General features: G+C 42.9%; 5 protein-coding genes across 12 annotated transcripts; 2 read left to right on the forward strand and 3 right to left on the reverse strand.

Annotated features, from left to right (window-relative positions):
* Positions 1–894: 894 nt before the first annotated feature.
* Positions 895–22,647, forward strand: LOC110495033 (myosin heavy chain, fast skeletal muscle). Its single transcript, XM_036973003.1, is given in 41 exon segments — positions 895–955; positions 958–1,103; positions 1,105–1,125; positions 1,463–1,609; positions 1,894–2,050; positions 3,023–3,050; positions 3,314–3,422; positions 3,590–3,682; positions 3,859–3,919; positions 4,273–4,371; positions 4,705–4,808; positions 5,212–5,350; positions 7,325–7,443; positions 7,591–7,740; positions 7,835–8,005; positions 8,225–8,528; positions 8,887–8,951; positions 9,045–9,132; positions 9,242–9,359; positions 9,499–9,622; positions 11,652–11,788; positions 12,260–12,515; positions 12,754–12,996; positions 13,265–13,441; positions 13,538–13,683; positions 13,856–13,946; positions 14,252–14,641; positions 14,762–14,888; positions 15,076–15,194; positions 15,446–15,642; positions 15,778–15,961; positions 16,072–16,237; positions 16,545–16,669; positions 16,830–17,138; positions 17,356–17,559; positions 17,690–17,815; positions 20,173–20,343; positions 21,342–21,446; positions 21,543–21,638; positions 22,101–22,232; positions 22,515–22,647. Coding segments are annotated over 41 exon segments (5,811 nt in total). The 5' UTR covers positions 895–909; the 3' UTR covers positions 22,536–22,647.
* A 3,085-nt stretch (positions 22,648–25,732) lies between these two features.
* Positions 25,733–40,887, reverse strand: LOC110513777 (partner and localizer of BRCA2). 6 transcript variants are annotated; one of them, XM_036972997.1, is made up of 15 exons: positions 40,150–40,848; positions 39,884–39,957; positions 39,706–39,765; positions 39,355–39,538; positions 38,542–39,187; positions 32,159–32,679; positions 30,065–32,043; positions 29,803–29,955; positions 28,828–28,910; positions 28,446–28,595; positions 28,238–28,354; positions 27,757–27,844; positions 26,805–26,956; positions 26,493–26,695; positions 25,733–26,412 (listed from the first exon to the last, which is right to left on the reverse strand). In XM_036972997.1, exons 2-15 carry the CDS (start codon positions 39,929–39,931, stop codon positions 26,405–26,407), a joined length of 4,392 nt encoding a protein of 1,463 aa, XP_036828892.1. In that variant the 5' UTR covers positions 39,932–39,957; positions 40,150–40,848; the 3' UTR covers positions 25,733–26,404. The 6 variants fall into 6 exon arrangements, 4 of the variants coding, with proteins under 4 accessions (XP_036828892.1, XP_036828895.1, XP_036828894.1 ...); XR_005042046.1 differs by lacking the exons at positions 25,733–26,412; positions 26,493–26,695; positions 28,828–28,910 and having other exon boundaries at positions 26,837–26,956; positions 40,150–40,878; XR_005042045.1 differs by lacking the exons at positions 25,733–26,412; positions 26,493–26,695; positions 28,828–28,910 and having other exon boundaries at positions 26,837–26,956; positions 29,803–32,043; positions 40,150–40,882.
* Positions 40,888–47,157: 6,270 nt separating this feature from the next.
* LOC110485369 (oocyte zinc finger protein XlCOF6) lies at positions 47,158–61,433 on the reverse strand. 3 transcript variants are annotated; one of them, XM_036973019.1, is made up of 4 exons: positions 61,227–61,433; positions 52,540–53,186; positions 52,345–52,491; positions 47,158–50,310 (listed from the first exon to the last, which is right to left on the reverse strand). In XM_036973019.1, the coding sequence occupies exons 2-4, from the start codon at positions 53,114–53,116 to the stop codon at positions 48,821–48,823; spliced, it is 2,214 nt and encodes a 737-aa protein (XP_036828914.1). In that variant the 5' UTR covers positions 53,117–53,186; positions 61,227–61,433; the 3' UTR covers positions 47,158–48,820. The 3 variants fall into 3 exon arrangements, with proteins under 3 accessions (XP_036828914.1, XP_036828912.1, XP_036828913.1); XM_036973017.1 differs by having other exon boundaries at positions 52,345–53,186; XM_036973018.1 differs by having other exon boundaries at positions 52,345–53,186; positions 61,151–61,433.
* An 11,176-nt stretch (positions 61,434–72,609) lies between these two features.
* On the reverse strand, positions 72,610–82,849 carry LOC110485386 (gastrula zinc finger protein XlCGF17.1-like). Its single transcript, XM_036973015.1, has 4 exons — positions 82,749–82,849; positions 81,205–81,391; positions 80,077–80,196; positions 72,610–74,142 (listed from the first exon to the last, which is right to left on the reverse strand). Exons 2-4 carry the CDS (start codon positions 81,335–81,337, stop codon positions 73,274–73,276), a joined length of 1,122 nt encoding a protein of 373 aa, XP_036828910.1. The 5' UTR covers positions 81,338–81,391; positions 82,749–82,849; the 3' UTR covers positions 72,610–73,273.
* LOC110485379 (zinc finger protein 883) lies at positions 82,819–86,328 on the forward strand. The gene is made up of 2 exons (XM_036973014.1): positions 82,819–82,963; positions 83,412–86,328. Exon 2 carries the CDS (start codon positions 83,523–83,525, stop codon positions 85,359–85,361), a length of 1,839 nt encoding a protein of 612 aa, XP_036828909.1. The 5' UTR covers positions 82,819–82,963; positions 83,412–83,522; the 3' UTR covers positions 85,362–86,328.
* Positions 86,329–101,643: the final 15,315 nt, after the last annotated feature.

Below are 101,643 nucleotides of genomic sequence, written 5' to 3' on the forward strand. Positions count from 1 at the left end.
GGATTCCACTACAGTATTTGAGGGTCAGTCATAGTAACATTGGAATCAATTAGATTAATCAAACTTTTGATATTGTCATAACTATTAGTAATGAAATCTCATTTATGTTAATTCATTGAATTCAATTCGGAGACAAACATTAAAAAGTCATGTAATGGGAGAGTGGTGCTCCTGGAAGTGGGAGGTGCTAGTGAGACACAGACACACAGAGGTCTCTCATCCAACTCATGTCCTTTCCCAGAGTGGTCCATAATTAACTTTTGCTTGGTTGGCACTTCCAACCAGATATAAGGAGGCTGAGGCCCCAGCATCCATGAGTCAGATACCTTCTTCTCTGTGGTAAGACCTCTCCACCTCCTTAGATTTTTAAATGTATCTCGTCCTTGCACTCAGCATCTGAGGCAGTAGCTAACTGCACTGTTTGAATTGAGTTCTGTAAGATTTTACAATATAAAAAAAAATCTGTGACTTTCATTTACAGTCAGAAGTGGGTGCTCCTGCACTTGAAAGGGTGTTCTAGAATGTAACTGGGTTTTCAGGGGAATTTATTTGAATTCCGGACTGAATGTCTGGATGTGTAGTAAATTAAAGTTACCAGTTGCACCTGTAGTTGAATTTTGACATGTAATGATTGAGTTAAATGTTTTCTAGCCCTTCAGGGGTTCAATGATAAGGCTTTAGACTTGTGTGTTTTCACAACACTCTCATGTTTCACAGGGTCCTCCAATAAGTACACATTAATCTGTAGGAAGGGGAAAAAAGAAGGTGAGACATGGTTTGACTCTTCACATAAAAAGTGATGAAAATATTCTGAGAGAGATACGCTCACCTAACTCTGTTGACTGGGGAGGAAGCACCACAGAGTCAATCATGTTTCTTGTTTCATCTCTTTCCTAGTTATCCGTCACCATGAGTACGGACGCAGAGATGCAAGTCTACGGCAAGGCTGCCATATACCTCGTAAGTCTGAGAAGGAGAGGATGGAGGCACAAGCCATGCCCTTTGATTCAAAGAACTCCTGCTATGTGACAGACAAGGTGGAGCTGTACCTTAAGGGTTTAGTCACTGCCAGGGCCGACGGGAAGTGTACTGTAACAGTTACCAAAACCTGACGGCAGTAAGGAGGTAAGTCTGATCTGAAAAGTATTCAAGTTCCAGTTTGTGCAATCACTCTAATTCTTGAAAAGTCAACTAAATGCAAAAACAAACCTCCAATGTTTTTTGTAAGCAGAATATAAACTTCAAAGACATCAATTTTAATGCTGCTATTTAAAAATGATATGTAATTTCTCATGTTGACTAGTCAAGAATCACCAGATATGTGTCAGTGGGTGATAACTAAGTAGTTGGATTAAATGTGGATATGCATTTTTTAAATGATTCAACTTGTATTTAATGAGTAAAAATCATTCAGTCATGTCCAGTTTGATCTGTGTGTAATCTAGATTTCTGACTGTTTCAGGAAGGAAAAGAGTTCAAAGATGCAGACATCTATGAGATGAACCCCCCTAAGTACGACAAGATTGAGGACATGGCCATGATGACCTACCTGAATGAAGCCTCTGTGTTGTATAACCTCAAAGAGCGTTATGCAGCATGGATGATCTATGTAAGAAACCTGCACATACAAGCACACACATACATGAAGATAATAAACACACACATACATGAAGAAAATAAACACACACATACATGAAGATAATAAACACACACACATGAAGATAATAAATACACACATACAGTCCTACACATAAATGAACGGTAGAAACCAAAAACATATCAATACAGTAGACCCACATCAGTTTACCAAAGTACACCCACATTCTCACATAAATCCAGGTAAAAGTCAATCTGACTTTGTTAATCTCCTAAATTAATTATGCTTTCATCCAGACCTACTCGGGGCTCTTCTGTGCCACGGTGAACCCCTACAAGTGGCTCCCAGTGTACGACGAAGAGGTTGTCAACGCCTACAGAGGGAAGAAGAGGGTGGAGGCTCCACCCCATATCTTCTCCGTCTCTGACAACGCCTTTCAGTTCATGATGATTGGTACGAAATCTCATGGATGGATGGTTGGATCAATCAATCACATTTATTTATAAAGCCCTTTTTACATAAGCAGATATCACAAAGTGCTTATACAGAAACCCAGCCTAAAACCCCAAGACAATCTAAGAAAAAACCTAGAGAGGAACCAGGCTCTGAGGGGTGGCCAGTCCTTTTCTGGCTGGAGATTATAGGCCATACAAGATGTTCAAATGCTCATAGATGACCAGCAGGGTCAAATAATTATCACAGTGGCTGTAGAGTGTGCAACAGGTCAGCACCTCAGGAGTAAATGTCAGTTGGCTTTTCATAGCCGAGCAGTCAGAGGTCGAGACAGCAGGTGCGGTAGAGAGAGAGAGAGATAGGGAGAGTCAAAAAACAGCAAGTAGCACATCAGATGAACAGATCAGGGTTCCATAGCCGCAGGCAGAACAGTTGAAACTGGAGCAGCAGCACGACCAGGTGGACTGGGGACAGCAAGGAGTCATCAAGCCAGATAGTCCCGAGGCACGGTCCTAGGGCTCAGGTCCTCCTCCGAGAGAGAGAGAGAGAGAGAGAGAGAGAGAGAGAGAGAGAGAGAGAGAGAGATAATGCTTAAGTTCATACAGGAACCAGGAACTAAGACTATAATTTCACTGGACTTAAAGGTCGAGACCAAGTCGTCGTCTCTCACATGGATAGACAATCCATAAAAATGGAGCTCTATGGATGTCCATAAGTGTATATAGATCTCAAAGTCCATAAGTGCTAATGGATGGATGGATGGATGGATGGATGGATGGATAGTTTGTGTGTAAAATCAAATCAAATCCAATTCAAATATGCTTCAGAGTGTTCTCATCTAGGTTCGAACAGTTTGCTGGGAATGTCAGATTTCAGTTTCCATGAATGGAAAATGTTCCAAAATTAAATTAATGCGCAATAATACCCATAATGTTGCTTGAGTATGATAAGCAATATGTTTTTTGGTTCCAGATAAGGAGAACCAGTCCGTCCTGATTACGTAAGTTGTTTACTAAAATGTCACTTGAGAAGTGTTTCTATTGTAATAAGTTGGGTCACTTGGTGTGATGAAATACATGACATTATGAATGGATTAGAGCATCAGGTTATGTGTAATAACGAGTCGATGAGAAGGATTATTTGTTAAAGACTTATGTCAGAACACAGGTTAACAGTGTATTTTTCTATGCTATTTCTTAGTGAAAGCCAATCTGACACTCAAACATGTAACTAAAACCCCTCTTTCTCTGTCATATAAACCAGCGGAGAATCCGGTGCAGGAAAGACTGTCAACACCAAGCGTGTCATCCAGTACTTTGCCACCATTGCAGTGTCTGGTGGCAAGAAGGAAGCAGACCCCAACAAAATGCAGGTAAGTTGTTCTTATGTTTGACTTTTAATCACATTTCAGTTTGGTTTTCTGAGCAAACTTTTTTTCCAGCTGTGAATCATGTTTCAAGAAATTTGTTCAAGTCATGGAGAAAAACAAACTTCTACCACTTTTCCCGTTTCTGAGCAACATATGTTTGTCTCAATCAGGGGTCTCTTGAGGATCAGATCATTGCAGCTAACCCTCTGCTGGAGTCTTACGGTAATGCCAAGACAGTGAGGAACGACAACTCGTCTCGCTTTGTAAGTATGAAGGGCATACTGTGGAAGTTACCTCATATTGGAAATATATATTTCAGTAGTTCCCTATTGTTATATCAATAGATGTCCAACAAACTGTAACATTTAAAGGCTCTTTCAAAATAAAATGTTGATTTATTTTTATTTGACCTATTTCAAACCCCCATGCTCTACTACAGGGTAAATTCATCAGGATTCACTTCCAGGCTGGTAAACTGGCTAAAGCTGACATTGAGACCTGTGAGTTGGTTTGATTGGTTCTAAATTCTTTCCTAAATTCACAGATTATTTTTTGGAGATCATATCATCAAATTTGATTTCATCTTGTGTTTTTCTCTCTCTCTCTCTCTCTCTCTCTCTCTCTCTCTCTCTCTCTCTCTCTCCCTCTCTCTCTCTCGCTCTCTCTCTCTCCCACTCTCCCTCTCTCTCTCTCTCTCCCTCTCTCTCTCTCGCTCTCTCTCTCTCTCCCCCTCTCCCTCTCTCGCTCTCTCTCTCTCTCGCTCTCTCTCTCTCTCTCCCTCTCTCTCTCTCTCTCTCTCTCTCTCTCTCTCTCTCTCTCTCTCTCTCACTCGCACTCTCTCTTTCACCCTCAGACCTGCTGGAGAAGTCCAGAGTGTCCTTCCAGCTGCCCGATGAGAGAGGCTACCACATCTTCTTCCAGATGATGACAGGCCACAAACCTGAGCTAGTTGGTACGACAAAGTAGAGTTTTAGCGGAAATTATTCCCAACCCCATCTATGGAATATATAAAACATATTAATAATCCACACTAATAATAATATTACAATGATTACATCCAAGGTAACAAGGCATCTAGACATGGGTCAGGTCTCTGGGAAATATCTATCAAGTAATGCACTGTGATGCACTAGTCCACAAGTCTCAGTCTCCTCTTGATGCTATTCATTATATACTACATGTATCCTTGAGTCCATCTATTGAGTAAAGGAGGGAGAGATACTGTAAAGTAGGACAGCAGAATTCTAAGAGATTTAACTGACAAGCTGTTCTCCTTTGTCCACAGAATTGGCGCTCCTCACCACCAACCCCTACGACTTCCCCATGTGTAGTCAGGGTCAGATCGCTGTGGCCAGCATCAATGACAATGACGAGCTGGATGCTACAGATGTGAGTCAAACAAAGGGTTAACCAAACTCTAGATATGGAATGGATAGGACCACCATACACACTGAATGTACTGTGCAATTCCAACTTGGTGGCAGCTGGGAATTTTTATGTGTTTTTGTTTGATTCTAAATGCCTTGTGTTAGTTAGACATGTGCCTCAAGGAACTCTTCATGCCTTCACACTTCGCCTTGAGGCACATACATGTAAGACATTCACAAGAGAGCGCCACTAAGTGCCCTGTGGAACTGTGTAAAACTCATTTTGTGCTGCCATCTACTAATGGGTTGGCCAAGAGTCAAATCTATCCATCCCATTTGTTCTGCAGTGAGCAGCACAGAACTGTAGTGTAACTGACCAAACTACCGTTCAGTTCATCTCTGTTATACTTCCTCTTTAATGCCAGGATGCCATTACAATCCTGGGCTTCACTAATGAAGAGAAGCTTGGAATCTACAAGCTGACAGGAGCTGTAGTGCACCATGGCAACATGAAATTCAAGCAGAAGCAGCGTGAGGAGCAGGCCGAGCCAGACGGCACAGAGGGTGAGTCCCACTCACAGACAGACAGTGCCACATGAAAGTGTAATGGAAATTGTCCACTAAGGACGCACACTGTATGTAAATGAATCCATCTTTATTAACAGTTAACTGGAGAGTTTCACAAACTCAATACAATCTTGATGAAAACTCTGACAAGGGCGTACCTTTCAGTCCTTATATACTGCTACACAAACAGGTCATATAAGCATGATTTACCTTTTTAATTATTAACGGTGGTTCCTGCATGTAACCAATACCTCACAAGGTTTCTTCTCTCAAAGCCTGAGACCTTGAAACTGAGATACTCCTCTTGGTTCCCGGAGCAATGTTTTAGGCGTACTGCCAAATTGCTTATACAGTGATAGTGAGTACAATCAGTCACTCACACGAACCCAACAGAATTGGTAATAAGAAAAAGCATTTTAAGAAAAAGCGGGCATTGATCTGAAAACACACAAACATAAAACGTTCCAGCACATTCCCTCCTTTTTATCACTTCCGTTATAATTACTGTAACATGTTAAGGTGAGCATTCGATTATGGTTGAAACTAGCAAAGGAGGTTGTATCAAAACACTTCTATAAAAGTAAGTGCAATCAACACATAAAATGACACATTATGACACTTTATGACACTTTACTTTCAAACCCTTCATTCTGGGTTGTACAATCTAACTTATCCTTATTCCAAAGGTCTAAAACTTTTAAAACCATTGTAGTTGAATGGTTTAACTTAAGACCTTCCTTTTCATACAGGTACACACATGCTTCATTACATAAGTTCATTTATGAAAACATAATACACGACAGGGCAGAACTGGAGCTTTATATAGTATATTCATATGATATTTCTAGCATTAACTTTGTCGTTGTCTTATACTGTCGCCAGTGGCATGTTAGTGACACATCAGTATCTCAATTTCTAGTCTAAATTACTAAATAACATTTCAAAGTGTGCAGACCCCCACAATCAACCTAATACCCCCAAATAAACAATTTTGGACAATCCTAAATCAGTTACAGGTAACGGTTGACCGCCCCTTCTCCCTCCCAGCACTCATTCTTCTGGTGTCTCTTTGTTTTCTTCTTAAGATAGCGTTGCAGTTTATTCTCACGATGGTACACATGGAACTCATGCCTGTCAATGTGGATGGCCCTTGATAATGTCCCGATTTCAATATCCCCAAGCAGACGAAACTCTCACCTGAGAATCACAACTGTTCAAACCATTTCAAATGTCAAAGAGAATTACAACTGTTTGCAAATTGGCTTATGCTCCCCCTATCATATCGGCAACCTCATGGCAGAGTTACAAGGTTAGGGAGTCAGAGAACAGCAGACCAAATCTGGTGAGATGTGTATTGAAGTCAAACAACAACAGCAATCCACTGCTTACTAGCATTTACCAGCATTTACATATTATACTGAAATCTCACCCAGTGTCTCTAGCCTTTGAATGATCAGGCCTCACCAGAAAGTCAGAGCAAAGGTCATTCAACACCATTAAGTGAGTGTTCTTTCCCCTTTCAGAAGAACAAGAGTTATCAGTTTCCTTCAACTAGGACATCTTTCCTAGTAGGAAAACCCTCTCAATCACTACTGCTAATGCACATGGATCACTCTCAAACAATGTTCTGCTTTTACCCCTATTGTAAGGTTGAGAAACAAAACAAACATGATAACTTTCTCCTTATTGGAAGGCATTGTTTTCATTTTAGTCTAACAATGTTACTCTTAATAAAGAAGGATTTGTTTACATTGAGTGTTCGTCTTTAGTGGAGAATTTCCATTACAAAAGTCATGCAGGAGAGTTTTTGGAAACCAAATTCCAAACTCCAGAAATTATTTGAAATTATGAATATGGGAGAAAATCAAAACCTAACTCACAAAAAAAGTTATCCAAACTATTTTGTCAGTGTGACATCAGAAACAAGTGATCTAGTGTCACTGAGTCTGTTGTTGTTGGTTCTCTCTCCAGTGGCTGATAAAATCGCCTACCTGCTGGGCCTGAACTCAGCTGAGATGTTGAAAGCTCTGTGCTACCCCAGAGTGAAGGTCGGCAACGAGTATGTGACCAAGGGACAGACTGTGGCTCAGGTAAGACCAAACACAGCATCTAAAATTTTCTGAGGATGAGTGCATTGCTTTTTTAAAATTGTGATGCTGTTTATCCCAAGGTCTTATCACCTTATCACCAGACATGGTCAATAGCTAATGTATTCATTTGAGGTATTTTCATTGCAGGTTAATAACTCAGTCAGTGCTCTGGCCAAGTCCATCTATGAGAGGATGTTCTTGTGGATGGTCATCCGTATCAATGAGATGTTGGACACCAAGAATCCAAGACAGTTCTATATTGGTGTGCTTGACATTGCCGGGTTTGAGATCTTTGATGTGAGTATGAGACCAGAACAAGACAATTAGTTGTGATTCAGATTTATTACAATCTTGTATGATGAAATTATCCCTTTTAAAATTCCATCAACAGTACAACAGCATGGAACAGCTGTGCATCAACTTCACCAATGAGAAACTGCAACAGTTTTTCAACCACACCATGTTCGTCCTGGAGCAAGAGGAGTACAAGAAGGAGGGAATCGTCTGGGCCTTCATTGACTTCGGCATGGACTTGGCTGCCTGCATTGAGCTTATTGAGAAGGTAAGCTGTCTGTGAAGATTGTAATGGACCGCAAAAGCAAAGATCATAGTGAGCCCTGTGTGAGACATTATCACAGTGGTACAACGTATCTGACTGTTGAGAAGTTCATATGTTTCCTATTATTTGATCTGTAATCTGCAAATAGAATGTTTACTAAATTAATTAATGTGATCCTAAATAGAAATATCACTAATTTGATATACATCTCTTTTCGTAAAGCCATTGGGCATCTTCTCCATCCTTGAAGAGGAGTGCATGTTCCCCAAGTCTTCAGACACTACCTTCAAGGACAAGCTGTACGCCCAGCATCTTGGCAAAACAAAGGCGTTTGAGAAGCCCAAGCCTGCTAAAGGCAAGGCAGAGGCCCACTTCTCCCTGGTGCACTACGCCGGAACTGTGGACTACAACATCACTGGGTGGCTGGAGAAGAACAAGGACCCCCTGAACGACTCAGTTTGTCAACTGTACGGGAAGTCTGGAGTCAAAATTCTGGCTGCCCTGTATCCCCCTCCCCCTCCTGAGGGTAAGACTAGCATCACGTCACAATATTTAATTAAGCGCTAGTTACAACTCAGACCCAAATGTTCTTTTAAGTCTTAGAATGTATCACAATTTCTCAACGTTTATTACTAGGTTGATTTACTCATATACTTGGTTAATTTAATCATGTAGTAGGTCTTATTTAACACAATCTCATTGGCAGCATTTGCCTCTAGATAAGTGTGAAGTTAATCAGAGATTATCTGGTTTATAATTAGTGTGCTTGCTGAAGACAAGACCACTCTAGATTTCTTACATACTCTTCTAATTATTCTATTCATTCCACCCGCTCTAGGAAATGTACTTTTCTAGTTATCTTTAACTTTCCCACATTTTAACAGATAAAGCCAAGAAAGGAGGCAAGAAGAAGGGTGGTTCCATGCAGACTGTGTCCTCCCAGTTCAGGGTGAGCTTTTGAAATCTGCATATTCAGTCCTTCAAAAGGTGCATTGATTATCATAAATGATGTCTGAGAAAATGGTTTGTAACCCTCTTACAGGAGAACTTACATAAGCTGATGACCAACTTGAGGAGCACTCATCCTCACTTTGTGCGCTGCCTGATCCCCAACGAGTCAAAGACTCCAGGTACAAGAAATATTGAGTTAAATATGTCATCTTATCAGTACAGTATCAGTAACCTTAACGATCCCAATCTATTTATGAGTATTAAAAGAGACCTGTTTTGTTTTACCAGGTCTGATGGAGAACTTCCTGGTTATCCACCAGCTCAGGTGTAATGGTGTACTGGAGGGTATCAGGATCTGCAGAAAGGGCTTCCCCAGCAGAATCATCTATGCTGATTTCAAGCAGAGGTACATTCACACAAACACACACACACACCACATAAAATATCTGCTCCAAGGGTTTTCCCAGCATCAGAATAGTCTTACCTTTTACGAAATATAACCAACATATTAAAACTTGACATGTTAAAAATGTCTCCTCATTCAGGTACAAAGTACTGAATGCCAGTGTTATCCCTGAGGGCCAGTTCATGGACAACAAGAAGGCTTCTGAGAAGCTGCTTGGGTCCATTGATGTGAATCACGAGGATTACAAGTTTGGACACACCAAGGTCAGTCAAATACCCCCATCAAAAGCTGACTGGAGAGATTTTATATGGTTTAATGGGTTTAAATTATCATTGAAGTTGTGTTTTGACAACTATGTTGTCAACTATGTTTAAAATGTTAAACCCAACTTTACCTTATAAAATCTCTCCAGGTGATCTATCCATCCTTTGTTCTATCTTTTTCATTTAACTAATGGAAAAGGTGGAAAAACATTGTTCTGTTTTTCTTCAAAGTCATACATCACAAGTATAGAAGAGAAACTAAACTCATTATCATGTACAGTGCCTTGCGAAAGTATTCGGCCCCCTTGAACTTTGCAACCTTTTGCCACATTTCAAGCTTCAAACACATATTTCAAACTTTTTTAACAAATCAAAAACTGAAAAATTGGGCGTGCAAAATTATTCAGCCCCCTTAAGTTAATACTTTGTAGCGCCACCTTTTGCTGCGATTACAGCTGTAAGTCGCTTGGGGTATGTCTCTATCAGTTTTGCACATCGAGAGACTGAATTTTTTTCCCATTCCTCCTTGCAAAACAGCTCGAGCTCAGTGTGGTTGGATGGAGAGCATTTGTGAACAGCAGTTTTCAGTTCTTTCCACAGATTCTCGATTGGATTCAGGTCTGGACTTTGACTTGGCCATTCTAACACCTGGATATGTTTATTTTTGAACCATTCCATTGTAGATTTTGCTTTATGTTTTGGATCATTGTCTTGTTGGAAGACAAATCTCCGTCCCAGTCGCAGGTCTTTTGCAGACTCCATCAGGTTTTTTTTGGCTCCATCCATCTTCCCATCAATTTTAACCATCTTCCCTGTCCCTGCTGAAGAAAAGCAGGCCCAAATCATGATGCTGCCACCACCATGTTTGACAGTGGGAATGGTGTGTTCAGGGTGATGAGCTGTGTTGCTTTTACGCCAAACATAACGTTTTGCATTGTTGCCAAAAAGTTCAATTTTGGTTTCATCTGACCAGAGCACCTTCTTCCACATGTTTGGTGTGTCTCCCAGGTGGCTTGTGGCAAACTTTAAACTACACTTTTTATGGATATCTTTAAGAAATGGCTTTCTTCTTGCCACTCTTCCATAAAGGCCAGATTTGTGCAATATACGACTGATTGTTGTCCTATGGACAGAGTCTCCCACCTCAGCTGTAGATCTCTGCAGTTCATCCAGAGTGATCATGGGCCTCTTGGCTGCATCTCTGATCAGTCTTCTCCTTGTATGAGCTGAAAGTTTAGAGGGACGGCCAGGTCTTGGTAGATTTGCAGTGGTCTGATACTCCTTCCATTTCAATATTATCGCTTGCACAGTGCTCCTTGGGATGTTTAAAGCTTGGGAAATCTTTTTGTATCCAAATCCGGCTTTAAACTTCTTCACAACAGTATCTCGGACCTGCCTGGTGTGTTCCTTGTTCTTCATGATGCTCTCTGCGCTTTTAACGGACCTCTGAGACTATCACAGTGCAGGTGCATTTATATGGAGACTTTATTACACACAGGTGGATTGTATTTATCATCATTAGTCATTTAGGTCAACATTGGATCATTCAGAGATCCTCACTGAACTTCTGGAGAGAGTTTGCTGCACTGAAAGTAAAGGGGCTGAATAATTTTGCACGCCCAATTTTTCAGTTTTTGATTTGTTAAAAAAGTTTGAAATATCCAATAAATGTCGTTCCACTTCATGATTATGTCCCAATTATTGTTGATTCTTCACAAAAAAATACAGTTTTATATCTTTATGTTTGAAGCCTGAAATGTGGCAAAAGGTCGCAAAGTTCAAGGGGGCCGAATACTTTCGCAAGGCACTGTACATTGTGTTAGAGTGGTATGGCTGCAGTTATCTGTATCTGTGTACATTATTAATCTACAACTGTACAATAACTAACAACTTAGACACAACCTCTCCCATGGTATGTTTGTAACAGTTGCAAAGCTTATGTTTAAATCAATCTAGTGGTGTTGTTCCCCTCTTTTGATTCAACCCTTTCTATCTGTGGTTCCATTGACCATGTTAACCTGTGTCTCAGGTGTTCTTCAAAGCCGGTCTGCTGGGTGTCCTGGAGGAGATGAGAGATGAGAAGCTGGCCTCTCTGGTCGGCATGGTCCAGGCTCTCAGCCGTGGATTCCTCATGAGGAGAGAGTTTAGCAAGATGATGGAGAGGAGGTGAGGAATAGTAGACATCTTGGCAAAGCTTTCTGTCAACTACCTGTATCTAATGCATTATGATTACATACTGTATATGCTGTGAGTTGTTCAGAATGAGAAAGTACATCTTATAATGGTCTACTAAAACTTTTGGGTTAATGCATTTAGTCCAGAAATGGATGTAGCAACTAAGGATTCTAGCTTTATGGCTGCAGTTTGGGATTTGGCTGTTCAATTGTCATTTAAATGTGTGAAATTTAAATATAAATTCTTGAAGAATATAAAATGCATCATGAGCTTAGCATAACCTGTCAGTCCTTGCATCGAGTCCGCTATCTGTGAATTTAGGAGGAGTTACATTTCCCCAAGCCCCCTTCCTCAGCTGTAAACAAACAATGACAGGTGGTTCTGTTTTGTTGTTCATCTAATCCCAGAATGTAGCTTTAAGTATGTCACTCACCATGTCACTCCATCCTTTCTGTCGACCAGAGAATCAATTTACGCCATCCAGTACAACATCCGCTCATTCATGAATGTCAAAACCTGGCCATGGATGAAGTTGTACTTCAAGATCAAGCCCCTGCTGCAGAGCGCTGAGACTGAGAAGGAGCTGGCCAACATGAAGGAGAACTATGAGAAGATGAAGACAGATCTGGCCAAGGCTCTGTCCACGAAGAAGCAAATGGAGGAGAAGTTGGTGTCCCTGACACAGGAGAAGAACGACCTGGCACTCCAAGTTGCATCTGTGAGTGAACAACTACCCTCGTATGGGCACATTTACATACACATGAATACACACACATACACACACATATGAACACACTGTAAAGTATGTTGCTGGCTCACACATTTTTAATGCCCATGTTATATATTGTATAGATTTCATGCATGTCTATTAATTTGCTCTGACCTTTTTGACTAAAGTGTATATTTTGATACAGGAAGTTTGGTCGCTGAATTTTTTTCTCCTGTTCTGAAATCAGGAAGGAGAGAGTCTGAACGATGCTGAGGAAAGGTGTGAGGGGCTCATCAAGAGCAAGATCCAGCAGGAGGCCAAACTCAAAGAGACGACCGAGAGGCTGGAGGATGAGGAGGAGATCAATGCTGAGTTGACTGCCAAGAAGAGGAAGCTGGAGGATGAGTGTTCTGAGCTGAAGAAGGACATTGATGACCTGGAGCTCACCCTGGCCAAAGTGGAGAAGGAAAAGCACGCCACTGAAAACAAGGTCTTGTGTCTTGCCATAGACAGTCTAACCAAACAATAATCAACTCAAAACATAGCTTAACAGAAATGGAATTCAAGTTGTATTGTGGGTGCAGGAAAAATGAAGACACAATAGTAGAATTTCAGTTGTGGGTTACTTCCCATCTAGTGTTGAATCTACAGTGCAGTAATTGTTGACACATTTCTAAACTAAATTAAATGAACGCAATATTTAACAAACTAAATCTCCCCTTTATGGTAAAGTATAATTATGTTGTCGCCATTTACAGGTTAAAAACCTGACAGAGGAGATGGCGTCTATGGATGAGAGTGTTGCCAAGCTGACCAAGGAGAAGAAAGCCCTCCAAGAGGCCCACCAGCAGACACTGGATGACCTGCAGGCAGAGGAGGACAAAGTCAACACTCTGACCAAGGCCAAGACCAAGCTGGAACAGCAAGTGGACGACGTGAGTGGAGTTTGACATTTTGGCCATGATAGTATGTAAGATGATATTATCTTCAGTTGTTTAGATTTTAACAATATATGTGTTTTTATCTTATAGCTTGAGGGTTCTCTGGAGCAAGAGAAGAAGCTCCGTATGGACCTTGAGAGATCCAAGAGAAAGCTGGAGGGAGATCTGAAACTGGCCCAGGAGTCCATAATGGACCTGGAGAATGACAAGCAGCAAGCTGATGAGAAAATCAAGAAGTAAACACAAACAAATGACAACAGTACCATGTGCTATAATGGTTGTTTTTGATTAATTATTGTAATTATGAATTAGCATTTGATTCAGTAAGGAAAGTGAATGGTATAATACTCTCCCTTTACACTATCGAACCAAAACCAACTCTGCAATCAATGTGTTTGTGTTTCTTAGGAAGGAGTTTGAGACCACCCAGCTCCTCAGCAAGGTTGAGGATGAGCAGTCTCTGGGAGCTCAGCTGCAGAAGAAGATCAAGGAACTCCAGGTACAGTACAGGATATAAGCTCCAGTACAGAAAAGCACAGACTTGAATCATTTCCTTAACAACATTATTCTGGAAGCACACATTTCCCGGTGGCTTCCGATGGCTGAGTAGGTTGGAAGATGGTGGTTCTGAACATTGTGGTTTTGGTTCCTGCATGGGACACTGTCTACTGAATATATTAGTGTAACTGGGTTTTTATTAAACACAATTATGCAAAATATACATACTATTATTATTTTGTGATGTTCAATTGTTTCAACTGTTTTGTAGTGTTCATCCCCCCCTGCTCCTGTCCCCTGTTCTAGGCCCGTATTGAGGAGCTGGAGGAGGAAATTGAGGCTGAGCGTGCTGCCAGGGCTAAGGTTGAGAAGCAGAGGGCCGATCTCTCCAGGGAACTTGAGGAGATCAGCGAGAGGCTGGAGGAGGCCGGAGGCGCCACTGCTGCTCAGATTGAGATGAACAAGAAGCGTGAGGCTGAGTTCCAGAAGCTGCGTCGTGATCTTGAAGAGTCCACCCTGCAGCATGAGGCCACAGCCGCCGCTCTGCGCAAGAAGCAGGCCGACAGTGTGGCTGAGCTCGGGGAGCAGATCGACAACCTGCAGCGTGTCAAGCAGAAGCTGGAGAAGGAGAAGAGCGAGTACAAGATGGAGATTGATGACCTCTCCAGCAACATGGAGGCCGTCGCCAAGGCTAAGGTGAGTAGTGATGTTTTGATCAAGAGTGTTGAGGAGGGTCAACTACATCACCATTCAAGTGAACTGAAGTTGACAGGAGTCCCACATATAAAGTAATGATGGAACATGTTTCACTAACAGGGCAATCTGGAGAAGATGTGCCGTACTCTTGAGGACCAGCTGAGCGAGCTCAAGACTAAGAATGATGAGAATGTTCGCCAGGTCAACGACATCAGCGGACAGAGGGCCAGACTCCTGACAGAAAATGGTACCATCAACAATGAACAACAAGCCAATGCTTTCCTTCAGCAAATACAATATTGTGTTGGGGGCTGTATCCACATAATTTATACTGTAATATTCCCCACCTAACATTGCCCTACGATACTTCAAAATAAATGTTCAATCTTAGAGAACAGAGACCCTATTAACAAGATGTCCCTCTGTCCCTGCAGGTGAGTTTGGCCGCCAGCTGGAGGAGAAGGAAGCCCTGGTGTCTCAGCTGACCAGAGGAAAACAGGCCTTCACCCAGCAGGTGGAGGAGCTGAAGAGGGCGGTTGAGGAGGAGGTCAAGGTAAGGGACCCAAAATGGACTCCAAGTCCACAGAGTTTATACCTATATCTTCATGTAGACTGTGACTATGCCACCCTCTGAGACTCCAACCGTCTCACCACCCTCAGAGACTTCTACTGTCTCTCCACCCTCAGAGAATTCTACTGTCTCTCCACCCTCAGAGACTTCTACTGTCTCTCCACCCTCAGAGACTTTTTTCCATAATTTGTTTGACTATCTCGCTAATTATTCTTTACCTTTCTCTCTCACAGGCTAAAAACGCACTGGCCCACGGTGTTCAGTCTGCCCGCCATGACTGTGACCTCCTGAGGGAGCAGTTTGAGGAGGAGCAGGAGGCCAAGGCAGAGCTGCAACGTGGCATGTCCAAGGCCAACAGTGAGGTGGCTCAGTGGAGGACTAAGTATGAAACTGATGCTATCCAGCGCACAGAGGAGCTGGAGGAGGCCAAGTGAGTCGCACGCAACAGAAAAACTCAGATATGGTGTGGATGGTGAGGGTGGTAGGGGGCTCTGAGAAAATGTTACATCAATATGTATTGAAACATATCTCTCACTCCATTAAAACACCCTCTGTTGTCCAACAGGAAGAAGCTGGCCCAGCGTCTGCAGGATGCTGAGGAGACCATTGAGGCGACCAACTCCAAGTGCGCCTCCCTGGAGAAGACCAAGCAGAGGCTGCAGGGAGAGGTGGAGGACCTCATGATTGATGTTGAGAGAGCCAACGCATTGGCCGCCAACCTCGACAAGAAGCAGAGGAACTTTGACAAGGTGAAAATGAACAAAGCTATATTTTTTATCAATTGTATAATTCTTTCTTATTTCTAATTTAATAACGCTTCATCTATGACTTCTCATGAAAATTCCATGGATTCTCCTAGGTTCTGGCAGAGTGGAAGCAGAAGTATGAGGAGGGCCAGGCTGAGCTGGAAGGAGCTCAGAAGGAGGCTCGCTCTATGAGCACTGAACTCTTCAAGATGAAGAACTCCTACGAGGAGGCTCTGGATCATCTGGAGACTCTGAAGAGAGAGAACAAGAACCTGCAACGTGAGCATTTGACAGCAGTTCTATTTGGCTCATATTTGACTAGTGTTTTGAAAATGGAGGGAACTGTAATCATCAACTTTAATTTTACAACATTTCAGAATTGTCATATACAGTATAATTTGTATGTATTTTACTTGTAGTTGGTATTCCTTTGAACATTCCAAATAAGTGGTCGGCGATTCGATTTGCAAGATCCTATGAAGTGCTGTTAATTAATTAACTGTTAATATGATTTAATGTCAAATTCAGCACATTGGAATATCCACTGAAACCCCCCCAAGTCTAATCTTCTCGTGTGTGTGTGCAGAGGAGATCTCTGACCTGACTGAGCAGATCGGAGAGACTGGCAAGAGCATCCATGAGCTGGAGAAGGCCAAGAAGACCGTGGAGACAGAGAAGTCTGAGATCCAGACCGCTCTGGAAGAGGCTGAGGTACAAACTACAGCTGTTTGATGGGGAAAGCAGTGTTAACTAACCAATGCCAGCTACAGTGAAATACTCTCTGTAATGGAGTTTATTGTAGTCATATATATTTAATTCCTGCATCCAAATGTATTGAACACAATTGGCCTGACTGCTTCTGTTTGTCCAGGGAACACTGGAGCATGAGGAATCCAAGATTCTGCGTGTGCAGCTGGAGCTGAACCAGATCAAGGGTGAGGTGGACAGGAAGATCGCTGAGAAGGATGAGGAGATGGAGCAGATCAAGAGGAACAGCCAGAGGGTGGTTGACTCCATGCAGAGCACCCTGGACTCTGAGGTCAGGAGCAGGAATGACGCCCTGAGGGTGAAGAAGAAGATGGAGGGAGACCTGAACGAGATGGAGATCCAGCTGAGCCACTCCAACAGGCAGGCCGCTGAGGCCCAGAAACAGCTGAGGAACGTCCAGGGACAGCTCAAGGTAAAGGGACTGGGACATCAGGTTCAAACACCTGAACATGGAGAGGGATTTGTTTGTGAATCTGTAGAAAATAATACAACAGAGGAATTGAATAGAGTGGACAATGCACTGTAGAAAGTTAGGGATACTGGGTAAATTCTTCTCAGTGAACATTTCTATCACCCATCCTATCACCCCTACTTCCACAAGTCCTAATGAACGTATGTCACAACCCCAGGATGCCCAATTGCACCTTGATGACGCCGTCCGTGTCGCAGAAGACATGAAGGAGCAGGCAGCCATGGTGGAGCGCAGAAACGGCCTGATGGTGGCTGAAATCGAGGAGCTGAGAGTTGCTCTGGAGCAGACAGAGAGAGGCCGCAAAGTGGCTGAGACTGAGCTGGTAGACGCCAGCGAGCGCGTTGGACTGCTGCACTCCCAGGTATGGGTCAAAGCCATTTCTAATGAAACTCAAACAAGAAGTTTCAACACATCTTGCTTTGAGAGTTTCTTTATTTCAGCATTGTAAGTTCTCTTGAGAGTCAAACAAATCATCTTGTTTAATCTTCCAGAACACCAGCCTTCTGAACACCAAGAAGAAGCTGGAGACTGACCTGGTGCAGGTGCAGGGAGAGGTGGACGACATCGTCCAGGAGGCCAGGAATGCAGAAGAGAAGGCCAAGAAAGCTATCACTGATGTGAGTCCTTGAATTACTTCATCTTGATTTGTTCCTAAGGTCCAATGGTAGCTGAACTGGTTAAGAACAACAAAGATCTCAGAGGGATGTCATGATTGGTGCCAATTGGTGCATAAATTAAACACCAATTTATGCACCACGGTGAAACGACCAGTTAGGAACCAATATACACAGGCAGGTAGGAAAGCAAAGGCTAGCTTTTTCAAACAGAAATGTTCATCCTGTAGCACAAACTCCAAAATGTTCTGGGACACTGTAAAGTCCATGGAGAATAAGGACATCTCCTCCCAAACACTGTCACCACCGATAAATATACGATCATTGAGAATTTCAATAAGCATTTTTCTAACCCTACCCTGGTCTATAGCCCTGCACCCCCAACAGCAACTTGCCCAAGCCTCCCCCATTTCTCCTTCACCCAAATCCAGATTTCTGATGTTCTGAAAGAGCTGCAAAATCTGGACCCCTACAAATCATCCGGGCTAGACAATCTGGACCCTATCTTTCTAAATTATATGCCACAATTGTTGCAACCCCTATTACTGGCCTGTTCAACCTCTCTTTTGTATCGTCTGAGATCCCTAAAGATTGGAAAGCTGCAGCGGTCATTCCCCTCTTCAAAGGGGGAGACACTCTAGACCCAAACTGCTACAGACCTATATCTATTCTACCCTGCCTTTCTAAGGACTTCGAAAGCCAAGTTAACAAACAGTTCACCAACCATTTCGAATCCCACAGCACCTTCTCCGCTATACAATCTGGTTTCCGAGCTGGCCATGGGTGCACCTCAGCCACGCTCAAGGTCCTAAACGATATCATAACCTCCATCGATAAGAGACAACACTGTGCAGCCGTATTCATCGACCTGGCCAAGGCTTTCGACTCTGTCAATCACCACATTCTTATCGGCAGACTCAACAGCCTTGGTTTCTCTAATGACTGCCTCGCCTGGGTCACCAACTACTTCTCAGATAGAGTTCAGTGTGTCAAATTGGAGGGCCTGTTGTCCGGACCTCTGGCAGTCTCTATGGGGGGTGCCACAATTCTCAGGCCGACTCTTTTCTCTGTATACATCAATGATGTCGCTCTTTCTGCTGGTGATTCTCTGATCCACCTCTACGCAGACAATACCATTCTGTATACTTCTGGCCCTTCTTTGGACACTGTGTTAACAAACCTCCAGACGAGCTTCAATGCCATACAACACTTCTTCCGTGGCCTCCAACTGCTCTTAAATGCAAGTAAAACTAAATGCATGCTCTTCAACCGATCGCTGCCCGCACCCACCCGTCTAGCATCACTACTCTGGATGGTTCTGACTTATAATATGTGGACAACTACAAATACCTAGGTGTCTGGTTAGACTGTAAACTCTCCTTCCAGACTCACATTAAGCATCTCCAAACCCAAATTAAATCAATAATCGGCTTTCTATTTCGCAACAAAGCATCCTTCACTCATGCTGCCAAACATACCCTCGTAAAACTGATTATCCTACTGAACCTTGACTTCGGCGATGTCATTTACAAAATAGCCTCCGACCCTCTACTCAGCAAATTGGATGTAGTCTATCACAGTGCAATCCGATATGTCACCAAAGCCCCATATACTACCCACCACTGCGACCTGTATGCTCTCGTTTGCTGGCCCTCGCTTCATTTTTGTCACCAAACCCACTGGCTCCAGGTCATCTGTAAGTCTTCGCTAGGTAAAGCCCCACCTTAACTCAGCTCACTGGTTACCATTGCAGCACCCACCCGTAGCACGCACTCCAGAAGGGTTATTTCACCGGTCATCCCCAAAGCCAACTCCTCCTTTGGCCGCCTTTCCTTCCAGTTCTCTGCTGCCAATGACTGGAATGAATTGTAAAAAATCACTGAAGCTGGAGTCTTATATCTCCCTCACTAACTTTAAGCATCAGCTGTCATAGCAGCTTACCAAACATTGCACCTGTACACAGCCCATCTGTATATAGCCCACCCAACTACCTCATTCCCATATTGTTATTTATTTTTTGCTCCTTTGCACCCCAGTACCTCGACTTGCATATTCATCTTCTGAACATCTATCACTCCAGTGTTTAATTGCTAAATTGTAAATATTTCGCCACTATGGCCGATTTATTGCCTTACCTTCCTAATCTTACTACATTTACACACACAGTATATAGACTTTCCTATTGTGTTATTGACTGTACGATTGTTTTTCCCATGTGCAACTCTGTGTTGTTTGTGTCGCACTGCTTTGCTTTATCTTGGCCAGGTCGCAGTTGTAAATGAGAACTTGTAAATGAGAACTCTCAAATCGCCTACCTGGTTCAATAAATGTGAAATAAAAAATAAAAAATAATTTTCCAGGCGGCCATGATGGCTGAGGAGCTGAAGAAGGAGCAGGACACCAGTTCTCACCTGGAGAGGATGAAGAAGAACCTAGAGGTCACAGTCAAGGACCTGCAGCACCGCCTGGATGAGGCTGAGAATCTGGCCATGAAGGGAGGCAAGAAGCAGCTCCAGAAACTGGAGTCCAGGGTGAGTTACCAGCAGGGTGGATTTGGGGTTGGATTAAAAGACCGTTTGCTGGAAAAGTATTTGATAATGTAAAATACACAGGAGAATTATGTCATGACTTTCTCTCATTTAACCCACCTAGATCAGGAGTTCCCAAATGTTTTAGCATCAGGGACCCCTTCATAATATCAGAACCCAACTCTTACTTTAGAGTGAGATATAAATATTATCCACACAGTTTTACTACGACTTCAGCAGTGCATGGTCGGACTAATCAGGTCTTGGCCCCTGGGAAAGAACATGTGACAGTCCCCTCACTTGGCATCAGAGGGAATATTTTCCAGTTTTAAAGCATAAATTACAGTGCAATTATGTTCAAAACAAAAACATTGGGAACATGTTACTGTTATGTTGTGGAGTTGAGAAGAATTGGAGCCAAGACCTTCAAATAAAGTCAAGATATACAAATGTATTTATCTAGTTGTTTCATTTAAGCTTGGCGAACTTCGCGAGCACCAATAACAGAAGCAAACTCGTAATATTAAAACAGGCGAGTGGCGGCCTCTATTGGCCATACTGGTACTGCAACATGCACTGCTAAATGCACGACAAAATCGGTCAAATAAAAAAAGAGTCCTATATATTATAACTTCAAGAAGAATTGAGTTTAATTTTTAAAAATAATTGTTGGAATAGTGAGCCGACCAGTATCCCTGTGAGCGTCCCATGCCCATGTTGTACATCTAAGGGTTAAGAACATAAATAGTGGATGAATAATATTACATTGTATTGTATTGGACCTTCTAATCTTGTTCCACAGATCCTTGGTAGTTTCATCTGTTGTTGCTAGCAATATTCATGAACAAATTTAAATGTAAATTCCACTTTGGGAACCACTTGGAAAAGTGCATGATGAAAGACAACAATTGTGCCTCCTTGACTGGGTAGAAGACTCTACCTCTGTTTTACAAAGATTTGTTTCACCACCTCAAATGCCTAAATGTGTTTGTTCCACAAAGGTGCGAGAGCTCGAGACTGAGGTGGAGGCCGAGCAGAGAAGAGGTGTAGACGCTGTCAAGGGAGTCCGGAAGTATGAGCGCAGAGTCAAGGAGCTCACATACCAGGTAAGAGAAAGTGCATTCTTCACACACTTGACACTTACACAGAGAGGTTTGTGTATAAAACTATACTGACATTGATTCTTTGATGTTTTCCCACAGACTGAGGAGGATAAGAAGAACGTTGGCAGACTTCAGGACCTGGTAGATAAGCTGCAGATGAAAGTGAAGGCCTACAAGAGGCATTCTGAGGAAGCGGTGAGAACATACTGAGTCAAATACTCTGAATGCAGAAATTCAAAAAATAAAATGTTTATCCCTAGTAAACATTACAATACTTAATGTCCATACAATTTAGTTTGAAGTAAGTGTTGCTCCAGCACATCAGTCAACAACGACAATTGATAGTGCAAGTAATTGCTGAGGAAATTATGCACATTTCTGAGTGCCTCCTATTCATAAACAAACTTAAAGGAGGTGGGGTTGAATATGAATTAGCTGCACCAGGGGCTGGTCTAGTGATGTGCTGGAGGCAGTGGTTTGATCCCCTGTTCTGCCACTCACTTCCTCTGCTGTATCATCTAGCTCCCTGTATACATTGTTATCCTAAATCTTGTATTTTATTTTTAAATGTCTTTAAAAACAGAATATTAATTTGCTGCCTGAAGCTTCAAACTTTAAATTCTGATGTTCTGCTCTCCCTCTCTTTTCCTCACCCAGGAGGAAGCAGCAAACCAGCACATGTCTAAGTTCAGGAAGGTTCAGCATGAGCTGGAGGAGGCTGAGGAGCGTGCTGACATCGCTGAGACTCAGGTCAACAAGCTCAGAGCCAAGACCCGTGACTCTGGAAAGGTACAGAACTGCTGCTAAACCTGTACCTGACTCATGTTCAGATATGATCACATCAACACCACCTATGATTCAGTCTTCTCAGAAGTAAATACAGACCTTTTACACACAAATGTATTTAAGATCTCTAAGAAGAACATTCCAGGTAAGGCTAAAAAAGGAAGGTTAGATCTATCCATATATTTATCATGTTCATTATTGTTACTGATCCATTATAGTCTATCCATATATTTATCATGTTCATTATTGTTACTGATCCATTATATTATTTATTTATTCTTACAGGGAAAAGAAGTTGCTGAATAAACAAGACCAAAGTATTGAAGATCAAAGTCTTACCATTTTCCTGTGATGCATAAAATATGATTTTCATGGTGAAATGTTGAGCGTTGATTAAAAACATGTGGATCTACATACACTTCCTTTGTGACTGTGGACTTATTACTCAGCAAACAGCTTTTTCAAACCATAAAAATATTGTACTTTAAATAATGGAGCAATCTGGGATTCCAACAACAACAAAGCCTTCACATCAGCTGAGGGATTGGAATGGAGAAAATTAACCACTCAAATTAATTGACTGAGCTATGGATGTAAGAACTGACCAGCTAAACATCAAAATGGTAGTTTTAACCATTTACACTGAGGGGAATTGACCTATATGGACAGGCCCAAATGTAAATGTTTCTAAAAGAAAAATATATGAGAAGAATATGCATAACCATGGTAGCAATTGAAAGGGAACACTTTGAAGATGGCATTTTTTCTTAAGTGAATTTTTGTATTAGAATTTTGTAACAGATTATGCACACATTCATTTGTTGTGGAAACACTATGTAAACATAAATTGAGATTTTAGTTCTGGGTTAACCAGTATTATGTAAACCAGAGGAGGCTAGTGGGAGGAGCTATAGGGCAACGGGCTCATTGTAATGGCTGGAATGGAATGAATGGAACAGCGTCAAACATGTTGTTTCCATAGGTTTGATACCGTTCCATTCATTCCATTCTAGCCATTACGATGAGCCGGTCCTCCTATAGCTCCTCATTCCTGGAAAATGTCACTTTCATAGGGTATAGAATAGTCTGATTATGCTGCGTTCAAAACAACTGGGAACTCGAAAATCTCAGACTTTGGTGCATTCAAGACAACTGGGAACTCTGAGAAAAAAATAGCTCAGACTGGGAAAAATCGGTTTGAACATCCAACTCAGAATTCCAAGTCGGAAACTCTGGCATCTTTCTAGAGCTCCGACTTTCCGACATGAAGATGTATTGATCACATCTTTACGAAAAATTATATCGTTGAGAGGGATGTGGCAAAAGGAATGGCAAATAAGTCTGGCTGCACAACCGATTGAAAAAAATACTGCATATTGAGAAATCGTGACTAAACTGAATTAAATGAAGAAACTATGACACAAAGATAAATGACAAAGAACGATAGTAAAAAGTTTTGGAGCACCTTCAATTACATTTTGGAAAAAAAAGGCAAACTCAGTTGAATTTTTCAATGAATCAGATGGCTCAGTCATCACAAAACCGACTGATAATGCCAACTACTTTAAAAAAAAATTTCATTGGCAAGATTGGAGGCAAATGGAGGCATAACATGACAACAACAAACGCTGACACTACACATACAAGTATATGTGACCAAATTGATGAAAGACAAGAACAGTAACTGAATTCCGTAAACTGAGTGTGAAGAGATGAAAAAAATATTGTTGTCTATCAACAATGACAAGCCACCGGGGTCTGACAACTTGGATGGAAAATGACAGAGGATAATAGCGGACGATATTGCCACTCCTATTTGCCATATCTTCAATTTAAGCCTACTAGAAAGTGTGTTCCCTCAGGCCTGGAGGGAAGCTAAAGTCAATCCGCCACCTAAACAATCCGCCACCAATTGTGCAAGTTCTCCCACTTAAAAAGATGAGAGGCCTGTAATTTTCATCATAGGTACACTTCAACTATGACAGACAAAATGAGAAAAAAAATCCAGAAAATCACATTGTAGGATTTTTTATGAATTTATTTGCAAATTATGGTGGAAAATAAGTATTTGGTCACCTACAAACAAGCAAGATTTCTGGCTCTCACAGACCTGTAACTTCTTCTTTAAGAGGCTCCTCTGTCCTCCACTCGTTACCTGTATTAATGGCACCTGCTTGAACTTGTTATCAGAATAAAAGACACCTGTCCACAACCTCAAACAGTCACACTCCAAACTCCACTATGGCCAAGACCAAAGAGCTGTCAAAGGACACCAGAAACAAAATTGTAGACCTGCACCAGGCTGGGAAGACTGAATCTGCAATAGGTAAGCAGCTTGGTTTGAAGAAATCAACTGTGGGAGCAATTATTAGGAAATGGAAGACATACAAGACCACTGATAATCTCCCTCGATCTGGGGCTCCACGCAAGATCTCACCCCGTGGGGTCAAAATGATCACAAGAATGGTGAGCAAAAATCCCAGAACCACACAGGGGGACCTAGTGAATGACCTGCAGAGAGCTGGGACCAAAGTAACAAAGCCTACCATCAGTAACACACTACGCCGCCAGGGACTCAAATCCTGCAGTGCCAGACGTGTCCCCCTGCTTAAAGCCAGTACATGTCCAGGCCCGTCTGAAGTTTGGTAGAGAGCATTTGGATGATCCAGAAGATTGGGAGAATGTCAAATGGTCAGATGAAACCAAAATATAACTTTTTGGTAAAAACTCAACTCGTTGTGTTTGGAGGACAAAGAATGTTGAGTTGCATCCAACGAACACCATATCTACTGTGAAGCATGGGGGTAGAAACATCATGCTTTGGGGCTGTTTTTCTGCAAAGGGACCAGGACGACTGATCCGTGTAAAGGAAAGAATGAATGGGGCCATGTATCGTGAGATTTTGAGTGAAAACCTCCTTCCATCAGCAAGGGCATTGAAGATGAAACGTGGCTCGGTCTTTCAGCATGACAATGATCCCAAACACACCGCCCGGGCAACGAAGAAGTGGCTTCGTAAGAAGCATTTCAAGGTCTTGGAGTGGCCTAGCCAGTCTCCAGATCTCAACCCCATAGAAAATCTTTGGAGGGAGTTGAAAGTCTGTGTTGCCCGGCAACAGCCCCAAAACATCACTGCTCTAGAGGAGATCTGCATGAAGGAATGGGCCAAAATACCAGCAAGTGTGTGAAAACCTTGTGAAGACTTACAGAAAACGTTTGACCTCTGTCATTGCCAACAAATGGTATATAACAAAGTATTGAGATAAACTTTTTTTATTGACCAAATACTTATTTTCCACCATAATTTGCAAATAAATTCATTAAAAATCCTACAATGTGATTTTCTGGATTTTTTTTTCTCTGTCATAGTTGAAGTGTACCTATGATGAAAATTACAAGCCTCATCTTTTTAAGTGGGAGAACTTGCACAATTGGTGGCTGACTAAATACTTTTTTGCCCCACTGTATATGTAGGAACATATGGAACAGACTCAGGCACCAGACAGTTGAACCATGTCATTTATATGTAGGAACATATGGAACAGACTCAGGAACCAAACAGTTGAACCATGTCATTTGGATGTGGTAGAAAGTGATTCAGAAGAATCAGAATCAAAATGTGATTCAGCACCAGAGGTCACGGTTGCAGGTGTTTACGACAAAGCAAGATCAATGTGTTACCCAGCTAACTTGCCTAAATATTCTGAAATAACTTGTTTTATAGAAATATATTAAGTGCATGGCATAATAAAACAACCAAAAACACATATCTAAGTTTAGCTTTCTTAATGAACCAGAAAATCAATAGTTATTTCTGGTTGCTTATCAAAGTTAGAGCGCTAACTCATTGTTCCTGCTATGTAGCAGACCCTTCTGGGCTGCATTCAGCAGGACACGTTGGACAACCTTCAGATAGAAATGTGTTTGGTAGAACAAACATACCTCTCTGGCATGTATAACAGTAGTTCAGAGTGGTCTGTAGTTGTTCAGAGTGCTCTACAGTGGTCTGTAGTTGTTCAGAGTGCTCTACAGTGGTCTGTAGTTGTTCAGAGTGGTCTATAGTGGTCTCTAGTAGTTCAGAGTGGTCTCTAGTTGTTCAGAGTGGTCTGTAGTTGTTCAGAGTGTTCTATAGTGGTCTGTAGTTGTTCAGAGTGTTCTATAGTGGTCTGTAGTTGTTCAGAGTGTTCTATAGTGGTCTGTACTTGTTCAGAGTGGTCTGTAGTTGTTCAGAGTGTTCTATAGTGGTCTGTAGTTGTTCAGAGTGGTCTGTAGCGGTGTAAGCAGACGTCTCCATTGAGGTGTGCTGTCAGGACAGTTCCCTGCGCCCCCCAACGGGCGAGCTGACACCCCAGCTCTGGGAACCAGACCCCCTGCTGGCCCTGACGCCCCCCAAGCTGCCACACACACACGGAGCCGGACCGGAAAACCCCAATCACACTGGATCCATGGACATCAACCTCCACCAGCCTAGGGAGAGAACACACACACAGAATAAACACACACCCACAAACGAGAGAGAGGTTAACACACAATTCCCTCTTCCTGCCAACTCTCCCTTTCCTCCTCCCCCTCTCACCTCCCGGTGCAGGCTTTGGGGAGGCCTAGTCTGGTTGCCAGGGCGACGGTGCCAGTCAGAGGGTTGGTGGCGACCAGCGAGAACAGAGCCCCTCCCTCTTCCTCCTCCACAGCACACAGGGACGGGTGTTGCAACAGGACAAACAGCACCCCCTGTAGGACGAACGGTGACATGACAAATCAAAATTCATTCAAAGTGCATTTCTCCAGGTCTCAACACACTTCACAAAAAAACACAAAAAAAACAACAAATAAAACAGGACAACATCATGACTGTACATACCATCACTATATCTACAAAGGTACCCCAGCACATTGACCCGGTACCAGTTCCCCGTGTATTTAGCCTCGTTATTGTTATGTAAATGTGCTGTTTTACTTTTTGATTTATTATTATTTATTTATTTTTTACTTTAGTTTATTTAGTAAATATTTTGATTAACTATTTCTTGAACAGCATTATTGGTTAAGGGCTTGTAAGTAAGCATTTCACGGTAAGATCTACACACCTGTTGTATTCGGCGTACGTCACAAATACAATTTGAGTTACACGTTGACTGTCTCAATTCTCTGTACTCTCACAATACACTTGTTCACTTCCCTTCATGGATTTAGAAGGAAAGTAGTGGACACTCCCTCTAACCCATGGATGGGTTATGGACAGTAAATGCTTTAAATGTGTGTGGGAGAGAGTGCACATAGAGAAAGGGCAGAGAATTGGGTGGTTTGGGACGCAGACACTGGGAGGTTTCGTAGGACAGAGTGGGACATGACAACCTGATCACTATTCAGTCAAGGTGGGTGGAGGCTGTTGGTTAGACATGGGGAATGACATGGTGAGAACACAAACACACGAAGATCAGAAACTCTCCCATGTCCTGTAGGTTCTCTCACACATTATAGTAGGAACGAACACACTCTTTCTGGTACAGATACTACACACACACACTCACGCAGAGGGAGTATCCTCGGAGGCAGGTCGTATCCGTGAAACCATCTCCCAGATTGATGCTCCGCAGCAGCTGCCCCGTCGTCACGTTCCTGTCACACACACACACACACACACGCACACACGAGCAGTTAACGGAGAAGATTCTCATTCAACTGTAAACAGGCTTGAGAAGGCATTTAGCAGATGGCTCTTATCCAGAGAGAGACTTACAGTCAGTGCATTCCACTAAGATAGGTGAGACAAGCACACATTAGTCATTGGAAGTAAAAGCGTTCCTTGATAAAGCAGCTGTCTACAAAACCAGTGTAAAGTGTCTTTGAAAACCTTTCAATTAGAGCATCCTGGTCCCGGGGACCTAAAGAGGTGTTTTTGCCCTAGAACGACACCACTTATTAAAATTATTATTAAAATAACCACAAGGGTGCCACCGTTTAGGTCCCCAGCACCAGGAAGCACTGAATTAGCTACGTTCTTTTGCTCACCACAGAACAACATGTCCTCCGTGGGTTGAGCCAATCAGAGCGTCAGTCTGTCCCTCCACCGCCGCCACGGTCTGCACGCGCTCAGTAGGACAGACCAAAGACAGGCAGGCCTGCAGCCTGAGAGAGGTCAGAAAGACAGAGATAGAGTACACACACACACAGCATTAACCATGCCAGACGACAGAAGACCCTGGTCACCCATGGTTACCTGCCATCCTGTGTCAGTGTGTAGACCTGCAGCGGGGTTGTGGCGACAGAGTAGGAGGAGCTAACCAGCCTTCGGTTGGACATGCCCACCACCATGTGGATCTCCCCCTCACACAGCACCGCCTGGGACAGACTGGAGCAGCACAGTACCCTACACACACAGAGATACATGTGCGCAGACACACACAAATATTAATATAAACATTTACAGACGCATGAACACAGAGACTGACAAGCAAAGAAGAAGAGAAAGAAGAACCGGGAAGAAAAAGAGGGATGGGGGAGTGGTAGCAGTATGTGTGTGGGGTGGGGGAGTGGTAGCAGTATGTGTGTGGGATGGGGGAGTGGTAGCAGTATGTGTGTGTGGCGGGGGGGTGTAGTACCTGGCCTCTCTGATTTCCAGCTGGCCCAGAGTCACACACAGAAGCCCAGGAGCGTCCGACACAGGAAACACTGACATCACTGACTTAAACACACACACACATACAATGTACACTCACTGGACAGTTTATTAGGTACACCTATCTAGTATCGGTCACCTCCAGAACAGCTTGAATTTTGGGGGGGTTTTCAACAAGGTGTGGGAAACGTTCCACAGGGACGTTGGTCCATGCTGATGTGATGTCATCACGCAGTTGCTGCTGATTGGACGGCAGTACATTCATGCTACCAACATCTCATCCCACAGATGCTCTACAGGGTTGAGGTCTGGGGACTGACCAGGCCACTCAAGTAAACTGAAGTCGCTGTTCCAGGTGATGCTTTTCCACTCCTCTCATCCAGTGTTGGTGACGGCGTGCCCACTGGAGCCTCTTCTTCTTGGTTTTAGCTGATAGGAGTGGACCCCGGTGTGGTCGTCTGCTGCAATAGCCAATCAATGACAAGGATCCATGAGTTGTGTGTTCTGAGATGCCGTTCTGCTCCGTTATTTGTCTGTTTGTGGCCAGCCTGTTAGCTTGCACGGTTCCTTTCACTCTCCTCCTCATTCAAGGGTTTTTCTTTATTTGTACTATTTTCTACATTGTAGAATAATAGTGAAGACATCAAAACTATGAAATGGCAAGAGTGTGCAAAGCTGTCATCAAGGCAAAGGGTTGATACTTTGAAGAATTTCAAAAATAAAATATTTTTGTTTATATTGATCTGTTTAACACTTTTTTTGGTTACTAGATGATTCCATATTTGTTATGTCCTAGTTTTGATGTCTTCACTAAAGAAAGGAAAACTCTTGAATGAGTCCAAACCTTTGACTAATACACAGCTGTTACACACACACTCATTAAACACAGAAACACCCATGAACAATATAAACTCACAGTTGTTACACACACACACAAAGACACACAACACAAAGTTACTTCTATGAAGGTCCAGGTGTGGAGTCGTCTCCAGTGTGGGGGGTTGTTCTGACCCCAAACACACACCTCCCACTCTTCTGCCACCGCTACACATACACCTACTGACAACCACGACACACAGCAGACATCCACCAGGCTGCCTCCTGCAGGGGCCTAGACACACACACACACACATTATTATTACACACACAGACATTCTCTGAAGTGAGTGGTGACATGGATGTTGAAATACACAACAATGGCTTGTCATCACAGTATTGACCTTCAGTGTGTGAGAGAGCTTTAAGACACCCTCCTCTGTCATCCCATCCCTCCTCTTCTCCTCTTTTTTCCTCAACGCTCTCTCCTCCTCTCCCTCTCCTCTCTCCTCGGTGGCCTGTCTGGTTGAGTGGAGAGAGGGAGCTGGCTGGCGAAGAAGCTGGATAGGGGGCGATGGAGGGGGTGTATTTGGGGTTGGAGGGAGAGATTGAGGCAGTAGTAGAGGAGTGGGAGGGAGCAAAAGTTGGGGCAGGGAATCAACCAGGCTGGGGTGGCAGAGAGCGAGGGAGGGAGGGGAGGAGGAGAGAGGGATGATTGGAGATGGGCAGGGAGAGAGGGAGGGAGGAGAGAGGGCTTGGGTGGAGGGACTAGAGGGGAAGGGGAGGGTCAGAGTAGGGGGACAGGGAGAGCAGGAGAGGGGGAGGGTCAGAGTGGGAGGGCAGGAGAGGGTCAGAGTGGGGCGGCAGGGAGGGCAGGAGAGAGGGAGGGTCAGAGTGGGGGGGCAGGAGAGGATGTGAGTCACCGCCTCTAAAGAAGGTAATGGGGGGCTGTCAGGGAGGGAGAGGGGTATGTTGGGGTTAGGGGTCAAGGGGCTAGGGGTCATCCCTAAGGAAGGTAAGGGGGGAATGGAGGAGAGGGAAAGGGTGTGTCCGTGAGGGGTGTGGCTGGTTAGGGAGGGGCTAAGGAGGAGCAGGGAAGGGCTGGGGGGGACAGCACACTCTGCATCTGTCTCCGTCCGGAGGGAAGGGCACTCAGTAGTGCACACGGAAGGACATTTGGTAAGGCACTCGACAGGGAACTCCGTAGGGCACGGAGAAAGGCATTTAGTCTTTGTGTGGAAGGATGGACACTCGGGAGGGCACTCGGTCTTGGTTTCAGTTTGAAGGGAAGGGCACTCAGTAGTGAGTCGGCCTGTCTGCTGGTCTACTGAAGGAAAGTCTATAGACTGGCCTACTAAAACGGTAAGCTGATGGCCTACAGGCTGGTCTACGGGGTGGTCTGTAGACTGATGGCCAGTAGGCTGGTCTACGGGTTGGTCTGTAGACTGATGGCCAGTAGGCTGGTCTACGGGTTGGTCTGTAGACTGATGGCCAATAGGCTGGTCTACAGGGTGGTCTGTAGACTGATGGCCAGTAGGCTGGTCTGTAGACTGATGGCCTATAGGCTGGCCTACAGAGTGGTCTATAGACTGATGGCCAGTAGGCTGGTCTACGGGTTGGTCTATAGACTGATGGCCAGTAGGCTGGTCTACGGGGTGGTCTGTAGACTGATGGCCAGTAGGCTGGTCTACGGGTTGGTCTGTAGACTGATGGCCAATAGGCTGGTCTACGGGTTGGTCTGTAGACTGATGGCCAATAGGCTGGTCTACAGGAAGGTCTGTAGACTGATGGCCAGTAGGCTGGTCTGTAGACTGATGGCCTATAGGCTGGTCTACAGGGTGGTCTGTAGACTGATGGCCAGTAGGCTGGTCTACAAGGTGGTCTGTAGACTGATGGCCAGTAGGCTGGTCTACAAGGTGGTCTGTAAACTGGCAAACTGAATGGTACTCCGAATGGAGGTCTGTAGAATGGTCTAGTGCGTCTGTAGACTGCTGGCCTATAGGGTGGTCTATAAGATGCTGGCCTAAAGATCTGTCTATAGACTGTTCTACCGGAGTGACGCAGTCTGTGACAGGAGGGGTGAGGCTGAGAGGGAGGGGCTCAGGCGTAGGCGCTTTAGACATCTGACCGCCTGTGTCGCCGTGGAGACCGTGGACCGAGCCTCTGTTGCGGCGACGACGCATGTTGTAAGGTGAGAAGGGTTCCGGTTCGGCAACGGCAGACGAGGCGCGAAGCTTCTGGAGCTTTAGCTGTCCGAACTGGTCGTCGGGGAGATGGAAATCCTGGAGGTCAAAGGTTGAGATGACGCGGCCCAGACTCCCAGGGTGCACTGCTGGTCCTCCAGGGGAGAGGGAGGAGGGCAGAAGGAGAGACCACACACTCTCTACACACACACACACACACACAGAACAAGAGTGAAAGGATGAAAAAGTTAGCTGATAATTGAAGTCACAGTGAAGTGTAACAGCCTTCAGATACACCACACGGCTCAGTCCCACCTTTGCTCTGCTTTGCTGTGTGAATGAGGGGAGAGACACAGCTCCTTCTGAAGATGGGATAAAGCTGTTCCTCCACACCTCCAGAGAGAGGCCAGCGCTCCGTACATCCACCCCCAGGGAGAGGCTGTGAGGCTGGGCTAATAGCGGCCGGGGTCTGGGTGTTGTCTGGGACTGGTGCTGGAGGATCCGAGTCCAAACTTAGAGAGCGGCCCAGTTTCGGCCTCCTTCCTCTCCTCCTCCGGCCTCTGATAGGCCGAACACTGCAGGCTCTGGAGGGTAAACTCTCACTCTGATTGGTCCCTGACTCAGCGGTAAGCATCTGATTGGCTGATGGCTCCTCGACCGGTGTGCGATTGGTCGGTGAGTTTGAGGTCAGTTGACTGGAGCACTGGCGGTGATTGGAGGGTTGTGCTAGTGATTCGGAGTGTGAAGTTGAGAGTGAGTGTGTGTTAGACATCCGGACCTTGCTCCTTCTGTGGTGCCCCCTGTTGAGTTGGTTCAGAATGACAGCCTGCAGGTCTCTGAAAGTAGCATTAACAAAACACCTTACATTAGATTTGTGAACCGCAGACAAGACGGAGCAGGCTCACACGGAACACCCTCACATTCAAATTACTGAGACGGCGTTTTGTTGGTGGTGGCGGAAAACGCTAAATGATGGAATTTCACGTGGACGAATGATTATGCATCCCTCCAATTGAGTTCCAGACACGTAAAGAATCTTTACAACGGCGCTATTATGGTGGCCACAATGCTTTAGATAGGCATTTCCTTTGGTTTACCTAATATACAGTGCATTCATCAAGTATACAGACCCCTGGACTTTTAACACTTTGTGTTACGTTACAGCTAGAGTTGAAACTGTGTGAACATTTCATATCACCATTATAGTGACCAAAATGATGACGGTTATCTGTATTATCAGTATTATCGCGGTTATCAGTATTATCGCGATATTGTTAAGATGTGCTGGAAATGTTGAAAAAGTAGTGATACACTGAAATCATTTCACCAAGTTTTATACTGAAAACCAACAAACAAATACAATTATCAGCACTATGCACTTTAAAATAATATCATTAACATTAAAGATGGCGCCACCAAGTTTCCTTAGTGCAGGTTTTAATGAACACAACCTTAAGCAACACAAGTAAAGCAATGTGCATGTCAGAACAATACAACCATATGTAAACCCATCCAATGTACATGTCAGAACAATACAACCATATGTAAACACATCCAATGTACATGTCAGAACAATACAACCATATGTAAACACATCCAATGTACATGTCAGAACAATACAACCATATGTAAACACATCCAATGTACATGTCAGAACAATACAACCATATGTAAACCCATCCAATGTACATGTCAGAACAATACAACCATATGTAAACACATCCAATGTACATGTCAGAACAATACAACCATATGTAAACACATCCAATGTGCATGTCAGAACAATACAACCATATGTAAACACATCCAATGTGCATGTCAGAACAATACAACCATATGTAAACACATCCAATGTGCATGTCAGAACAATACAACCATATGTAAACCCATCCAATGTACATGTCAGAACAATACAACCATATGTAAACACATCCAATGTACATGTCAGAACAATACAACCATATGTAAACACATCCAATGTGCATGTCAGAACAATACAACCATATGTAAACCCATCCAATGTGCATGTCAGAACAATACAACCATATGTAAACACATCCAATGTGCATGTCAGAACAATACAACCATATGTAAACCCATCCAATGTGCATGTCAGAACAATACAACCATATGTAAACACATCCAATGTGCATGTCAGAACAATACAACCATATGTAAACACATCCAATGTGCATGTCAGAACAATACAACCATATGTAAACCCATCCAATGTGCATGTCAGAACAATACAACCATATGTCAACACATCCAATGTGCATGTCAGAACAATACAACCATATGTAAACACATCCAATGTGCATGTCAGAACAATACAACCATATGTAAACACATCCAATGTGCAGGTGATGACATTAACATAACACAATATCTAAACAAATCAAACGAACAACACTGATTGTTTATCTCTTCTCGCCTTCATATAGAAACAAGGTGCTGCTGGCCTAACATCCTGTATGTCTGTTCTCTCCTTCATACAGAAACAAGGTGCTGCTGGCCTAACATCCAGTATGTCTGTTCTCTCCTTCATATAGAAACAAGGTGCTGCTGGCCTAACATCCAGTATGTCTGTTCTCTCCTTCATATAGAAACAAGGTGCTGCTGGTCTAACATCCTGTATGTCTGTTCTCTCCTTCATATAGAAACAAGGTGCTGCTGGCCTAACATCCAGTATGTCTGTTCTCTCCTTCATATAGAAACAAGGTGCTGCTGGTCTAACATCCTGTATGTCTGTTCTCTCCTTCATATAGAAACAAGGTGCTGCTGGTCTAACATCCAGTATGTCTGTTCTCTCCTTCATATAGAAACAAGGTGCTGCTGGCCTAACATCCAGTATGTCTGTTCTCTCCTTCATATAGAAACAAGGTGCTGCTGGTCTAACATCCTGTATGTCTGTTCTCTCCTTCATATAGAAACAAGGTGCTGCTGGTCTAACATCCAGTATGTCTGTTCTCTCCTTCATATAGAAACAAGGTGCTGCTGGCCTAACATCCAGTATGTCTGTTCTCTCCTTCATATAGAAACAAGGTGCTGCTGGCCTAACATCCAGTATGTCTGTTCTCTCCTTCATATAGAAACAAGGTGCTGCTGGCCTAACATCCTGTATGTCTGTTCTCTCCTTCATATAGAAACAAGGTGCTGCTGGCCTAACATCCAGTATGTCTGTTCTCTCCTTCATATAGAAACAAGGTGCTGCTGGTCTAACATCCTGTATGTCTGTTCTCTCCTTCATATAGAAACAAGGTGCTGCTGGTCTAACATCCAGTATGTCTGTTCTCTCCTTCATATAGAAACAAGGTGCTGCTGGCCTAACATCCAGTATGTCTGTTCTCTCCTTCATATAGAAACAAGGTGCTGCTGGCCTAACATCCTGTATGTCTGTTCTCTCCTTCATATAGAAACAAGGTGCTCCTGGCCTAACATCCAGTATGTCTGTTCTCTCCTTCATATAGAAACAAGGTGCTGCTGGTCTAACATCCTGTATGTCTGTTCTCTCCTTGATATAGAAACAAGGTGCTGCTGGCCTAACATCCTGTATGTCTGTTCTCTCCTTCATATAGAAACAAGGTGCTGCTGGTCTAACATCCTGTATGTCTGTTCTCTCCTTCATATAGAAACAAGGTGCTGCTGGTCTAACATCCTGTATGTCTGTTCTCTCCTTCATATAGAAACAAGGTGCTGCTGGCCTAACATCCTGTATGTCTGTTCTCTCCTTCATATAGAAACTAGGTGCTGCTGGCCTAACATCCTGTATGTCTGTTCTCTCCTTCATATAGAAACAAGGTGCTGCTGGCCTAACATCCTGTATGTCTGTTCTCTCCTTCATATAGAAACAAGATGCTGCTGGTCTAACATCCTGTATGTCTGTTCTCTCCTTCATATAGAAACAAGGTGCTGCTGGCCTAACATCCTGTATGTCTGTTCTCTCCTTCATATAGAAACAAGGTGCTGCTGGCCTAACATCCTGTATGTCTGTTCTCTCCTTCATATAGAAACAAGGTGCTGCTGGCCTAACATCCTGTATGTCTGTTCTCTCCTTCATATAGAAACAAGATGCTGCTGGTCTAACATCCTGTATGTCTGTTCTCTCCTTCATATAGAAACAAGGTGCTGCTGGCCTAACATCCTGTATGTCTGTTCTCTCCTTCATATAGAAACAAGGTGCTGCTGGCCTAACATCCTGTATGTCTGTTCTCTCCTTCATATAGAAACAAGGTGCTGCTGGCCTAACATCCTGTATGTCTGTTCTCTCCTTCATATAGAAACAAGGTGCTGCTGGCTTAACATCCTGCATCTTTGTTCACTTGAAACTGAAATGTAAAAATGTCAACATATTTACTTCGTCCTGTTTAAATAGGGATCTGCAAGGGGAGACAAAGTGCTCGCTGGCACTGAACACTCTCTCTGACTGCTGGTTGCTGCGATGCATAAAAGCTTCCTGGCAACCCTGGCAAGGCGAGGCAGCTCTGATGCAGAACCTCTCCACTACACCAGTGGATCCTCTTCAGCTGGAATGGGTGGCAGAGACAGGTAGACCTTGATCTCTTCTTTCACTCTGTCTTCTGGGGAGGTCAGAATCTGACCCTCTTCACCTCTCTGCTGCCTTGTTGAGGTAATCCTTCTCAGCAACCCAGCCAGGCCTTTCCCCCCCGATGCCGCTGTGGGGGTGGTGGTGGAGGCGCTGCTGGTGCTTTGTGGTTATTCCCTGACTTGTACAGCTGTCAGCTTCAAAGCCTCCTGGACACAGCGGTCAGTGTCAACGTTTGCAGCCTCAGGCTCATCTAACAAGCTCCTTTTGAAGCAGGGGTCAATGAAACAAGCCATGTGCATGACTCTCTTTGCCTTCTCTGTGGATGTTGTTAAGGTCTTCTCTCATTACCCTTTTCATCTCCTTAGTCAGGGACGGCTCCGTATCCGTTTCCACCAGAACAGGTGATGTGGTCCAGGACATATTCTCAAAAAAACTCTGATGTTGTGAGCAGAGTGATCTTCTGGGAAGAACTGTGTTTCCAGGCAGTTTGATTCCAGTTGCCAGTCTGGGGTGAGGTAATGGATAACTGAAGCTGATGTAGGGTTGACCACCCCCACTTTCACTGGTCCAGAGGTCAGTAGTTGCAGCAAACCATGTGCCTTGAGCCAAACTTTTTCCAACATCGGCTTTAACCTGGTTGTACAGGTTTGGGATTTCAGTCTTGGAAAATAATGTTGGTGATGGCACTTTTGTCGTGGGGCACAGCAACCTTCATCAGCCTCAGAAAGCCAGGCCTCTCAACACTATGAAATGGCATCATGTCCTTTGCAATGTAATATGAAAGGGCTGCAGTGAGGTCTTGAGCATGTGTTGATGTGGCTGCATAAGCAGCCTGCCTTTTAAATGGTTACTGGAGTGTCTGTGTCACAACTGTAGATGAGGAGGGACCAGTAGCATCACTGGGTTTGCTGCACGACCCTCTGTAAACAAGGGAATAACACATGTATTATTATTATTATTATTATTATTATTATTATTATTATTATTATTATTATTATTATTATGTGTTAGATTATAATTATAAACTCACACAGTCTATCTTCTGTGTTGCATTTGAGTATATGCAATGACCCCATTCACAATTGACATAAATACAAATGAGTCTTAAGAGGACAGTGATAGTAATTGCAGTGAGCCCAACAATTGACCTAAATACAGGAGTCTTGTATTGGAGTCTATAGTGTTTAACCTGTTATAACAATCTAACAACCAAGTCGTCGACTGACGGATTTTAAATGAACAAAACATGTTGTTTGGGTGACTAAACTACAGAACGCGTTATCGTGTGCAATGGGAGAATAGTCTGCAGACACACGACCCATACAGCAGATCAACGTGTTTTTACAGGACTAGGTAACACTGAACGCTTCAGTTTACATTATTGACAAGCTATTAGCAAGTTAGACCAACCATGACATATCCCCCAACCCCAAAGTCCCCACATCATGCATTGAGCTAAAAGTTAACTTACCTTGCATTCGCTATAAAGTAGTGGGTGATGGTCACGAAGATGACTCGAGAGATTTGAAGTGTTGCCACCTTTGGCAGCAATTATTTTGTTGCATGTTCTGCAGACAGGGTGACCATTTTCGATTAAGTTTCCCTCAGCACTCAGGGGAAAACCCTAAATACAACCACAGTTCAGATTTGGTCCTCTTAGAAGGCTGAAAAATCTCCAGAGCGCCATCACTGCCTTCCGCCATGGTTTCACACAAAACCAAACCCGCGTTGCATCAGACTTCTGCAAGCCGCGGTAATCAAACACAGTTTTAATCAGAATATACATTTGAAACGATAATACTAATCGCCGGGAATTTTATCGTGGTTAAATCGTGAAACCAGTAACCATTTAATCCCTAGCTACAGCCTTATTCTAAAATTGATTAAATGGGGGCCATGACACAAATGTAAAAATCATATCAAACATTCTTCCTCCCGATTAAATGTATGTGTGAGAATTGCCAGAACAATCAGAGATACCAAAAATATATATTGGTCCCACCCTGGCGTGGAATCACCCAGGCAACCTGTGGATCTGAGACGAAGGCATGCGTCGCCGTCTAGTGGTTCTGAAGTAGTACTCAACAATAGAGTACAATACAATACAATCAAGTATAAAAACAACAGATGTTAAAAGGTGACCACTAACCTGTGGCTCTGTGAAGAGGCCATGCGTCTTGTGGTTCTGATGTAGTATTCTACTGGGAACGGCAGACCTTCCACCAGGGTGCACGAGTCCAGGACTCGCCCAGTGTTACACAACCCAACAGCCCCTAACACGGAGACTCCCTCAGCTCCTGAATCACTTCCCTCTTCTCTCTCATTCTCTCCATCTCTCCTCAGAGAAGGAAGGGGTGAACCGATCTCCTTCTGTCCATATGTCCTCTGTTCTTCTCTCTCCTCTCCATCGCTCTGTTTCATTGCCTCTTTATCTGGAATTTCCCTCTCATTCTCCTCCCTCTCTAGCTCTTTCTTTACACCCTCCTTCTCTTCCTCCATATTTCTCTTCTCTCCATCCTCTTCTTTCTCTGTTTGTGCTTCCAGCTCCAGCCCATCCTCGCTGGTCTCAGTGTCGTACCTCCCCCCTGCCCCCTCGCCGCCCTGGACCCTCCCCGTCCGCTCCCAGCGCAGCCGGCTTCTCCGTGACCTCAGCCGGAGGGAGTGGCTTCGTCTGTGAGGGTTAAGGTCAGGTGTCCGAGGGCAAGAGTCATCGACAGGGAGGAGGAAGCGGATGGACGGACTCCTCCGCCTGGGGTTCTCAGATTCCACCGGACACGATGCCGCCACAGTCGAGTCTGCACACATACACACACAGTACAATGTCATTTCCAATACACATTACAACCTGAATACAACCTGAACACACACACTACAACCTTAATAATATAATAGTGGTAAACTCAAATTTGCTAACATCACATTTTTTTTTTTTTTACAGCACTTCTAATACGGGCAGACTGACCTCCAGCGGGGCCTGGTGGTGAGGCCGAACCTGGGGCTGTCCTAGCAGGGCTACCAAGTGAGAGGGGAGGTAGAGCTGGGTTGGGAAAGGTGCTGGCAGGGACTGGGTCTGTCTGGTCCTGGAGGTTCTGCTCAGAGATCCGACTCCTCACATGCTTCCGCACGGCATCTGAACGCTCAGCTCGCTGTGTGTGTGTGTGTATAGGGGGGATAATGTACATCAATGTTGTCAAACGCGTGCAGTACTACACAACACAGGTATCAGTCATGGTTGTGGTACTTACTACACACACATACATAGCCCCCCCCCACACACACACCAGTTACCACCTTTACACACCATATCTCTCACCTGTAATCTCCGAACTGTCCTGGAGTACTCCCTCTGTAGCAGGGCCAGTTTCCGCCTCAACTGGGGAGGGACACACACACACACTTATCATGCTACTTGAGAAGGAAGATAAGCCTAGCTACATTACATTTTAAGACCGCTTACACAAGGCCCTACTATATGTAAACAATACACCTACCTCCTCCTTGTCATCGCAATGGAGCACGCGCTCCAAATTATCCTCCATTCTTGTCACGCGATCCTAACGGTCACCTTTGACAGTTAGCGAGAGGTTTTCAAAAAAAAAAAAGATTTAGCAAGTGAACAAGAATCATAGCTAGCGTTAGCTGACAAACTAGCTAGTTAGCTAACTAGTGTTAGCTGACAAACTACTGCAACGTTAACTAACGTTACCTCACATTTTAAGAATAGTAACTAGTAGCTAATTATTTGATAAAAACGTACCATTCAAAGCCATTTGTTTCTGTATTTATCGGCGTCAATATGCTAGCTAGTCACGTTTTTTTGAGGGGGACAGGAAGGATTCCAATCCAGTCGCTGTTTTTTCTGGTTCAATCAATGAACAAAGCAGACCAGACCCAGCTGCTATCGCATTGGTGTCTATGGGAGCGCCACCCAGACCGTAAATTGATACTTTTTTTAAACGGCCTTAGTGAACTCTATTTTATTTATCCACCATTTTTGTCCAAACTCTCCCGCGACTTCACGGTCCAGACAAGACCAATCGATAACCGAAAAATGCAACAGCCGGTTGACTGACTGCTTCTCAGAAGGAAGGCTGGCGAGGGTGGGTTATATCTTCTTCTTTGGTATCATGGCGTTCACACATTTTGTTTGTGGATGCCGCCACCTACTGTGCGATAGTGTGTGTTCAATCACGTTACATTTATGATACAAACAGAGGGAGAAAAAAATTGGCCACCAACCAGCCCGACACCTGTATACCACAGAGGAGGCTGGTTGGAGGAGCTATAGGAGGACGGGCTCATTGTAATGGCTGGAATGGAATACATGGGACGTTATCAAACATATACAAACCATAGCTGTGTTTGAATACTACACAATGAGTACATACTATTAGTTCATTTTAGTACACTGTAACCGAACGGTATCCTTTCAGTTGAGAGTACTAGCGCTTCACCTGTCTACCGGAAGTTGATGCTGTTGCTATGCAACTTCTTGCTAGCTTGTTGGCATAAAAAATAACTAGCTGAAATTTTACGATTTTGGTGTGTTTGTAAATTCAATCTGGAGTGCCAGAGTGAGCTCTGGGCCTTTTTTGTAAATCAGGAGTAAGGTTCTGACCTCACGAGTTCTGACCTCACAATGGCAGTCAAGCACCCGAGCTAACTGGCTAGCTAGCTAGCTCCAAACACAAATGAGAGAACACCTCACTCTGACCATTTAACACTTTTTTTGGGCCTACTTTTACTAACACCGGCCATATATTCAATAGGTGTTGAGCGGCACACTCAAACTAGACAGAATTATGTATTTGATGTATTAGTAGCCAACTAACTTTAAGTAACTAGCTAACATACCGGTACATACTGATGTAATGCTATGCTGATAATGCTGATGTAAGGATAGCGTAGCTAACAAATTGTCAGCCAACATAACGTGTAACTTATTTGACAAGTCATTACTTTATTACATTTCTCAACATTTTCTTAACATTTGACATAATTGGTTAAAGTAATGAATTTGTATCCACTCTCATCGGACTTCGGCTGCATATTTTATTTAATTTTCTTCAAATCTGAAAACATTGTGAAGCCACGCCTATTTTTGAAAGAATTGCATTATGGGCCCTAAAAGCACAGAAACAGTGTCCACTGCTTGTATACTTCGTATTTTGGCGAATTTAGTACGACATCTTGGAACTTTCAGCATACTAACTATATCCATACTATGACCAAAAAACATACTACATACTCAATTTACATTGCAAATAGTATGGTTAGTATGAGTATTCGAACAAAGCTCACGTTTGACTCCGTTCCATTTATTCCAGTCCAGCCATTACAATGAGCCTGTCCTCCTATAGCTCCTCCCACCAGCCTCCACTGGTATCCCACTATTTCATATAAATCTCATTAACATATAACTCTTCTTTAGTAAAATGTCATACACCCATGTAATTCTCTGCAGCTTCCACTTACACTCATTAAAAACCTACTAGCCCATTCCACTACTTTGACAATATCTGCTCCTGCACAATGCCAACAGCCTGGGAGGACGGGACACTACCTCTCAACAGACCCTGTAACTCTTTGATAGTAAAATCTTGTAAACCCAAATATTTCTCTGCAGCTGCCACCACAACATCTATTTTCTGTGTTTTACATTCCATTTCTGTGATACAGCTGATAACCATTACTATGAACGCTAGTGTTTACTTATTCAATATCTCCCTATCCCAGTCTGCTGTCCCTACTGCTTCAAGATGTCCACCATTGTTCCTGTACCCAAGAAAGCAAAGGTAACTGAACTAAATGACTATCGCCCAGCAGCACTCACTTCTGCCATCATGAAGTACTTTGAGAAGCAAGTTAAGGATCATATCACCTCTACCTTACCTGACATCGTAGACCCTCTTCAATTTGCATACCGCCCCAATAGATCAACAGACGATGCAATTGCCATCGCACTGCACACTGCCCTATCCCATCTGGACAAGAGGAATATCTATGTAAGAATGCACTGTTTATTGACTACAGCTCAGCCTTCAACACCATAGTACTCTCCAAGCTCATCATTAAGCGTGAGGCCCTGGGTCTGAACCCCGCCCTGTGCAACTAGGTCCTGGACTTCCTGACGGGTCGCCCCCAGGTGGTAAAGATAGGAAACAACACCTCCACTTCACTGATGCTCAACACAGGGGCCCCACAAGGGTGCATGCTCAGCCCCTCCTGTACTCCCTGTTCACCCATGACTGCGTGGCAACGCAGGCCTCCAACTCAACCAAGTTTGCAGACGTCAGAACAGTAGTAGGCCTGATTACCAACAATGACGAGACAGCCTACGGGGAGGAGGTGATGGCCCTGGTGGAGTGGTGCCAGGAAAATAACCTCTACCTCAACAAAATGAAGGAGCTGATCGTGGACTTCAGGAAACAGCAGAGGGAATACACCCCTATCCACATCGACGGGACCGCAGTGGAGAAAGTGAAAAGCTTCAAGTTCCTCGGCGGACACATCACTGAAAATCTGAAATGGTCCACCCACACAGACAGTGTGGTGAAGGTGGCACAACAGCGTCTCTTCAACCTCAGGAGGCTGAAGAAATGTGTCTTGGCCCCTAAGACCCTCACAAACCTTTACAGATGCACAATTGAGAGCATGTCAGGCTGTATCACAGCCTGGTACGGCAACTGCACTGCCAGCAACTGCAGGGCTCTCCAGAGGGTGGTGCTGTCTGTCCAACGCATCACTGGGGGCACCCTGCCTGCCCTCCAGGACACCTACAGTACCGGATGCCACAGGAAGGCCAAAAAGATCATCAAGGACATCAACTACCCGAGCCACGGCCTGTTCACCCCGCTTACAATCCAGAAGGTGAGGTCAGTATAGGTGCATCAGAGCTGGGTCCGAGAGACTGAAAAACAGCTTCTATCTCAAGACCATCAGACTGTTAAATAGCCGTCACTAGTCGGCTGCCACCCGGTTACTCAGCCCTGCACCTTAGGGGCTGCTGCTTTATATACATAGACATGGAATCACTGGTCACTTTAATAATATTTACATACTGCATTACTCATCTCATATGTAGTGTATTAGTGTATTATATTCAACTGTATTTTAGTCTATGCTTTACGCATCTCATATATATATATATTATATACAGTGCCTTGCGAAAGTATTCGGCCCCCTTGAACTTTGCGACCTTTTGCCACATTTCAGGCTTCAAACATAAAGATATAAAACTGTATTTTTTTGTGAAGAATCAACAACAAGTGGGACACAATCATGAAGTGGAACAACATTTATTGGATATTTCAAACTTTTTTAACAAATCAAAAACTGAAAAATTGGGCGTGCAAAATTATTCAGCCCCCTTAAGTTAATACTTTGTAGCGCCACCTTTTGCTGCGATTACAGCTGTAAGTCGCTTGGGGTATGTCTCTATCAGTTTTGCACATCGAGAGACTGACATTTTTTCCCATTCCTCCTTGCAAAACAGCTCGAGCTCAGTGAGGTTGGATGGAGAGCATTTGTGAACAGCAGTTTTCAGTTCTTTCCACAGATTCTCGATTGGATTCAGGTCTGGACTTTGACTTGGCCATTCTAACACCTGGATATGTTTATTTTTGAACCATTCCATTGTAGATTTTGCTTTATGTTTTGGATCATTGTCTTGTTGGAAGACAAATCTCCGTCCCAGTCTCAGGTCTTTTGCAGACTCCATCAGGTTTTCTTCCAGAATGGTCCTGTATTTGGCTCCATCCATCTTCCCATCAATTTTAACCATCTTCCCTGTCCCTGCTGAAGAAAAGCAGGCCCAAACCATGATGCTGCCACCACCATGTTTGACAGTGGGGATGGTGTGTTCAGCTGTGTTGCTTTTACGCCAAACATAACGTTTTGCATTGTTGCCAAAAAGTTAATTTTGGTTTCATCTGACCAGAGCACCTTCTTCCAAATGTTTGGTGTGTCTCCCAGGTGGCTTGTGGCAAACTTTAAACAACACTTTTTATGGATATCTTTAAGAAATGGCTTTCTTCTTGCCACTCTTCCATGAAGGCCAGATTTGTGCAATATACGACTGATTGTTGTCCTATGGACAGAGTCTCCCACCTTAGCTGTAGATCTCTGCAGTTCATCCAGAGTGATCATGGGCCTCTTGGCTGCATCTCTGATCATTCTTCTCCTTGTATGAGCTGAAAGTTTAGAGGGACGGCCAGGTCTTGGTAGATTTGCAGTGGTCTGATACTCCTTCCATTTCAATATTATCGCTTGCACAGTGCTCCTTGGGATGTTTAAAGCTTGGGAAATCTTTTTGTATCCAAATCCGGCTTTAAACTTCTTCACAACAGTATCTCGGACCTGCCTGGTGTGTTCCTTGTTCTTCATGATGCTCTCTGCGCTTTTAACGGACCTCTGAGACTATCACAGTGCAGGTGCATTTATACAGAGACTTGATTACACATAGTTGGATTGTATTTATCATTAGTCATTTAGGTCAACATTGGATCATTCAGAGATCCTCACTGAACTTCTGGAGAGAGTTTGCTGCACTGAAAGTAAAGGGGCTGAATAATTTTGCACGTCAATTTTTCAGTTTTTGATTTGTTAAAAAAGTTTGAAATATCCAATAAATGTCGTTCCACTTAATGATTGTGTCCCACTTGTTGTTGATTCTTCACAAAAAAATACAGTTTTATATTTTTATGTTTGAAGCCTGAAATGTGGCAAAAGGTCGCAAAGTTCAAGGGGGCCGAATGCTTTCGCAAGGCACTGTATATATATATATATATATATATATATATATATATATATATATACACTGTATTCTATCCTATTCTACTGTATCTTAGTCTATGCATTACTCATTTCATATGTATATACTGTATTCTATTCTACTGTATCTTAGTTAATGCCACTCCGACATTGCTCATCCTAATATTTATATATTTCTTAATTCCATTCTTTTACTTTTAGATTTTGTGTATTGTTAGATACTACTGCACTGGTGAAGCTAGGAATACAAGCATTTCACTACACCCGCAATAACATCTGCTAAATATGTGTATGTGACCAATAACATCTGCTAAATATGTGTATGTGACCAATAACATCTGCTAAATATGTGTATGTGACCAATAACATCTGCTAAATATGTGTATGTGACCAATAACATCTGCTAAATATGTGTATGTGACCAATAACATCTGCTAAATATGTGTATGTGACCAATAACATCTGTTAAATATGTGTATGTGACCAATAACATCTGTTAAATATGTGTATGTGACCAATAACATCTGTTAAATATGTGTATGTGACCAATAACATCTGTTAAATATGTGTATGTGACCAATACAATTTGATTTGACTAACCTTACTGAAGCAAAAATCACTTGTTGGCCTATCTGCTGGCACAAATCTACTACTCACTCCGATCCTCTCAGGATCCCTCCACCTTGACCCATCCTCCTCTACTTTCTTCACCGCCTCAGCATATGACAATTTCTGGACAAATCGGACTCCAGCCACTTCAACCTGCCTCTCTCACACCTGACACTTCCGATCACCGGCAACTTTGGTACCCCTACAGTTGACACACACCACTTTATCCACCGAAACTACACAATCATCTGTCCCATGCCTTCCTGCACACTTGCCACATCTTGCAATCTCCCTCCTACACACTGCTGCAACATGACCATAAACGTTAACCCGGAAACAGAGCAGTGGATTTGTCACACAAGCACTAACAGGATAACGGATGTATCCTAACATGACTTTGTCTGGTAGAGACTGACTCAAAACTCAGAAGAACTGACAGTTCTGACAGTGACTCCTGTTTCACCACACTCACCGCCGGGTCTGTGACGCACCAAACGGCAAGCGTCACAAACACCAGGAATCTTCAACTTCAATTGCTCCATCTCCACACATAACGCTACCCCATAAAAATCACTCCATTCAATGGTGTCCTGTTCCTAAGAGCAAGGCAAGAAACAGATCTTGACCCAAGTTGCGTGACACGGAGCGCACACTCCCAGCGCCCACTCCCTTGAAAGTTGTGGTTCAGGTAGGCTATGTACCAATTTCAGGTTCAGGTAGGCTATGTACCAATTTCAGGTTCAGGTAGGCTATGTACCAATTTCAGGTTCAGGTAGGCTATGTACCAAGGTTGGTGACACCCCTCCCTCACTCCCTCCCTCTCTCCCTAGACTGACACCCCTCGCTCTGTCTCTCCCTCTCTCTCTAGACTGACACTCCTCCCTCTCTCTCTAGACTGACACCCCTCCCTTCCTCCCTCTCTCTCTAGACTGACACCCCTCCCGCTCTCTAGACTGACACCCTTCCCACTCTCCCTCTCTCTCTAGACTGACACTCCTCCCTCTCTCTCTAGACTGACACCCCTCGCTCTGTCTCTCCCTCTCTCTCTAGACTGACACCCCTCCCTCAATCCCTAGACTGACATCCCTCCCTCTCTAGACTGACACCCCTCCCTCCCTCGACTCCCTCTCTAGACTGACACCCCTCCATCCCTCCCTCCCTCTCTAGACTGACACCCCTCCCTCCCTCCCTCCCTCTCTAGACTGACACCCCTCCATCCCTCCCTCCCTCTCTAGACTGACACCCCTCCCTCCCTCCCTCTCTAGACTGACACCCCTCCCTTCCTCCCTCCCTCTCTAGACTGACACCCCTCCCTCCCTCTCTAGACTGACACCCCTCCCTCCCTCCCTCCCTCTCTAGACTGACACCCCTCCCTCCCTCCCTCTCTAGACTGACACCAAAGTCCTTTCCCATTATTGATGTGTATTCTATTAACGATCTGTGTTGATTGTTGTGTGTGTTTTAGTGTTATCTTGTCCATAAACTGCTTACAGTGTAAGGAAACCAGTATGTCATTTTGTTATTAGGGTGAACTAACTTGTTTTTAAACTACAACTTTGTTGATTGTAATTGTGTGTTATCATCTGATGGCTCATATAAATTGTTACTAGTGTCTTTTCCACAGCAGTACAAGTGAAAAAGAAAAAAAATCTGTACAAATGTTTCATTGATGTCGACTGTATGCAGATATGACCTGTATTTACTGTCTGTCTGATGTTCCCGTTCATACAGGAGACGTGACTATTGTGGATCCTCTGGGGAGCCTCAACAACATCATGAAGCTGACTAGGCAGAGAAGAGTCTCTCGATTTCCACCGGGGACCAGTATGAAATATGGTGAAAAATGTCTGCGCTCATTACTAAGTCACTTTGGATAAGAGCATCTGCTAAATGACTTAAATGTTAAGCCTTACCTCTGCTCTGTCTGTGGGGAAATGCTGTGCTCAATCAACCCATCTGAAAGTACGCCAGCGCACACAAGAGAGAAGACATAAGGTTGCCATAGACACCATAAAAAAAAACACGTGAATTTTTGTAATGATTTGGGGGTGAAGGTGGCCCACTAGGGACTTACACATCCATAAATCACTTACAGTCCTTGTCTTATTTAATGTAAGCCTGCTGAAATGTATACATATACACAATGTCAGTCCGGAGTTCACGCCAGTCAAACTCAATCAAGCCCAGATAAAGTATTTGAAAAGATTTCAGTCACAATGTACACAATGTTAATTAACAATGTAATACTAAGTATGTTTAAACAATGTAAAATACAAATAAAAGCTAGTTCATCACAGAATGGTTATCAGTAATTATGAGCTGTCTTTTGCCATGTGATTTCATTCTTTAATTGTGTCTTCATGTATGTGTGTATGTGCAGACATGCATGTTCGTGTGTGTGGTTGCGTGTACATGCATGTGTGGTGCAATGCATACATATGTGTGCGTGTTCTCTGATATATACAGGGAACTGCCAAAAGAGAAGGAAACACTACATTTGGCAAGTAGGTGTATAGAAAGCAGGTGCGGTTTTCTGAGTTAATTAACATCTTATAAAAATGACCATTATTTTGGCTACAAGAGATCTCTTTGACTTTGATATTGATCTGTGTGGAAAGGAAATGAGGAATAACTAGCCAGTTGCACAACTAAATGCCTTCAACCTTCCGCATCTAAACCCTCTGAATCACAGAGGTGCGGCGGCTGCCTTAATCCACGTCATATGTGCCCAGGGAGCAGTTGTTGTTGGGTACTAACTGGCTAGCTCAAGGGCAGAACAGCAGATTTTTTTCCTAACCTTTGCCGGCTCGGGGATTCAAACCAGCGATCTTTCTGTTACCGGCCAAACGCACTTAACCGCTAGGCTACCTGCCGCCCTCTGGGTTTGTCTGCGTGTGTGAGTGTTTGTGTCTCTCTCTCTCTGGGGGTTAGATTGTAAGCAAAACAACAAATTGATGTCTTCTGTAGGTTAAACAAAGTTATTCTCCATAGACAGAGCTAGAATCGTCTTGAGGACATTCAGCACAGAGTACATCACCTGCAGGATGTCAATGTCCTTTCTTATGTTTCAACATGGCTACTAAATAGGTGAACCTCTCCCTGCATATATCACAGCTGTAAGGCTTCTCTCCAGTGTGAGTGCGCTTGTGTACAGCCAGTGCGTCGGTTCGGGAAAACCTCTTCCCGCACTGATCACAGGCGTGAGGCTTCTCTCCAGTATGAGTTCTCTTGTGTGCAGCCAGGTTTTGTGACCGACTGAAGCTCTTCCCACAGACAAAGCATGGGTAAGGTTTCTCCCCAGTGTGGGTTCGCTGGTGAATCACCAAAGAATTATACTGAGAAAATCTCTTTCCACATTGATCACAGACGTATGGCAGCTCACCGGTGTGCACACGCTGGTGTGTTGTTAAACCTTGGCGGAATATGAAGCTCCTGCCACAGTCGGTGCAGTGGTATGGTTTCACTCCTTGGTGTATCTTCATGTGCGTTCTGAAGTTGCTTGGATGGTTGAAGGTCTTCCCGCACAGGTCGCAGACAATGGACTTCTCTTTACTGTGCCTTTTCTGGTGTTTCTTCAGATAAATTGGATGAGAGAAACAATGCCCACACTCAGAGCAGCGATAAGTTCTCTCTCCCCGGTCATGGGTCAGCTGGTGAAATTTAAGATTACCTTTTGTAGTAAAACACGCTCCACATTTAGAGCAGTGGAAGGGCCTTTCGTCAGAGGGCTTGTGTTTGTGTTTGTGTGCTTTCAGTAAACTGGCGTGAATGAACCGCATTCCGCAGACGGAACATTGGAATGGTTTCTCTTCAGTATGCATTCTCATATGGAAATTAAAGGATGCCGAAATACAAAACTTCTTCTCGCAGTAGGAGCATTGGTAAGGCCTTTCTGCGGCAGGAATGTGTGTTTGCTCGTGTGCTTTCAGAGTGGATTTCTGAGCAAAACTTTTCTTGCACTTGGAGCATTGAAATGGTTTCTCTCCTGTGTGTTTTCTTTGATGGTTTTTGAAGGTTGATAAAAAACTGTAGCTCTTCCCGCAGTCAGAGCAGTGGTAAGACCTTTCTGCGGGAGGCTCATGTACCGTCTTCTCATGTATTTTTCGATAGTGGTTGTTTGCAAAACCTTTCCCACACTTGGAGCATTGGAATAGTTTATTTTCGGTGTGGGTGCTTTGATGGATTTTCAAGCTTGATAAAACACTGAAACTCTTTCCGCAGTCAGAGCAGTGGTGAGGTTTCTTCCCTGTGTGCATCTGCTGGTGAATCTTAAGAGTCATTTTTTGACTGAAAGTATCCCCACACTGTGAGCAGCGGTAAGGTTTCTCTCTCGTATGGATTCTTCTGTGCATTTTGAGTGTTGCTAGACAGCCGAAAGTCTTCCCACACTCAGAGCAGCAGTGGTGTGGTTTCTTCCCTGTATGTCTCTGCGGTTGTTTATTGAGGTGTTTTGATGTGGGGAGACTCCAGTCTGTGTTGTCAGCATGAGGTTGTTGTTGAGGCTCCCCAGAAGATCCATGGTTGCCACGTCTCTCTCCTGTGTGAAAGAGACAAACAGTGAATACAGTTTGTCCAACAGAAGAAAGTGACAAAATACTGAGGTGTTACAGTCCCTTCCAAGTATTCACACCCCTTGATTTTTTTCCACGTTGGTTGTGTTACAGCCTGAATTTACACACATTTCCCCATAATATCAAGGTGGAATGATCTTTTTAGAGATTTTTGCAAATTAATAAAAAATGAAAAGGTGAAAAATCTTCAGTCAACCCATTTGTTATGGCAAACCTAAATAAGTTCAGGAGTATAATATTTTTTTTATAAAACAGACCTTGAATAACCCTTGGAACCTGGTGAAGTTATTAAACACACTTTGGACGGTGTATCAATACACCCAGTCACTACAAATATAAAGGCGTCTTTCCTAACGCGGTTGCCGGAGAGGAAGGAAACTGCTCGGGAATTGAAGACTAATGGCTGTGATAGGAGAAAACAGAGTGAAAAGAAGGAAGCCTGTACAAGGCTCTGCATCTGTCCTCGTGCTCCTAGACCTTACTGCCACTTTTGACACCATCGATCACCACATTATTTTGGAGAGATTGGAAACCCTAATTGGTCTAACATGGACAAGTTCTTGCTTGGTTGTCAGAAAGATATAATTTTGTCTCTGTGGATGGTTTGTCCTCTGACAAATCAATTGTAAGTTTCGGGGTGTTCCTCAAGGTTCTGTTTTAGGACCATTATTTAGTCTATTTCTTGGTGATGTCATTCGGAAACACAATGGCAACTTTCACTGCTATGCGGACAACACATTGCTGTAAATTTTGATGAAACATGTTGAAGCACCAAAATTGTTTACCCTGGAAGCGGATGGGGTCAAATGTTTTACTTTTAAACTGTGAAAAAATGAAGATGCTAGTTCTAGGTCCCAAGAAACAGAGAGATCTGCTGTTTGATCTGACAATTAATATTAATGGTTGTACAGTCGTCTCAAATAAAACGGTAGGACATCAGCGTTACCCTAGACCCCATCTTTGTAACATTGCTACCCAGATAAGCACTACATGCACTTCAGTTACTGCTGCTAACCACTGTGGTGGAAATGTAATATTCATTATGTACTATACTGTTTAATTAGACATACTATGCTGTTTTACTTAGAGATTTTTACGATCGGCAGGAATTTAGCTATGTGGGAAGTGCAGGGAGGAACAGAGAATGGTGGCGATATCAGCTATCTTGATCTACATAGACAAGCTCAATTACTTTTTACAACTCTGTTCCCAGGGCCTGATTCTGCACATCTGCTAACTGTCACAAAGATAAAAGGATGTACTTACTTTAAGAGGAGATAGATAACTTTGTTCGTGGAGCTTTCAACACATAACTACTCTTAGTGATGGTTGATTGCTTCATTTTTGCAAATCTTATACTAAATTGTTTTTTTTTTTAGAATCTGCAGTCTCTCTTACTATAGAATTCTGCAACACCACGGCTGCTAGAATCTTGACTAGAACCAAAACAATAACTATCATATTACTCCAGTGATAGCCTCTACACTGACTTCCTGTTAAGGCTAGGTAATGGAATGATGTGAGAGATAGAGGATAGACAGAGAGATGGGGCAGAGGCAGAGAGAGAGAGGTAATGAAGTGATGTGAGAGAGGGAGGATAGACAGAGAGATGGGGCAGAGGCAGAGAGAGGTAATGGAGTGATGTGAGAGAGGGAGGATAGACAGAGAGATGGGGCAGAGGCAGAGAGAGGTAATGGAGTGATGTGAGAGAGGGAGGATAGACAGAGAGATGGGGCAGAGGCAGAGAGAGGTAACGGAGTGATGTGAGAGAGGGAGGATAGACAGAGAGATGGGGCAGAGGCAGAGAGAGGTAATGGAGTGATGTGAGAGGGCAGAGGGGTGCACTGCATGTCACTGTGCTCTATGTTTAACGAATCTACAATGAAAAAATGTATTGATGTAACTTACAAAACGTTGATATCAAACTGCACTGTAAATTAGACAACTAAACTTCACAATGGTACTTAGAACCCAAACAAAAGGTATCCTGCTGCACTTACTTTGATGAATCACGTCTCCTTCCTCCTCCTCGTCTCCTTCCTCCTCCTCGTCTCCTTCCACCTCCTCGTCGTCTCCTCCTCCAGCAGTTCCTCTCAACCCTGGTGTTTTCCTGCAGTCGACCAGCCGCACAGACACCCTCTTCAGACCCAGCAGTAAGGCATTACCAGGAGAGGACTCACTCACTCTCTTCAGACCCTGCAGTAAGGCATTACCAGGAGAGGACAGAGAGGGGGACCCACTCATTCTCTTCTCTCTCTGCTCTGGTGTGTGTCTCTCTGGTGCTGGTTCTGCCTCCAGCCCTTTGCTAGGCAACAAATCTCTGTCTTCCACACATTCTTCGTTGCAGTCTACAGCATCCTCGTCATCAAAGGATTGGCTGGGACTTATGGGTTCCCCCTTCAGCCTTTTGCTAGGTAACCAATCCATGTCCTTCTGGTTCTCGTCTTCATCACAGTCTACAGCATCGTCATCAATGGATTGGCTGGGACTCAAAGGTGCACCGATACCCTCCTCCTGTATCTTCCTGATGTCCTCTTTCAGTTGGAGTAACCAAGACATTCCCTGCTCCTCCGATTCCATTGAATCTGCATTTTCCCAAAGTTCCTCCAGGATTTTACGGCACAATGAGTGATGGTGATTGTTTCCTTGAACATCAGAGCCATCCTTGCCACCGATTCCACTGCGTTCACACAGGCAGCGTAAATTGTCGTTGGTTAAAGTGTATAAACTCTGTTCCATTTCATCCATCAACGTTTCCCTCTCTCCACTCATGTTGTCCTGCTCACGTGGCAACAACAGCAATGAAGTCAATGTCAAGACAGATATAGTTCAGTTAGATGACCTGTAATGAAAATTAAAGATTAGAACACATTAACGATTGCATCTGTCATTTCACCCTACGATTTTGCTTATTTTTACTTTGAGTGTTAAATTAGTTTAGGAATATTCAGGCATGTTTAAATTAAATATTCATGTTGGTATAGTCACAAAATGACATGAAAAGGTTATGCATGTCAAGATGACATGGTGGTTTACATCTATTGTGTTTTGCCTTAGTTTGATTAATACCTAGGAACTAAGATGACATCATATATGAAGGGAACCATTTCAATTACGGCGGGCATGGGGTCCCTACTTGAGGATCTTCGGGCTAGTGTTGGGGTAGTGTTGGCACTAGTGTGGGCTAGTGTTGGGGTAGTGTGGGCTAGTGTTGGGACTAGTGTTGGGACTAGTGTTGGCACTAGTGTTGGCACTAGTGGTGGGCTAGTGTGGGCTGGTGTTGGGGTGGTGTTGGGGTGGTGTTGGGGTGGTGTTGGGGTGGTGTTGGGGTAGTGTTGGGGTGGTGTTGGGGTGGTGTTGGGGTGGTGTTGGGCTAGTGTTGGGGTGGTGTTGGGCTAGTGTTGGGGTGGTGTTGGGGTGGTTGGAAGACGTGGGGCCTAAAAGGGTTACTTTGTGTTCAGACTGCCGCTGCCCTGGTCACGCTGAGAGAAGGGAAGTCTAGAGCACAACCAGACTTGTTAAATCGAGCTGTTGATGGAGCTTAATAGGGTGGAAAGCTTCTCTGTCAAATGGCACCTCCTGCTCTCTGTTACTGTGGATATTTGAAAGGTCGATTGGATTTACTCATATTGTCATCATGGACAACATGCAGCGTGTAGCTACAGCTTTCAATACCAGTGTTGTCCTGAATACAGCTGCTGGTATCGACGCAGCTCTGTCTTTTGTGGCTAAAGCAGTCTGGACTGGTTGAAGCCGAGGGGGAAGGATTATTTTGGAAGTGTTTCAGTCTGCCGTGAATCATCATTATCCATACACCGGTAAGAGTCTACAGTTAAAATGCTAAGATGGCTACATACGTTATTGTCTCAACTGTATCAAAAAGTTGTTTTCATTGCTAGCTATTGTTCGCTATATAGCTAGTTAGATAAACAGTTGCATTCAGGTAAAGTTGTAGCCAGATAGCTAGCTGAGCTGCCCAGCCGCATTCTGCTGTTAAGGTTGATAGCTGATGTGCTAAGCCCTGCATGACGATCCTCTTTCTCATGTTTGTCATGTTCAACTAGCTAGCTACTGACAATAGCCACTGTGGTGCGAATGCTAATCAAACCCCATTTTAAGTGATTAGGGACACATGCTAAGTTGGTTAGCTAGCGAGCCAGAATGAAATTATCAATAAATAGCTAGCTAGCTATTGGACAATAGATGTCAAGGTCGTTTTCCCTTGCATGTTCAACTAGCTATATGAATACCACTTACATCTAGGCAGCTGGTAATTATGAAGCTAAATATTTGCTAAATCTAGCTAGTAATCTTGTGTCTGCATTGCCATTGTTGGACTGGAAGCAGGTTAAGTGTGTACAGGGCGTTTTAGTACAGCTGTAGAGGTCAACAGGAAATAACAATCTATAAGATTAATGAATGTTTTAAACCCCTTTTTCTGGAATTTGTCTTTCAACATAAACGTGCTCTCCAGGAGATGATCAAGGGTGAACAAGAAACACATCACTTTTGTCCTGCCCTCTTAGGCCTGACCCCCCCCCCCCCTATCTGAGATATCTACTGCAGCCCTCATCCTCCACATACAACACCCGTTATGCCAGTCACATTCTGTTAAAGGTCCCCAAAGCACACACACCCCTGGGTCGCTCTTCTTTTCAGTTCGCTGCACCTAGCAACTGGAACGAGCTGCAACAAACACTCAAACTGGACAGTTTTATCTCAATGTCTTCATTTAAAGACTCAATCATGGAGACTCTTACTGACACTTCTGGCTGCTTTGCGTGATGTATTGTTGTCTCTACCTTCTTGCCCTTTGTGCTGTTGTCTGGGCCCAATAATGTTTGTAACATGTTTTGTGCTGCTATGTTGTTTTGCTACCATGTTGTGTTGTCATGTGTTGCTGCCTTGCTATGTTGTTGTCTTTAGGTCTCTCTTTATGTAGTGTTGTGTTGTCTCTCTTGACGTGATGTGTTTTGTCCTATATATATATATATATATATATATATATATATATATATATATATATATATATATATATATATATGTTATTTATTTTAAATCCGAGCCCCCGTCCTCGCAGGAGGTCTTTTGCCTTTTGGTAGGCCGTCATTGTAAATAAGAATTTTTTCTTAACTGACCTGCCTAGTTAAATAAAGGTTAAATAAATAAAAATAATGGGTTAATTAATGTTATTTCTGGTATGCAAGGTCTATTTGTCTATTTTAGTCTGCTTTCCTCCTTTAATTGTCTGGAGCCTAGTGTTGTTGTGGCCAAGTAGTTTTCACTCAGATGGAACCAGGTTTCAGCTGCTGTGCAACGTTGATGTCCTTCCTCCCAGAGATGTGAAAGCATCCCCCCTGGACTGGACACAACCCGGGAAACATAGTTTGAGAAGATCAGGACTTTTGCAATGAAAATGCCATGGACATTTCATGTCCTGCACCAAAAGGGCAGGACAGAAATATGCTCTCAGGCTAGATTCCTTTGTCCATATCATTACCTTTAGTACTTGAAGTTAATACAGGAAGGATGTGTAGTTTAACACCATGTGTTCTAATTTGCTCACAGAGACAGTAATTCAATAAGATCTAAATGCATATGTAAATGTACATGTAAATGCATATGTAAATGCATATGTAAATGCATATGGAAATGCATATGGAAATGCTGCCAAATGGTTTTATTCATGTCGGCTACACCGTTCCACGATTCGCCTGCAAAATCATCATGTTGTCCTGCATGTGGGTATTTTCAAATGTGGTCACCTTAGGCATGTGTCTGTACAGTTTCGCTCTGTTGCGCGCAGTAAAACAGACACATGAAAGCAATTGAAGTTGAATTCATCGATGGGAGCGGATGATAAGGGAATTTCTATGCTTAAAAAGGTAATGACTAAACAATTCCACCCTGAAACGTAATTACTACATTATGTAACAGATATAATTAGACAAACTTAACTATTAGTAATCATTCGATTCTGTAACATGTATAATGAATTAGAATGATAAACTTCAGTCTGATAAGGTTTGGTCGAGACAACTAGAAATGTGTGTGTGACTAAGAAGATACCGAGAACAATTAAACTGTGTATGACCTGACCTGGCTAGAACTCTGAGAAACTTACGGCAGGACAGAGAGTCCTGTCAAGGTTCCTCTAATCTCAGGGGAATGGAACTGCCAGTTTGCTAGTGATAAACAGTGGTGAGAACCAGGGGAAGGATACATTCCACCTACTGTTCGTGTGTATGTATGTGCGTAGGCTATCTACTGTTTGTGTGGAGGTATGTGCGTAGGCTATCTACTGTTTGTGTGGAGGTATGTGCGTAAGTAGGAAGTGAGTTATAAAATGGCATGTCTTTCTATTGTGGACTTCAGAACGTTCTAGTGAATAAACTTTACAGGCCTTTTGCATAAGCTGAGTCTTTGCCTAATTATTATTAAACTCAGGGTCTTGCAAACCTCGGGGATTAGTCAGCGCTTAAATAATTGTTAGTTACTATCATTAGGATTGAAAATTCTCGTGACAGCGGATCAGGCTGTAATTTCTTAAAGCACATGACTCAACTGTTGACTCATTTATACTCGCTCGGGTAACCGATTAGTAGTAATTTATACCCGCGTGTGAATTTTTGATAACTAACATTACCTTTTCTGTAGGCTACAACAATAACTTGTTGGAACCGAAACGTGGACATTTAAACTTTATGTCAGGTAGAAGATTTGGTCCGTGCCATTAGTATTGATATGATGCAGTGCACTCGTGTGTGGGGCAATGCACTGCCATTTGATGTGCAGCAGGGTGGCAGTGCTTGCTGTGACTTGTAGTGCAGCGCATCGCAGACTAATGGGGGAACTTGAGATAATGTTCAGAGAATACATTTTGGCAAAAGTATTAATTTTCTTCTTTTTTTCCCTTTTTTTTAAAAAACCTTTTTCTCCCCAATTTCGTTTATATCCAATTACGATCGAGTCATGAATCCTCCGAAACATGACCCGCCAAACAGCTCTCCTAAACACGCCAGCCACACCAATGTGTCGGAGGAAACACTGTTTAGCTGACAACCGAAGTGGAGGGCCACAAAGAGCCACTAGAGCGCGATGAGACCCGGGTTCGAGCCAAGTAACAGCTTTCTATCAACATTAAATCTTATTAAAATCTGTTCACATACAGTTGTGGTCAAAAGTTTTTAGAATGACACAAATATTAATTTTCACGAAGTCTGCTGCCTCAGTGTCTTTAGATATTTTTGTCAGATGTTACTATGGAATACTGAAGTATAATTACAAGCATTTCACAAGTGTCAAAGGCTTTTATTTATTGACAATTACATGAAGTTGATACAAAGAGTCAATATTTGCAGTGTTGACCCTTCTTTTTCAAGACCTCTGCAATCCACCCTGGCATGCTGTCAATTAACTTCTGGGCCACATCCTAACGGATGGCAGCCCATTCTTGCATAATCAATGCTTGGACTTTGTCAGAATTTGTGGGTTTTTGTTTGTCCACCTGCCTCTTGAGGATTGACCACACATTCTCAATGGGATTAAGGTCTGGGGGGTTTCCTGGCCATGGACCCAAAATATCTATGTTTTGTTCCCCGAGCCACTTAGTTATCACTTTTGCCTCATGGCAAGGTGCTCCATCATGCTGGAAAAGGCATTGTTCGTCACCAAACTGTTCCTGGATGGTTGGGATAAGTTGCTCTCAGAGGATGTGTTGGTACCATTCTTTATTCATGGCTGAGTTCTTAGAAAAAATTGTGAGTGAGCCCACTCCCTAAGCTGAGAAGCAACCCCACACATGAATGGTCTCAGGATGCTTTAATGTTGTTATGACACAGGACTGATGGTAGCACTCACCTCGTCTTCTCTGGACAAGCATTTTTCCGGATGCCCCATACAATCGGGAAGGGGATTCATCAGAGAAAATGACTTTACCCCAGTCCTCAGCAGTCCAATCCCTGTACCTTTTGCAAAATATCAGTCTGTCCCTGATGTTTTTCCTGGAGAGAAGTGGCTTCTTTGCTGCCCTTCTTGACACCAGGCCATCCTCCAAAAGTATTTGCCTCACTGTGCGTGCAGATGCACTCACACCTGCCTGCTGCCATTCCTGAGCAAGCTCTGTAATGGTGGTGCCCCGATCCCGCAGCTGAATCAACTTTAGGAGATGGTCCTGGCGCTTGCTGGAATTTCTTGGGCGCCCTGAAGCCTTCTTTACAACAATTGAACCGCTTTCCTTGAAGTTCTTGATGATCCAATAAATGGTTGATTTAGATGCAATCTTACTGGCAGCAATCTCCTTGCCTGTGAATCCCTTTTTGTGCAAAGCAATGATGACGGCACGTGTTTCCTTGCAGGTAACCATGGTAGACAGAGGAAGAATAATGATTCCAAGCACCCTTTGAAGCTTCCAGTCTGTTATTCAAACTCAATCAGCATGACAGAGTGATCTCCAGCCTTGTCCTCATCAACACTCACACACCTGTGTTAACGAGAGAATCACTGACATGATGTCAGCTGGTCCTTTAATGGCAGGGCTGAAATACAGTGGAAATGTTTATTTGGGATTCAGTTCATTTGCATGGCAAAGAGGGACTTTGCAATTAAGTGCAATTCATCTGATCACTCTTCATAACATTCTGGAGTATATGAAAATTGCCATCACAGAAACTGAGGCAGCAGACTTTGTGAAAATTAATATTTGTGTCATTCTCAAAACTTTTGGCCACAACTGTACACCCCCAGGAAGAATGACACTTTTTAAATTACAATTCTGACAAGCGAGCACTTAGATATGATCATTTTCATAGCCTGGTTCACCAACTACTTCGCAGACAGATCAGTGTGTCAAATCGGAGGGCCTGTTGTCCGGACCTCTGGCAGTCTCTATGGGGGTACCACAGGGTTCAATTTTCGGGCCGACTCTTTTCTCTGTATATATCAACGATGTCGCTCTTGCTGCGGGTGATTCCCTGATCCACCTCTATGCAGACGACACCATTCTGTATACATCTGGCCCTTCCTTGGACACTGTGTTAACTAACCTCCAGACAAGCTTCAATGCCATACAACACTCCTTCCGTGGCCTCCAACTGCTCTTAAATGCTAGTAAAACCAAATGCATGCTTTTCAACCGTTCGCTGCCCGCACCCGCCCGCCCGCCCAACCAGCATCACTACTCTGGATGGTTCTGACCTAGAATATGTGGACACCGACAAATACCTAGGTGTCTGACTAGACTGTAAACTCTCCTTCCAGACTCATATCAAACATCTCCAATCCAAAATCAAATCCAGAATCGGCTTTCTATTTTGCAACAAAACCTCCTTCCCTCACGCCGCCAAACTTACCCTAGTAAAACTGACTATCCTACCGATCCTCGACTTCAGCGATGTCAACTACAAAATAGCTTCCAATACTCTACTCAGCAAACTGGATGCAGTCAATCACAGTGCCATCCGTTTTGTGACCAAAGCCCTTTATACCACCCACCACTGCGACCTGTATGCTCTAGTCGGCTGGCCCTCGCTACACATTCGTCGCCAGACCCACTGGCTCCAGGTCATCTATAAGTCTATGCTAGGTAAAGCCCCGCCTTATCTCAGTTCACTGGTCACGATAACAACACCCATCCGTAGCACGCGCTCCAGCAGGTATATCTCACTGGTCGTCCCCAATGCCAGCACCTCTTTGGCCGCCTTTCCTTCCAGTTCTCTGCTGACAGTGACTGGAATGAATTACAAAAATCGCTGAAGCTGGAGACTTAGACTTCCCTCACTAACTTTAAACATCAGCTATCTGAGCAGCTAACCGATCGCTGCAGCTATACATAGTCCATCTGTAAATAGCCCACCCAATCTACCTACCTCATCCCCATATTATTTGTATTTACTACTCTGCTCTTTTGCACACCAGTATCACTACTTGCACATCATCATCTGCTCATCCAACACTCCAGTGTTAATCTGCTAAATTATAATTACTTCGATACTATGGCCTATTTATTGGCTTACCTCCTCACGCCATTTGCACACACTGTTTATAGACTTAATTTTTTATATTGTGTTATTGACTGTACGTTTGTTTATTCCATGTGTAAGTCTATGTTGTTTGTGTCGCACTGCTTTGTTTTATCTTGGTGAGGTCCCAGTTGTAAATGAGAACTTGTTCTCAACTAGCTTACCTGGTTAAATAAAGGTGAAATTTAAAAAAAAATGAATGTCTGGGAATGATGTAGAATAAGGCATTTGTGAAAATTCCTAAGCAATATATTCAGCTGGTGTTGCGTGTTGGTAAATCCATCAACTATTCTGCATCAGGCGCACACAGACCAGACTGCTCTGAAATCGGAGTAGATAGCCAGAGCGACTTCTACAACCGCTAGAGATATGCTTACTGGATAGCAGTCGTTCAAGTTCAGCATAGCTAGCTAGCAAAGTGAATCACATTTTTTGCTAGCTAACCAAATGACACCTGGATCTAGTTGTAGCCACCGAAAAACGATGAGGGGTTAAAAATCGGTCACTCAACCACTCCTCCAATGACATGACATCCTCCCAGCAGCTAGCTAATATGAGGCTCCGTGCTTTAAACTTGCCACATAAACAGATACGCTAGCCTATTAGCCACGTTATAACTGCCTTGTGATCATTGCTAGTTTGATTGTATTGACATTCCCAGCCTTAGTTACATTCGTCCGTTTTTGTCCAAAATATTGAGTAATTGAAACTGAAACAGTGCATTCCGAATATAGGCAGCAAACAATTGCCCAGGCCAGCTGTGATTTACAGAACATTTGCTACCTACCAGTTAAAGTAGAAAAGCTAACGTTAGCTAGCTAACAGGCCAGCGCGTCTCTGTCCAACCTGAACAAGAAGTATACCTCGTGACTTTCGCTTGATGTTCCTTCGACAACGTTGTTTGAGATCAGTTTTAAACTGTATTTTGGAGTTTGAATGTAGAAATTCCCACTATGTTGGAAGACTGATCTAGTTAGGGTTAGCTGCTCATTCTTTGCTTGGATCCAATGTATGCTATGCCGTCATCACACACAGACCAGACCAATCGAGTATCGATAGATCCATGGTAAACTCTATGGCTAGAGCTGTTGTGGCTGAGGATGCTCCTCGTAATCTCACTTCAGGATACATTTTTGGTGCATTTAGAATGTTCTCAGGCAAATGTAAATTGTGAAAAAAATGATTTTTGAAGTTCAGATGAGCTTTTTCTGTGATTTTATTAACATTACGAGAGGTTTACTACGTACTTCTCAACATGAAAAAAGGCGTGCATTGGTAAAAAATGTAATCAAAACACTAACATATATTACTAAATTCTACCTTATAGCATACATCAATTGATAAACCCAAACGGAAAAGTTATACATTGGAATATATTTAAATAACATTGAATTAAACATAAAATGTCAATATATTATTTTTACATATGGGAAAGTATATGAAATAAGATAATTCATCAGGAACACCAATCCCCTGCAACGTGTCCTCTAAACCAGTGCATTTCATATTATTTAGAGATCTGGAAACTCTTCACTAGGTGTTTTCTATTGAACTTCTATTTAGAGATATGGAACCGACCACTAGTTGTTTTCTGTCAGGTGGATGAATTGGCTTGGCAAAGAAGAAATGCTAACTAAGAGAGTTCATTTTTTTTTTGTGAATAACATTTTAGAGAAATAAGCTTTTTGTGTTTGGAACATTTCTGGGTTCTTTTATTTCAGCTCGTGAAACATGGGACCAACTCTTCACATGTTGCGTTTATATTTTTGTTCAGTGTAGATCACAGCTATAAGGTTTCTCTCCAGTGTGTACACACTATTTGGGTCATGACATTACCTCTGAGGGTCGCGCCCTCTCCAAAGATAGATTAGAGGCAATGAATTAGTTCAACTGCTGCAGGACTGTGTTTATGGGAGAAAGATGGAGACGAGTGAAGTTGGCCTGGACTGTTTTTGCCAAGTTCTGATATTGTGGCAATGTCTCCTCTGACCGTACATGTGCCTCATGCTGTGCACACAATTATTACACAGGCAAAAACCTGCAAGACTATCCTGTTGACAATGTCCCATATGTTACTCTGAAACAATGTACAATTCTTAACCCTTCAACTCTTCTCCCTACAGCAGATGCCGGTGAAGACCATGACTGTAGTTGATTGTAGCCATAGGTTGGACTCGAGAGACACCCCGTTAGACAATCCAGACTTCATTTCTTTGGTCGATTGCACAGGCAGCAGAACTATTTGGCGTGACTAGTGCTTGTGTATTTTGGCCAAGGACAGCTCTGTTAACATTTACACTGACAGTAGATAAGAGCTCTGCTAACATTTACACTGACAGTATATATGCATTTGGTATAGTGCATTATTTTTTTAACATTGTGGAAGAATAGAGGGGTTTTGACCTCGTCTAGAAAACAGATTGCACACAGTAATCTTGTTTCGTCTCTTACAGTCTGTCCAGCTGCCGTCCTCTGTTTCTATAATCAAAATCGGGCACATTCTTCCTCTAACGATAACCTTTCTCTGGGGAACGCTAAGGCTGACTGCACAGCCAAAATGGCTGCCTCATCTTCTATTTTCCCTCCTACAGATGGCAGCAGTTCCTGCTTCCACTAATGACATCATTGCTTTGCAGGCAACGGCTGATGCATCAGAGAAGGACGCCTGGCGTGTATGGCTGGACCACTGGAGCAGACCGTCCGTGCCACGTTGTACTTTCCAATTTCTTGCCACATAGTCAAGACCATGTGTCAAAAGGAGGGATGGTGGCGCTTGTAAATAGATATTTATGTACAGTAGGGTTTTTACTGTGTTTGCAGAACATTTCACAGGTGGTGGGGTTGTGCATGACTAACAACGTTGAACCAAACTCTGCAAAATAACATTTATTAAACAAATTGGTGAAACATGCCTGACATGGGTAAAGGTGCTTCCATTGGCACTGATGAGTATGAGAGGCAGATTCCATTATAATAACTGTTGATCCCAGAAAGAAACTCTAGTCTCGAGAGTTACCTTAAAAAGGAAGCTCCCTCCAAAGTTTACATCTCCCCTTCTGAGTTGGCTGGTGTATTTTATAATTTCGGTACATTACATATCAATCTCAAAATAAGACATTTAATGAGTGCGAAGCAGAAAGTAACATTGTTAGGTTAGGCTAAAATGCAAACAATGCCTTCCAATAAGGAGAACGTTATCATGTTTGTTTTGTTTGTTTTTTAACTTTACAATAAGTGTAAAAGCAGAACATAGTTTGAGTGTGATCTATGTGCATTAGCAGTAGTGATTGAGAGGGTCTTTCCTATTGGGAAGAAAGGGAGGCTCCTAGTTGAAGGAAACAGATATGGAGACTAGTGAAAGTAACAAAGTGAATGGTAATATTAGCTGCTTTCAGATAGCACTCTAATAATGCAATATTTTAGTAATTTGAAGAAGTAAAGGTTTCAATACAATCCAGGAAGCGTATCTATTTGTCCACAGGAAGCTTATCTATTTGTCCACAGGAAGCTTATCTATTTGTCCACAGGAAGCTTATCTATTTGTCCACAGGAAGCTTATCTTTAACCCAAACACCAGATGACAGCCTCTAGTTTAATATCAGTCCCAAGGATCAATCCCTCCGTCACATGACGGAGGGATTGAGAGACAGAGACAGGATTGTGTCGAGGCACAGATCTGGGGAACAGTACCAAAAAATGTCTGCAGCATTGAAGGTCCCCAAAAACACACTGGCCTCCATCATTCTTAAATGGAAGAAGTTTGGAACCACCAAGACACTTCCTAGAGCTGGCCGCCAGAACAAACTGAGGTTGGAGCAGAAGGGCCTTGGTCTCGGAAGTGACCAAGAACCTGATGGTCACGCTGACAGAGCTCCAGAGCTCCTCTGTGGCGATGGGAGAACCTTCCAGAAGGACAACCATCTCTGCAGCACTCCTTTACGGTAGAGTGGCCAGACAGAAGCCACTCCTTCCTGTATATGTACTACCACTACTATGCAAATTTCAAGTCTACAGTGGGGCAAAAAAGTAGTTAGTCAGCCACCAATTGTGCAAGTTCTCCCACTTAAAAAGATGAGAGAGGCCTGTAATTTTCATCATATGTACACTTCAACTATGACAGACAAAATGACAAAAAAATCCAGAAAATCACATTGTAGGATTTTTAATGAATTTATTTGCAAATTATGGTGGAAAATAAGTATTTGGTCACCTACAAACAAGCAAGATTTCTGGCTCTCACAGACCTGTAACTTCTTCTTTAAGAGGCTCCTCTGTCCTCCACTCGTTACCTGTATTAATGGCACCTGTTTGAACTTGTTATCAGAATAAAAGACACCTGTCCACAACCACAAACAGTCACACTCCAAACTCCACTATGGCCAAGACCAAAGAGCTGTCAAAGGAGACCAGAAACAAAATTGTAGACCTGCACCAGGCTGGTAAGACTGAATCTGCAATAGGTAAGCAGCTTGGTTTGAAGAAATCAACTGTGGGAGCAATTATTAGGAAATGGAAGACATACAAGACCACTGAAAATCTCCCTCGAACTGGGGCTCCACGCAAGATCTCACCCCGTGGGGTCAAAATGATCACAAGAACGGTGAGCAAAAATCCCAGAACCACACGGGGGGACCTAGTGAATGACCTGCAGAGAGCTGGGACCAAAGTAACAAAGCCTACCATCAGTAACACACTACGCCGCCAAGGAATCAAATCTTGCAGTGCCAGACGTGTCCCCCTGCTTAAGCCAGTACATGTCCAGGCCCGTATGAAGTTTGCTAGAGAGCATTTGGATGATCCAGAAGAAAATTGGGAGAATGTCATATGGTCAGATGAAACCAAAATATAACTTTTTGGTAAAAACCCAACTCGTCGTGTTTGGAGGACAAAGAATGCTGAGTTGCATCCAAAGAACACCATACCTACTGTGAAGCATGGAGGTGGAAACATCATGCTTTGGGGCGGTTTTTCTGCAAATGGACCAGGACGACTGATCCGTGTAAAGGAAAGAATGAATGGGGCCATGTACAGTGCCTTGCGAAAGTATTCGGCCCCCTTGAACTTTGCGACCTTTTGCCACATTTCAGGCTGCAAACATAAAGAAATAAAACTGTATTTTTTTGTGAAGAATCAACAACAAGTGGGACACAATCATGAAGTGGAACGACATTTATTGGATATATCAAACTTTTTTAACAAATCAAAAACTGAAAAATTGGGCGTGCAAAATTATTCAGCCCCTTTACTTTTAGTGCAGCAAACTCTCTCCAGAAGTTCAGTGAGGATCTCTGAATGATCCAATGTTGACCTAAATGACTAATGATGATAAATACAATCCACCTGTGTGTAATCAAGTCTCCGTATAAATGCACCTGCACTGTGATAGTCTCAGAGGTCCGTTAAAAGCGCAGAGAGCATCATGAAGAACAAGGAACACACCAGGCAGGTCCGAGATACTGTTGTGAAGAAGTTTAAAGCCGGATTTGGATACAAAAAGATTTCCCAAGCTTTAAACATCCCAAGGAGCACTGTGCAAGCGATAATATTGAAATGGAAGGAGTATCAGACCACTGCAAATCTACCAAGACCTGGCCGTCCCTCTAAACTTTCAGCTCATACAAGGAGAAGACTGATCAGAGATGCAGCCAAGAGGCCCATGATCACTCTGGATGAACTGCAGAGATCTACAGCTGAGGTGGGAGACTCTGTCCATAGGACAACAATCAGTCGTTTATTGCACAAATCTGGCCTTTATGGAAGAGTGGCAAGAAGAAAGCCATTTCTTAAAGATATCCATAAAAAGTGCTGTTTAAAGTTTGCCACAAGCCACCTGGGAGACACACCAAACATGTGGAAGAAGGTGCTCTGGTCAGATAAAACCAAAATTGAACTTTTTGGCAACAATGCAAAACGTTATGTTTGGCGTAAAAGCAACACAGCTGAACACACCATCCCCACTGTCAAACATGGTGGTGGCAGCATCATGGTTTGGGCCTGCTTTTCTTCAGCAGGGACAGGGAAGATGGTTAAAATTGATGGGAAGATGGATGGAGCCAAATACAGGACCATTCTGGAAGAAAACCTGATGGAGTCTGCAAAAGACCTGAGACTGGGACGGAGATTTGTCTTCCAACAAGACAATGATCCAAAACATAACGCAAAATCTACAATGGAATGGTTCAATAATAAACATATCCAGGTGTTAGAATGGCCAAGTCAAAGTCCAGACCTGAATCCAATCGAGAATCTGTGGAATGAACTGAAAACTGCTGTTCACAAATGCTCTCCATCCAACCTCACTGAGCTCGAGCTGTTTTGCAAGGAGGAATGGGAAAAAATGTCAGTCTCTCGATGTGCAAAACTGATAGAGACATACCCCAAGCGACTTACAGCTGTAATCGCAGCAAAAGGTGGCGCTACAAAGTATTAACTTAAGGGGGCTGAATAATTTAGCACGCCCAATTTTTCAGTTTTTGATTTGTTAAAAAAGTTTGAAATATCCAATAAATGTCGTTCCACTTCATGATTGTGTCCCACTTGTTGTTGATTCTTCACAAAAAATACAGTTTTATATCTTTATGTTTGAAGCCTGAAATGTGGCAAAAGGTCGCAAAGTTCAAGGGGGGCGAATACTTTCGCAAGACACTGTGTATATATATGTGTGTGTGTGTTATCTGAAAAAGGACGTTTGACTTTCAGAAAAACATATTGGTCAAGCTCAGACACTTTTTAATTTTTAACTTTAATTTTAACTTATTAGGTGCATAATCTTAACAGGCTGGATATTTGGAGCCCAAATTAGCCCTAGCACTGTGAGTAAGCAAGATTGAGCTGCACTGTTTGACGTGACTGTAAATTCGCTGAAGTTGGCTAGCTAGCAAGCAAGGGATACGAACCTTTCCAGCCAGTATGGCAATTTAACATTCACACCAACCTCAAATCTCAAAATCACCTCAAATCACACCAACAGACGCACAAAAGAAAGAAGCATACCAACCTTTATTTAACTAGGCAAGTCAGTTATGAACAAATTCTTATTTACAATGCCAGCCAGCCAACCAATGCTCCCAGTATGGCTATGCTTTAGGTCAGTTATCAACTCTGAAGATACATCAGCTATCTCACACAGGAGAGAGGCATTTCCACTGCTCCCAATGTGGGGAGAGTTTCAGGCAATCATCAGCTCTGAAGAAAAGCTAGGGAACTCACAACAAAGAGCCCCAAATACTTTGAAGATGCAAGAGTAACATGTTATAATCATTGAATATCCTGTAATAAACTCTGAATGTCTGGTAATAAGTGGTAGTGAAAGAAGAATTTCAGTTTAAATATTGTATATTGAATAGGGTGACAACCTTTTAAAATTGCTATCATGTTATTAACACTGTAGCTATTATAAAATAAAATTATGGTGGTGAAAGAAGAGTCAGACTCATGCTCTGGAGTTGTGTTTGAATGTTGTTTATTTAAGTAAAATTAACACAGCTATGGCATGGCCCGTGGGGCACAAGCGGTATGAGAGGAGCACCCTCAATTGAACAGTAATCTGTGCCGCATGTTGTCAACAAAGCATCGTTCAGAAACATACATCGTTTTTCCATTAAATGTGTTTGAATTTTCAAACTAGTTTTCATTGAGAAGGCAGACAAAGCCTTTTATCAAAAGTAATCACTTTTGCATGTGAAACCCCAGAATCCTACTCATTACTCCACTTGCTTAACCTACGGCACTTTTGTTTTGAGCAGACTTCACCCTCGGCCAAAACGGGGCACCCGGCGCACTCCCGGGAGACAGCCCGGTTCCAAAGCGAATGCACTCAACGCTAACCTGGTTCACCCTGGGCATTAATCAAATCCCCTCACTTTTCGTGCTGTTGCCCTGTGTCTAGGATTTTCCGAGACTAGTTTAGCACGGCAGCAAGCAAAACAAAAGCCCAACACCTACACTTAAAGCTGTCCTTTTCATAGAGTAAAGCTATTTTGTTATCTAGCGTTCTGGTAGTGGCAGTAATGCTTGGCTGAACAATGTATCAAGTATATATCACTCTCAATTGCTTTATATATTTTATTTATTGGGAAAACGTTGCGTTGCTTTTCTACATAGTTATCTCACTGATGGCTGCACAAATTATTTCACTTCCAGTTTTAGAACGCGGGCGGAAGTTTATATTACAGATGTTTTTTTTCCTGGCGTATCCTTTACGCAGTCAAACAACTGACGATAAGCAGTTTTATTTTCATCTTTTAAATGTGAGTTCATAGTTTATGGTCTCTAACTATTTGTTAGGGTGACCAAAGGCTTGACTTCCATTGTCAATTGTCAGTGATTCACACAAAAACAGTCTCGAAAGAAGACTTGATAAGTGTTGCCAACTTTCTCACTGCCAAATAAGGGACAGTGTATATTCATATTATTTTCAATTGGAAATGCATAACATTTTTATATTCCATTTATTCTATAGCTTTACTAAAACTGTATCATTATGTAAACGTATGTGAATAAACCGCAAAATAAATGATCAAAGAAATCACAATTTCAACCTTTACAGCAAAAAAATAATAATAACTTTTCAAATAAGAGGCTTCACTTGCCGCGATTTTGTCATTTTCCGCAGTAGACGCCACGAAGAATGCACCCATATCGCTACTGTAGCACCTTTAGCTAGTGTGCCCTTCTTTAGCATTTCTGTGGATGCATGCTGAGTTAGGTCATTCTCACTTCCACGGCCAATTGAGAATTCCCGACGGCATAAAGTACAGAAAACCTTCGTCGAGTCCCCACTGACGGGCTTAACCCAGGTATTTTTTTGCTTCCCGTTGTTTGTTGTAGCTGCACAGTCTTTTCTTTTTTTTCAGGTTTATCTATATTTCCTTGATCTGCCAAACCGACCGAACAACAACAGAAATGACTTACAGGAATTGGCGCGTTTACGCTATACTGTGATTGGATGAATACACGGGACATGGGAGGTCCCGTATGGGACAACCCAATTTAGCCCAATATAAGGGACATACCGGCTAATAAGGGCCAGTTGGCAACCCTACCCGTGAGGTCAATGTGGGAAGATTTTTCAGACACCAAGAAAATGAAATAAACACAAGCTTACTCTTACAGGAGAGAAGCCTGCTGTTTGTGGGATGAGTTTCTCTTTTACAAACCTTAAATAGACACAAGCTTACTCACAAAGAAGCCTTACCACTGCTGTCAGTGTTGGAAGAGCTTCAGCCTGTTACATAAACTAAAGACTCACCAGCCAACTCCCACAGGAGACAAGCCTTACCATTGCTCTCTGCATGTGGTTAGTTTCATTGATTTATGAAACTTAGATATGTTCTGGAACTTTTTAGCCAATAGTTATGAAAGTAGCTCTTGAGCCAAACGTGGTCCCCAAAAATGTCATACTACGTCACATATGTGCACCAAGTAATTTCGCTCTCTCGCTTTGCTGTGTGTGCATTTTGCTAGCTGTTACTCAAATGGCGAGGGACTGAAGCGCATTGGCTGGAACTTGAATTGCTAGGGGGCTGGCCCATGTGGGGGGGGGGGGGGGGGGGATGTGGAGAAAACGGTTCCTATCAAACTAGGACAGTAATTATGCTCATAGATCACGCGTGGATGAACTACACATTGACACATCCAGCCCATAGCGGGAGGTTTAATAAATACTTATGTTGTCGCCAAGGTTTCGGAGCGTCAGAGAAGTCACATAGGAGAGAAGCCTTTTCACTGCTCCCAGTGTGGGGAGCGCTTCAGTCATACTGAAGACCTAAAGAAACATCAGCTAATTCAGCAGAGAAGCTTTACAACTGCTCTTGGTGTGGGAAGAGTTTTAAATTACTGAAAGAACATCAAAAGGCAATACACAGTGCAGTGCCAAATCCTGGGACCGTATCCACAATGTGTATCAGAGTAGAAAATGTGTCGTAAGTGCTGAGAATAGAGACATTTTACTCATACTCTTATGGGTAAACATCTAATCCATGCATGAAGCCTCTTCAGTCATGAGTTCCACTTAGTGGACAGATATTTAGGAGACCTCATGAGCTGTCCTGACCAGTTAAGAGTTACCAGCAGGTGTCATGGTAATAGAAAAAGGCAGTGGGTCAGTGGTTCCTGCACCACATGCAATTGGTTTGGAGTTGTTCAAAGAATGTTTTGATATTTCTATATGATATGATGATCAATCCAGAAATAATACATGCAACAGTATTTCTCGCTCTTTATACAATGATTTCACAAGGCCTATTTCTTTGTTTTTGTAAATTTCACATGATATGCCTAAATATTTATGACCACTAGGCTAATTAAACATGTTTTTCTTTTGATTATTGAATTACCTACATCATGTGATTTATTCCGAGTAATCCCTTTGGAGCACAATCACATTATTTAAAAAAATATATGCCTACAAATTGGGCAATTTAAGGCATCTAGGGTTTATGTTAAAGACGCAATATGCAGAAATGTACAGTGGGGCAAAAAAGTACTTAGTCAGCCACCAATTGTGCAAGTTCTCCCACTTAAAAAGATGAGAGAGGCCTGTAAAATACTTATTTTCCACCATAATTTGCAAATAAATTCATTAAAAATCCTACAATGTTATTTTCTGGATTTCTTTCTCTCATTTTGTCGGACATAATTGAAGTGTACCTATGATGAAAATTACAGGCCTCTCATCTTTTTAAGTGGGAGAACTTGCACAATTGGTGGCTGACTAAATACTTTTTTTGCCCCACTGTATGAGTTGATTTAACTCTGGGCTCAGTTTGTCTGGGCAGTGTTCTAACATCATCCTAAAACTTCCTCTGAGCTGGGAGTTTTAATAGTCTTAACAGGCTTTAACAGGATTCCTAGGACCTTTTCTGAGATGTCTTGTGGACACAGACCCTGATCTCATAATGGTGTGTGTTGCCAAGCCGGTCAATTATGTGCATATCTAACTAATGTTGACAGAATATTTTTTTCCCCCTCTTCATGAAACCTGAAGTACATTTTTTTTTTTTATATTCTAATATGAAAATGTACTAAAGAATATGAATTACGACGAGGGTCACATTTTAATTCAATTGTCTTATTCCTCCAGAAATCCATTAACTTTCTATCTGCATAAATCAATACTTTCTAAACCAAACTTCCATTGTCGCAATTTAACCAGCCAGACAGCCAGGTTCCTCTTGGAAGCGTTTTATTCAGGCATATTGACGTCCATTTCACCAGGATCGTGGGTTAACTTGTCAGTAACATAATGTGGTACAATAATATGATTACTTGACTCAGTAACAAGGTATCCTAACTAATTACACTTTGTATTTGAGTAACAATAACTATAGTTGGCAATGCGTTACTTTCAGAATATACGGCGCATTCACAAAGTATTCAGACCCTTTCCTTTTATACAGATTCTGTTACGTTACAGCCTTATTCTAAAATGGATTTAATGAAATGTTTTCCCTCACCAATCTACACACAGTATACCCCATAATGACAAAGCACAATCTGAAAAAAAGTAATTGAAATACCTTATTCAGACCATTTGCTATGAGACTTGAAATTGAGCACAGGTAAATTCTGTTTCCATTGATCATCCTTGAGATGTTTCTACAACTTGATTGGAGTACACCTGTGGTAAATTCAAATGATTGGACATGATTTGGAAAGGCACACACCTGTCTATATAATGTCCCACAGTTGATAGTGCATGTCAGAGCAAAAACCAAACCATGAGGTTTTAGGAATTGTACATTGAGCTCCGAGACAGGATTGTGTCGAGGCACAGATCTGGGGAAGGGTACCAAAAACATGCCTGCAGCATTGAATGTCCCCAAGAACACAGTGGCCTCCATCATTCTTAAATGAAAGAAGTTTGGAACCACCAAGACTCTTCCTAGAGCTGGCCGCCCCGGGAAAACTGAGGGGGAGAGGGGCCTTGGTCAGGGAGGTGACCAAGAACCCGATGGTCACTCTGACAGAGCTCCAAAGTTCTGTGCAGAACCTTCCAGAAGGACAACTATCTCTGTAGCACTAGACCAGTGCAGTGCCTTTATGTTAGAGTGGCCAGACAGAAGCTACTCCTCAGTTAAAGCTACATGACAGCCCACTTGGAGTTTGCCAAAAGGCACCTAAAGGACTCTCAGACCATGAAAAACAAGGTTATCTGGTCTGATGAAACCAAGCGTCACATCTGGAGGAAACCTGGCACCATTTCTACGGTGAAGCATGGTGGTGGCAGCATCAAGCTGTGGGGATGTTTTTCAACAGCAGGGACTGTGAGACAGGCCTTTTTGCTTTGTCATTATGGGGTATTGTGTAAAGATTGAGGGGGGGGGGGACAATTTAATCAATTTTAGAACAAGGCTGTAACGTAACAAAATGTGGAAAAAGTTGTGCTTAAATTATCTGAAGAGACTTTGCCTACCAGGAGAGGCCGAAACTGTGGTTTACAGGTAACTAACTACAATATAGAAACCTTACTCACCAGAGCTCTCACATTATGAAAACCACCAAAAAAGTTCAGGACAAAGACACATAATATATATATATATATATATATATATATATATATATACACACACACACAACAACCTGCCAAATAAATTCTATACAATGTTTAGATTAAAACAGTGGAACAGGCCAATGGGCAACCTCTGCTCTATATAGGTTTGACTTTTGACCCGGTAGTGCACCAAATAGGGAACAGGGTGTCATTTGGGACACAGTATGGAAAGAGAAGTGTTGAGGGCGGAGCTTCACGGGGGAGCATCCCTTACCCTCGCTCTCTCAGGACTTTCACCATGTCTTTTATTTTTTGTTCTAAATCCGTTTCATTGTAGTTCATGATTTTATGCAAATAAAATATACTTCAGTAAGCTCATGAGTGTGTCCCCGTGTGTGTTTGGATATGTGTGTTCTCCTAAGTGTTGTTTTTGGGTATGTGTGTTTTCTGGTGTCTTCCGAGGTGCCCGGAAAGAATAAACCTCTTGCCGCAGACAGGGCAAGGGAAGGGTCTCTCTCCCGTGTGAATGCGCCGGTGTATCTTTAAATAGTTAGAATGGGCAAAGTTGGCCCCGCAGTCGGCACAGCTGTAAGGCCTTTCCCCCGAGTGAGACCGTTCATGAGCCCTCATGTTCCCCCTCTGCGCGAAACCCTTCCCACACACAGAGCAGCAGTGTGGTTTCTCTCCGGTATGGGTCAAGTGGTGGACTTTCAGGTCCCCAGAGCTGAAGAAGCTTTTCCCACAGTCGGAGCAGAGGTATGGTCTCTCTCCCGTGTGGCTTAGCCAGTGAGTCTTTAGGCCTCCTGACCGAGCAAAGGTCTTCCCACATTCGGTGCAGCAGTACGGTTTCTCACCCGTGTGTGTGCGTTGGTGTCGTTGAAGCTTGGACTGGTTGAAGAAGCCTATCCCGCAGTCGGCGCAGGTGTACGGTCTCTCTTCATTGTGCGTCAACTCGTGGCTCTTCCGGTGCCCTGGCTCAGCGAAGCACTTCCCGCACTTGCAGCAAGAGTACGGTTTCTCTCCGGTGTGTCCTCGCTCGTGCCGAGCAAGCTTTGACGGTTTAGCGAAGATCTTGCCACAGTAAGAACAAGTGTAGTCGGGGGCCAGCTTCTTGATTCTGGTGTGGGTATTCTCATGTCTCTCTAGGTGTGATGGTCTGTCAAATGTCTTCCCACAGTCAGGACATGGATGAAGTTTCTTCGCAGCCTTCTTCTTCTGGTGCTGTGGTTGCCCTGTTGCCACGGTCACTTCTGGAAGATAGTCTGGGTCCAACTTTATCCTGTCTCCTATACAGATTGAATAACACAGACAAATAGATTAATACTTCATTTTTATTGAAGACCGTTCAGCAAGAGGAGACAGACAAGCACCTAGGGAGAACACTGAGAAAGGATTGTCGCGGGTGGGAATTAAACCCTGGTCTCCAATGGGGAGAATTTTGAGAGGGGATTAAACCCTGGTCTCCATTGGGGAGAACAGTGAAAGGGGATTAAACTCTGGTCTCCAGTGGGGAGAACAGTGAAAGGGGATTAAACCCTGGTCTCCAGTGAGTCATACATGTGAGGTCCCGGGAGTTTTGACACTCAATCACGGCTATGCACAGATTATTACTTTATTTTTCCTAGAGGAGGGTAATGTTGTACGGTGTACAGAAACTTCTGTACTATATGAAAAATGGTTCGGTACTAGAATTTTTTGACCTTTCGCAACTTCTGCCATGTGTCTCACGTGTGTACTGATTGAGAGGGTTGAGTCTAGTAATTTGTCTGAATCTTCTCACGGCCTCAGTAGCTAGCTAGGCTACTTGCGCACGCGATGGGGAATGATCTAACACCACGCAAGCCACTTTTGAGAAGCGGAGAGAGAGAGAGAATGCCAATAGCATGGCTTCTTCTAACAAAAACATCAAACCGGTATCTCCACGCCCACAACTTGTTGACAAAACTGACACCGGACTCAAACTATGGGAATACTTTGTTTACAGAGCACATTTTTGCAAATGTATTAAAAATAAAAAACAGATACATGATTTACATAAGTATTCAGACCCTTTGCTATGAGACTCGAAATTGAGCTCAGGTGCATCCTGTTTCCATTGATCAACCTTGAGATGTTTCTACAACTTGATTGGAGTCCACCTGTGGTAAATCCAATTGATCGGACATGATTTGGAAAGGCATACACCGGTCTATATAATGTCCCACAGTCGACAGTGCATGTCAGAGCAAAAACCAAACCATGAGGTCAACGGAATTGTCCGTAGAGCTACGAGACAGGGTTGTGTCGAGGCACAGATCCGGGGAAGGGTACCAAAAAATGTCTGCAGAAATAAAGGTCCCCAAGAACACAGTGGCCTCCATCATTCTTAAATGGAAGAAGTTTTGACCCACCAAGACTCTTCCTAGAGCTGACCGCCCGACCAAACTGAGTAATCGGGGGAGAGGGGCCACTCTGACAGAATTCTATAGTTCCTCTGTGGAGATGGGGGAAACTTCCAGAAGGAAAACTATCTCTGCAGCACTCCACCAATCAGGCCTTTATGGTAGAGTGGCCAGACGGAAGCCACTCCTCAGTAAAAGGCACATGACAGCTCGCTTGGAGTTTGCCAAAAGGCACATAAAGACTCTCAGACCATGAGAAACAAAATTCTCTGTTCTGATGAAACCAAGATTGAACTCTTTGGCCTGAATGCCAAGCATCACGTCTGGAGGAAACCTGGCACCATCCCTACGGTGAAGCATGGTGGTGACAGCATCATGCTATGGGGATGTTTTTCAGTGGCAGAGACTGGGAACTAGTTAGGATAGATGTAAAGATGAACGGTGCTAAGTACAGAGAGATCCTTCAATTCTTTGGGATAGGGGGCAGCATTTTCACTTTTGGATGAATAGCTTGCCCAGAGTAAACTGCCTCCTACTCAGTCCCAGATGCTAATATATGCATATTATTATTCGTATTTGATAGAAAACACTGAAGTTTCTAAAACTGTTTGAATGATGTCTGTGAGTATAACAGAACTCATATGGCAGGCAAAAACCAGAGAAAAGAATCTAAACAGGAAGTGGGAAATCTGAGGTTTGTAGTTTTTGATCTCAGCCCCTATCAAATACACAGTGGGATATGGGTTATTTTGCACTTCCTAAGGTTTCCACTAGATGTCAACCCTCTTTAGAACGTTGTTTCAGGCTTCTACAGTGAAGGGGGGCCAGATGAGAGTTGTTTGACTAAGGGGTCTGGCAGCAGCCTCGTTCTCAGTCACATGAGAGGTATCTCTCATTCCATTGCTTTTCTACAGACAATGGAATTCTCTGGTTGGAACATTATTGAACATTTATGATAAAAACACCCTAAAGATTGATTATATACTTAGTTTGACAAGTTTCTTCGACCTGTAATATAACTTTTTGAACTTTTTGTCCGACTGGACCTGAACGGGCGTTTGGATTTGTTTACCAAACGCTCTAACAAAAGAAGCTATTTGGACATAAATGGACATTATCGAACAAAATAAACATTTATTGTGGAACTGTGATTCCTGGGAGTGCATTCTGATGAAGATCATCAAAGGTACGTGAATATTTATAATGCTATTTTTGACTAATGTTGACTGCGCAACATGGCGGATTTATAATGATTTATAACAGTTTTATAATGAGTATTTCTGTGAATTAATGTGGCTCTCTGCACAATCACCGCATGTTTTAGAACTACTGAACGTAACGCGCCAATGTAAAATTAGATTGTTTGATATAAATATGCACTTTATCGAACAAAACATACACAATAACGTAACATGAGTGTTATCTGATGAAGATCATCAAAGGTTAGTGATTAATTTTATCTGCTAATTGTGCTTTTTGTGACTCCTCTCTTTGGCTGGAAAAATGGCTGGGTTTTTCTGTGGCTTGGTGGTGACATAACAATCATTTGTGGAGCTTTCGCTGTAAAGCATTTTTGAAATCAGACACTGTGGCTGGATTAATGAGAATTCTATCTTTAAAATGGTGTAAAATACTTGTATGTTTGAGAAATTAGATTTATGAGATTTCTGTTGATTTGTATTTGTCGCCCTGCAATTTCATTGGCTGTTGGCGAGGGGTTCCCCAGTCCTAGACAGGTTAATGAAAACCTGCTCCAGAGTGCTCAGGACCTCAAACTGGGGCAAAGTTTCACCTTCCAACAGGACAACGACCCTAAGCACACAGCCAAGACAACAGAGGAGTGGCTTCGGGACAAGTCTCTAAATGTCCTTGAATTGCCCAGAGTCCGGACTTGAAAACCGATCGAACAACTCTGGAGAAACCCGAAAATAGCTGTGCAGCAATGCTCCCCATCCAACCTGAGGGCTTGAGAAGATCTGCAGAGAAGAATGGGAGAAATTGCCCAAATACAGGTGTGCTAAGTTTGTAGCGTCATACCCAAGAACACTTAAGGCTGTAAATCGCTGCAAAAGGTGCTTCAACAAAGTACTGGGTAAAGGGTTTGAATAATTATGTAAATGTCATATTATTTTAATTTCTAAAACATTTAAATGTTTTTGCTTTGTCATTATGAGGTATTGTGTGTTGATTGATGAGGGGAAAAACAGTTTAATACGTTTTAGAATAAGGCTGTAACGTAACAAAATTTTGAAAAAGTCAAGGGGTCTGAATACTTTCTGAAAGCATTGTATGTGCTTTTGTCAGTATTATATTGTTAAGGCTAGTATATTATATCACCCTCCAATGCACTCATAACTTAGCTATGACAGCTATATATTTTGACTAGCTACGTAGCTAGCTCGTCTGGGCCTGCTAGTCGTGTTGCTAGCCAGCCAGCAGCCCTTGGCATTGCACCATGGGAGGTGAAATTCATTCTGGGAATCGTAGTATGCTGTGTGGACCATAGAATCCATTCTATTTCTACGGTGTGTGGACTAGGGCAAGACAAGAGCGTCAAAGGGTTTTTATATATTGTTTTGGAACTAAACTATTACATTTTACATACAATTATTTAGCTTATTAATGTAATTTGAACCAATATTATGACCATAGATTAGCAAAATAACCCTGATATGTATGAAATTACATTTTAAAACAGTTTAGATTTAATTGTACAATTATTTAGTATGCTCCGAGTCTCATATGATTTTGCAAAAGGAAAATTAAAGATTATTCTGTTATTAAATATGGTGCTTTGTTTTTTTTTAAATAAATTAAATTTCAAATAACAGTTAAACATATTGTTAAAAAAAAAAAATTCTGTGGTTTCGGTATCGTTTCGTATCGAGTATCATTTCCATATTGAGTATCGTGATACAAAATTCTGGCATTGTGACATCACTAGAGGGGGGTATTACGTTCCAGCTACAGACAAACACACAGACAGTAAAGAAGACTTTGTTCTAAATTCACATGCCTGGCTAAAAAATAAACAAGACAAACTAAAACTGTTTATGTCAAAGTGCCATGGTTAACAATGAGAGAGAGCAAATCTCTCTATAAAAAAAAAGTGTAACAATCCCACACTAGGACAGAGGGCAGGCATGTCTGTCTTGTTTTACTGTGTGATTTTAGAATTGATTTAGAATACCAGTTGTTTCCGCCAAAATTAGCACCTAGATCTATCTAGACGCACTGCTCTGCTCTGCACAGGAGTTTCTCTCTTTTTCTGAAGAGCAAATCTCTCGTTCTGTGTCTTCACCAGTTTTTCTGCAGATTAATTCGCTCAAGTAACTAAGCTTGATCATTTGCAAGCTAGTTTTAGTTAAATGGCCGGGTATCCAGTTAGGATTCCAGCCCGAAACCAAACCCATCAAACTGCCTGATAATCACAGACCAGCGTCCGCATTCACAAAGCGTCTCAGTGTACCAGCGCTGATCTAGGATAATTTTTGCCTTTTAGATCATAATGAATAAGATTATGTGGACCGGAGGCACCTGGTCCTAGATCAACACTCTTAACCTACCACCAGTTTTTTATTATTTATTGCAGACAGCACCTTGCCGTTTGTATTTCAACGAACATTGTATGGAAAATATAAGGGAAAATACAACTGACAAATCAAAAAAAAAAAAGTGGAGGCTGCTGAGAGGAGGACGGCTCATAATAATGGCTGGAACGGAGCCAATGGAACGGCATCAAACACATGGAAACCATGCGTTTGATGTATTTGATACCATCCCACTAATTCTGCTCCAGCAATTACCACGAGTCCATCCTCCCCACTTAAGGTGGCACCAACCTCCTGTGCTGTCATCGTATCTTTGTCGTCCCTGACGATGGCCATGCTGCCGAAACACGCCGAGGTTTTAAATCTTTGTTCTATTGAACATGCCATAACAATAAAAGCATTTTAATGATATGAAGAGTGTCTTGGACCTTGTTTCTCTGATGACCTATTAACCGCTCTACCAAAGAGCACCTATCTAACCGCTCTACCAAAGAGCACCTTTCTAACCGCTCTACCAAAGAGCACCTATCTAACCACTCTACCAAATAGCACCTATCTAACCACTCTACCAAAGAGCACCTATCTAACCACTCTACCAAAGAGCACCTATCTAACCGCTCTACCAAAGAGCACCTATCTAACCGCTCTACCAAAGAGGACCTATCTAACCGCTCTACCAAAGAGGACCTATCTAACCGCTCTGCCAAAGAGCACCTATCTAACCGCTCTACCAAAGAGGACCTATCTAACCGCTCTACCAAAGAGGACCTATCTAACCGCTCTGCCAAAGAGCACCTATCTAACCGCTCTACCAAAGAGCACCTATCTACAAACACCTACTATTGTGTATCCTAGCAACCCTTCCTTCCTTTGTCACAAATCACACTGTATCAGACAGATCATGATGTTGTTGTGATACCAACATTATTATGACACTAACTTTCTCCCGACACCTCACAGGCCCACCTACAACGGGTAGATTCAGTGACATGACACAATCTGAACGTTGCAGATAGAAATGGCATGAAAGGAGCTGACATGATTCCCTATTCCCCCTCAAGGTCAACTCTGGACCTCGAAGCCAGTTCCACTGCTTGTTTTCATTTTCCCCCTCTAACCAGGGCTGCTGAACTATCCGGTAGAACAGAAGACCAGCAGGCTCCGGACCTCGTAGGGTAAGAGTTGAATAGCCCTGCTTATTCAATCTGACAGGCAATCATTTCTGTTTGACACCATAGATTTCTACCTGATTCGAACTTACATCCTCTGAACAGGCCTCTGGACTTACCCGGGTAAACCATTTCATCTTCCTCTGCTTCTGCTTCATCATCTTCCTCCTCCTCCTCCTCTTCTTTGATAATCATATTAAATCTGGGTCTTTCTGCCACGGCGAGACCTGAGAGGTGGTCTGAAATAACCAAACCAATATAATTAATTGCCAGCTAATACTGTAATGCTGTACATGCACCGTTGGGGCCCTGTGTTCCTCTAAGAACTGAAGGGAATAAGTAAGGGAGAATCTCAGTTTAATTTGCTTGATTCCTTGTCCTCTCTCCTTGCTTCTTTCTCAAAACCCATTGGATGAGGTCAGAGGTCCCTCCCCTCTGACCTTTACATCCGATCATTTTTCAGAAGGAGAGAGGATGCGAGGAATCAAGGAAATGCAATTGAGGTTCTCCCTAAGTCAACATAATGCTCCGGTTAGGCCTACCTCTAGTTGGGATTCTCCCTAAGGCAACATAATGCTCTGGTTAGGCCTACCTCTAGTTGGGATTCTCAGTAAGGCAACATAATGCTCTGGTTAGGCCTACCTCTAGTTGGGATTCTCCCTAAGGCAACATAATGCTCTGGTTAGGCCTACCTCTAGTTGGGATTCTCAGTAAGGCAACATAATGCTCTGGTTAGGCCTGCATCTAGTTGGGATTCTCCCTAAGTCAACATAATGCTCTGATATTTGTTTTATTTATTTAACTAGGCAAGTCAGTTAAGAACAAATTCTTATGTACAATGACGGCCTACACCGGCCAAACCCAGACAAAGCTGGGTCAATTGTGCGCCGCCCTATGGGACTCCCAATCACGGCCAATTGTGATACAGCCTGGATTCGAACCAGGGTGTCTGTAGTGACACCTCTAGCATTGAGATGCAGTGCCTTAGATCGCGTGGTTAGGTTTACCTCTAGTTGCCTCTACTGTTGTCTTTGATCAGTCCCGGATCCAACTCTTTTTTTTCATAGTATTCCATTCATAATCATTTTGTTCACTGCTTTATATTTTTTACACTACTAACCTCTATCTCCCATAGGTGCAGATCTAGGATTAGCCTAATCTCCCCCAAGCCTCTCTCATTGGTGGGAGAAATACAAAACTGACCAAAGATCAGCGTCTAGGGCCAACTTCACGCAACATGGACTCACCTGGGTCAGCCATGTCACTATGTCCCTCCTTTTCCTCTTCCTTCACAGTCACATTGGGTTCAGGTTCTGGGGCAGTGGGACTAGGAAGGTAGTCTGATTCCGACTCAGACCCGGCGTTCTCGCCAAAATCCATTTCTGAATCCTTTTGGGCTTGTAATTGTTTATTCTAGTGTAGATCCATGGTTATCTGTGGGTTCAATGACACATACACACAATGATATGAGGTTATTTAACACAGGGTTCCCCAAACTGGGTCATGGTGCCCCCCGTGGGGGCACATTTTGATTTTTGCCCTGGCACAACACGACACAGCTGATTCAAGTATGTGCTAGGGCAGAACCAAAATCTGCACCGACCCTGGAAACCCTGGTTTAACAGGCATGCGCTCTTGACCACAGCCTCATGGCCGGTTAACACAGGTGTGCCTTATTGTTAATTAAGGGCGTGGCATCAGGTATAAATGTTTGGCCATCAGTTCAGTCAGGGGCTCCCCTTGATGGTATTCATTTAAATCAGTTGTTTTAGAGCAATGCTCTTATTCCACCTAGAACCGGTCTTCTGTGGACACGCCCTGGACACTGTCAAGGCTGCTAATAAGGACTACTTTCATTGACTGTTTTTTCTTTTTCTTTTTAAACTAAAGCTCTATCACTGACTATACACACACTCACCACATAAGCTGCTGCTACAGCTCAGTATTATGTATCTGGATGCCTAGTCACTTTACATGGTATCCCTGCACATCAACTTGGTACTGGTACTCCCTGTATATAGCCATGTTAATGTTATTCACTCTATTCATTCCTTGTGTCACTACTTCTATTTTTATAGGACCCTGTAAGTAAGCATTTCACTGTTAGAGGAAGGTGATAAATCACATTAGGATGTGTTGTTCGTTGATTTAAAACAAATGTACATTGTCAGCAACTGTCACTAACCTTGGTCTTATAGGCATACTACAAAAATCTATTTTTTATTTTACCAGGTAAGTTGACTGAGAACACATTCTCATTTACAGCAACGACCTGGGGAATAGTTACAGGGGAGAGGAGATGTTTATTTATTTATTTAGGAGATTATTGTGCATTTGAGAATTAACAAAAAACGAAGATAAATTGTTGCAGCATATCTTGGAATCCTCATGCTCTACCCCTGATGAGAACTTGTTGTGCAATTGCTTAGTGCTAGTTATTTACCGGATGACCTCACCTCTTTAAACAGGGGGCGTAGATCGGCTCACTTCAAAGATTAATTGTGTTACAAATGCAGGTTTTTGACCGTTACACTCTAGTTTACATGTGATTGTATTATCATAGGCACACGGAGAGAAGAGACGCTAAACAAGATGGATAGTGGTGATGCTACACAATATTAGCTAACTGAGCTAGCTCTCGCCGAAACTGACCCGTCCTTTTCGTAGCATTAGCCACCTAGCGTTCTGGTATATAGTGCTAGCTTGGGTGAGCACCTTTTCAATATAGCTGCGTACATTTAATTGCCCGTTAAAACAAAAATTGTTAACTAGCCAGCGAGCTGTTACTCACCTCGACTTCCCTAGCGGATGTTATGACTGGAGATCTACGTCGACATTCGATTGCTCTGGCCTGAGAGCGCAGACAAACAGGAAGTTGTTGCCTTATCGTTGATTCCCCACGACTGCAACTGTATTTTTCTCTAAATATACAATGTAAAACGAAAAAACTTGAGCAACAAGACAACTTTATCTGGACGCACAGAAGAACCACAAATCGAAAATAAGGTGATAATATTTTAATGCCACACAATATAGTCGTAGAGATAATTGCTAGCTATCCAGCTAACGTTAGCCAGCTAGCTATAACTACCTACAATGGGTCCGGTTAACTATAGCTACCAACGTTTATAACCGATATCTAGCTCGAACCCTACACTGAATCCCGAATTAACACACAGCTCCTTATGCACTTAGCTATGTAGCTATAACTGAGAGGATTGGATAGGAGTCTGTTTGCAATACAGCAATAATTCCACCAGCCTGGCCTTTCGAAGGGCGAGATGGAGTACAGTAGTTGAGCTACTAGGCTATATTGCTTAGCTACAGCCGAACACCTATAAGATCAGCACACTTCTTAAGGGGTATCTTGTCTAACAATCACCTGCAGTTGAGCCCTTGACAAAGTATTTATTTAATGGCAATTAAAGTAGTATCAAATTATTTTATTCTTCAGGAACAGAGGAGAACGAGTGAAAGACCTTGGAGTAGCTTACTAGAGAGCACCGAACGAATTTCAGGTGTTCAACAACTTCATCATTTCTGATACCTCGTGAGCAGGACAATAATGAATCGTGAAAGAGAAACGTTGATGGATGAAATTGAAGAGAGTTTATGGACTTTAACAGAGGACAATTTACGCTCCCTTTGTGAATGCAGTGGAATAGGTGGCAAGGATGGATCCGAAATGAAAGGAAAGAATCAACGAGCACTGCGGCGTAAAATCATGGAGGAAACATGGGAAAATGAGGATTTAATGAAATCTGAGGATCGGGGAATGTCATGGTTACTCCAACTGAAAGAGGACATCAAAAGGATACAGGATGCTGGGGGTGTGGCCTCCAGACAATCAGCGTCAGCGCATGTGGACGACGGAGCACAAGGAAGCTGCGACGCAGAACGTAAAGAGGATGGAGGGAATCATTATAGTTACCAGAACAACCCTCACCTGTCCCCCTTCCAAGAATCCCCGGGTAGTGCTTCACTTGGACTCGAAAGCAGGAAAACACCGGGGCTGAGTGGAACGGTGAAAGGAGGAGAAGAGGAGGAGGAGGAAGAAGAAGATTTGATTGAGGCAGCAGAGAAGAGTGTTAAAAAACGCCAGCCGAAACGCACAGTGAAAAAACCCCACTGCTGCTCAGACTGTGGCAAAAGCTTCAGTCACAAAAGTCATTTGACTGTCCATCAGCACACACACACCGGAGAGAAGCCTTACCACTGTACGCAGTGCGAGAACAGTTTCTACTGCTCATCTTATCTGATATCACACATGCGAACGCACACCGGTGAAAAGCCCTACCGCTGCTCCGACTGTGGGAAGAGGTTTGGCCAATCGAACGCCCTGAAGCTACACCGCATGCGAAGGCACACCGGCGAGCTGCCATTCTCTTGTTTGGATTGTCCGAAACGTTTCGTCACGTCGGCACACTTGAAATCCCACCAGAGAGTCCACACGGGAGAGAAGCCCTACCACTGCTCGGACTGCGGGAAGAATTTCTCCCACTCGAGCGCCCTGAGACTCCACCAGAAAACCCACAGCGGAGAGAAACCTTTCATCTGCGAATGTGGAAAGAGCTTCATTAACTGGGCCCACTTAAACTCCCATCAAAGATCCCACACCGGTGAGAAGCCTTACTGTTGCGAGCAGTGTGGCAAGTGCTTCTCTGAGTCCGGCACCCTGTCAAATCATCAGAGAACTCATACTGGGGAGAAGCCTTACAGCTGTGATCAGTGTGGGGAGAGGTTCGCTCAGTCTGGATCTCTGACAATCCACCAGAGGACACACACAGGAGAGAAGCCCTACGCCTGTGATCAGTGTGAGAAGAGGTTCATTACCTCTAGCCACCTGAGACGCCACCAGAGGACTCACACTGGAGAGAAGCCTCACCTCTGTGATGAATGTGGCAAGAGCTTCACGCGGGCCGGAGCCCTGGCGAGCCACCGCAAAACACACACCGGAGAGAAACCCTACAGCTGTGATCTGTGCGGGAAGAGTTTTGTTCAGTCTGGGCAACTGACGAGCCACCAGCGCACACACACAGGAGCCAAGCCGTATGGCTGCGATCAGTGTAGTGAAAGATTCACTCAATCAGCCACCCTGGCCAATCATCAACGAACACACACGGGAGAGAAGCCCTACGGTTGTAATCTATGCGAGAAGAGCTTCGCTCAGTCGGGGCACCTAAAAAGTCACCAGAAAGCCCACGCCAGAGGAGGAATGTGTCCTCTTCCAACCCTCTCCTCTCCGACATCTGTTCCGGTACCTTCTGTAAGTTCTAAATGGTCCAAAACTCAGCTGCCGGACTCCTCAGCCACACCAAGTTCTGAAACCACATCACCAGTGTTCTATGTGAACACTGGCTACCCGCTACACACCGCACCTTCTGCTACTAAACCCCCTTATTGACCTGTTTTCTGCACCAGTGGTTGTCAAACCTCTCCTCAGGGACGTTTCGTGGATTTTGATCTATTCCAGAACTAATACACTTGATTCAACTAGTCAACTAATCCTAAAAGCCCTTGACTAGGTGAACCAGGTGATCTAGTTCAGGAATACAACAAAGTTGTGAAACGTCTGGGGGATGTCCAAGGAGAGGTTTGAGAAACACTGCTCAACACCGTGGACACTATGGGGTGGTTTCCCGGACACAGATTATCATTAAAAAAATAATTGATTAGAGATTCTCCATTGAGCTTGTTTTTTAGTTTAGGGCTAGTGTAGTGGGGTTATATTTATCATATATGCATGTATACCTTACATGCTACTCGTAATAAGACAGCAAAAAAAGCCCATTAAATTAATTCTCTGACTCCATAAGATTAATGGCAATATGCAAGAGACTATAGTTAGTGTTACAAGACATCCTTCTAGGCATGGTCAGAGAGAGAATGGGGGAGACGAAGAAACCATGGCTCATGGGAGAGAGAAAGAAATTGAGAGTATCTCACCACAGCAGTTCAGGAACCAAAAAAGAGAGAGGCAATGAATGTAAGACCTTTTATAATGTCAGACTTGTTTGAATTCAAAATCTGAGTTGTTGACCAATAGCATTACTGTAAAGCTAACCTCCAATCAGATATCATACCTACAGACCTGTAAAGACAACAGAAGCTCTGCTTGTCAGAGGTCTGACAATGGGGTTGGAGAATAACACCGAGAAGACGACACAGAGGACATTCTGGCTTACAGTTGATAAGAAGGATCTCTTCTGGGGCTGGCCTGCTCTGAACTAGTATTAAGCGTTGTCTTGGAAACCGGCTCTATGGGTTAAACAACATCATACTGACCTGTTTCAATGTCATAGAACATGTCATAGTGAACTGTGTGTGTGGAGTGGGGGATGTTTGGGTGAGTGAGTGGGGTGGGGGGGGGGGGGGGGGGGGGTGTTGAGAGTTGTATCTTTCATGTACTCCCATTATCAATTCAATTGTTATAATGTAGAATGTTTTAACAATAGTAGGTATGTATTCAATTGATCAATAAATTCAACCCATTATCTTCTCAACCAAGTCAGCTTATCTCCTTAATTGTTTAGTACGCTTAAAAATAATATATACAGTGCCTTGCGAAAGTATTCGGCCCCCTTGAACTTTGCGACCTTTTGCCACATTTCAGGCTTCAAACATAAAGGTATAAAACTGTATTTTTTTGTGAAGAATCAACAATAAGTGGGACACAATCATGAAGTGGAACGACATTTATTGGATATTTCAAACTTTTTTAACAAATCAAAAACTGAAAAATTGGGCGTGCAAAATTATTCAGCCCCTTTACTTTCAGTGCAGCAAACTCTCTCCAGAAGTTCAGTGAGGATCTCTGAATGATCCAATGTTGACCTAAATGACTAATGATAAATACAATCCACCTGTGTGTAATCAAGTCTCTGTATAAATGAACCTGCACTGTGATAGTCTCAAAGGTCCGTTAAAAGCTTAGAGAGCATCATGAAGAACAAGGAACACACCAGGCAGGTCTGAGATACTGTTGTGAAGAAGTTTAAAGCCGGATTTGGATTCAAAAATATTTCCCAAGCTTTAAACATCCCAAGGAGCACTGTGCAAGCGATAATATTGAAATGGAAGGAGTATCAGACCACTGCAAATCTACCAAGACCTGGCCGTCCCTCTAAACTTTCAGCTCATACAAGGAGAAGACTGATTAGAGATGCAGCCAAGAGGCCCATGATCACTCTGGATGAACTGCAGAGATCTACAGCTGAGGTGGGAGACTCTGTCCATAGGACAACAATCAGTCGTATATTGCACAAATCTGGCCTTTATGGAAGAGTGGCAAGAAGAAAGCCATTTCTTAAAGATATCCATAAAAAGTGTTGTTTAAAGTTTGCCACAAGCCACCTGGGAGACACACCAAACATGTGGAAGAAGTTGCTCTGGTCAGATGAAACCAAAATTGACCTTTTTGGCAACAATGCAAAACGTTATGTTTGGCGTAAAAGCAACACAGCTGAACACACCATCCCCACTGTCAAACATGGTGGTGGCAGCATCATGGTTTGGGCCTGCTTTTCTTCAGCAGGGACAGGGAAGATGGTTAAAATTGATGGGAAGATGGATGGAGCCAAATACAGGACCATTCTGGAAGAAAACCTGATGGAGTCTGCAAAAGACCTGAGACTGGGACGGGATTTGTCTTCCAACAAGACAATGATCCAAAACATAAAGCAAAATCTACAATGGAATGGTTCAAAAATAAACATATCCAGGTGTTAGAATGGCCAAGTCAAAGTCCAGACCTGAATCCAATCGAGAATCTGCGGAAAGAACTGAAAACTGCTGTTCACAAATGCTCTCCATCCAACCTCACTGAGCTCGAGCTGTTTTGCAAGGAGGAATGGGAAAAAAATTCAGTCTCTCGATGTGCAAAACTGATAGAGACATACCCCAAGCGACTTACAGCTGTAATCGCAGCAAAAGGTGGCGCTACAAAGTATTAACTTAAGGGGGCTGAATAATTTTGCACGCCCAATTTTTCAGTTTTTGATTTGTTAAAAAAGTTTGAAATATCCAATAAATGTCGTTCCACTTCATGATTGTGTCCCACTTGTTGTTGATTCTTCACAAAAAAATACAGTTTTATATCTTTATGTTTGAAGCCTTAAATGTGGCAAAAGGTCGCAAAGTTCAAGGGGGCCGAATACTTTCGCAAGGCACTGTATATATATAATATGTTTTAATATAAGTGCATTGAGTGTGGGAAATGTGCTCTACAAAATATAATTATTGTTATTAAAGAATTATGAAACGACTCGTGAAACTGGAATAAATGATACATCTCATAATAATATACAAGGTCAAGCACTTTTCATGCTTTGTCTTCACCCGAAAAAACATCAGGACTCTGAGAGGTTCCTGTTCAAAGTGGGTGTCAGGTAAAAGTAGACGATGGCAGATAACAGGATTCTTAGTGAAAGGGCTGTTGTTGTTGAACGTGTTCTTGATTTATAGATCCGGTAAAATCTTATCCAGGATCTTTCCGAAGTAAGATTAGCCTACGCTTATTTGTCACTACTTAAATCAAGTTTTTATATCTAAATCAACATTTGATTGGTCTGCTATTTGAGCTCATCGGACTTGAGATCCTGGAATTATTTCCCAGCAACCCCCTAATCTTTATCTAAAGGCTGCGACTAGCAAAGTAAATGTAGTCCACTTACTTATTTGTCATGTGAATAAACTCCGAGGAAACAATATCTTCCACAATGGATCAGGTGAGTTTGTATGCTTTTCAACAGCATAGGCATGCTGTTCTGTATAAAATGTTTCAAATATGTTTTATTGTAGAGCAGAGGAAAAATGCATACAAATGTACCTTTTGTTGTGAGCAATTATTTTGACATAAATGACATGAACATACACAACATCAGTATAATACAGCTGAATATCAAAGTTAACACATTTAAACAAAATGCGTACATCAAAAACGGTATGAAGAGAAAAGGAAAAAACCGAGACTCAAGACAACGTGACTGAACAGAAACCTCCTGCACCTTGTTCTGGGGACAATAAAAGGCCACTCTACAATGTGCCGTTTTCACACGCTACACAATGCCACAGATGTCTCATGTTGAGGGAATGTGCAATTGGCAGAGCGCTTGTCAGATAATTTAATGTTCATTTCTCAACCATAAACCATGGTAGAGAGGTAATTTTACAGAAGACGTTTTATATTTTTGTTCAGTGTTCAATAACATTCTCAGTAACGGTTACATAAATATTTTTTTCTTCTTATAACTGTGATGGTGTTTACCTACATTAGTTGAATGCACTGACTGTCACTCAGGATAAGAGCTCCTGCTGAATGACCAAACTGTAAAAGTAAAAACAAACATGTTCAAAGCGTGCTGGATATTATTCTAAGGAAATTAACATTAAATTACCAGACCAAGGGCCTCCCCGGTGGCGCAGGGATCCGGTAGGGATATCCTTGTCTCATCGCGCACTAGCGACTCCTGTGGCGGGCCGGGCGCAGTGCACGCTAACCAGGTCGGTAGGTGCACAGTGTTTCCTCCTCACATTGGTGCGGCTGGCTTACGGGTTGGATGCGCGCTGTGTTAAGAAGCAGTGCGGCTTGGTTGGGTTGTGTTTCGGAGGACAAATGGCTTTCGACCTTCGTCTCTCCCGAGCCCATACGGGAGTTGTAGCGATGAGACAAGATAGTAACTACTAACAATTGGATACCACGAAAAGGGGGTAAACATTTTTTTTATATAAATTACCAGACCAAATCTGAACAAATTATAGACGTCTTGGCTATGTTTCACAAGTTTCAAAAGCACGGTTCAGTACGGTACAGGACAGTAGAGTTTTATTCAGTAGAGTACAGTACGGTACAGTAGAGTTTAATTCAGTAGAGTACAGTACGGTACAGTAGAGTTTAATTCAGTTGTGTACATTAGAGTAAAGTAGGGTACAATACAGTACATTACACTGGACTATTCTACTATACTGAACTATACTTTACTTTCCTGTATTGTACTGTACTGTGCTGTACTGAACTATACTTTCCTGTATTGTACTGTACTGTGCTGTACTGAACTATACTTTACTTTCCTGTACTGTACTGTACTGTGCTGTACTGAACTATACTTTACTTTCCTGTACTGTACTGTACTGTGCTGCTCTCAACTGGACTGTGATGTACTGTGCTGCTCTCTACTGGACTGTGATGTACTGTGCTGCTCTCTACTGGACTGTGATGTACTGTGCTGCTCTCTACTGTACTGTACTGTACTGTGCTGCTCTCTACTGGACTGTGATGTACTGTGCTGCTCTCTACTGGACTGTGATGTACTGTGCTGCTCTCTACTGGACTGTGCTGCTCTCTACTGGACTGTGATGTACTGTGCTGCTCTCTACTGGACTGTGATGTACTGTGCTGCTCTCTACTGTACTGTACTGTACTGTGCTGCTCTCTACTGGACTGTGATGTACTGTGCTGCTCTCTACTGGACTGTGATGTACTGTGCTGCTCTCTACTGGACTGTGATGTACTGTGCTGCTCTCTACTGTACTGTACTGTACTGTGCTGCTCTCTACTGGACTGTGATGTACTGTGCTGCTCTCTACTGGACTGTGATGTACTGTGCTGCTCTCTACTGGACTGTACTGTACTGTGCTGCTCTCTACTGGACTGTGATGTACTGTGCTGCTCTCTACTGGACTGTGATGTACTGTGCTGCTCTCTACTGGACTGTGATGTACTGTACTGTACTGTGCTGCTCTCTACTGGACTGTGATGTACTGTGCTGCTCTCTACTGGACTGTGATGTACTGTGCTGCTCTCTACTGGACTGTGATGTACTGTACTGTACTGTGCTGCTCTCTACTGGACTGTGATGTACTGTGCTGCTCTCTACTGGACTGTGCTGTACTGTGCTGCTCTCTACTGGACTGTACTGTACTGTGCTGCTCTCTACTGGACTGTGATGTACTGTGCTGCTCTCTACTGAACTGTGATGTACTGTGCTGCTCTCTACTGGACTGTGATGTACTGTGCTGCTCTCTACTGGACTGTGATGTACTGTGCTGCTCTCTACTGTACTGTACTGTACTGTGCTGCTCTCTACTGGACTGTGCTGCTCTCTACTGGACTGTACTGTACTGTGCTGCTCTCTACTGTACTGTACTGTACTGTGCTGCTCTCTACTGGACTGTGCTGCTCTCTACTGTACTGTACTGTACTGTGCTGCTCTCTACTGGACTGTGCTGTACTGTGCTGTACTGTGCTGCTCTCTACTGGACTGTGATGTACTGTGCTGCTCTCTACTGGACTGTGATGTACTGTGCTGTCCAAACTTGTGAACCATAGGCGTCTATGTTTGGGTCAAATCAAGGCCGGACCAAAAACACACGGCTGGAAGACATTGGCGTCGGTCCGTGCTGAGTGGAATAATCCAGCCTTGTCTAGCGTATTTTGTTTTGTTGACATGAGGAAGGTTTACCGACAAATGTTCTGTTTACATCAGGCTTGTCATTAGATACATTTTATTCGCATAACAACGTTACATAGAAACCAGGTTACTGACTTGCAGTGGTGACCCATCATTCAGGGCAGAGCCCCACATTTTTAGCAACATTTAGTTAAATTTTTGGGGCAAAAAAGTATTTAGTTCGCCACCAATTGTGCAAGTTCTCCCACTTAAAAAGATGAGAGAGGCCTGTAATTTTCATCATAGGTACACTTCAACTATGACAGACAAAATGAGAAAAACAACCAGAAAATCACATTGTAGGATTTTTAATTAATTTATTTGCAAATTATGGTGGAAAATAATTATTTGGTCAATAACAAAAGTTTATCTCAATACTTTGTCATATACCCTTTGTTGGCAATGACAGAGGTCAAATGTCTTCACAAGATTTTCACACACTGTTGCTGGTATTTTGGCCCATTCCTCCACGCAGATCTCCTCTAGAGCAGTGATGTTTTGAGGCTGTTGCTGGGCAACACGGACTTTCAACTCCCTCCAAAGATTTTCTATGGGGTTGAGATCTAGAGACTGGCTAGGCCACTCCAGGACCTTGAAATGCTTCTTACGAAGCCAATCCTTCGTTGCCCGGGCGGTGTGTTTGGGATCATTGTCATGCTGAAAGACCCAGCCATGTTTCATCTTCAATGCCCTTGCTGATGGAAGGTTTTCACTCAAAATATCATGATACATGGCCCCATTCATTCTTTCCTTAACACGGATCAGTCGTCCTGGTCCCTTTGCAGAAAACCAGCCCCAAAGCATGATGTTTCCACCCCCATGCTTCACAGTAGGTATGGTGTTCTTTGGATGCAACTCAGAATTCTTTGTCCTCCAAACATGACGAGTTGAGTTTTTACCAAAAAGTTACCAAAAAGATATTTTGGTTTCATCTGACCATATGACATTCTCCCAATCTTCTTCTGGATCATCCAAATGCTCTCTAGCAAACTTCAGACGGGCCTGGACATGTAAGCAGGGGGACATGTCTGGCACTGCAGGATTTGAGTCCCTGGCGGCGTAGTGTGTTACTGATGGTAGGCTTTGTTACTTTGGTCCCAGCTCTCTGCAGGTCATTCACTAGGTCCCCCCGTGTGGTTCTGGGATTTTTGCTCACCGTTCTTGTGATCATTTTGACCCCACGGGGTGAGATCTTGCGTGGAGCCCCAGATCGAGGGAGATTATCAGTGGTCTTGTATGTCTTCCATTTCCTAATAATTACTCCCACAGTTGATTTCTTCAAACCAAGCTGCTTACCTATTGCAGATTCAGTCTTCCCAGCCTGGTGCAGGTCTACAATTTTGTTTCTGGTGTCCTTTGACAGCTCTTTGGTCTTGGCCATAGTGGAGTTTGGAGTGTGACTGTTTGTGGTTGTGGACAGCTGTCTTTTATACTGATAACAAGTTCAAACAGGTGCCATTAATACAGGTAACGAGTGGAGGACAGAGGAGCCTCTTAAAGAAGAAGTTACAGGTCTGTGAGAGCCAGAAATCTTGCTTGTTTGTAGGTGACCAAATACCTATTTTCCACCATCATTTGCAAATAAATTCATTCAAAATCCTACAATGTGATTTTCTGGATTTGTATTGTATTGTGTAGTGCCCCACCAAGATGTACATGCTAAAATCACCATTGCTCATTTGAAAGGTAATGATTGGTATTTAAAATGTAAAAAATAAAAACTCCCGCTAGCCCATGTCTCCACCAATCCAATGCTTTTAGATTTGTGGGAAGTATAATGGTTGCACACTATAGCAACGCACCCAATCAATCAGGTTTGAATACTTACTGTGGTCACCAATCTTCACCCAATGAAAACATCCGTACTATCAACAAGAACTTTGTGGTGCAAGTATACTGAACAGAAATATAAACGCAACATGAAAAGTGTTGGTCCCACGTGTCATGAGCTGAAATAAAAGATCCCATAAATGTTTCAGGCACAAAAAGCTTATTTCTCCAAAATGTTGTTCACAACTTTTTTTACATCGCTGTTAGTGAGCATTTCTCCTTTGCCAAGATAATCCATCCACCTGACAGAAAACACCTAATGGTCGGTTCCAGATCTCTAAATAGAGGTTCAATAGAAAACATCTAGTGAAGAGGTTCCAGATCTCTAAATAAAGCTTCAGTAGAAAACATCTAGTGAAGAGGTTCCAGATCTCTAAATAAAGCTTCAGTAGAAAACATCTAGTGAAGAGGTTCCAGATCTCTAAATAAAGGTTCAATAGAAAACATCTAGTGAAGAGGTTCCAGATCTCTAAATAGAGGTTCAGTAGAAAACATCTAGTGAAGAGGTTCCAGATCTCTAAATAAAGGTTCAATAGAAAACACCTAGTGAAGAGGTTCCAGATCTCTAAATAAAGGTTCAATAGAAAACATCTAGTGAAGAGGTTCCAGATCTCTAAATAAAGGTTCAATAGAAAACATCTAGTGAAGAGGTTCCAGATCTCTAAATAGAGGTTCAGTAGAAAACATCTAGTGAAGAGGTTCCAGATCTCTAAATAAAGGTTCAATAGAAAACACCTAGTGAAGAGGTTCCAGATCTCTAAATAAAGCTTCAATAGAAAACATCTAGTGAAGAGGTTCCAGATCTCTAAATAAAGCTTCAGTAGAAAACATCTAGTGAAGAGGTTCCAGATCTCTAAATAGAGGTTCAGTAGAAAACATCTAGTGAAGAGGTTCCAGATCTCTAAATAAAGCTTCAATAGAAAACACCTAGTGAAGAGGTTCCAGATCTCTAAATAAAGCTTCAATAGAAAACACCTAGTGAAGAGGTTCCAGATCTCTGAATAAAGCTTCAATAGAAAACACCTAGTGAAGAGGTTCCAGATCTCTAAATAAAGCTTCAGTAGAAAACATCTAGTGAAGAGGTTCCAGATCTCTAAATAAAGGTTCAATAGAAAACATCTAGTGAAGAGGTTCCAGATCTCTAAATAGAGGTTCAGTAGAAAACATCTAGTGAAGAGGTTCCAGATCTCTAAATAGAGGTTCAGTAGAAAACATCTAGTGAAGAGGTTCCAGATCTCTAAATAAAGGTTCAATAGAAAACACCTAGTGAAGAGGTTCCAGATCTCTAAATAAAGCTTCAATAGAAAACATCTAGTGAAGAGGTTCCAGATCTCTAAATAAAGCTTCAGTAGAAAACATCTAGTGAAGAGGTTCCAGATCTCTAAATAGAGGTTCAGTAGAAAACATCTAGTGAAGAGGTTCCAGATCTCTAAATAAAGCTTCAATAGAAAACACCTAGTGAAGAGGTTCCAGATCTCTGAATAAAGCTTCAATAGAAAACACCTAGTGAAGAGGTTCCAGATCTCTAAATAAAGCTTCAGTAGAAAACATCTAGTGAAGAGGTTCCAGATCTCAAAATAAAGGTTCAATAGAAAACATCTAGTGAAGAGGTTCCAGATCTCTAAATAGAGGTTCAGTAGAAAACATCTAGTGAAGAGGTTCCAGATCTCTAAATAAAGGTTCAATAGAAAACACCTAGTGAAGAGGTTCCAGATCTCTAAATAAAGCTTCAATAGAAAACATCTAGTGAAGAGGTTCCAGATCTCTAAATAAAGCTTCAGTAGAAAACATCTAGTGAAGAGGTTCCAGATCTCTAAATAGAGGTTCAGTAGAAAACATCTAGTGAAGAGGTTCCAGATCTCTAAATAAAGCTTCAATAGAAAACACCTAGTGAAGAGGTTCCAGATCTCTAAATAAAGCTTCAATAGAAAACACCTAGTGAAGAGGTTCCAGATCTCTGAATAAAGCTTCAATAGAAAACACCTAGTGAAGAGGTTCCAGATCTCTAAATAAAGCTTCAGTAGAAAACATCTAGTGAAGAGGTTCCAGATCTCTAAATAAAGCTTCAATAGAAAACACCTAGTGAAGAGGTTCCAGATCTCTAAATAAAGCTTCAATAGAAAACACCTAGTGAAGAGGTTCCAGATCTCTAAATAAAGCTTCAGTAGAAAACATCTAGTGAAGAGGTTCCAGATCTCTAAATAAAGCTTCAATAGAAAACACCTAGTGAAGAGGTTCCAGATCTCTGAATAAAGCTTCAGTAGAAAACATCTAGTGAAGAGGTTCCAGATCTCTAAATAAAGCTTCAGTAGAAAACATCTAGTGAAGAGGTTCCAGATCTCTAAATAAAGCTTCATTAGAAAACATCTAGTGAAGAGGTTCCAGATCTCTGAATAAAGCTTCAATAGAAAACACCTAGTGAAGAGGTTCCAGATCTCTGAATAAAGCTTCAGTAGAAAACATCTAGTGAAGAGGTTCCAGATCTCTAAATAAAGCTTCAGTAGAAAACATCTAGTGAAGAGGTTCCAGATCTCTAAATAAAGCTTCATTAGAAAACATCTAGTGAAGAGGTTCCAGATCTCTGAATAAAGGTTCAATAGAAAACATCTAGTGAAGAGGTTCCAGATCTCTAAATAAATATGAAATGCACTGGTTTACAGGACACGTTGAAGGGGGTTAGTGCTCCTGATGAGTTATCTTATTTCATAGACTTTCCCAAATAATATATTGACATGTTATGTTTAATTCAATTTCATTTAAATATATTCCAATGTAGATTTTTTTCCGAATGGGTTTATCAATTCATGTATGCTATAAAGTTGAATTGTTTTGTGTTTTGTGTTTTGATTATTATTATTTATTTTTACCTATGCACGCCTTTTTTCATGTTAAGAAGTACGTAGTAATCCTTAGACAACTAAGCCTCGTAAATGTTAAGGAAATAACAGAAAAAGCTCCTCTGAACTTCAAAATTCGTTTTTTTCACACTTTATATTTGCCTGAAAACATCCTAAATGCAGCAAAAATGTCTCCTGAAGTGAGATTACACGAAGCATCTTCAGTCATATCTGCTCTAGCCATAGAGTTGACCATTGGTGGGGAGAGAGAGAGAGCGGACCCAGCTAATGGTGGATCACGTACAGAGCTGGTGGAAGGAAGTCAAAATTGGAAAGTGTCGCAGTAGCTTTTGATAAAGAATAACTTCAAGACTAGGCAGCTGCATAATAAGTGGGATGCGCTGTTGAGCGCTACATCCTGAGGGATTTGTGCTGATTGTACGGAGATTGTGACAGCCGGTTAAATGGCGTCACTTGAGAAAGCAAAAACAAGATGTATGTCAGGAGAAGTGCAGTATTATCATAAGGGGACGTATATGTAACAGTGTAACTTTACATATACTTGGAATTAAGGAGGTGGAATGCAGGGAAAAAGAGAGGCAGAGGAGGTATAAAACAGAGGGAGGAAGATGGTGAGCTTGAGTCGGTTAAAAATGGCGGGAAAAGGGAGATTGTTTTTAAAGAAGAATGGTAGAAAGTGTAAGCAGATGGAGCTGAAGACAGGATGAGAATTGGAAGTGAATGAGGTTGACGTATCGGAGGTGGTGGGTGTGGTGAAGTTCTCAGGCGCCTGAGGCTTGAACCGAGTGTCAGGATGAAGATGAGTCTATGACAGTAGGAGTGAAGTTTTTTGGAGAAAGTGGACCCTTGCCTTTTTGCTGATCCATTTGTGGTTTCAGGGTGGGTGAAAACAGACCTGGGTGCCTTGAAATTAGTGAGGGTAACCAAAAGTGGTCTTGTGATAATTGTTTATGTTTCTGCTGGTCAGAGGGAGAAGGCGCCCGAATTGTTTTGCTCTCAAGATAAGGGTGCCATTGAAAGGAGTGATAACTGAGGTAGCAGTAAATGTAAAGTTTACCAACTGAAGAGGAAGATTCCCGGTGTTTGTGATGCTCGTTGTTTGCTGCGAGGCAGACAGGGTGGCGAGAGTGGTGAAACAGAAGAGTCATTGTCTGTTCTTTTGAGTTTTGATGTTGAGTCTTTGTCCGACAAAGTAATGATAGGACATATACATTAATCTGAGTGTGGGAACTGTTTCTCTCATCCGGTGTATCTGAAGAATCACCAGAAAAGGCACAGGAAAGAGAAGTCTATTGTCTGCGACCTGTGTGGAAACACCTTCAACCATCCTGACGACTTCAGAATTCACATGAAGATACACCGAGGAGTGAAACCGTACCACTGCTCCGACTGCGGCAGCAGCTTCATATTCCGCCGCCGTTTAATAACACACCAGCGTGTGCATACTGGAGAGATGCCTTATGTCTGCAATCATTGTGGGAGGAGGTTTTCACTGTCTCGTACTCTGGTGAATCACCAGCGAACTCACACTGGGGCGAAACCTTACCACTGTTCTTTCTGCGGGAAGAGCTTCAGTCGGTCACAAAACCTGGCTGCACACAAGAGAACTCATACCGGAGAGAAGCCTCATGCTTGTGATCAGTGTGGGAAGAGGTTTTCCCGAACCGACGCATTGGCTGTACACAAACGCACCCACACCGGAGAGAAGCCTTACAGCTGTGATATATGCGGGCAGAGGTTCACGTATTTAGTAGCCATGTTGAAACATAAGAGAGGACATGGACATCCTGCCGATGCACTCTATGCTGAACAGCCTTAGAATGATGGAAGCTCTATGAAGAGACTTTATTGTCCATCGTTTAACTTTTAGACTAAAGGGATTTGTCTTTTTGCTTATAATCTACCCCTCTAGAGAGAGAAAGGGACACAAGCACACATGGTGGCTGGTAGCCTAGCGGTTAGAGCATAGGACCTGTAACCGAAAAGTCACTTGTTCTAATCCTCGAGCCAACAAGGCAAAAAAATGTGTTGCTGTGCCATTGAGCAAGGCACCTAACCCTAATTGCTCCTGGGTTGCCGTTGATAATGGCTGACCCTGGCCGCGACTCCACTCTCCGATGGCGTCTCAGGGGAAGTTGGGATATGCAAAAAACAAATGACCGATTCACACATGTGTATATAAGACACACTTGTACATGTGTGAAATAAGGACAATATAAACATCAAATGATTATTATTATTATTATTATTGTTGCAGGCACACACACATGGGTTGGGAGCAGAGGGTCTGTGTAATTTTACACTATGAGGTTGAAATAACACTCTGAAATTGTGAAAATTATGATAATTTTGTGAGTGCATTTAACTTCTTTATCAAACTGCGTTTTTTGGGGCAGAAATGCCTTCTGGAACATGTGAACTTTCATGTGCCTTAATAACAAACTTGTATTACATCCATAAATATGAATCAAATTGTTAAATTACGAGCCTTGTTGGTTTAACCACGGAAAAAGTCAGGAACCTTCCCGCTAGCCATGATTGGCTGAGATGGGCTGGACATGCCGGGAGATGAGTGTGGATTGGTCTGCCATGTAGCATGCTTCTGTCTATAACATGAGCTGCTCAGTATGTGTTGATAGTCCTTTCTACCATGCCGTTTTTGACAGATATAACGTTAGCCATCGAGGACTACAAAAGTTTTGCTACTTTTCTCAAACAAACATTAATGCCCTGAATTTAGCAGGCTCTATCAACAAATCAGTTGGAAAAAGTGATGGGCTACTTTCTGCACACGCCACGGTTGGTGTGAACCAGAGTGACTTGACACAACGCTGGCCAAACAAGATGTAGCTACAAACAAAAGGGAGTGAAATGGTTCCAGTCTGCTGTGAAGCGTTCATCTATGTATACGGGTAAGAGTCTCGCTCAGTTTTCAGATACAAGTTTCTAATTTGGTCAGAAAGTCACTTTATTGCAAGTTAAAGTGTACCGTTAGTTAGCTAGCGAACGATAGCTTGCTGGCTCTCTAGCTAACGTTACGTGTATGATCTGTGTAGTCACATTATTCAAATCAGAAAACCATTTGCATTGCTAGGTATAGCCTAATGTTAGCTAGCTAACGTTGAACCTAGTCTGTTAGCTTTAGCTACCTGCCGATTCATACCACAGCTAGATACATGTCTGAACAAAAGACTCCACTTCAGCCGGATTATTTAACTACCCATCAAATTAGCCAGGTGTGTCTGGGGGTGATTATGGCCATCTATTGTATTTCATAAACATGTGTACATGTCTAGACAAAAGTTACCCATCCACTTAGCTAGATGTGGCTGGGGAGTGGTTTAGCATTTCTTTCACATGACCCATCAATTTAGATAAATGTGTCGGGTAAGCGTCATCTAACAATGACAAAATATTTAAAATATTTTTTATCCGAACACTTCCTGTTGCAAGTAACCGTTTCACTGTTCCGTTTACACCTGCTGTATGCTATGCACGCGACAAATAAACTTGAATTTGATATTGCGTGTGTTTAGGACATGGCCCACCCATCCTTTATAAAGAGCACACAGTGCCACCTACAGGACAGAAACCGATTAACTGACAAAAGCGTTTCCAACGCGCTCCCCTCGGTTTGAGTTATATACAGTTATTTAAAAAAATATGCATATATATTAAAACATCTTGCATATCTTAATTTATTTCCACAATGAACTAATAATATGCACAATAAAGTTGGCAGTTCATACGAAGGATTGTTACCTATAACCTATCGTGTAAAGGAAACCAATGTTATATTGTCTTTCTTAACTACGTCTTTGTTGATTTGTAAGTGTGTGTTCTCCTAATCTGATGGAAGTGCAAGTGATGTCCATTGTGACGGTTGATGCTGCTACTCTCATAGCTAATATTGGTTTACACTTCAAAATGTGGCATTGATATCGAGTGTATGCAGATATGACCTGTATTTACTGCTCGTCTGACGTTCTCGTTCATTGACAAAGAACTTCAGTTAGTTTCAGAATGGTTGGCGAGAAATAAGTTAGTCCTAAATATAAAAAATAAAAAAATAAAATCAATGTATTTGGGACAAATCATTCACTATACCCTAAACCTCAACTAAATCTTGCAATAAATAATGTGGAAATTGAGCAATTTGAGGTGACTAAACTGCTCGCAGTAACTCTGGATTGTAAACTCTCATGGTCAAAACATATTGAGTCAACAGTAGCTAAGATGGGGAGAAGTCTGGTATTTACATGTTGAAAGCGAGTAGCTGTCTGTTTAAACGACTAGCACACAGCTCAGACACCCATACATACCCCACAAGACATGCCACCAGAGGTCCCTTCATAATCCCCAAGTCCAGAACAGACTATAGGAGGCACACAGTACTATATAGAGCCATGACTACATGGAACTCTGTTCCACATCAGGTAACTGATGCAAGCAGTAGAATCAGATTTAAAAACAGATGAAAATACACCTTATGGGGCTCCCGAGTGGCTCAGCGGTCTAAGGCACTGCATCTCAGTGCTAGAGGCGTCACTACAGACCCTGGTTCGATTCCAGGCTGTATCACAACTGGCCGTGATTGGGAGTCCTATAGGGCGGCGCACAATTGGCCCAGCGTCGTCCGGGTTAGTGTTTGGTCGGGGTAGGCTGTCATTGTAAATAAGAATTTGTTCTTAACTGACTTGCCTAGTTGAATAAAGGTTAAGTGAGGAACAGCAGGGACTGTGAAGCAACACAAAGGCACAGACAGACACACATGATAACAGATTTTGTGTCGGAGATATGTGGTAGGGGTCTGAGGGCACACACTTAGTGTGTTGTGAAATCTGTAATGAATGTATGTTTTTAAAATTGTATAACTGCCTTAATTTGACCAGACCCTGGGAAGAGTAGCTGCTGCCTTGGCAGGAACTAATGGGCATCCATAATAAACCATGGGAAGAGTAGCTGCTGCCTTGGCAGGAACTAATGGGCATCCATAATAAACCCCAGGAAGAGTAGCTGCTGCCTTGGCAGGAACTAATGGGCATCCATAATAAACCCCAGGAAGAGTAGCTGCTGCCTTGGCAGGAACTAATGGGCATCCATAATAAACCCCGGGAAGAGTAGCTGCTGCCTTGGCAGGAACTAAGGGGCATCCATAATAAACCCCAGGAAGAGTAGCTGCTGCCTTGGCAGGAACTAAGGGGCATCCATAATAAACCCCAGGAAGAGTAGCTGCTGCCTTGGCAGGTACTAAGGGGCATCCATAATAAATACAAGTGCAAAATCAACTCCTGGTGGTAAGGCTCGAAATTTATATTTTAATAATTGCATATTTAGCCAGTGTCAGATTTTTACACACTAGAGTCATTATTTCCAATGGCAATCTACCAGCATTACCTTGCAAAAAGAAGCAGCTTAAATGCAGAGGCTGAACTACATTGAAATCTATAAGTGTGACGAAGCAAGAACAGACTTGCAGTCCTTGCATCCATAGCTCAGTCTGAGGATTTGAGAGTGGTTACATTTCTCCAGGCTCATCCCTCATCTGTTT

Source organism: Oncorhynchus mykiss, unplaced genomic scaffold (assembly GCF_013265735.2).
Source record: "Oncorhynchus mykiss isolate Arlee unplaced genomic scaffold, USDA_OmykA_1.1 un_scaffold_216, whole genome shotgun sequence".
Classification (NCBI taxonomy): Eukaryota; Metazoa; Chordata; class Actinopteri; order Salmoniformes; family Salmonidae; genus Oncorhynchus; species Oncorhynchus mykiss.

What these genes read in the sequence shown, in the direction of transcription:
- LOC110513777 (XM_036972997.1), bottom strand. Translation starts at nt 39,931, where the DNA reads ATGGAGGATAATTTGGAGCGCGTGCTCCATTGCGATGACAAGGAGGAG. An exon ending in GGACAGTTCGGAGATTACAG is followed by an intron (nt 39,539 to 39,705) that starts GTGAGAGATATG and finishes ACACACACACAG; the next exon opens with CGAGCTGAGCGTTCAGATGC. An exon ending in ACACTGACACAGGATGGCAG is followed by an intron (nt 28,355 to 28,445) that starts GTAACCATGGGT and finishes GACCTCTCTCAG; the next exon opens with GCTGCAGGCCTGCCTGTCTT.
- LOC110485369 (XM_036973017.1), bottom strand. Translation starts at nt 53,116, where the DNA reads ATGAGTGGAGAGAGGGAAACGTTGATGGATGAAATGGAACAGAGTTTA. An exon ending in AGGAGACGTGATTCATCAAA is followed by an intron (nt 50,311 to 52,344) that starts GTAAGTGCAGCA and finishes TCTTTCACACAG; the next exon opens with GAGAGAGACGTGGCAACCAT.
- LOC110485386 (XM_036973015.1), bottom strand. Translation starts at nt 81,337, where the DNA reads ATGGATTTTGGCGAGAACGCCGGGTCTGAGTCGGAATCAGACTACCTT. An exon ending in TAGTGACATGGCTGACCCAG is followed by an intron (nt 80,197 to 81,204) that starts GTGAGTCCATGT and finishes TGGTTATTTCAG; the next exon opens with ACCACCTCTCAGGTCTCGCC. An exon ending in AGATGAAATGGTTTACCCGG is followed by an intron (nt 74,143 to 80,076) that starts GTAAGTCCAGAG and finishes CAATCTGTATAG; the next exon opens with GAGACAGGATAAAGTTGGAC.
- LOC110485379 (XM_036973014.1), top strand. Translation starts at nt 83,523, where the DNA reads ATGAATCGTGAAAGAGAAACGTTGATGGATGAAATTGAAGAGAGTTTA.